We start from the raw sequence: 144,179 nt of genomic DNA, 5'->3' as shown, positions 1-144,179 counted from the left end.
GTCTCTTGCATGGATGCAAGTGGAGCATGGACTTTTAGATCAACTTTAGTGCGCGGGCAAGGGCTCTTGAACAGGGCAGACATGGCGCCTTATGTGTTGTGGTTAATGCTCGGGATGAGGTCTGCCAATGGAATGGACAAGCCTGTTGGAATTAGGGTTGCAGAGAAACACACACAGCTTGGAGAAGACGAAGGAAGCTCAAGGTCCTAGTGTGTTCACACACATCACTACCACATGTATATGGTAACAAATCCCCCCTGGAGTGATGCGGTGAACGAGAGCTGGCACATGAGTAAAGGGAAGTGCCATGCCCTCAGGACAGGATCAATCCACAAAGGGGAGTAAGCCCAAAGCTTTGCGGAAAGCTTCAAGCTTCTCACGAGACAATGCCTTTGTGAAAAGATCTGCAAGGTTGTCCTGTGTTGACACATAAGCCAAGCTGATCTCTCCTGCTGAGAGCCTCTCCCTGACATAGTGGTAATGCACCTCAATGTGCTTTGTGCGAGCATGAAAAACTGGGTTCCTCGCAACTGCCAATGCGCTCTGACTGTCAGTGTAGATAGTGTTGGCAGTGTCCTGTCCAACACCCAAGTCAGCCATAAGGCGTCTGAGCCATACACACTCAACCGTAGCTGTGAAGACTGCCCTGTACTCAGCCTCACAACTCGAAGTGGCCACAGTAGGTTGCTTCTTGCTCAACCATGATATACATGAGCTGCCAAGCATGAAACAAAAACCACTTGTGGACACTCGCGTGTCAAAACAACCAGCCCAATCTGAGTCCGAAAAAGCATGTAAGTCTAGCGGCAATGATCCCCCCTTGGGATAAAACAAGCCAAGATGTAAAGTGCCACTAAGGTAGCGGAAAATCCTCTTGACAGCCTGCCAATGCTTAGACCCTGGGCTATGCATAAATCTGCTGACCTGCAAGACTGCAAACTGAATATCTGGCCTTGTGTTGCATACATAAATGAGGCAACCAACAGCAGTTTGGTAAAGAGTGACATCAGCAGGATCGCCAGCATCATGTAGACTCAACTTCAAACCTGTTTCCATGGGAGTGGCAATAGGTTTGCAATCCTCAAGTCCAAACTTACATAGCAATGTCTCTATGTAACTTTTCTGACACAAGGCAATACCACCATCACACTGCTTAAACTGTATACCCAAGTAATGATGCAACAGCCCCAAATCTTTCATCTTGAAAGTAGCATTCAAATCAGCCTTAAATTCAGCAATATGTCTCTCATTTGGTCCAGTGATCAGCAAATCATCAACATAAAGAACCACAATGAGAAATACATCATCCTCACGCTTTACATACAATGTGCTTTCTGTTGGACTGTTACGAAAGCCTCGTTTAACCAAATGAGTGTCAGCTTTCTCATACCAAGCACGAGGAGATTGCTTCAACCCATACAAAGCCTTCTTACATTTGCACACTTTGTCCTCTTGTCCTTTTATGACAAAACCGCGAGGCTGCGTTACATAAACTTCCTCAAATATGTCACCATTCAAGAAAGCAGTAACAATGTCTGATTGATGTACATCCCAACCAAAATGAGCTGCCAATGCACATAGAAAATGCACAGTAGTCATACGACAAGTGGGAGCAAAAGTCTCTTCATAATCTATGCCTTTTTGTTGTGCATAACCCTTTGCAACAAGTCGAGCCTTATGGCGATCGATCTCACCATCCGGCTTGCGTTTCAACTTGTAAACCCACTTCGTACCAATGGCCTTTTTGCCAGGAGGCAAATCACATAAAGTCCATGTGTCATTCTCTATAAGTGCATCATATTCTGATTTCATGGCAGCAATCCAATTTTTTGAATTTTGTGCTTCATCAAAAGACAGAGGCTCCTCAACATCATGTAAACTAGACACAGCCAAAGCATAACAATCTGATGCATAAGATGCATGGCGAGAGCCTGAACGAGTATGACTAGATAAAGGTGCATCCAATTTACTGTCATGCAAAGTGTGCACCAGCCATTTTGGCATACCTCTAGCCTGCTCATTTTCAGCCCTTTCCTCATCAAGTACATCATGTACATCTGCATCAGTAATAGGCTGTTCTAAAACATTTTCAGAAACCCCCATAGACTGTACATTTGCCTCATTGGAACTTACATTCGTATTTCCACCACTGAAAAGAGGCAACAAAGTGTCATAAATGTCCTGTGAGCTTACATTACTGTCTCTAGTACATGACAGCAAGGGCTGAACAGAATCTTCCACAAACACTACATCCCGTGAAACCAGAATACGTTTTGTTTGCGGATGATACAACCTGTAACCAACAAAAATACATTTGACAGCCTTATCATCCAATTTTCTGCGCTGCACTTGTGGCACCAAAGCATATGCCAAACAGCCAAAAACACCCATGTGCTCAATAGAAGGTTTTCTATCATGCCATGCTTCATATGGAGTAATAGACTGCAAAGCTTTCGTAGGACACCTGTTAAGTACATAAGTGGCACACATGATGGCCTCAAGCCAAAAAGAATGCGGCAAAGCTTGACTTTTGACCATACATCGTGCCATTTCCGTTAGTGACCTGTTTTTCCTCTCAGCAACACCATTTTGCTGAGGTGTATAAGGCACTGTACATTGGTGTTTTATCCCACGACTAGACAGAAATGCATTAAATTCATGAGACATATACTCCCCCCCTCGATCGGAACGGAGGGTGCCCATAGTACATTTTGAGACATTTTCAGCCATAGCCAAAAATTGTTTGAAGCACATAAAAACTTCGGACTTCGCTTTAAGCGGAAATACCCATGCATGCCTGGAGTAATCATCAATGAAAGTAACGAAGTACAGGTAATTGCCCAAGGACGGAATTTGCATGGCCCACAAACATCACTATGCACAAGCTGCAACCAGCATGTGGCCCTAACTGAACCATCCTTTGGAAACTTAGAACGTTGCATTTTACCCAGAATACAGCCTTCACAAACATGTTTGACAGGTGCTTCAAGAGGCGGCAAAGAAGCAACCATATCAGATTTCTGCAAACGCAGCAAACTGGCAAAATTCAGATGACCAAAACGTGCATGCCAAAGTTTTGCATCTGAAATAGCCCTTGAATCTGCAACAGCATTTGCAAAATTTTGTCCACACTTGTCATACAAAGTGAGCTTATACAGCCCACGGCACAAAAGCCTAGATGCAACAATTTCATCACCAAAACTGAGATCATGAACTCTACATCTGTCATCCACAAATTTGACTACAAGTCCAAGTCTAGCAAGTGCGGATACAGACAAGAGATTCTTCTTGATCCCAGGTACATAAAGTGCATCAACAAGTGTGAAGGAACTGCCATTAGCAGCAATGAGCACAATCTTTCCAACTCCCTGAACTGGATAAGAGGCGTTGTTGGCACAAGTGACTGAATTCCCATGAGGGACAGACTCTCGAGAGGTAAAAAATTCACAATGTGAGGTAATGTGCTTTGTAGCACCACTGTCGAAATACCACACATGTGAATCTGAAGCAACTGACAAGCATGCATCATGGAAAGCAGGATTGTAAGTGCACTCTGCGCTAAAAGCCCATTCTGCATCAACATCAGCATCACAATCTCCTTTCACAGAAGACTCAACAATGGCTGCATTTGTAGTGGAACCAGCATTTGCAGTGGAACCACCCTCTTTCTTCTTAGCCTCTTTGGCCTTCAACTTAGGACACGACTTGATCAAGTGATCATTGGCTTTACAATAATGGCAACGCATCTTCTTTTTGCCCTTATCACCAGAATTGCCAGACGAAGTGCTGCCAGCAGAAGCATTAGGAACAGAATTTTTGCCACTCGCAGCAGAACCATAAGAAGTGGCTGCATTACATTTACCACCCTTTCTTTGAGAAGCAATAAAAGCCTGTTCAACTGCACGCTGCCTAGTCCTGTTTTTTCTAGAAAGTGACTCTTGCAACAGCAATGTGCATAATGCATCAAACTTGACAACTTCAGGATTTCCTTGGGTCATGAGTCTCCAAGTACTAGCAAAAGTCTGGTAGGAATCTGGTAAGGCATCAAGAACAGTCTGCACAAGGGAACTGTCCGAAATGACTTCACCTGCAGAAATGAGTTGCTCATTGATATCCTTGACACTAGCAAGGAAAGTGTCCATATCATCTTCCTCATGCATAATCTTCGACTCTAGCTCTTTACGCAGCAAAGCAATTTTAGCCTCATTGCGGCTTGCATAAAGACCTGCTAGAATATCCCAAGCCTGTTTTGCAGATTTTGCTGAACGGATGTGAGGAATAATGGTGCGCTTCACAGACAACGCAATCAATGCATGAGCCTACGCATCCTTAACATCCCAACGAGCTTGTTCTGTCGTAGGCAAAACAACTCTAACAGCTGCAATCCTTGCAGCAAGACCTGCAACATCCTCAACATCGCCTACATCTTCAGAACCAGGACGTACATCAATGCCCTGCACAATGTTCCAGACACCTTTTGACACAAGAACATGTTGCATCATATAAGCCCACATAGGGTAGTTGTCCCCATCCAACCTGTCCTCAGCAGCAAACATCTTGAACACATCTGTGTTGTTGTTGTCAGCCATGGTAAATGCTGCACCTGATGTGAAAACTGCCCGAAAATAGGAGAAATGGAGCGGGAACAACTTGTGCTATATAGCACAAACCGTAGAAGACTATAAGGCACCTGTTATGCAGAAAACGGCACTGACAGAAAATCTGCACAAAATGACGAAATAGCCTGTGCAGTACTGCCTGTAGTGGAAACGGAGGCCGAAATGAGCCCAAATCTCACTGAAATCGGAGAAAGTGAGCAGGCGTGTGCTGGAGCAGCTGGCGACTAAGCCCGGGAGGACGTGACCTGCTATGATACCAATTGTTGGAATTAGGGTTGCAGAGAAACACACACAGCTTGGAGAAGACGAAGGAAGCTCAAGGCACACAATAGAGAGTGTGTTACTTAGTGTGCAATGGAAAGATAGATAGCCCTAGAGTGATGGGCGTATATACAATGCACGGGGGAAAAAACCTCCTAAAGAGGGAAAAAATGCCCCGGCGGTCCTAGTGTGTTCACACACATCACTACCACATGTATATGGTAACAAAGCCAACCGATGCAATGGGTAAGGCCGTTCGGCATAGCGGGCGATGGCGCAGCAGATATTGGCGATCGGGCGGTGAATGACCACCACAGGATAAGAGTAAATCGTTCACTGAGACCGTCTGTCCAGACCCAAAAAAGCTAGCCAATATAGCTCATCCCAAGTTTGGAATCTACTCGGTTAGCCCACAAAAAAAACAATTCAAAATGAGCCAAAAAATGGCCAACCGAACAAGTCAGGGTTGATTAGTGGTGGCTCCCACACACAAGACACACACACACACAACATCCAAAAATAGAAATTGGAATCAATGGTCTTAATCACCTCCAAAATCAGAGATTAAAGGTGCTATTGAAAGATCTTCCAGAGGAGAATTAGAACACTTGAACAGTTAAAGTGGGGTTTTTGGTTTTGCAAACAAATTAAGTGGGGAACACACAAAATAGAGCCAGATTAGCACTAAATCCTTGAGAAATTAGCCAAAATCAAATCGATGAAGGCTTAATTGCAGAAACTAATGAGTGCTTGGAGTGGGATTATACTAGGGATTAAGTGTATGATCAATTGCAATGACTCTAGAAAGGGTAGTGGCTCGAGGCATGCACCAAGAACGTGCCCAAAAACTAGCATAATTATCAAGTAGATTGACGCCAATTTAAATGCAAATGCAAAGCAATTGATTCAATCTTGTGAGCAAGATGGGACTCACAAGATCTAGTATAGAAAGGGTTAATAGATGCAGATCGATTAGCATAATTAGGAGATACTAATCACATTGCATGCTCTGATACCAATTGTAGGGTTAAGGTGGATAGGTTAGTGTGCCATTCATGGCATAAACATTATTAGAATAGAGTTAGCTTAGGGTCTTGAGATTGGACACACAGTATAGTAGAGTATAATTGCAAATGATGGACTTGATATTATTCAGTGTAACGTGCCTCTATATAGGCATAAACAAAAGAGACAGCCTTTTGACACATGAGCACAAGATGTGGCTGCCTATGCACGAACACAAGTGGCTTTTCTTTACACATGGGTATCGTCAAATCAGCCTAAACCTCTATATTATTCCTTGGAAGATGGGTAAATTTACTATAGGAATTGATTATGCATACCTAAGGATTTTGCCCTAAGGAATGCTATCCTATATGAAGCACACGATGGCCCAACTTCAAGACATCCAGGTTATGACAAAACCCTCGATGCAGTTTGTAGAAGTTATATTGGAAAGGTATGAAGAGAGATGTCCTTCGCTATGTCAAGTAGTGTTTGTCTTGTCAAAGGATTAAGGAGGAGAGACTAAAGATGCCAGGTAAACTACATCCTTTAGATATTCCCCAAATGAAATGGGAATGTATTAGCATGGACTTTATCACTGGGTTTCTTGCTCTTCAAGCTGGTTATGGTTCAATCATGGTCATAGTCGACTTTCTTACTAAGGTGGCTCACTTAATGCCAGTCAAGGAAACCTTTATAGCTTCACATATTGCTCGTCTCTTTGTGAAGGAGATTTTTAAAATCCATGGTTTACCCAAGATAATTGTCAGCAATTGTAATGACCAGTTTACTTCAAAGTTTTGGGTATCATTGTTTCAAGCTATTGGAACTCAATTATGCTTTAGCACTCCTTATCATCCTCAAAATGATGGCCAAACTGAAATAATTAATCAAGTAATTGAAGACATCCTCAGAGCCTACTGCAATAGAGAACCTTGCTACCCTTAGTAAAGTATACATACAAATCCTCTACTCATAGAAGTATTGGAATGACACCTTTTAATGCTCTTTACGGTCAATAATGTTTATCACCTCTTAACTTTTCTTACCCTACTATAAGGGTAGAAGCCTCAAAGCAAATGCTTGAAGAAATGGAAGCTCATACCAAAGCTGTTCGAAGGGATATTCAGGTGGCTCAAGACCGACAAAAGAAGTATGCAGACTTGAAAAGATCTAACCAAACATTCAAGGAAGGTGACAAATTTTTCTTACGGATAAAGCCCAAAAAGAGAAACATGTCCCTCGGAAAGTAAAAGAAGCTTAGCTACTGATTTTGTACCTTACAAAATAATCAAGGTTGTAAGTGATCAAGCTTATAAACTAAAACTTCCTTCCCATCTCAAAGTGTGTTTGTTACCATATACATGTGGTAGTGATGTGTGTGAACACACTAGGACCGCCGGGGCATTTTTTCCCTCTTTAGGAGGTTTTTTCCCCCGTGCATTGTATATACGCCCATCACTCTAGGGCTATCTATCTTTCCATTGCACACTAAGTAACACACTCTCTATTGTGTGCCTTGAGCTTCCTTTGTCTTCTCCAAGCTGTGTGTGTTTCTCTGCAACCCTAATTCCAACAATTGGTATCAGAGCAGGTCACGTCCTCCCGGGCTTAGTCGCCAGCTGCTCCAGCACACGCCTGCTCACCTTCTCCGATTTCAATGAACTTTGGCGAGCGTTCGCAGATCGACAAAAATTTTGGGTAAGCTCAAAGAGCTTGGTCTGCTCAGAATTTTGATTTGGGCTCATTTCGGCCTCCATTTCCACTACAGGCAGTACTGCACAGGCTATTTCGTCATTTTGTGCAGAATTTTTGTCAGTGCCGTTTTCTACATAACAGGTGCCTTAGAGTCTTCTACGGTTTGTGCTATATAGCACAGGTTGTTCCCGCTCCGTTTCTCCTATTTTTGGGCAGTTTTCACATCAGGTGCAGCATTTACCATGGCTGACAACAACAACACAGATGTGTTCAAGATGTTTGCTGCTGAGGACAGGTTGGATGGGGACAACTACCCTATGTGGGCTTATATGATGCAACATGTTCTTGTGTCAAAGGGTGTCTGGAACATTGTGCACAGCATTGATGTATGTCCTGGTTCTGAGGATGTAGGCGATGTTGAGAATGTTGCAGGTCTTGCTGCAAGGATTGCAGCTGTTAGAGTTGTCTTGCCTACGGCAGAACAAGCTCGTTGGGATGTTAAGGATGCGCAGGCTCATGCATTTATTGCGTTGTCTGTGAAGCGCACCATTGTTCCTCACATCCGTTCTGCAAAATCTGCAAAACAGGCTTGCGATATTCTAGCAGGTCTTTATGCAAGCCGCAATGAGGCTAAAATTGCTTTGCTGCGTAAAGAGTTGGAGTCGAAGATTATGCATGAGGAAGATGATATGGACACTTTCCTTGCTAGTGTCAAGGATATCAATGAGCAGCTTATTTCTGCAGGTGAAGTCATTTTAGACAGTTCCCTTGTGCAGACGGTTCTTGATGCCTTACCAGATTCCTACCAGACATTTGCTAGTACTTGGAGGCTGATGACCCAAGGAAATCCTGAAGTTGTCAAGTTTGATGCATTATGCACATTGTTGTTGCAAGAGTCACTTTCTAGAAAAAACAGTACTAGGCAGCGTGCAGCTGAACAGGCCTTTATTGCTTCTCAAAGAAAGGGTGGTAACAGTAATGCAGCCACTTCTTATGGTTCTGCTGCGAGTGGCAAAAATTATGTTCCTAATGCTTCTGCTGGCAGTACTTCGTCTGGCAATTCTGGTGATAAGGGCAAAAAGAAGATGCGTTGCCATTATTGTAAAGCCAATGATCACTTGATCAAGTCGTGTCCTAAGTTGAAAGCCAAGAGGCAAAGAAGAAAGAGGGTGGTTCCACTGCAAATGCAGCCATTGTTGAGTCTTCTGTGAAAGGAGACTGTGTTGCTGATGTTGATGCAGAATGGGCTTTTAGCGCACAGTGCACTTACAATCCTGCTGTCCATGATGCATGCTTGTCAGTTGTTGCAGATTCACATGTGTGGTATTTCGACAGTGGTGCTACAAAGCACATTACCTCACATCGTGAATTGTTTACCTCTCTCAAGTCTGTCCCTCATGGGAATTCAGTCACTTGTGCCAACAACGCCTCTTATCCAGTTCAGGGAGTTGGAAAGATTGTGCTCACTGCTGCTAATGGCAGTTCCTTCACACTTGTTGATGCACTTTATGTACCTGGGATCAAGAAGAATCTCTTATCTGTATCCGCACTTGCTATACTTGGACTTGTAGTCAAATTTGTGGATGATAGATGTACAGTTCATGATCTCAGTTTTGGTGATGAAATTGTTGCATCTGGGCTTCTCTTTTGTGGGCTGTATAAGCTCACTTTGTATGACAAGTGTGGACAAAATTTTGCAAATGATGTTGCAGATTCAAGGGCTATTTCAGATGCAAAACTTTGGCATGCATGTTTTGGTCATCTGAATTTTGCCAGTTTGCTGCGTTTGCACAAATCTGATATAGTTGCTTCTTTGCCGCCTCTTGAAGCACCTGTCAAACATCTTTGTGAAGGCTGTATTTTGGGTAAGATGCAGCGTTCTAAGTTTCCAAAGGATGGTTCAGTTCAGGCCACATGCAGGTTGCAGCTTGTGCATAGTGATGTTTGTGGGCCCATGCAAACTCCGTCCTTGGGCAATTACCTGTACTTCGTGACTTTCATTGATGATTACTCCAGGCATGCATGGGTATTTCCGCTTAAAGCGAAGTCCGAAGTCTTTATGTGCTTCAAACAATTTCTGGCTATGGCTGAAAATGTCTCGAAATGTACTATGGGCACCCTCCGTTCAGATCGAGGGGGGGAGTATATGTCTCATGAATTTAATGCATTTCTGGCTAGTCGTGGGATAAAACACCAATGTACAGTGCCTTATACACCTCAGCAAAATGGTGTTGCTGAGAGGAAAATCAGGTCACTGACGGAAATGGCACGATGTATGGTCAAAAGTCAAGCTTTACCGCATTCTTTTTGGCTTGAGGCCATCATGTGTGCCACTTATGTACTTAACAGGTGTCCTACGAAAGCTTTGCAGTCTATTACTCCATATGAAGCATGGCATGATAGAAAACCTTCTATTGAGCACATGGGTGTTTTTGGCTGTTTGGCATATGCTTTGGTGCCACAAGTGCAGCGCAGAAAATTGGATGATAAGGTTGTCAAATGTATTTTTGTTGGTTATAAAGCTGAAAGCAAAGGTTACAGGTTGTATCATCCGCAAACAAAACGCATTCTGGTTTCTCGGGATGTAGTGTTTGTGGAAGATTCTGTTCAGCCCTTGATGTCATGTACTAGAGACAGTAATGTAAGCTCACAGGACATTTATGACACTTTGTTGCCTCTTTTTAGTGGTGGAAATACGAATGTAAGTTCCAATGAGGCAAATGTACAGCCTATGGGGGTTTCTGAAAATGTTTTAGATCAGCCTATTACTGATGCAAATGTACATGATGTACTTGATGAGGAAAGGGCTGAAAATGAGCAGGCTAGAGGTATGCCAAAATGGCTGGTGCACACTTTGCGTGACAGTAAATTGGATGCACCTTTGTCTAGTCGTACTCGTTCAGGCTCTCGCCATGCATCTTATGCATCAGATTGTTATGCTTTGGTTGTGTCTAGTTTACATGATGTTGAGGAGCCTCTGTCTTTTGATGAAGCACAGAATTCAGAAAATTGGATGGCTGCCATGCAATCAGAATATGATGCACTTATAGAAAATGATACATGGACTTTATGTGATTTGCTTCTTGGAAAAAAGGCCATTGGTACAAAGTGGGTTTAGAAGTTGAAACGCAAACCGGATGGTGAGATCGATCGCCATAAGGCTCGACTTGTTGCAAACGGTTATGCACAGCAAAAAGGCATAGATTATGAAGAGACTTTTGCTCCCACTTGTCGTATGACTACTGTGCGTTTTCTATGTGCATTGCCAGCTCATTTTGGTTGGGATGTACATCAATCAGACATTGTTACTGCTTTCTTGAATGGTGACATATTTGAGGAAGTTTATGTTACGCAGCCTCGCGGTTTTGTCATAAAAGGACAAGAGGACAAAGTGTGCAAATGTAACAAGGCTTTTTATGGGTTGAAGCAATCTCCTCGTGCTTGGTATGAGAAAGATGACACTCATTTGGTCAAACAAGGCTTTCGTAACAGTCCAACAGAAAGCACATTGTATGTAAAGCGTGAGGGTGATGTATTTCTCATCGTGGTTCTTTATGTTGATGATTTGTTGATCACTGGACCAAATGACAGACATATTGCTGAATTTAAGGCTGATTTGAATGCTCCTTTCAAGATGAAAGATTTATGGCTGTTGCATCATTACTTGGGTATACAGTTTAAGCAGTGTGATGGTGGTATTGCCTTGTGTCAGAAAAGTTACATAGAGACATTGCTATGTAAGTTTGGACTTGAGGATTGCAAACCTATTGCCACTCCCATGGAAACAGGTTTGAAGTTGAGTCTACATGATGCTGGCGATCCTGCTGATGTCACACTTTACCAAACTACTTTTGGCTGCCTCATTTATGTATGCAATACGAGGCCGGATATTCAGTTTTCAGTCTCACAAGTCAGCAGATTTATGCATAGCCCTGGGTCTAAGCATTGGCAGGCTGTCAAGAGGATTTTCCGCTACCTTAGTGGCACTTTACATCTTGGCTTGTTTTATCCCAAGGGGGGGTCATTGCCGCCAGACTTACATGCTTTTTCGGACTCAGATTGGGCTGGTTGTTTTGACACGCGAGTGTCCACAAGTGGTTTTTGTTTCATGCTTGGCAGTTCATGTATATCATGGTTGAGCAAGAAGCAACCTACTGTGGCCACTTCGAGTTGTGAGGCTGAGTACAGGGCAGTCTTCACAGCTACGGTTGAGTGTGTATGGCTCAGACGCCTTATGGCTGATTTGGGTGTTGGATAGGACACTGCCAATACTATCTACACTGACAGTCAGAGCGCATTGGCAGTTGCGAGGAACCCAGTTTTTCATGCTCGCACAAAGCACATTGAGGTGCATTACCACTATGTCAGGGAGAGGCTCTCAGCAGGAGAGATCAGCTTGGCTTATGTGCCAACACAGGACAACCTTGCAGATCTTTTCACAAAGGCATTGTCTCATGAGAAGCTTGAAGCTTTCCGCAAAGCTTTGGGCTTACTCCCCTTTGTGGGTTGATCCTGTCCTCAAGGCATGGCACTTCCCTTTACTCATGTGCCAGCTCTCGTTCACCGCATCACTCCAGGGGGGATTTGTTTGTTACCATATACATGTGGTAGTGATGTGTGTGAACACACTAGGACCGCCGGGGCATTTTTTCCCTCTTTAGGAGGTTTTTCCCCCCGTGCATTGTATATACGCCCATCACTATAGGGCTATCTATCTTTCCATTGCACACTAAGTAATACACTCTCTATTGTGTGCCTTGAGCTTCCTTTGTCTTCTCCAAGCTATGTGTGTTTCTCTGCAACCCTAATTCCAACAAAGTGCATGATGTATTTCATGTAAAACCTTATGTACATAACTTTGACCATGTTCTTGATGATGAGCAAATCATTTTACCTAATCAAGATGTTCTACAGGTTCAACGTGATACTATCGTAGAAACTCGACAAAAAAAGCTTAGGAATAGATCTATAATTGCCATCTTATCTTATGGAAGGATTTTCCTATATAAGATGAGAAGATGAGACAACCCTTTTCAAGGATTACCCTTCACTGTTCTTGAAATGAGGGCATCTCAAATTCTAAGTTGGAGACATTGTAAGGTCTTTACTTCCAAATTTCGTACAAGTACTATTACGCATTTGAATTTTTCAACCATCCTCATTATTAGAGTTCAAATTATGAACCGTAGGCTGAGAAAACCTAGAATTTAGAATTTATGGTACAAAATTCTAACATGTTTAGCTATAAAAAACACTAACTAACTTGTGCAAGATTTATTTATCGATTGTAGAATTATTTTTTACCATTATAAAGTTAATTAAAGACTATAAATTTTATTCTAAGATTATAAAGTTTAACTTAAGTATGTAAAATAGTTTATCATTAAAAGAATAAATAAAATAATTAGAAAGTCAAAAGGTACACATAGGTGGCACATGGAATCATCTGGAGTCACATAGGAGGGGACAAAGTTGAACATGCAGTCACATGGAAAGGAGAGCTTATTCTTGACTAATTGTAATGAGGGGGTTTGTGTGGCCATATCTATCTATGATGAGAACAAATTGGTCAAGCTGATGGGTACCACAAGGAGACCAAAAACACGGTTATGAATTTTAGAGGCCAAAAAGATAATCAAAATTATAAAATTATTAAAAAAATGAATATTATTTTCAGCTATAAATAGAGCGACCATACTCACACTTTGGATATAGAGATTGACTCTATAACGTTCACGAAGTGCTTCCACAATCCACTAAGAGAGCAAAAACTCTAGTGGATTAGTAAGGTAAGTGTTAATTAAACCTTTGATTAACATTAGAAAGGATGTGTGTGTGTTCTCTCATACTCTAATCATTTTTTAATTATCAAGATTATTAGAAATAGCTTAACTATTAACTTATACATAGTTAATTGGTATTTAATGCATAAGAGTACTCATCACACTCTTATTATCCATAATGAGAATTTTATTTATCTATTTTTATTAATAATTACATTAGTTGGTGTTTTGAATGATACTAAGAAATTGATTTGATTAAAGTAAAGATTAATAAAAATTAATGTTAGAATTGTATTAGAAATGTCATGCATAAGAGTAATGCATCTCTAAATTTTCAATTTCGTAATTTATACACTTAATTTTTTATTAATTAAGATTAAAAAATATTGATCTATAGAAATTAAGTTTAATTTATACTTTTTTAAGATTAATCTCATACTAATATAGTTATGGACTCAGTATTTGTACTTAATTTTGTTAAATTATAACTTTTACGCTTAATTTTTAGCCAATTTGAAACTAAATTATTAAGTAAAGCATCAAGAACTTATCATAATTATCCCAAGGCTTTAACAACCTTTGAAAGTTACAGAATGTAAATCTCTATAAGAAAAACCTAAGGTAATTAGGAAAACTCATAATAATTTGTTTTGATAAATTTATTAACTACAATAGGCTAATTTTTACATAAAAAGTGAGAAAAAATTTAGTAAAGTAATTCAAGAAAAATAACAAGGTTACCTATATGTAAAATAGACCTAAAATAAAAAAAATTAGCTTTAGATTAATTTAATTGATTATTATTATGGGAGAAAACTCTCTTATTTAGATTTAAAAGCAATAAATAATAAATATATAATAAAAAACATAAAAGTAACATTGCATATGAGAATCGAAATAATGTAAAAATGACCTTAGTTCTTAGGAGAATGACTATGAAAATTGATCAATTTAAAGTTTTAAGTGTATAACCTAAGTGTAGTACAAAGAAAAAGGCTCCAAAGCATGCTCATACCCAAGACGCCAATGATCATGAGGCTGGTACGAGTAATGTGGGGACTCCTGCAGAACATACTATGTCTCAACCAATCGAGTCAATTGAAACTATGGTACAGGTTAGTACTGTAATTTCAAATTATGCATTCATTGCATATGCGAAACCTTAGAGATATATTAATTACCTTAGAAAAAGAAAACACGGACCAAAATCAAGGGGCTTAACCCCAAGAAACTCGACATATGTATGACAAGTAGGAAAAAATGTACGGTTAAATTGTTTGTCATAGGAAAGAATGTATGTCCAATACCTTTTGGTATGGTTTTCCTCAAGACTTCTACTTATTAGCGTTGACATTAAGTGGCAATTGCCAAGGTGTGAGGTGACACCTAGGGTGGCATAGCTGATACTGCGGTGGGAGTACACCCAGGATGGCCCAATTGGATACTACAATTATATTTTGCTAGGACGTGAGGATGACGCCCAGGTTGGCACAATTGTTGTTGTGGGGGGAGTACGCCCAGATTGGTATAACGAATACTTGTCAAGCGGTATGGGATACTCAGAATGGCAAGGGTTTTTATGAATAATGTATATACAGTCGGACCTAATGGCACAAGTAGAGACTCTTAAGTGAACCTAATCCAAAACTTGTTGATTTAAAATGGACTACTTTTTGTTTCGCTAGTGTTTGTAATATTGTTTGAAGGGTTGTTTTAATGAATGGGTACCATAAATAAGGTAAAGGAACGTGTATGTTTAAACAGTGTGGTAGTAATCAGATAACAAAAGATGGGTGAGTGCGGTGTAAAAAGTGGGAGAATGATACCCTGACACTATCATTCTATGGATGGGTGGACCCAATGAGTCGGGTAACTTTCCAACACTAGGAGTTTTTATATTTAGTCATAAACCTTAAAAGAGCTGAACTTGGGTGGCTATGCTTTCAAAATATGGGGGGGGGGGGGGGGGGGGGGGGGGGGGGGAGCGCAAAGGTTGGTCACTCTTAGGTTCATACTCGTAAGTAGAATTGATAATAGATAGGGTTTAGATAGGGTTACGGTAGTCATGCTCCGCCTTAGAGAGATAGAAATAATCCTTCATTGTCAGTTCATGCTCGTGGCTATGTAGTAGCTAAGGCAATGTCCGTTGGTTTTTTTTCTTTGTCGCAATTGGAGACCTATCAAAGGTATTTTTCTCCTTGAACGGGACAAGGACCTCACACTCAATGTGGACTACTACGATAGATGACCACCGGAGGGTCATGGTTTTGGCACGCTAGCTAGCAATTGAGGCTCCCGAGAGGATGACAAAGTTCTTACGCCATCCTGCTTGCCGACTTCGGGTAGAGCTCCTTGGAGCTTAGTCCAGGGGCTGGAGAGAAAACTTGGATGGGAGTTCCAATCTGTGGGTGACACACTCACCCACCTTGTCAAACGGTTTTCACAACCAAGAGGCCCTTCTTAGGTACATTCAAGCATCTTTACTTACAAATATTTAGTTGATAGAGTGGTCGAGAACACTTTTTCTTATGTTTTACTTTTCTAGGCGTCATTACAAACTGCATCACTTGCTAGACTACACGGAGAGGACCATATTGAAGTCGCTTTGTATGACACGATATATATGCCCTTCCCACACTGTGTTTTACTTTATTTATGATTTCCATTCATTATGCTTACTACTATTATCTTTTTGGTTTCCCACAATCATGCCACCTTCTCTACATCAGTGGTGGAGCCACCTCCATTGACTAGACAACATCGTTAGTGCCCACTACTGCTAGCACAAATTCACAAATACACTCACGCACCTATGGTTTTAATAATCAAAAAATAATTTTTTGAAAGTTAAGTCACTAATTGTATGTTGTTGAGTTAGACATACGTTGAGGGAGCTTCGTAATTGTGTAGAGGACCTCACAGAAGAGCTGACCACAGCATAGCAAAGGGTTGGAGAGCTATAGCAAGCACTCAAAGAGACTCATGGACCGTGAAGGACTCCACCATTGATCGGTACATTGCCTACTTTTGAGCATAGCACTTTGCACGCTAGCATGCCCACCTTAGCCGTTTTCCCAACATACACAGAGTACAACCTTTGAATAGAGCACATAACTTCAAATTCTGGTTCAGCTTGATTTACTTGTACATATTTTAGCATTTGTTGCATTTTCTTTATGGTTGTAGTTTGCCATGTTATAGTTTACATAGTCCACTTGTATTACATCTTTTTGTATGATGTATCTTTATGATTGTAGTTGTTATATTCTAGTTCAAGCAATCTACTTTTACCACACCTTTGTACGATATGTCTTTATGATTGTAGCCGCCATGTTCTAGTTTATGCAGTCCACTTACACCACACCTTTGTATGATGTATCAATGATTGTAGCCGACATGTTCTAGTTTATGCAATTCACTTGTACCACACCTTTTGTACGATGTATCTTTATGATTTTGTGCTTATAGATAATAGTTTATGGAGATCAATTGTCCTAGACATTATGGTTGATATATGTTGATGATGTTGTAAGTATATTTGATGGATTATGGTGTGTTCACTTTCTAGTTGCATGATGTTTCTTGAAGATGATGTTAAATTTGTTTTATTCATGGCAATTGCTAATCATCTTGACAGTCATAGGTAGCTCAAACACCATAGGTACCCTACCCTTGCAAAGTTTCATGGCCATCGCTAACCATCTTGACAGTTAGGGACGGTTCGAACACCAATTTTGTTGTTGGGCCTTGGCGAGCCCAATGGCAAAAAAAATGGCGATTGTAAAGCACTTGATTGCCGACGAGATGGCAATGGATTTCCATGAAACTTTGTAGGGTGGGAAAGCACCCTACTACTTGCCCCTACAAAGTTTCATGGCCATCGTTAACTGTCTCAAAGGTTAGGGCGGCTAGAACGCAAATTTTTTTATGTTGGGCCCTTGGTGAGCCCATTGGCAAAAAAATGGTGATTGTGCAGCACTTCCCATCAAGACGGCAATGGATGGCCATGAAACTTTACAAGCATAGGGAAAGATTTCTACTCCCAATACTTACAAAGTTTCATGGCCATCGCTAATCGTCTCGATGGTCAAGGACGATAAAAATACCAACTTTTTTATCGTTGGGCCCTTGGTGATTGTGCAATGCCACACCAATGAGATGGTAACAGATGACCATGAAACTTTGCAGAAACAAAAAAAAACACTACTCCCCACCCCTACAAAGTATCATGGCTATTTCTAATCATCTCAACCGTCAGGGACGGCACAAACAACAATTTTTTTCCATTTGGGCCCTAGCAAGTCCAATGGCAAAAAAAATGGCGCTTGTGCAACACTTGACCGTGATGAAACAACAACAGATGGCTATGAAACTTTTCGGTTGGTGAAAGCATCCTACTTCTTACCCCTGAAAATTTTCATCATCGCTAACCGTCTCAACGGCCAAGGACAGCTTGAACGCCAATTTTTTACCGTTGGGCCCTTGCTGAGTTCAATGGCAAAGATTAGCGATTGTGCAACACCTGATCAATGAGACAACAAAAAATGGCCAAAAAACTTTGCAAGGGCATTAGCGATTGTGCAACACCACACTGACAAGATGGTACTAGATGGCCATGAAACTTTGCATGAGTAGTAAAAACACACTACTCTCCACCATGAAAATTTTTATGGCCATTGTTAACCGTCTCAGTGGTTGAGGATGGCAAAAATGCCAATTTTTAGTTGGGCCCTTAGCGCGTGCCCAATGGTAAAAAATTGGCAATTGTGTAATGCCACATCAATGAGATGGTAATGGATGGCCATGACTCTTTGCAAGAGCAAGGAAAACACCCTACTCCCCACCCTTGCAAAGTCTCATGGCCATAGGTAGCCGTTTTGACGGTGAGGGGCATCTTGAACGCCAATTTTTTGTCGTTGGGTCCTTTGCAAGCCTAATGGAAAAACATTGGTGATTATGTAGCGCATGACCATCAAGAGGACAATGAATGGCCATGAAACTTTGCAAGGATAGTGAGACAACCCTACTCCTACCTTTGCAAAATTTCATGTCCATCTCTAACTATCTCGACGGTCAAGGACACCTCAAATGTCAATTTTTTGTGGTTGGACCCTTGGAGAATATGATGGTGTTTTTGCAGCGGTTGACCAACAAGACGACAAAACATGGCCATGGAACTTTGTAGGGGTAAAGAAAACACCCTACTCCTAACCCTTGCAAAGTTTCATGGCCATCACTAACCGCTTCAATGATCAGAGGTGACACAAGCCAAATTTTTTTCCAATGGGCGCTTGGCGAGCCCAATGGCAAAAAATTGGTGATTGTGCAGTGCCTGACTGTTAAGATGGCAATGAATTTTTATAAGATATTGCAAGGGTGGACAAATCATCCTACTCCCCACCCTTGCAAAGTTTCATGACCATCGTTAATCGTCTCGACGGTCAAGGACAACTCAAATGCCAATTTTTTTCCATTGGTGGGCCCTTGGTGGGCCCAATGGCAAAAAATTGGGTATTGTGCAGCGCGTGACCAACAAGATGGCAATAGATTGCCATGAAACTTTGTAGGAGTGGGGAAAGCACCCTACTCCTCATCCCTGTAAAGATTCATGGCCATCATCTCGACGATCGGGGACAATTCGAACGCCAATTTTCTGTCATTGGGCCCTTGGCGAGCCCAACGGCAAAAAATTGACGATTATAAAGCACCTTATTGATGGGACAACAATGGATTTCCATGAAACTTTGTAGGGTAGAAAAGCATCCTACTCCTCGTCCCTACAAAGTTTCATGGCCATCGTTAATCGTTTCAAAGGTGGGCCCTTGGCAAGCCCATTGCCAAAAGATCATTGATTGTGCAACGTCTCATTGTCAAGACAACAACGGATGGCTATGAAACTTTGCAAGGGCAAGAAAATCTTCCTAGTCCCCACCCCTCCAAAGTTTAATAGCCATCGCTAACCGTCTCGACGATCAAGGGCGGCACGAGCCCCAATTTTTTGACGTTGGGCCCTTCACAATCCCAATGGCAAAATATTGGTGATTGTGCAACACCACACCAATGAGATTGTAATAGATGACCGTGAAAACTTTGCAAGGATGGAGAAAATACCATACTCTGCACCATTGCAAATTTTCATGGCCATCGCTAATCATCTCGACTGTCAGGGGCAGCACGAATGTTAATTTTTTCTTGTTGGGCAACAGATGGCCATGAAACTTTGCAGGTGGGGCAAGAATACTATTCCTTGCCCCTATAAAGCCTTTCATGTCCATTGCTAACCATCTTAGTGGCCAAGAACAGCTTGAATGTCAATTCTAAGTCGTTAGGCCCTTGGCGAGCCCAACGGCAAGGGACTAACAGTAAAAATTTGGGGTTTGTGCAGCGCCTAATCGATGGGACGTTAACTAATGGCTATTCAACTTTGTAGGGGGTGGGAAAAACATCCTATTCCCCACCCTTGCAATGTTTCATAGACTGGTCAAGGATGGCACGAACACCAATTTTTGTCTTTTTCCACCCTTGCAAAATTTCATGGCAATTTGTTGTCGTCTCATTGGTTAGGCGTTGCACAATCACCATTTTTTTTACCATTGAGCTAGTAGAGGGCCCAATGATAAGAAATTGGCATTTGTATCGTCCCTAACCGTCGAAACGATTAGCGATGGCCATGAAACTTTGCAAGGGAGAGAAGTAGGGTGTATTCCTTGCCCCTACAAATTTCATGGCCAACCTGTTGTCATCTCATCGGTGTGGCGTTGTACAAACGCCAATTTATTACCATTGGGCTCGCCAAATTGCAAAAAATTGGTATTCGAGTTGTCCCTGACCATCGAGATGGTTAACGATGGCCATGAAACTTTGTAGCGATGGGGAAAGCACTTGCAAAATATTATGTCATCTATTGCTATCTCGTTAGTGCACAATCGCCATTTTTTTCCATTGGGCTTGCCAAAGGGCCCAATGGCAACGCCCTTGATCATCAAGACGATTAGCAATGACAATGAAACTTTGCATGGGTGGGAGGTAAGGTGTTTACATATCCTTGCAAAGTTTCATGGACATCCGTTATCGTCTCATCGGTGTGGCGTTCCACAATTACCAATTTTCTGCCATTGGGCTAAGGGCCCAACGATAAAAAATTGGCATTTGTGACACCCCTGACCATTGAGACGGTTAGCGATGGCCATGAACCTTTGCAAGGACCAAGATTAGGATGTTTTTCCCGCCTCCACAAAGCTCTATGCCCATCTGTTTTTGTCTCATTGGTTAAGCTCTGCACAAATGCCAATTTTTTGCGATGGGGCTTGCCAAGGGCCCAACGATTAAAAAAATGGTGTTCCACATGCCTCTGTCTATCGAGACAATTAGAGATAGCCATAAAACTTTGCAAAGGTAGGGATCACGGTGCTTTCCCTATCCTTGCAAAGGTTCATGGCCATCCGTGTTTGCCATCTCAATGGTAGGTGTTGCACAATCGCCAATGTTTTGCCATTGGGCTCAACGGCAAAAAATTGGCCTTCAACTTTAGGGAGTAGAGTGTTTCTCCTACTCTTCCAAAGTTTCATGGCCATCCATTGTTGTTTCATTGGTCAGACGTTACACAAACACCATTTTTTTTGCCATTAGGTTCCCTAAGGGCCCAACGGAAAAAATTTGGCGTTTCAGTCGTCTCTGATCGCCGAGACGGTTAGCGATGGCCATGAAACTTTGTTGGGGTAGAGAGTAGGGTGCTTTCTCCACCCCTAACAATTTTTATAGCCATATTTTTTTGTCTCGTTGGTCAAGCGTTGCACAATTCCCATTATTTTGCCATTGGGCTCACAAACTCCCTTTCCCTGCAAAGTTTCATGGCCATCGCTAAGCGTCTAGATGGTTAGGGGTGGCTCGAACGCCAATTTTTTTCCATTGGGTCCTTGGCGAGCCCAATGGCAAAAAAATGGGGATTATGCAGTGCCTGACCGATGAGATGGCAACGGATTTCCATGATACTTTGCACATATTGCAAGGGTGGGGAGAGCATCCCTCCCCATCCCTACAAAGTTTCATGACCATCACTAATCGTTTTGACAGTCAGGGACAGCTGAAACGCCATTTTTTTGCCATTGGGCTCTTGGCGGGCCTAATGGCAAAAAATTGGGAATTGTACAGCGCGCGACCAATGAGATGGGAACAAATTGCCATGAAACTTTTTAGGGGCAGAAAAAGCACTCTACTCCCTACACGTACAATGTTTCATGGCCATCACCAACTATCTCAATGATCGTGGATAGTTCGAACGCCAATTTTTTACAGTTGGACCCTTATCGAGCCCAATGGCAAAAAATTGGCAATTGTAAAGCACCTGATCGATGAGACAACAACAGATTGTCATGAAACTTTGCAAGGTGTAAAAGCACCCTATTCCTTTTCCTTATAAAGTTTCATGGCCATCGCTAACCATCTCAAAGGTCAGGGTGGTTCGAACGCCAATTTTTTTGTCGTTGGACCCTTGGCGAGCCAATTGGACAAAAATTGGCGATTGTGCAACGGTTGGTTGTCAAGACAACAACGGATGGCCATGAAAATTTAGAGGGGTAAGAAAAGCTTCTTATTGCCCACCCCTACAAAGTTTCATGACCATCACCAACCGTTTCAACAGTAAGGAACAATACAAACACCAATTTTTTTATCGTTGACCTCAATGGCTAAAATTCACGATTGTGTAACGCCACACCAATGAGACGATAAGAGATAACCATGCAACTTCACAAGGATGCAAAAAATATCCTACAATACAACCCTGCAAAGTTTGATGACCATTGCTAATTGTCTCGATGGTTAGGGATAGCATGAACGCCATGTTTTTTTACGTTGGGCCCTTGCCGACCCAATGGAAATTGTGTAACCTAACCAACACTATTGAGCTATAAAATGTACTATATAGAAGTGAACTATTTTATATAGTGCAAAAAATACTACAAAATGTGAAAAGCACTTTGTTAAGGTCATTAGACCACAAAAAATAGTCCACGAATGATAAACATAGACATTCAACGAGTACATATAAAAAGCAAGGTTTAGCTAACCAAATCTCTCAAACGATTACTATATGAAACTCTGTAGCACCATATAGTATAAAAATGACTAATACCCATGGTAGAAAATAGCAAAACAATGTATATGGTGAATCATGTCCAGGATAACACAATAGTATAAAGGGTATCTAGGGATATAACCAACCAATCTAGGGATATAAATAGGGATATAACCAACCAATCTAGTTCACAGAAATATATAGTGAAAGCATATGTGAGTTCTTTTTATTACTTGCCTCCATGTCATCTTTAGTAAAAGCATTTAAAATGGCTTAGTTTCCTCTAGAATACTCTAGAGACTAAGCAATTCTAGATAATACTAAATTAACTCATATAGCCTTGTATTGCAGTATAAAGGAGAAACAAAATATAACCAAACAAAGAGGTTATCATACTAAAAAGTGTAAGCATATGAGACTATAGTATAAAAATGACTAATACCCATGGTAGGAAATAGCAAAACAATGTATATGGTGAATCATGTCCAAGATAACACAATAGTATAAAGGGTATCTAGGGATATAACCAACCAATCTAGTTCACAAAATATATAGTGAAAGCATATGTGAGTTCTTTTTATTACTTGCCTCCATGTAATCTTTAGTAAAAGCATTTAAAATGGCAGTATTTCCTCTAGAATACTCTAGAGACTAAGCAATTCTAGATAATACTAAATTAACTCATATAGCGTTGTATTGCAGTATAAAGGAGAAACAAAATATAACCAAACAAAGAGGTTATCATACTAAAAAGTGTAAGCATATGAGACTATTTTTGAACGTTTATACAGTAGGTTTGGGTGAGAAGACTACATCAAAGGACTGATTCTTCTTAGCGATGACATCAAAATAGCAACACTTTACTGGCCTCACAAAGCTCTTGAAAGTGTTCATGGAGTCTTTGTATTCATGACATCCTATAGTCGGCAACAATGGCCTCTATACAAAAGAAACCAATTGGAAAGCCTACTCCATTATGCAATTTTACTTTTGAGCAATGCGAAACACATAGTTTGAACCATGCCCAACTTATGAACCTTCAGAATGTAGTGAAATAATATATAGAAAAGTTTCGAGCATGAAACATTAGTAGATTGTCAAGAGGGATAAAGATGATAGAAAGACCATACATAATGAAGCATCCGATGACAACGTGGGATGAACTTGAAGTCACAATTGAAATTGAACTCACTTGTGTTTCATCGAGATAGTGGATTGAATGTTCCATTATTGTTTTAGTCCCACCGTTAAGCACTTAACATCCTTCTTATTGGGTGAAATGTGTGTATGGATTGTCCAAAACTTAGTGATGATGTCCTTCAAATAATTTCAAAGTGCATCACAATGCTACCTTCTTCTAATCATAGCCAAAGATAAACATTCATCGATGTGTGCATCATTGCAAAGTGCATTACAACGCTACCCTTTTGTGAACATCGCCAAAATAACTTCAAATGACCCTAATAATATGAAAACAAACAAACTTAGCGATGGAAGACTACAACAAAAAATGCGAGAGAGAGAGAGAGAGAGAGAGAGAGAGAGAGAGAGAGAGAGAGAGAGAGAGAGAAGTGCGTGTAGCGAGCGGTAGAGGCTGCTTCAACAAGAGCATTAAAAAATAAAAGTATGCAGCTCCATGTTTGGAGCTAGTCTTAAGCTCTTTTACCTCTTTGTGTCTTGCTTAGCTCAAGGGCTGACTCTCGTACAAAACATGAAGGACATTGATGTTTATATATGGCATCGACAACCTGTCCCACATAGAGGATAAACAAGAAAGAAATCAGAGAGACGCTTTGATACCATTATAAGAGAAGGGCGACTAAACGAGTTGAGGATGCCAAAACTCCACCCATCTAAGTCCTAATATAAGCTGGCCATGCCCCCTATATTTAGGTTCCCTCCCCATGAGCATCCTCTAAGAATATGGTTTCCCCTAGCCCCTATTCCTATCGAAATTCCCATAAGTTCCTAGCCCTTTATCGTAGGCTCCTAGTCCCTTTTGTTAGGACCTTTGTCATAAAATCTAATATCTAACCTACCCAAATTATTTTCTCATATTAAAATGATCATTTAATGTGGGAGAATAGACGGGAACAAGGGTTAGAATATAGACATGTGCTTACGTCTCTATCTCAACACGGGGCCAATGGTAAAGGGGTCCAAATGAGAGATGATATGTCAAAGAGAAAGGCTAGCTAGTGGAGCTTAAAGGCCTTAGGGTTAGCTTCATTAAATACCTTCAATGGTTAGTATTAAAAGTCCTTTGACATTAGGTAAGCAAGGGTTGTGCTTGAGGTGGGAACCCGGCCCAAGCTTGAGGTGCTTGTCGTGCTTGCTAACTAAGGTGCTTGAGGTGCTTAATGACTAAGCTGCTAAGGTGCTCCATGAATAAAGTGCTTGAGGGGGTAAGGTAGTCAAAAGTCAATGCATATCCTTACACAAGGGGGGGTGAGCCCTCATTGTAGGGGCTAGAGAGAGAACACATACACCCTCACACAAGGCAAGCTTGGTACAAAGAAAGAAAATAGGACACTTGTCAAGCTCCTCTTCATGTTGCCCTCATGGTGTACCTAAAGCCTATTGGTTGGCCTCCCAAGGGGTCCAATGATACTTTAGTTAATTTAATTAATTTTCTATGCATTTATCAAGTCCTCTCTCTCAAATGGGAAGGGGGACACTTGTCCCAAGGCTAACCTTGTTGCTTGATAAGCACTAAGCATGTGATTGGCCAAGCTTGAGGAGGTCCAATCATGTGCAAGATAGTGCTAGAAGAGGGGGTCGACCAAGCAAGGAGGAGGTTAGCTTGAGGGGTGTACTCCCCCCCCCACACGCACACACTCATTGTGTGAAGTGAAAAGTGGAAGAGCTCCATCTCCTTCTCCAAGCTAGTAGAGAAGTTGAGAGCCTACACCAACACTCTTGGCTATGGAATGCAAATCCAACCAAGAGCCATGCTTCAATGCTTAAGCTTACCATCTTCTCCATCTTCATTACTATGCTATTATGTATGCTAAGCAAGAAGAGTGATGATAAAGTGAGAAACTATCTCTTTCTCCTATGAATGTTTCTTCTTCCTTTCCCTACCCTCATTCCCCGCTATCTCTCTCCACCTTTAAAGGTGTTTGAGGCCTTGGGACTGAGACTCGGGATGGTTAATGCTTTCTACAAATTCAATGTTATGTTCATGATACATGAAGCTTCCCATCTTCGTTGCATCACCTAGGTCACAAGGAACACAAAGATTGTATGGTACCAAGTCTCTCTTGATGGGAGAATCTATAATACAAAAGCCTATGGAGGGGGGACCGGCTCCACATAGATCCGCTCCTCAACCATTGTCAAGTTCTCTAAACTATCTCTCTTGCAAAATTATTGTTCATGCCAAGTTAATTAAGTACTATGGTTATGTTGCTATCGTCAATTATATTCATCCTCTATGTTCTCAAAGTAGTCTCACAAAAAAGCTCTCTTTAATTCTCCTATTTCCGCTATTCTCAAAGTTCATTGGCCATTTCCAGTATATTAGTGTCAGAGCTATTGGTTTCTCTTTTCTTGCTTAAGAGGAGAGGTCCTTAAGTTGTTCATGAAAGGTTGGGCATGTTTATTGCAACAAGGTAAGTGGGACATGGATCTATTATCTTGGTTGAGAAGGACTTAGTTCGAGGTACACCATCGGGAACTATAGTCTTAATAATGGAGCCTCTCGGGGCTTGGATTTGGCTTAACCACTATTGAGCTATGGGAAAGCTCAACATGAACCATAATCAACCAAGCAATGTTAGACCCTCTCCATTAGTATTTGCAATCAACAGTGTCTAAACCACGGGTGTGGCTGCTTGAGAACTGATTTTCAAAGGTAAAGAAGAGTAGCAACTAAGGTTTTTCAGGATACCAAAGCACAAAGTAATCCTATACATAAGTTTAATTAGCATGGCTAACAATAACCAAGAGAGTAGAATGAACATTGAGATAAGTTTGATTTTGCACTTGAAGGTGCTAATGATGATGCCCCCATGTTTGTCAATTATCTTGTTATTAGGTTGCAACAAGCTATGGGCAACCCTGCTTTACAAAGCCAAAGTTACTCAACAACTTCATGCTTATGGGATTTCCCTTCCTCTCCAAGAGGAGAGAGAGCTTAGGAGGCCTCTTGATGAGACCCCCAAAACAAGACTCTCTCCCATACTAAAGGAGGAATCCAAAGAACGAGAAAGTAATGAATCCCTAAGTTCCTCTGAAGATGTGGCTCCACGAAGACGGCGGTCTAGACGATCGCCAACTCCTCCCAAGAGGAAATAGTCAACCCACACTCCTCCTTCTCCTTGTCACTCCACAACGTAAGAGAGGAAACGAAGTAAGAAAAGGGCAAGAAAGAGATCACCCTCTTCTCCTTCTTCTTCACCTTCCTCCTCTTCGGACGGAAGCTATGGCTATTCTTCTAGAGAATACAAGAGGGGAGGAAATCGCAAATCTTACCCTACATGGCAAAGGTCCCAAAAGCTCAAGAAGTTCAAAGAGGGAGGAAAGAGTATCTCTTTTCTCACCTATGATGGCACCTTTGGTGCTACTGACAAAGTATTGGCCTTCATCCAGCAATTTGATGCGGCCTTTGGAGACGAACGCTTCACGGAGTCCTCCAAGCTACACCATGTAGCTATGCACTTTCAAAAATCGTATTGTCAATGGTGGGCTAGCCTTCGTGACAGCAACGAAGCCCCAAAGACATGGCAAAAAACTACGAGTTTCCATCATGAAGCAATTCCTTGCAAGCGATTCCAAGGACAAAGTGCTTACCGAATGGTGGAGTTTGAAGTTTCTCTCCCATGAGTCTATCCACAAGTATGTGGACAAGTTTTGGGATTTAGATCTCAAGGCTACTATCTTTCAAAAGATAGACTTTACCGAGCAAACAAAAAAATTCTGTGGGGGATTACCTGAAGAGATGGCCGAGTACGTCAACTCTCAATGGCTTGGTCCTATCACAGAAGTAATCCACCACACTATGGTCATCAATTTCAAACAAGGGGCTAGAAGGAATATCAAGCTCATGGAAAGCAAAGACATAACTAATGCAAAGGGAAAAACCAATGCCCAAAATTCTTCCCAAGGCAATTCCAACAACAACAACAATCGGTCCAAGGAGAAGGGAGTTTACAAGGGTAAAAATAAACTCTCTCCTGAAGAGCTTGAGGCTTTTCACAAGGACCACAAATGTTTTAAGTGTGGGGAGCAAGGACATGGCTATCGTTCTTGCCCCAAGAGAAATGCCCGCAATGAGACTCCTAGAGCTTCCACTATCGAAGCTCCAAAAGAGGATGCTCATTGCAAAGGATCACCTCTCTCCTATGCTTGGGGAAAGGTAAGGAAACATGATGCCTTTATCTTGTTTGACCGTGGCTCTACTCCCAACTTTATATCAACAGAATTGGCCACCAAGTTGGGCATTCAAACTTTTGAGACAGGACATACTGTAACTGTCGATACCGCTTTCAAGGGATGTAACATTCAATGGTCTAGTAACTTGTGTGTAGCGGAAAATAGCATAGACATAGTGAGCATTTCATTAGGATAGATTCCTAATGAGCATAGCAGGAGTGTTTGGATGGAGAGAGCAACAAAAAGCATAACACCTAGTTAGATAGGCATGAACAATACTTCAAAAGAGAGAGAAATTAAGCTATTGACAATAGTCGAGGACCGGATTTATATGGAGCCGGTCCTCCCTCCAAAAGGCTTTGTATTATAGGTTTCCCCCATCAAGGGAGACATTTTACAATACAATTCTTCGTGTTCCTTCATTAACTAGCTAGTGCAATGAAGATGGAAGCTTCAATCACTAGCAAACACTTTAAAACACAACATCTCCCTCACGGTCTGAGACCTAAGACCTCACACAACTTCGAAGATGGTGAGAGCTAGCAGGGCATAGCTTAGTAATTAGCATGGTAGAGGAGGTGAGCATGCATTGAAGCTTGGCTCTTGGTTGGATTTGCATCACAAAGCCAAGAGTTGTTGGTGTAGGCCTCCCTTCTCACAAGCTTGAGAAGGAGAGAGAGAGTCTTCTTGCTTCACACATGAGATAGTGTGATTGTGTGTGCAATAATGCCCTTGAAAAATCAGTCCCCCTCTCTCTCTTGGTCGACCCCCCTTGCTAAATCCTCTTGTTGGCACCTCATTGGACCTCTCCAGGCTTAGCCAATAGGATTTAAGAAGCATAAGTGATAGCCTTCTGACATGTGTCCCCCTTTCCACTTTTGTGAGAGATTTAGGCAATTAAATAATACAACTAAACTCTCATTGGACCCCTTTGTCTTCTCGCCAATAGGAATCAGGCAAGCCATTGGGCTGTTGAATGCTCATTGGACCCCTTGGGAGACTGTCCAATAGTCTTCTAGAGAGCTTAATTCTTATTGGTTCTTTTATCAAGTGTTTTTAAATGAATTAAACTAGATTTACTCTAGCCTAATTCTCATTGGTCCACCTCCATGGCCATCCAATAGGATTTGAGTGCACCTTGTGGGCATCTGGGCTAGCGAGCTGACATGTGTCCCTCATTCTCTTTGTGTAAAGGAAGCTTGTGAGTGTGTCTGTGTGTGTGTGTTTCTCTATCATCCCCTACTTACAGGGATCGCCCCCCCCTTTGTAGGAGTTTTGAAGACTTTATGGTACACACACAAAGCATCCAATTTCCCCTAGTGTTTGACCTTTGGACACAACCTTTGAATTTTGGAACCTTAACATTTTGGAAGTCTTAATGGGTTGAACCTTAGGGTCTTTAAAGCCCATTGTTGCACATTGCTCTTTTGCAGATGGTCCCCCCCTTTGGATCCCTATTTTCCCTCTTGTGGATCCCTATTGTGGCCGGTCTACTAGCTTAACCAATTTTCTAGCTTTTTCTCCCCTGGTACTTCCCCATATTAAATGATCAGTTTAACATGAAAAAATCATTTAGGAGAATTAGATATTAGTTATTATGACAAGGGACACCAAGCCTCCGTTACTCCCTTGATTTGGAAGTTGAAGCTTCATATCCAAATCTATGTCGACAAAGAAGAAGTTTTCATCTCTCCTCTCCAACATGAGGATGCTATCCTAGGGACACCATGGTTCAACCACATGGCTGCCAACATGAATTTCCTGGAAAGGAGAATCTACTTTATCTACAGGGAAAAGAGCATGTATATAGATGCTAGTGAGTCTGGTCGTCCTATACCACTTGTAAATCCTACTGCTTTTGATAAATCAATGAAGAGATCAGTTTCCGCGTACATGATTTTTGTCAAAGAGTCCCTAAAAAATCCTAATGTTTCATCAAATGTAAATGGTAGGAATCAAGAAGAGTTAGACTTGTCTAATTTTTAAGAGGATTCCAAGATGTGTTCATCGATGATATCCCTATGGACTTACCTCCAAACGAGGGGATGATAACCCCATCGAATTAAACTCCTACCAGGAAGCTCACCGCCTAACAAACCTCCTTATCGAGTTTTCCAAGCTCAACAAGAGGAGATCATGAGGCAAGTACACGAATTGGTAGACAAAAGAATGGTGAGGCCTAGCTCCTCTCCCTTTTGTTCTCCAGTCCTTTTGGTGCAAAAGAAAGATGGTACATACCGCATGTGTGTGGAATATCGAGCGCTGAACCATATCACTGTCAAAAACAAATTTTCAGTACCTCGGGTAGAAGATCTGTTTGATAAGCCAGAAGGTTCTACCTACTTTAGTAGGGTTGACCTTAAAAGTGGCTACCATCAAATAAGGATAGTGAATGAAGATATCCTAAGACCGCGTTTCGTACAACGTTTGGCCTTTATGAATATCTAGTCATGCCTTTTGGCTTGACTAATGCACCAACCACGTTCAATCGTTTAATGGAGAAAATCTATAGACCCTACCGCAAATTCACTGCAGTGTTCTTTGATGATATCATCATCTACTCCAAGTCCTTGGAGCAACACAAGCAAGAACGCAAGCAACAGCTCCAGGTGATTTTCCAAGCATTGAGGGAGAACAATCAAAAGAAAAACGAATTTTTCCTTCAAGAGATTCAATACTTCATATTATCTCTCAAGATGGTATCCGTATGGATCCATCAAAGTTAGAGGTAATAAAAGCATGGCCTAATCCTAGGAATCTACATGAGCTAAGAAGTTTTATTAGTATGTGTGCATACTATTGACGCTTTATAGAAAAATTCTCTCAAATAGCAGGACCGTTACATGACTCAACAAAGAAGAATGTTAAGTATTCATGGACTACTAAAGGAGAAAAATGCTTTTGACAACCTCAAAGAGAAGCTTACCTCCCAACCAGTCTTTATGCTTCTGGATCTCTCAAAGCCATTTGAGGTCCAATGTGATGCTTGTGGTGATTTCCTTGAAGCAGTCTTGCTTCAAGAAGGGCATGCCATAACATATGAGAGCCAAAGGCTCAATACGGATGAACGGGTCTTGGGCATTTATGAGAAAGAGCTTTTAGTTGTGCTACATGCCCTAGACACATGGAAGCACTATCTATTGGGGACTCCATTTGTTTTGCAAACCGACCACCAAAGTCTCAAGTACTCCATGACAGAAACCAAGATTTTCGTCAAACAAATGAGGTGGGCAAATTTTCTTCTTCAATTTTATTTTCATATTGCTCACATTGCTAGTAAGCACAAGCAAGTGGCCAATGCACTTTCACGACGACCAAAAGTTAATGCGGTGTCTATAGCTACGCACAGTGATCTATCTTCTATGATGGATGAGTATGCTACTAACCCTGACTTTAAAGACATAATGTCAGCCCTTGCTTTGGGAAAGAAAGAGGATCCATTCACCTTGCAGAATGGTTATCTTCTCCATGGAAATAGGCTATGTGTTACCCACTCCCTTCGTGAGAAAGTCATGTTTGAATCCCATGCTCCTCCCTATGTGGGGCACATGTGGGGCATAGAGGCATTCAACCTTCTCTTCATCGAGTAGAGACATACTTCTATTGTCCTACCATGAAAGTGGACATACAAGAGTATGTTTCAAAATGTGTGGTATGCCAAAAGACTAAGTATGATAGAGGGAAGCAACCTGGATCACTCCAACCATTGCTTATCCCAAATTCACCATGGGAGAGTATATCCATGGATTTTATCTTTGGATTACCCAAGTCTATCCATGTGAATACGGGTATATGGACAATAGTCGACAGGTTTAGCAAGCAAGCACACTTTATTCCTGTCAAAAAGACTATTAAGGCACACCAAATGGCAACTCTCTTCATATCCCAGATTTTCAAACAGCATGGATTGCCCAACATCCATCGTGTCAGATAGAGATCCTAGAATGACCAATAATTTTTGGAAAGGTCTCTTTGAAAATCTAGGTACAAGATTGAATTTCTCTTCGGCCTATCATCCACAAACGGATGGCCAGAGTGAGATAGCCAATCTTATGATTCTTGATATACTAAAGACCTATGTTACAGAAGTAGATCAACGCTCACAATGGAAAAAGTACTTACCCCTTATAGAGTATGCGTACAATAATATTGTCCATACTTCTACGGGAAAAGAACCTTTTGAAATCATTGAGGGAAGACCTAAAAGTCCCTTGCTACTTATACATGGGAAGATCTTTGCTGCCGATGAGTATAGCCATGACCTACTTTTCAAAAGATCAAGGAGGATATATCCATCTCTCAACAAAGGCAAAAAGCTGTCGTTGACAAGCACAGAAGGGCCTTAACGTTTAAAGAAAATGATTGGGTCTTACTTAACTTTCCCAAGGCTCGATTAAGGCAAACGATGGGCAAAAATCCTACGTGCCATCAAAAGTATTATGCTAAACTAGCAAAAAGATACAAATTTTGAAGCCAATCAATGAGATGGCTTATCAACTCAAGTTTCCCAACCATTGGCTCATACACAATGCTTTTCATGTGAGCCTACTTAAGCCCTACAAAGGAGAGCCACCAAGTGAACCAATTATTGAAGACTCTCTCGAAATCGAAGACCAAGAAGAGGTGCTACAACTCGAAGCTATCCTTCGGCATGAAGACAAGGTACTACGACATGGTAAGATTATCCAACAATATCCTATTAAGTTCAAAAAATTATCCTTTTGAAGATGCTAGATGGATGCAAGGAATACAACTTAAGGATAGTATGAACCTTGTTAATGCTTACAATGCTACATTAGAGTAAAAAAAATGTACATGTTTCTTTTAAATGATCAAATTTTTTGTCTTATAAGACTAGTTCTCTTTTTATTGTGCACAAATTTAAATAGTATGCATGCTTTAAATCATGTTTATGATGACAACATCTCTCAAACACCAATTAGAATTTGTCACTCTTCTTTAGGAGAATGAAATGGAGTAAAGAGTAGATATGCTTGCGGTAGCTACGTCTCTAAATGGATTGGTCATCCATCTTGGAATGATGTCGTAGGGTAAAAAAGGATCATCTACCCACTAAGAAACATTGACTAAAGACTAAAGCTTTATCTCTTCTACCTCATAGACGAGGACGACTATGATTTCAAGAGAGAGGTAATGTCATAAAATCTAATATCCAACCTACCCAAATGATTTTCTCATATTAAACTGATCATTTGATGTGGGATAATAGACGGGAACAAGGGTTAAAATATAGACATGTGCTTACGAGTCTATCTCAACAGGGGGCCAATCGTAAAGGGGTCCAAATGAGAGATGATCTGTCAAAGAGAAAGGCTAGCTAATGGAGCTTAAAGACCTTAGGGTCAGCTTCATTAAAGACCTCCAATGGTTAGTATTAAAAGTCCTTTGACCTTAGGTAAGCTAGGGCTGTGCTTGAGGTGGGAACCCAGCCCACGCTTGAGGTGCTTGTCATGCTTGCTGACTAAGGTGCTTGAGGTGCTTAGTGATTAAGGTGCTAAGGTGCTCAATGACTAAGGTGCTTAATGACTAAGGTGCTTGAGAGGGTAAGGTATTCAAAAGTCAATGCATATCTCTACACAAGAGGGAGGGCGAGCCCTCATTGTAGGGGCTAGAGAGAGAACACATACACCTTCACACAAGGCAATCTTGGTACAAAGAAAGCAAATAGGACCCATGTCAAGCTCCTCTTCATGTTGCCCTCATGGTGTGCCTAAAGCCTATTGGTTGGCCTTCCAAGGGGTCCAATGATAATTTAGTTAATTTAATTAATTGTCTATGCATTTATCAAGTCCTTTCTCTCAAAAAAGGGGGACACTTGTCCCAAGGCTAACCTTGTTGCTTGACATGCACTAAGCCTGTGATTGGCCAAGCTTGAGAAGGTTCAATCATGTGCAAGATAGTGCTAGAAGAGGGGGTCAACCAAAGCAAGGAGGGGGACTAGCTTGAGGGCTATACTCTCCCACACACACACACACACACACACACACTCATTGTGTCAAGTGCAAACTGCAAGAGCTCCATCTCCTTCTCCAAGCTTGTAGAGAAATTGAGAGCCTACACCAACACTCTTGGCTATGGAATTAAAATCCAACCAACAGCCATGCTTCAATGATTAAGATTACCATCTTCTCCATCTTCATTACTATGTTATCATGTATGCTAAGCAAGAAGAGTGATGATAAAGTGAGAAACTATTTCTTTCTCCTATGAATGTTTCTTCTTCCTCTTCCCTACCCTCATTCCCCGCTAGCTATCTCCACCTTTGAAGGTGTTTGAGGCTGGGCATGGTAATTGCTTTCTACAAAGTCTATGTTATGCTCGTGATGCATGGAGCTTCCCATCTTCATTGCATCACCTAGTCACAAGGAACACAAACATTGTATTGTACCAAGTGTCTTGTAAAGTCCAAGGGACTGCCATGCTTGGTCCATCCACCCAGCCTCCCTTTAATAGGCTCCTAGCCCCTTTCGGACCCCTTCCCATTGGCAGCCGGCCCTTGGCCGAGTCTGTGACCCCTTGGTTTGGCCCTTGGCCTGACATTACTCCCCCCTTGGAGAAGCGTTTTCGTCCTCGAAAACAAAAGTGGGGAATTTCTTCCTAAGAACACTTATGTTTTCCCAAGTGGCACCCTCTTCAGGGCGATCTTTCCACTTGACTAAAGCTTGACTACGTACATGATGACGAGTACGGAGTTCATGAAAATCTAAAATGAGTTCAGGTTCATGCGGTTGAGTGGGAGGTTCAGTGAAATCAACCAATATCTACTGGCCGATAACATTGTCGTCCCCATGCAAGCGTTTACGTAAACGACTTACATGAAATACCGGATGGACACACGAGTGCGCAGGTAACTCAAGTTTGTAGGCCCTATCACCAACTCGCTTGAGTATCTTGAATGGCCCGAAATAACAGGGAGATAATTTGGGTGTCGGTCCAGTCTTCAGAGTTTCTGAATTCTCTGGCACACGCAAAAATACCTCTTCACCTTCCGTGAAGGTAACTTGCCGACGTTTCTCATCAGCATACTTCTTATACCGATCGTGTGCTTGTCGAACATTTTGACGAGCAAGTCTCAGCATTTCCATATGATCTTGGAGAAACTCCTTGACCTGTTGGAGCTTCTCAGTTGCCAACCCCACCGTCACTGGTGATCTAGGTTGAAAACCATACATAAGCATGAATGGGCTAAAACCAGTTGTAACATGCTTAGCACTATTATATGAAAACTCAAGAATAGGAAGATAATCTTCCCAATCTAATTGCTTCTTGCTAACGTATGCTCGTAGCATATCCTCTAGCACTTGGTTGACTCGTTCCGTCTGACCATCTGTTTCAGGGTGATCAGCCGTACTTAAATTAAGTTGTGTACCCAATCGTTTAAAAACAACCCTCCAAAAATGACTATTAAACTTGGCATCTTGATCACTCACAATGTTACTTGGCAATCCATACAACCGGTAAAGATTGTCCACAAATAACTTAGCTAATTCTGGAGTCTTAATGGTTGACTTGGTTGGAATAAACCGAAAAAGTTTAGTCAACCGGTCTACGACCACCCATACCGAGTCATGTCCTCGAATAGTGGTTGGTAAACCCACAATAAAATCCATGGAGATACTTTCCCATTTACCATTGGGAATCTCTAAAGGATGTAAGAGTCCTCCTGCTTTCAGGCGCTCTGCTTTATTAACTTGAGATTTTTGGCAATGCAAGACATAGTCTTGAACATACCCATGCAAACCTGGCCAGTAAAACTGTCGTCTTACGAGTGCATAAGTTTTCTTAATTCCCGGGTGCCCTGCACTTGGAGTATCGTGACATTCATAAAGAATTTGGCGCCGAATGTCCGCGTCCGTCGGTACACACACTCTCCCCTTGTGGAGTAGGTACCCATCATCTATGGAAAAATTCTTCCATGTCTGCAGTTCATCACTCGAAAGAGGAGAACTGGGTGTGGAGGAAACAAAACCACTACCAACATTGGAGTGAGAAGGAACCCTCTTTCTAACATAGCTCCACACCTTGGAGTATGCAGTATCATGCTCGCACTTACCTTTGAGAGATTTCAAAAACTCACTCCGCAATTCCGTGAAAAGGAGAGAGTTGATCTTTGGCATTCGGCTGAGAGCATCAACCACTACATTGTACCGCCCTTTACGATATCGTAGCTTGGCGTCATACTCCTGAAGAATCTCAGCTCACCTGGCCTTGCGACTCTTCAAATCACTTTGTTGTGTAAACCACTTGATACTTTCATGGTCAAACACAATCTCAAACTGTGCACCATACAAATAATGTCGCCATGTCTTTAAAGAAGACACTATTGCATAGAGCTCTCGTTCGTAAGCAGAGTAATTCTGTTGTGCTGAATCCAGCTTCTTGCTTTCAAATGCAATTGGCCTTCCCTCTTGCAGAAGGACTGCTCCAATCGCACGATTACTAGCATCCATTTCCAAAACGAATGGCTTTAAGGGATCCACAATAGCCAAAACAAGAGTTGTGGCTAATGTGTCTTTAAGTTTGTCAAAACTTTGCTGTTGTTCTAATCCCCACTGAAAAGTCTTGCCCTTGGCTTTCAGCTGATTTGTCATGGGAACAGCAGTATGGGCATAGTTTTTCACGAATCGTCGATAAAAACCTGCAAAGCCTAAAAAAATCTGGAGCTCTTCCAAATTTTTGGGAGAGGGCCACCTCCGAATGGCATCCACCTTGGATTGATCCATGTGTAACCCAGCAGCCGAAATAACATGCCCCAAGTAGTGAATTTCCTCCTTGAGGAAATCACATTTGGATTCCTTGGCATATAACTGATTTTGGCATAATAAATGAAACACTTGTTTCAAATGTACTAAGTGCTCTTCCTCAGATGCACTATATACAAGAATGTCATCGAGGAAAACGATAACAAACTTTTCCAAGTATGGTCTCAAGACACTATCCATGAGTGTCATGAACGTAGCTGGAGCATTGGTTAACCCAAAGGGCATTACCAAAAACTCATAATGTCCAAACCTTGTTTGAAACGCTGTTTTGGGTATATCCACAAGGCTGATGCGTACTTGATGATACCCAGATCTTAAATCAATCTTTGAAAATATACGAGCGTGGGTGAGCTTATCAAACAGCTCATCTACTCGTGGCAATGGGTACTTGTTCTTAACAGTAACCGCATTTAATCCATGGTAATCTACGCACATGCGCATAATACCGTCCTTTTTCTTCACCAAGAGAATGGGAGAGGCCCATGGTGAAGAACTCGGTTGAATAAACCCTCTACTGAGATAGTCAGCAAGCTGACGTTCCACCTTAGCAGCCTCCGAATGACTCATTCGGTAAGGCGGTTTACTCATTGGCTTACTGCCTGCAACCACGTCTATGCCATGTTGCACAGAACGTGTCAGTGGTAGCCCTGGTGGCAAATCATCTGGGAACACATCCTTGAATTCCCTTAAAAGTTCCTTCAATTCACTAGCAACATTTGCTTGTTTTGAATTAGTAGACATAGCTGGAAGAGGAGAGAGAGAAGAATGCGGCGTTGAGGAAGTTTGATTCAAAACTTTAGCATCATTAAAAACATCATCCACATTGGAAATAAAATGGCACAGTGAGTAACACAAAAAGAGTTCTTCTATTGCATCATCAGAAGTGAGCTTCATAAGCTCAGCTGTACAAATAAGTGGTGAGGAAGGTACATCCTTCTCCCCCAACAGCAGCACGTGCACACCATTGGATTCGAACATTAGACTATTATGCTCATAGCTACGTCTAAGGGATGATCCTAAACTATGCAACCATTCAAGACTAAGAACCACATCCGCCCTCTCCATATTCATGACTTGGAAATCCAAAGAGGTACGATATCCTTGAATTTCCAGAGGTACATCTTTAACCTGAGTTTCCCATATCTCAGCATCATGGCCGTTAATCATTGCTACCTTGTAGCGATGGGAACTCGGGGTTTGGGGCAATTTGAGTCGTTTCACCAATTTATAATTGATGAAATTGTGTGATGCACCATCGTCTACCAAGATCCGCACCCTGTGCCTTTGGATAGATCCATGCATACGCACCAACTCATGTGGTCCGAAAGTCTGGTGCCACATGGAGGCCGTGATACAGCACTCATGCACCGCCTCGGTGTGTTACTTCCACATTAGCAAACTGGGAAGAGGATTCAAGAGGTAAAAGCTGCACCATGTGTACTGCTTTTTCCTTCCCCTTGTCTTGAGCAGCAGATTTCCCCTTGGGACAATCCTTTTTGCTATGTCCAGTTCCCAAAAATTTAAAGCACAACTTTTCTTTTTTGGCTTTCTCAAACTCTTCCGTTGAGAGAGGACCTCTAAACCCCTTGGGCTTTTTGGAGGTCTCTGATGCAGTAGAGACATTTTTTCTTTTATGATGCACATGCTGTGGACGTGTTGAAACAGGTGTAGTGCCATGCACATGCAAACTATGCAATGCCCGATCATTGGGATCATCATGGATGTGAGCTTGCACTATTGCGTCCTCAAGTGTTTGTGGATCCTGGGTTTTAACGTGCTTCTTAAGCTCGGGAGTTAACCCACGGATGAACCCACGCACCTGCTGAAAGGTATCCATCCCTTCCAGCTTGAGGATCACATCCCGATAATGGGAAATATATTCCAATAATGTTTTATGCTAGCGCATAGAACATTCTTCCCAGGCGGTCCAATTTCTATCCTTCTCATTGGTAGGTAGAAATTCCTTCCTGAAGACAGTCTCAAAAGATGCCCAAGTCTGTGGTAGCATGCCCCTCTCCTTGAGAGACATCCACCATTTGTAGGCCTTGCCGTCCAAATTCAGACTTGTCTGCAACGCCTTGGCTGCATCCGGGGTACGTCTAAGGGCATGAATACCATCCCACTTACTGAGAAAAATATTCACAGTGTCCTTGTTTCGCTCACGCTCTTCTCCCCGAAAAATTGGTGGCTTTGTATTTTTCAACAAATCTTCCACCTCTTTTTGGGTCAGAGAGTGCAGCGGTGCCGGAGGAGGGTGGATGGACCAGTGTAAAGTCCAAGGGACTGCCATGCATGGTCCATCCACCCAGCCTCCCTTTAATAGGCTCCTAGCCCCTTTCAGACCCCTTCCCACTGGCAGCTGGCCATTGGCCGAGTCCGTGACCCCTTGGTTTGGCCCTTGGCCTGACATGTCTCTTGATGGGAGAATCTATAATACAAAAGCCTATTGGAGGGGGGACCGGCTCCACATAAATTTGCTCCTCAACTGTTGTCAAGTTCTCTAAACCCTCTCTCTTGCAAAAGTATTGTTCATGCCAAGTTAATTAAGTACTATGGTTATGTTGCTACCGTCAATTAAGTTCACCCTCTATGTTCTCAAAGTAGTCTCACAAAAATACTTTCTTTAATTCTCCTAATTCCGTTATTCTCAAAGTTCATAAGCCATTTCCATAACAACCTTCTTGACAAAGATACAAGCAGTTGAGATGGCTTTCCTTTGTACATATTATGTTACAATCAATGAAATCTACTTGGAACCTCTATTTTTTGCTTCTCTCGTGTCTGTTTGACTTCGTTTATCTCACCCTTCTCATAGCTAAAGGCTCAGTGCCTTCCCAATGAACAACTTTTAGTTTGACAACATGGATGCATTGCACTAGTTGTCTTGCACATGGCTTAGCCCACGATTGCCTCATTTTCTAGTATCACGAGTGGCCAATTGTTGGTAACTACAACAAAAGTTAGTACATGTAGTACATGTGACCATGGCGAAGACTTAGATTGTTGTCTCGAGGCCTCTTAATTATTTCCAATTGAATAACTAGGCTTGTGTGAACGCCCCTCAGCCCCCTGCACACAAACTTGAAACAAAGTCTTCTAAGGCCTCTATCACACACAAGTGGCAGGGTTGAACAAGCCCAAAATGAGGTTGTTCGCCCGTTGTGTCACACTAAAGCGACACGTAAAAATAAAAAAAACATGACGGTAATGAACAAGAGTAGGACGCTTGAAATGAGCAGCGAGGCTTCAGGAATGTTAGCAGCCATTTCTACTTTTACATGTTTGCGGAGGTAGTTGAGGGAGTTGAGTTGACTCTTGTGGTGCGCACATGCTGCGGTCACCCCAACCGTTCGGTGATTTTTAAATATGCTGGCCCACCTTTTTTTGGAGGTACTCTAAACGCTTGGCCAACGTTGCCAACGCAATGAGCGCCCCCCCCCCCCCCCCCCCCCCCCCCCCCCCCCCCGCCCTCGACACGTTTGCGACGGTCACCAAGAGAAGGCATTTTTGCGTTTCTGCTTGCAAGGTAAGCGTTGTTGTCTCATTTATACACTATGGTGTTCAGCTTTTAACGTTGCAGGATTACAACCAAGAGACCTCATAGAACTCAAGACTTGTTGGTAACCAATCTATCATGGTTTGTGAATCCTTTTCTTATTTTACTCATACAGTTCCAGACAATGTGTGTGTGTGTGTGTGAGAGAGAGTGAGAGAGAGAGAGAGAGAGAGAGAGAGAGAGAGAGAGTAGACATTGAAATTTATGATCCAACACTCGAGAAAAACATAAAAATTGTTACCAAAACCAACAAAAAGAAACAGATGATTCTCATAAGAAAACACTAAGTGACCCTAACAAGGCCAATAAAGGGATATATACATTAGCCTAGGGTAAATTGACTGTGTCATGAGGTACGACTGATGTTCACAAGTTTAAGATGAAGTGTCATCAAATTTGCATCACTTCAAGTGAAATTGAGTTGTGAATTGCCAGAGAAAAGTGAAATTTGTGAAGTGCTTGAGTCCAAGGTCAAAATAAGTCCAAAATTCATAAAACTTGGGGGATAGACTTATATGGGCACAGGGAACACAACTATGCAAAAACAGACAAAAATTAAATCCCCATTGCTCTCTGCCTAGTCTATCGTGATAGACTGATGAAGGTGGTGATTGACTAACAACAAGGAAAAAACCTTTTTACCACAGGTTTAACACATCAATACAAGGGTACCCACAAAAATTGAGTGAAATTGAACACCATCTTGACCACAAAACTTCAAAACTGGTGTTTTAGAGTCTGAATTCAGAGACAAGGGCAAGAAGGCTTTGGCCAAATGTCCAAACAGTGCCAAAATTTGTCAATGCACTACACAAGGAGAGGTTGAACCAGATGTGGAGATAAATTGAGAAAAAAGCCAATAATGGAGAACTTTCCCAGTCTATCGCGATAGACTAAGGAAACTGCTGCTAAGGACCTTTACTTTCAAATTTCCCCTAGGGAGAGCTTTATCAGAGTCTATACAGCACACACACCAAATTTCAAGGCATTTAGACTATTGAAAATCAATCTAAGGCCCAGATAGAGAATCAGGCTCTGACTAAAATACTAACAAGCGACCAAAACCCAACCCAAGTGTCCAAACTTCATAAAACTTGAGGGATAGGCTATAGAGGGTAACTGGAACTCAAGGGTGAACTCACAATTTTGAATTGACTTGTGCTGAGCAAATTGTCGCGATAGACTAAGAAAGTTGTGATTCAGACATTTTCTGCAATTTGTGACTATACTGCTAGGACATGCTCTCCATATAGATCCCAGCCATCATCTCATGTTTGAAATTGGACCACCAGAAGGCTGACTAAGTGGCTGTTGTACATACTTGAAAGATTTTTTGGTAATTCAGGGAAAACCCTTGTGAATAGACTAACCATCCTTGTGTAGATCCCAGAAGGAGATCATCACAAAGCCGCACAAGAAGGAGTCCAGGTAAGATTTAAGTTTGCAACCCAACTTTCATTCTTATGTATTTAAGGTCAGGAGCCTTTGTTAAGTCGGGAGCTAAAAGTGTCAAAAGTCAAGTAAGCACCATGTCCACCGAAGAGAGTGTAACTCAGACGAGACTAGACCCATTAGCACCGATCATTGAAGAGGGTAGTGATACTGACACTTTGTCGGAAAAGTCCTTCTTCATGATGGGGAGTCAACAGCCAGGAGGTTTCAACGGTGAAGGACCAATGCCAGGGGGGAGCACCTCTTTACATCCTTTAAACGAAACCAAGTTCACTATAATCTTCTTGGAAGGAACTAACTCGAGGGGAGCCTTAGTTTATTCTGACTATCGGGGACGCAAGTGTATTTGTATTGAAGAGAGACCGGCTCAGAGACTAGAGATAATTCGAGTCTATGATGATGGAGACAGATTCCGAGACGAAAAGGGGAACCACTATCTGATAGTGAGTAACCCTGAGGATTACAACAGATATGGTGATAACGTGGCAAAAGGGAAAATGGTTTTAGAAACCCAAGAACCGCCTCCTAACATTGATTGACCTGGAGCTAATGAGAATGTAGGGATTTACAAGCATGAAAGCGAGGGTATAGTCTCTTGCTTTCGATGCAAGGAACCCTACCCAAACGAATTAAGAAAAGACAAGGTTCTTTACTTATTTTCTTATGAAACTGCTATGGGGAAGGATATTGTTTTTGTTGACAGATACGGGCGAGAATACAAACGTATTCTCCCAGAGGAGGTTGAAAAGGCAACAGTTCCGGGAGCATCGACCTATGGCCCCGACGAAGTACCAAGAGCACCTACACCCCTAGCAAGTCGACAAATCCCTTTTCAGAAGAGTATGACGCTACCTCACATTCTACCCGACAACCGACGTCCAATTACCAGGACCAACCAGCTACTCAACCATCATTGCAGGCATGGCTTCGACAGAGTGCTACATTAGAACAAGATCGAACCCGAGAGGGTTATCAAACCACACGAGGGCTAAGGAATTTACAAGAACCACCACTCTATGCACAATATCAAGGAGAGAGTAAGCCAAAGACTTAGGGGTCAACTGAGCCTGGAAGACCACCCCGAGAACGAGTTCGGAGAGATGAACCATCTCTCGCGAGAACTGTTAGAAATTATGGCTTAGGAGCACCATTGGGAGAGGAACCTGGCCACTACAGAAGACCAGAGGAGGTATATCGGCTATGACGGGGAGATCCCATGATGAGATTTGTAGACTATCATAGAATTAGACCTTCTCAAGTGCAAGAATGGGTAAACAAGAAATATACGGGAAGCAAGGATCTGAGAGATCATGTAGCAACCTTTGTGCGTGTAATTAGAGTTGAAGAGGTGTTAGACTTTCCTACCCAATTTGCAGGATTTGGTTTAACCTTAGAGGATGATGCAGCTACATGGTTTGACTCAGTGGAGCGAAGAGACTTTGAGTCTATGGAGGAAGTGTTTGACGAGTTTATCGAGGAATTCTCACAAAGGGGAATAGCTCATAATACAGTCTCACAAATCCATAAATTCAAACAGAAAGATGGAGAGTCTGTGCGAAAGGCAGCCCTCCGATTAAAAAGATATGTTAAGTTCTGCCCCGTGGAAGAACTGCCAACTCAGTCCAGACTTATGCTTATATTTATCCAAGGACTAAGGAATGCAGATCTTCAGAAGGACTTACATATGAAAAGGAGCACGACGTTGAATGGTTTAACCAAGGAAGCTCTATACCTTGTGGACAATTGTGCGGTCTACAAAGAGGGTGAGTTCAAGGATCTTGACGATGATTCTTCCTCGCAACAAAGCGGAAGCCAGCCTGCTAAGACAACACCGAAAGGAGAAGTAGCGGTAAGCCAAGAGCAGCTTATAGAGGAAGTGCTTAAAAAGATTAACTTGTATTCCAAACCACAAGCTAAACAACCAAAATGGTGTGCAATTGAACAAAAATGGAGAAACCATGGGACGGAGGAGTGTTATTATAACAAGGGATATGTGAGAGAAGGACCATATGCTCCGCAAGCTCAGGCGACATCCCCTCAAGTCCCACCGATGCCTAGATATCATACAGGCAACCTACCAGGATCTGTAGGTGTAGAAAGACCACAACCAGTGTTGGGACAACAACCACCCCTACCAGGATTACGACCATTCGGCATAAGATACACACCCACAGTAAGTGAGTCGGATGAGAAGGCTTTAGTACCTATGCATGCATACTACGACGAGCCCAATGGATATGCGGTGAACTCTATCTATTATCCACTAGAAGAACCCTCTACACCAGAACCATGGAGCATGATAGGAAATACAGGACCACCAACTGCTGCACAGACAGCGGGGGAAGGAAGATATAGCTTGGATGAAAGAACACTGTTGTTCATAGCCAACAGAGGCATGAGCGGGCAAAGAATTGCACACCAACAAAGAGGAGCTCCAGGAGCACCTCAACAGCCTAAAGGACCATGCTACAAGTGTGGTGGAGACCATGGGCTGAGGGACTGCCCTCATGACGAAATCATTAGGGTCAACGCATATTGCACCGAGTGTGGAATTACTCACTTGATCCCTGATTGCCCTAAAAACCCGAGCAAAGGAGCAAAAACTACCTTGAATATGTTGGGAGTGTTCCCTTCCAGTGGAGGGTCAGAAAACGAATATTGCACCGAGTGTGGAATTACTCACTTGATCCCTGATTGCCCTTAAAAACCCGAGCAAAGGAGCAAAAACTACCTTGAAAATGTTGGGAGTGTTACCTTCCAGTGGAGGGTCAGAAAGCGAAACTCCGATTCCTGTTAAAGTCTTGACGAGAGCCCAACCAAGGAGAAATTACAATCAACCCAAGCGTAACGATGAAAATCAGGAAGAAATCAAGACTGACAAGTCTAGCGTCAGTCGTTATAATCCTTGGAAAGAACGAAGAGCGAAAATGAAAGCTAGACGTGAGCGAAAACAAAAAGATGTAGAAGCTGAGCTAACGATAGCTCGAGAGCAACTTAAACAACAAAGAGAGTCCGACTCTCTAAAATCAACGGAGGGACCAAGAAGTGAAACCTCAGGAGGGTCGGTATTGGTAGATAGGAGAAGAATTTTATGATTCTTCTGATCAAAGTGAAAACAAGGATAATGCGGATGACGAGAAGTCGGAAAATACGAAGGAAGAAGACAATCAAGATCAAGACAATGACGTCTTCTACAACTTCCCAAACCAAAGTGAGAGACGCCAAAAAAGATACAAGAGTAAACGACACCATAGCAGTCTACCAACCAGGCTAAGACCCATGCCAGAGTTTAGGGGTAAGCCACATTTCCTTATGAACATTCATGATGTTGATTGTGCTAAGGATAAAGTGTCGGGAAGATTTCTTAAGGTTGTTGAAGGCTCAGGATTTAAGTCCAGATTGTTGAAACCTAAGAAAACCGGCAAAGCAAAAAAAAGAGTTGCAACAAAAAAACTGAATGTCTCTGGTAGTCCAATTATGACGAAAATTGAACAGAAAACGAGATACAATGAGTTGAAACAAAAAATTAAAAATGTATGGACAACTGAAATGGAAAGTAGCGATGGAACGAACGCTAGTGATGGGAGTAAAAAGATAGATGTACCTTCTCACTATTGTAAGTACACCATTCAGGAAAGAAGATTGGTGGTTCAGCTACCAATGAGGGAGCGTAAATCAAACGAGTCCTACGATGGACCAAAGAACGCCAAGAAAATAAACTTAGCAAAGCCATGAGAAAGTCCTCGACCTGCTTACATTGCCACAGATCTAGGTCGGGAAGAAGAGGACTTACTGATCAAAACACTTAAGGAGTTTCGAGATGTATTTGCATGGTCGTACAAAGATTTGAAGGGGGTGGATCCTAACATTTGTGAGCATTCAATCCGTCTGAAGTCTGATGCCAAGCCAAGCAAACAATGTCCATACACATATAATGAGACATTCGCCAAAAGGATAAAAGAAGAGATAGACAAACTTATGGAGGCTGAATTTATTTATGAGATAGAGCACACGGACTGGGTGTCACCGATAGTGGTGGTACCCAAGAAAAATGGGAAATTACGAATGTGTGTGAATCTCAAGAAGGTAAACGCAGCAACAATAAGGGACAACTACCCTCTTCCTATCACTAAACACGTCCTGGAACAAGTAGCAGGCAAGCAAGCCTATAGCTTTATGGATGGATTCTCTGGTTATAACCAATTGGGGGTCAAACTAGAAGATCAATACAAAACAGCGTTTGCAACAGAATGGGACATATATGCATTTAGGGTAATGCCATTTGCCTTGACCAATGCTCCAGCCACATTTCAGAGATTAATGACACACGCTTTTAAAGAATACTTGCGAATATTCTTGGATATTTACATGGACGACTTGTGTGTCTATTCTCTATTGAGAGAAGACCATATAGATCATCTTAGAAAGGTATTCGAAAAATGCAAAACGTATAGGATTTGCCTCAACCCATAAAAATGTGTATTCATGGTACGACAAGGTAAAATCTTAGGCCACATAGTGTCGGCTAATGGAATTACCACTGATGAAGACAAGGTAAAGCTGATCATAGAATTGCTAAGACCAAACAGTGTACGAGAGGTACAATCATTTATGGGACATTGTGGATACTACCGACGTTTTATCTACATGTATGCTGTAATAGCAAAACCCTTGTATAGTCTAATCACGCTCTTCATTTGGACCAATGAATGTGAGGAGTCATTCCAGAAACTAAAAGATGCACTGGTATCTGCACCAATTCTAAAAGCACCAGATTAGTCAAAGATCTTCCATGTACATGTAGATGCTTCGACATTTGCAATAGGTTGTATATTAGCACAACCAGGGGAGGGTAATACGGATTTTCCAATCAGTTATGCTAGTAGACAACTCAACAGTGCAGAAAAGAATTATACTACCACTGAAAGAGAAGGATTGGGTATGATATATGCGGTAAAGAAATTTCGGCATTACTTGCTCGCGAACAAATTCACATTCTTTGTGGATTATCAAGCATTCTTGTACTTAGTAAACAAACCTTGTAACACGGGACGAATTGTAAGATGGTTCATTGTGTTGCTGGAGTTTGATTTTACGGTAGTAGTTAAGAAAGGGAAAACTCATCAAAGAGCAGACCACCTTTCTCGATTACTACATGGCGAAAAAGCTATTGGGGTAGATGATGATCTCCCAGACGTATACTTGTTTAATATAGAGATGGTACCGAAATGGACAGAGTAAATTATTCCGTTGTTGCTGACATATGGAATGAATCTTGACGACAAAAACACGGTGGAAGACGTTAGACAAGCACAAAATTACACAATGCTTGCGGAAAAATTATACCATCATGGAAGCGATGGGATTCTAAGGTTGTGTATAGGACCAAAGGAGTACGAAGCGTATCTAGAGGAGGCTCATACACAAACAGGGGGATTCCATAGAGGAAATCAAATGATGTATGAACAATTAAGAAGACTTGGAGTGTATTGGCCAGGAATGGCAGGGGATGTAGCTAATTACATCAAGAAATGCGACTTTTGGACATCCAATACTACCGTGGATTATGCCACATTATACCAAGTGACAGTAGCACCCGCATGGAGTCAAGCTATTGTGGAATATTTGACTAATAAGAAGCTGCCAGGAGAGTGGTCAAAAGCCAGACCAAAGGCTTTACAAATCGAAGCAGATATACAAAGTGAAGAATTAGAAAAGACCATGACAGACTTTAGGGCTCAGGATGATAGCATCATTGACGACTTGGAAGATACGTGGTGTACTCCTTACATAAAAGCTTATGCAGGTACAAAACAAGTTGAAATCTATACATTGCTTGACACTAGAGCAAAAATGAGTGTCATCAGCTTTGAGCTCTTTCCGAAACTTGGACCAATGAGGAAGATCCCAGAGACACACTGGTTGAAAGTAGCATCGGGTGATGAGGTGACCACGTTGGGGTCTATTATAATACCAATCACAGTGCAGGCACACCAGTACACTACAAAATTCCATGTACTGCCACCAAGTAGATCAGAAACGCCGTGTATTTTAGCAATGTCATGGATGAAAGCTAACAGGGTATTCATTGATTTGGATACTAATGAAGCACTGTTCCGAAATGAAAACTTTTCAGAACCCTTCTTAAAATATAGCCAATACATGTCAAGGAGGAAACAGGAATCAATACAACCGCAAGCATATGCCCAACAACAAACAGAGTTTACAAGTCCAGCAACGTCTTATCAAAAATCAACATCCATGCAGGGAACCAGGCAAGTTTGGGTACGACGTACACATCTGGCCGAGGCACAATTACATCAAAAGAGGAAATACAAAGTTTGGATAAGGCAGGACAGCCTAATTCCTATAAAAAAAGGGGGCAGAAGAACAGACAAAACACCAAAATCCAGCAAAACTTCAAAGAACCAAAGTCAATAGGTCGATTACGCAACGGACTATATTAGTATGGAGGCCAAAATTACCAATTCAAAACGGGCCAACAACACAAGAAGGGAGGCCAAAGATGACCATCGAACAGTTATCTACAATTGTCAATGTCAAGCTACATCATTCAACCAGCACGAGGAAACAAACAGAATCAACAACAAAAACTACAAGGATCTATAAGACCCAAGTCATCAAAGGAGAAAGAAAGAATGTTCCACCAGAAAATGCAACAAAATATACGACAATATCGACTTCAAAGGATCCACATACGCCAATTCAAAACCAGTGGAAAACAATCAAACAAAGAGCGGCAAATTTATAACTACTCCTTGCAAAGAAAATCTGCCAGCCAACTCAAGCTACCACAGGAAACCTCAACGACAAATGCCAACTCGTGCTTATACCTTCCTCTTACACCGCATAAATTCTTTCTACATGCATTGACTTCACATGCATATAGGGCTATATTATAAGGCCTGCATTAGCACGAGTTCACACTCATGCACAGTACATACCCTTGACGATACCCTGTCGTCCAGGAGGACTCCAACTAGGAGGGGGGGAGGCATTCCAAATGCAGACTCGTGTCATATATTAGAGGGCAATGTTTGTGAGCAATTTTTCAACCATTTTTGCGTTTTACTGTGTGATTTTGGGAAAAAGAATATGCCCTCGTAATTAATCAGAATTGGGGACCAAATCATCATACATGAGCCCCTAGGGACGTGTATAGACTATATAGAGAGTCAAATCTTGCCAAAAGATGTCTAAAAACAGCAAAAAATAGGCCAAGGTTGACGATTATGAGTGAGAATGTACATAGACGAGAGAAAAGTGAGCTACAAATTGTTTTGCTTTTCATTTGTATTTTTATAGATTATAATTGCTATTTTCGGGTTATTTTGGGATTTATTTGCTTCATTTTAGCCATTTTCTAGCAAAAATTATAGAAAAAAATCTGTAATCTAGATGGAAACACAAAAGAAGAGACGCTTGATTGGAGCAAGGTAAAGAAGACACATAAAAAATAGGGACTGCAAAGGTGACAAGGGCAAATGACCACCGTCATGAAGGGACCTCCAACAAGAGAAATCTACAAAAATGGTAGAACTGGAGCAACCGAGGTCCAAATCAAGAAATTTGCGAGCCTAAACCGCATCTCGTAAAAAGTTTTGGCCACATGTAAAAGATGGGAAAATTTTGTGTCGGAGTCTTGATTACATATAGAGAGGCTAGGGTAGAAATCTCTCATTTGAGTCATTTTCCATTGTGAGAGAGAGAGACTTCTAAAAGCTCATCCATCGCGCACGGTCACTAGATCGACATCAGACATGAGAGGTATGCTCGTCAACACTGACTCTAAGTGTTGTTTACTTCAGTTAGTTGCAAAACCTCGCTGGCATCACAATCACAACCTGTGCACACATACGGTAGACCAGTTGTTAGGGAGACCTAGAGGCCACCAAATGGAACCAAAATTGAAAGGCATAATGCCTATAGCTTAGCGATCAAGCCTATGACCTTGGAAAGCGCGAAGGAATCCGCTCAGAAAACCCTAATTTCACAGGACCTGCAAAAGTGCAGCTGAACCAAGGTGATTGGAAATGAGCCAAAACTCATAGACAGCAAGCCAATAACCTCAACAAACCGGCTGAAGGGTTAGACCATGAAAAAGTTCGTCAAAACGGAGCCTAAAGTCCCTATCTGACGAAAACTGCACAATACTCTAACGGGCCGACCAAGTGACAAAATGACACCAAATTTAACAAGGTACATCCAAAAGAGGTCAACTACGAGATGGAATGTGTCCACTCAGGAAAAAAGCTCTTCCACTAGGGCAAATGTCAGCAACAGGCCAGAAAGATGTCCAAATGGTCGTTTTTGCTGTTGTAAACACAAAAACAACAACTGAATGCTTCGATGGAAGGTCAAAAGGAAATAAAAGACAGCCGGAGTCATACAATGACCAAAAGGAACGGCGACCATCACCTAAGTGGTCGACTCCAGGACCAGCTAAGTGTGCAAACAGGGAGTACACTCTTCTAAATTGATTAAAACTTGATGTGTGTGTCTAGGAGAGCCTATTAACACAATTGTGGTCAACTAACATTAAAAAAAAAAGGTAAAAATGACTAAGTGCTAGTCTATCGCGATAGACTTGAATTTACAATTAGACCAGTAAAATTTAGATTTTGGCTTCATGAGGGGTGCTAACAAGGAATATTAACCACCATTATCAAATCAAAGTGCAAGAGGGATCTCTTTTGGCCAAATAACCTAGTCTATCGCAATAGACTTGCTAAACCAATAATTGGGTGAAAGACTTTTCAAAATTTGAACAAGATAGACTTGGGGAAGCACATGAAGGCAGTACACCAAATTTGGTGACAGGATGGACTCATATGGCAAGCCGAGAAAGACATGACGACAACTCAGAGTCAGAATAGGACATCTCAAGGGCAGACAGTTAAAATTCACATGTGAGAGGTCAAGAAACCTTACATCAACTTGGAGAAGGCAGACAGATGATCACAGAGCCAAAAAATGACAAATTGACACTAATTACCAGTCTATCGCGATAGACTAAGCAGAGGGATACTAGGCCATCTAACCAAAATTTTGAATTAACAGTTGGATTCAGCATGATGCAAGAAGACTACCCACTAAGTTTGAGCCCAAAAAAACACAAAATGAAGGAGATAGACCAACATCTCCTTGGAAGGAATCTGGAAAAATGGGAGTTGATCCAAAAGGGGGTCACTTGACATTCATTTGAGGTGAAAATGGGATCAGATCATGTGCAAAGTATGAGAAACCAATTGGTGGAGGCACAACTGCAAAATAGGACCCCTGTCAAAAAATGGATAGTCTATCGCGATAGACTGAGCAAAAGCTACAAATGAACTGATTTTCTATTTGGGATCATAGAGTGACCTTACATGCCCTGTGAACATACACCACACAAAATTTCAGAGCATTTGGACTCGTTTTCCTTCACCAACAACATTAATTTGAAGCCGTCAGAGTCGCACAAGGGAAGAGCTTGTCTATCTGCTAACATTTTACCTTAACTCATCTTGGAACTAAGAAGGCTCATCTAGATGCACGATTAAGTGGTAATCAATTTAGAAGGGAAGTACTATGTTTGTACATTAACTGTTAATTGTGAATACAGGATCCATGGATGCTTCTCCGGGGAAAAGAAAAGGCAAGAACCTGGCAACGGAAGGTGCAATACCATATGCACTTCTACCCAATTCACTAAAGCCAGCGGCCACCTGGATACCTGCAGATGTGCAACAGGCAGCAGCCTTTCAAATCTATCAAGGTTCATATGTGGATGACAAAAGAAACTTAGTGGATACAGTGATGATCCCCAAGGAGGCAGAAAATTACTTGAAAAGATCACCACAAATGTCATGGCTCAAAAAAGTTGGCTTGTGGAACTTTGTATCACTACCACTAGTAGGGATAGATTTCAAGAGGGTACAACACCTAATTGAGACTATCGAAGAAGATGGAACTTGCAGAGTGGCAGGCATGGATAATGAAGTGATGGAGATCCAGATCACCAAAGAAATCATCAAGGAGGCATTGAAATTGTCTGATCAAGGAGCCAACATGAGAGAAAGAAGGAAAAACCTCACAGTCTACTTGCAAAAGTCCAAACTACCTTCTTTTGAACTCATAGCAAACCCGGAAGTAAGAGAACTAACACAGATCTACAGTCAGTGTTTGTTGAGCTACAGCAAAAGACCGCCAAGATACACTACACCACACGGGAGCATCTCAACCACACTGACATGGGCTATGGGAATGACCCATGAGTTCTATATAGATCACGCATCATATCTGTTTGAAGAAGTGACAAAGCTACGGCAGGACAAGCCAAATTACATTGCAGGAGGAGAAGTCCTCACCAGAATCATATACCAAGCCATAGGCGCGGCAGATCAGCTGCCACCTGCTCCCCATCAAAACGATTGGCTGGCGTTAAGAGAAAATATCGAAGACAGATCACAAAGGAAAGTACCGGCCTCTATTAACACCATTGAAGGACGCAGGCTGGAAAGAGTAACAAGAAGTACACAAGAAAAGATGGAAGAAGAAAGAAGAACTGAAGAGGAAGATGTCCGACTAAAGAAGCAGAAAGCGGAAATGGAAAACAACACCAGGTTGCAGAAGATAGCAAAAATGGAAAGGATGCTAGAAGGATTTACTCTAGAGAGATCTCTACGAGGCGATGTAGGCGCCACTTGGAAACCTTCTAGTAGCACTTACACACTGAGAACGAAGAATAAAAACAACCCAGCTTTTGAGTTGGACTGGTTCGAGAGGTACATCCAAGAAAGAAATGCTAGGGACGAACCAGAGTTGCTACTAGAAGAGGAGGATCTCCAAACTTTGAGAGATCATTTGAGGCCAACTTCACGAGATCAGGAAACACCACCATCATCTCCAAGGCCAGAGACGAGTGAGAGGCAATCTACCCCACCTGCTGACTGTCCTTCGCATTCGAAAAGCTCACACCGTGATGAGAGAGTTCATACACCACCGAGTGAAGAAGAAGAAGAAGAAGAAGAAAGAACAGATGGTCACCCAAACACTGGAACCATATCACAAATTGATAAAGGCAAGAAAAAGGAGGTGGATCAGACAAAAGATAAAGCTTCCTCCTCTCAAGAAATTGAGCTCGAAGCTACTATAGATGAAGATTTGCAGTCAATGGAGACAATACTAAACCGAACAAGAGTGCACAGTCAATGGCTAGCTGATCAAAACAGGTCCAACAAAACGAAGTTAGAAAAAACCCATCAAGAAGTTATGAGACTATTGGAGCAAAGAGATGACACTCTAAAATTGATCAGCATCAGAGATGCTGAGATCTTGGGGCTCAAAAGCACGGTAAATCTCCTCAAAGACAATTTACAGGAGTTTGAAGATTGCAATGCCATTTGTGAAGATACGATCAACGTATTCCTTGAAGATGTCAGTGACAGAGATGAACACATCCATAAGTTGGAAAAAGAAAAGCAAGATGCGCTGGAGACAGTCAAAAGTTTGCAAGTCGTCATCGATGACTTACAAATTGAAGTCAAAGATTTGAGGGCAGTAACAGATATACAAGCAAGGGAAATCGAGCGAGCTAAGAAACAAAAAACGTCGCTACCAACAACACCGGTAGAAGAAGTGGCTACACTGAAGAGGGAGCTGGAATTGGAAAGAAAGCAGCGCTTAATGATAGCCGAAAGTGCGCTTAGAGCAGAGGATCAACTACAAAGGAAAATTTCAGACTTACAAAGTGAACAGCAACAAGGACTAGCTCCTCTGACAGTGAAATGGAAAGCATTGTTTCCAAATCACTCAGGGAAGAAAATGAGAACTTGCAAATCATGTTAAAACAGTTAGAGGAGTCTGCAGTTTAAAAAGAGATGGAATTTCAAGCTCTTCAAATCAATAGTAGAACAATGGCTGCCCAAATCGCAACTCTTCAAACTGCAAGGCAACACCAAGGACAGGTACGAGTGCACCTGGAGCAAGCAGCCACAGATTTGGCTAGACTCGCCGAAGTATATGGGGGTCAAGATGACTACGAGGAAGAATCAGATGATCAGGAGGCCCCAGATACACAGACTGATCAAACTGGCTCCAAAGACCAAGAAATAGACGAAGATTCAGTCACGAGATTGGAAGAGCAGAGGCTGGTCGAGCAATTGGAAAAACAATCAGAGATGATATGGTACAAGGCAATGCAACTAGAAAAGGAGATGCTACAAGGGCTCTCCAGATCAGGCAAAACAACAGCAGAGCTATGGGAGGAATGGAATGCCCCTATGTTACCCTATGCTCTGTTGGAATACGAAACTCTAACACATCAACGGCAGCTCGCAAAAGAAGAACAAGTGCCAGTGTTTGAAGGCGAATTACAGGATCAGGAACAGCAAAACAGAATAGTAGACAGCCAGCCAAAGTGGAGGCGTCAATGGCTCTTGGATCATCCTAATAACCTGATCCATTTAGTCAACGCACCGCCTGAGCTGAGGAATGACGGAACTTTTTACCCAACTCCCCGAACATACACCTACAGCCAACATAAAGCACTACAAAGCAGAAATCCGACATGGCTAAATTATCCAGTATTGCCAGGGCCTGCAGAGGCAGAGAGAATATCCGATTCTTACATGGTGAAAACCCTTCAGGGCGCCATTGCAGAATTCGGAGGCTCTCCCGACCTATCCTGCAAGATGCTATGTAAAATAGCTCGAACCTTTTTGGCATGTCTCATAGTCTTCTCAGAAAGCTGGACTTCAGAGTATATGAATACCGAAAGAAGCATCTCAGAGCTGTCATACGATCTAAGTGGGCCACCTACAGAGCCAGTATTGTATGCCTATTTCAGACGGCTAATGTTTCTGCCAAGCTACCATCTCCAAACCTTCGAAGAAGCATTTTATACAGGCTTCTTCATGTACAAGTCCAAAGTTTTTGTCCCATTAATGGCAAGCGAGTCTATGCGATATGATGCCTTTCTACATCAAATCAACAAAGAAGGACGACAATGACACTAAAGACAAAGACGATCATGTCATGGTAGACATGAATTAGGAAGGGGAGAGTGTTGGAGCCCCATTTGTCCAACTGTTGTAATGAGCCCATCTTGTAAAGCATATCAAATTCCCATTTTATGTCAAAGACGTCTTATCATTTTGATCCATTCGTCTGGGTTATGTAAAGATTAATCAGTTAGTCAGGACTCAGATTTGTTCCCACTTTGTAATAATGAGTAAGAGAACCCCATGTACATTTTTGAGCTAAGGTGACTAAAGTATAAAAGTCACCTTAGAACCATTTTCTAAAGGACATCATTTTTTAACATTAATCCTGTGTCGTACGAGTCAGAGAGAGAGAGAGAGAGAGTGTTTTATCCTCTTCGCTACGCGCTTCTCCCTCACCGGATTCACGACGTGACTACACCATCATGGTAGTCTCTCCGAGAGCTACGTGCCCACGCCACGCATTCACATTTTTGAGTTGTTCGCGATCGATCCTTCCTCGAGCTTGTTTTGCTTGTAAGTAGCACAAACAATGTCTGTTTTCAACAATCAAGTGCTTTATGGAACGAGAAAGGGATTAGCTACACATAGATACTCATAAACTAAAGTTTCGCCCACTTTTGGATTATGACATGTTAGTCTATCGCGACTGTATTCGAGATAACTAGGGTTCAAACTTGGTGAGATTAGACTTATAGGTAAGTATATCCTAGTGAGAGGATGGTGCCTAGTAAGTTTGATGCGATTCCGAGTTCATTGGAAGTGTAAACGGTGTTGTGAGCGTTTAGGGATAGGGTGGGTTGCATTCTACCAGGGTTAGTGATTGATGCATCATAAAAGTGCGTATGTGTAGATTGGTCTCAGTCTGACAAGCTAACGAGATTGCCTACTTGCACCTACGGGTTAGTCGTGTCATCGAATGATAAGTATGTTGTCTGTGTCGTGCTTGTGAGCATGAACAGGGGAGTAGTTTTGCCCTAAAACACACTTACATAGAAGTAGACAGGTGCTTTTGCCTATTCTCAGGTTCTCAATCAAAAAAAAAGCGAAGCAAAAGAAGAGGAGAATCATGCATCATTGCAGAAGGAGGAAGAAGAAGGAATTTCATTCTTTTTCTTCACACACACATATATGAACACATGCATTACAGTCAGAAGTTGCATTGTTTTGTTTTGTTTTCGTCAAAATGCAATTGCATTACAACGCACTTATGTGGTTTTCCAATGAATGTTTTTGTGTGTACACGTATGGGACTACTGTCGATTATGTCCGAAATTTTATGTATGTTTATCAATATTCGCAGTATGTCTTCGCCACCTCTAGTCATGGCTGGCATGCGGAGAGCTAGGCGAGGGGAGGCTTGTCTGTCTGCTAGGCCCTCTTGGGCAATGCACTTACAGTTGGCGCCAGTGGCAGATGAATGTGAGGAGTATGTTCCTCTTTCCCAAGACACCACACCTTTTGAGCAGGTTTCTTACGTCGGCTTGATGGAGGAGGCTATGGTTACGCCTCCTTCAACTGGGAAAAAACGATCCAAGGTAGATATATCCTCACAAAAGCAGGCTCCAAGCGAGCAGCCAGAGATCACAAATGCAAGGACTCAACCACCAATGCAGACACCACAAGAAGCAGACATAAGCACGAAAGGGTCGAAGCGTGCGAGGGCAACGACAGTTATATGGGTCGACAAAAGCACGCATACTCTCTTATGAGTCTATGAGGAGCAATGGTCACACATCAAGAAGTGTAATTTTCGCCCTAAGGATTGGGAAGATTTGGTCTTTGCTCTACATCGAGAGATCTCAGGTAACTTCAGTCCTGAGCATGCAAGAAACCAAATCGACACACTTAAGAAGCTCCACAAGAAAGAGCTTTCAAAAAACAATTCTACTAGCAGTATTCCCAGCACCTGGACATTTTTTGACCTGTGGGACGCTTTGTGGGGGAAGACTCCAAAGTGCTCAGGCATAGCTGGTGCCCTTGACAGCAAGATCCACAGGCCTGTATCCTCTACAATAGATACACCCATAGACCTGGATGGGGTTGAGAACGATGGTGCCTCGGGCCAAAATGCACAACCTGATACTGTGGATTTGGACAGCGTATTTGGCAAGAAGTCAAGCAACCGAAGAAATCTAGCTTGGGCACAGTGGCCAAGACAATTGGAGATGGGATGAAATAGATGTGTGAGGCCTACGAGCGTGCAGAAGACAAGAAGACAAACACCTTGCGAGAGCTTCAGACTGCTAGGATGCTACATGAGGAGAGACTCGCAAACATCAGAGAGAAGGAAGAGAGGAAGCGTCACCAGATCTTTTTGGAGATCGCCAAGCTTTTCTCTAAGAAGCCAGAGCAGTAAGTTTATTTGAACTTCACCGTAGTAAAATCTACATTTGTTTTGAGCACTACCACATTTCGTTGCAGAGTAATTAATATACAGATGTCATAAAATCTAATATCTAACCAACCCAAATGATTTTCTCATATTAAATTGATCACTTAATGTGGGAGAATAAACGGGAACAAGTGTTAAGATATAGATATGTGCTTATAGATCTATCTCAAAACGGGGCCAATAGTAAAGGGGCCCAAATGGGAGATGGTCTATCAAGAGCAAGGCTAACCAATGGAGCATAAGACCTTAGGGTTACCTTCATTGAAGACCTCCAATAATGTGTGTAAAAGTCCTTTCACCTTAGGTAAGCTAGGACTGAGCTTGAGGTGGGAACCCGGCCCAAGCTCGAGGTGCTTGTCGTGCTTGAGGTGCTTGATTAAGATGCTTGAGGTGCTTGACTGGCTCCATGCTTGAGGTGCTTGACTTGGTGCATCATTAAGGTGCTTGAGGTGCCTTGAGAAGCTTGCCTGAGATGCTTGTGGGAACACCCCCTACTTCAAGTGCTTAGTCATGCTTGATGACTAAGGGGCTTGCTCATCCAAAGTCAAAAATATCCCTACAAGGAGGGGGGCGAGCCTACAAGGGGGGGGGATGAGAGAGAATACACACACACACACACACACACAAGGGAAGCCCCAGCTTGAAGAGGCAGCAAGGACACTTGTCAAGTTCCTCCTCATGTTGCCCTCATGGTGTGCCTGAAGTCTATTGGTTGGCCACCCAAGGGGTCCAATGATAATTTAGGATATTTAATTAATTGATTTTGCATTTATCAAGTCCTCTCTCTCAAAGGGGAAAGGGGGACACTTGTCCCAAGGCTACCCCTGTTGCTTGTAGCTCCTGCTTGTGATTGGCTAGGCCTGGAGGGGTCCAATGAGCTTCAAGCATGAGCTACAAGGGGGGGTCGACCCAAGCAAGCTAGGGGGGTGCTTAGGGGGTATACTCATCCACACACACTCACAAACACTCTCATTGTGTACTATGCAAAGTACAAGAGCTCCCTCTCCTTCCCCAAGCAAGTAGAGGTTGAGAGCCTACACCAACACTCTTGGCTATGGAGTGCAAATCCATCCAAGAGCCATGCTTCAATGCTTGAGCTTGCCATCTATTTCTTCTTCATTACTATGCTATTATGGATGCTAGCACAAGAGTTATGATAAGTGAGGAACTAGCTCTTTCTCGTATGAAATGTTTCTTCTTCCTCTTCCCTACCCTCATTCCCTGCTAGCTCTCCCCACCTTCGAAGGTGTTTGAGGTCTTGGGACTGAGGCTTGGTATAGTTAAAGCTTTCTTCAACTTTAGGTTATGCTATGATGGTGATGCATGAAGCTTTCCATCTTCATTGCTTCACCTAGGTCACAAGGAACACAAAGAATGTATTGTAGCAAGTCTCTCTTTATGGGAGAAATCATAATACAAATGCCTATTGGAGGGGGGACCGGCTCCACATAAATCCGGTCCTCAACTGTTGTCATGTTCTCTAAATTCTCTCTCTTGCAAAAGTATTGTCTATGCCAAGTTAACAAATTGCTATGATTATGTTGCTATCTTCAATTATGTCTACCCGCTATGCTCACAAAATCATCTCTTGAAAGTACTCTCATTAAATTCCGCTACTCTCAAATTGAATCGGAAAATTCCATTACATTGGTATCAGGGCATTTGGTTTCTCTTTTCTTGCTTAAGAAGAGAGGTCCTTACGTAGCGTATAAATGGTTGATGTTGTTAATTATAATAGAGTAAGTGGAACTGGGATCTAATATCGGTTTTGTTAAGCCCACTATGTGGGGGATGGTGCACACCTCGGGAGCTTTGGACTTAGTAATGGAGTCTTTTTAGACTTGCCTACGGCTTTACCATTATTGAGCCATAAGAAGTCGGAAAGGAGCTAGCCCTTGGCAACTCTGCTATGTTAGACCTACTCCTCTACTCTCTATAATTAACCACTTTGAGCCGTGGGTGTAGATACTTAAGAGCCGATTTTCAAAGGCTAAGAGGAGTGGCAACTAAGGTTTTGAACTGCCAAAGCATACACTAAGTATAAACATAAATTTTGTTAACATGGCTGACAATAATCAAGAGAGTAGAATGAACATTGATAGCTTTGATTTTGCACATGAAGGTGCTAATGATGATGCTCCCATGTTTGTGAATTATCTCGTCACTAGGTTGCAGCAAGCTATGGGCAACCCTTCTTTGCAAGCCGAAGTTACTCAACAACTTCGTGCTTATGGAATTTCCCTTCCTCTCCCAGAGGAGAGAGAGCTTAGGAGGCCTCTTGAAGAGACCCCCAAAAGAAGACTCTCTCCCATTCGAGAGGAGGAATCCAAAGAGAAAGAAAGCAATGAAAGTCTAAGTTCTTCTGAAGATGTGGCTCCACGAAGACGGCGGTCTAGACGATCGCCTACTCCTCCCAAGAGGAAAAGAGCAACCTATAGTCCTTCTCCTCATCACTCTGAAAGGCAAGAGAGGAAACAAAGGAAGAAAAGGGCTAGGAAGAGGTCACCCTCTTCTCCTTCTTCTTCACCTTCCTCCTCTTCCGATGAAAGTTATGGCTATTCTCCTAGAGAATACAAGAGGGGAGGACATCGCAAATCATTTCCTGCATGGCGAAGGTCACAAAAGCTAAAGAAGTTCAAGGAGGGAGGAAAGAGTATCTCTTTTCTCACCTACGATGGCACCTTTGGTGCTACCGACAAAGTGTTGGCCTTCATCCAGCAATTTGATGCGGCCTTTGGGGACGAGGGCTTCACAGAGTCCTCCAAGCTACGCCATGTAGCTATGCACTTCCAAAAATCAGCTCGTCAATGGTGGGCTAGCCTTCGTGGCAATGGAGAAGCCCCAAAGACATGGAAAACTCTACGAGTTTCCATCATGAAGCAATTTCTTCCAAGCGATACTAAAGATAAAGTTCTTACCGAATGGCACGGCTTGAAGCTTCTCTCTCATGAGTCTATCAACAAGTATGTAGACAAGTTTTGGGATTTACATCTCAAAGCTACTGTCTTTCAAAAGATAGACTTTGCTAAGCAAAGACAAAAATTCTGTGCGGGATTACCTGAAGAGATGGTCGAATACGTCAACTCTCAACGGCCTGGTACTATTACCGAAGTAATCCATCACACCATGGTTTCTTCACGCATCAATTTCCATCAAGGGGCTAGACGTAATGTCAAGCCCATGGAAAACAAAGATAAAAATGATGCAAAGGGGAAATCCAATGCTCAAAATAATTCCCAAGGCACTTCCAACAACAACAATCGGTCCAAGGAGAAGGGAGTTTACAAAGGTAAAAACAAACTCTCTCCTGAAGAGCTTGAAGCTTTTCGCAAGGACCATAAGTGTTTCAAGTGTGGGGAGCAAGGACATGGCTATCGTTCTTGCCCCAAGAAGAATACTCGCAATGAGACTCCTAGGGCTTCCACCATCGAAGCTCCAAAAGAGGATGCTCATTGCAAAGGATCATTACTCTCCTATGCTTGGGGAAAGGTAAGAGAGCATGATGCCTTCATCTTGTTTGACCCTGGCTCTACTCTCAACTTCATATAAATAGAGTTGGCCACCAAGTTGGGCATTCAAGCTTTTGAGATGGGAGATATAGTAACAGCTGATGCAGCTTTCAAGGGACAACAAGCCTCCGTTACTCCCTTGATTGGAAAGTTGAGGCTTCATGTCCAAAGCTATGTCGACAAAGAAGACTTCTTCATCTCTCCTCTCCAACATTAGGATGTTATCTTGGGGGCACCATGGTTTGATCGCATGGCTGCCAACATGAAGTTCCCTGAAAGGAGAATTTACTTCACCTATAGGGGAAAGAACATGTATATAGATGCTAGTGAGCGTGGTCGCACTATTCCACTTGTAAATCCTCTTTCTTTTGATAAATCAATGAAGAGCTCAATTTCTGCGTACATGATTTATGTCGAAGAGTCTCTAAAAGCTAATAATGTTTCATCAAATGAAAATGATAGGAATCAAGAAGAGTTAGATTTGTCTACTTTTCTAAAAGGATTCCAAGATGTGTTCATCGATGATATCCCTATGGACCTACCTCCAAAACGAGGGGATGATGACCATCGTATTGAGCTCCTTCCAGGAAGCTCACCGCCTAACAAACCTCCTTATCGAGTCTCACAAGCTCAACAAGAGGAGATTATGAGGCAAGTACAGGAATTGGTAGACAAAGGGATGGTGAGGCCTAGTTCCTCTCCCTTTTGTTCTCTAGTCCTTTTAGTGCAAAAGAAAGATGGCACATACCGTATGTGTGTGGACTATCGAGCACTAAACCATATCACTATCAAAAACAGATTTCTCGTGCCTCGGGTAGAAGATCTGTTTGATAAGCTACAAGGCTCTACCTACTTCAGTAGGATTGACCTTAAGAGTAGCTATCATCAAATAAAGATAGTGGATGAAGATATCCTAAAGACCGCGTTTCGCACAACATTTGGTCTTTATGAATATCTAGTCATGCCTTTTGGCTTGACTAATGCACCGGCTACTTTCAATCGTCTCATGGAGAAAATTTTTAGACCATATCGTAAATTCACTGGAGTGTTCTTTGATGATATCATCATCTACTCCAAATCTTTGGAGGAACATAAGCAACATCTCCAAGTGATTTTTCAAGCATTGAGGGAAAACAAACTTTTTCTCAACCAAAAGAAAAGTGAATTCTTCCTTCAAGAGATTCAATATCTAGGTCATATTATCTCTCACGATGGTATTCGTATAGATCCATCAAAGTTAGAGGTAATAAAATCATGGCCTAACCCAAGGAATCTACATGAGCTAAGAAGCTTTATTGGTATGTGTGCATACTATAGACGCTTCATAGCAAAATTCTCTCAAGTAACAGGACCACTACACGACTTAACAAAGAAGAACGTTAAGTTTGTATGGACTGCTAAGGAGCAAAATGCTTTTGAAAAACTCAAAGAGAAGCTTACTTCCCAACCAGTCCTCGTGCTTCCGGATCTCTCAAAGCCATTTGAGGTCCAATGTGATACTTGTGGTGATTGCCTTGGAGCGGTTTTGCTTCAAGAAGGGCATGCCATAGCATATGAGAGCCGAAGGCTCAATAGTGATGAACGAGTCTTGGGCATTTATGAGAAAGAGCTTTTAGCTGTTCTACATACCCTAGACACATGGAAGCACTACCTATTGGGCACTCCATTTATCCTACGAACCAACCACCAAAGTCTCAAGTATTTCATGACGCAAACCAAACTTTCCGACAAACAAATGAGGTGGGCAAATTTTCTTTCACAATTTAATTTTCATATTGCTCACATAGCTAGTAAGCACAATCAAGTTGCGGATGCACTTTCACGACGACCAAAAGTTAATGCGGTGTCTATAGCTACTCATAATGATCTATCCTCTATGATAAATGAGTATGCTACTGACCCTAACTTTAGAGACATAATGTCCGCCCTTGCTTTGGGGAAGAAAGAGGAACCATTCACCTTGCAGGATGGTTATCTTCTCCACGGCAATAGGCTGTGTTACCCATTCCCTTCGTGAGAAGGTTATGTATGAATCCCATGCTCCTCCATATGCAGGGCATAGAGGTATTCAACCTACTCTCCGAGGAGTAGAGACGTATTTCTATTGGCCTACCATGAAAGTGGACATACAAGAGTATGTTTCAAAATGTGTAGTATAAGGAAAGAAAATTTTTGCGAAATGAAAGGCTTTGCTAAGGCTTCTGAAGTGAACAAATTCGGGGAAGTTGAATCTCATATTATGTTTTGCTTGCAATGTCTTTTGAAACTCACAAGGATTCTTCAAGTCATTTACATGCATACAAGGTACTTATTAAAAGAGGAAACCAAGATGGGAATTCAAGGGTTTTTTTGACAAGGCAAGTACATGTGGAGAAACCTTAAAAGCAAGCGAGTTGTCAGACTTTTGGTAATTAGGCTTATGGATACGTACACACATTCTAAGAAACTATATGAACAACTAAACACTAAAAAGATGTAATTTTATGGTTCAATCCCATGTATGTCCTCTTTTGTTGGTATCGGTGATGTATGCAATGTGCTTATTGCCACTCATTCACAAAGTGAGATATCTTCAAGGTATCTCATCAAAAATGATTAAATGGATGGGAGAGTCATCACATCATTGGATGTGTGGTATGTTCAATCTTGTACTTCAATATGGTATGGTTTATTATTGGGGTAATAATTGAGTCAAGCATTTGCATAGAAGATGGGATGTAACAAATGTAAATAATTATGATTGGGTCTCTTAAGGAAAATTTATTTGGGTCCACAATGGAAATAAAATTAAGTGATTGGGTTGAAAATAATGGCAAGCATGCAAAACGACAAGTTGGTTTTTGTCATCATAGCTCCATTGACCATCTTCTCACTCTTGGTGCTCTCATGGAGAAAAGCCGATTTAAAGATAAGCAATTGTATTGTTGCTTTGTGAACTAGAACCCGTTTGATATGATACCATGTAACAATTTGTAGAGAAGAATAAAAGAACTTCAAGTACCAAGTGAATTTTTGCTTGGATTTTGTTGAATCTATGACTCGGTGATAAGTCAATTGCGTATGGAAAGATTGATTTCATATTTCTTTGCAAGCACTATTGGGGTTAAACCACGATGCCCATTGTCACCACCAACTCTCTATGGTCTATACATTTATCAATGGTACATTGATCAATGTATAGACCATTGATCAATGAAAACAAATTGTAAATTATATGCAACTAAAAGGCATTGTAAAGGTTATTATTTCATCATGCTTTTGTTGTATAGGGATGATGTAGTGCTTTCATCATATACTTTAGAGGATGAACAAAAGCTTATGGTTATTCTTGAGAACTTTTGCTTACATAGTGGATAAATTTTGAATGAATCCAAAACAGAAGGTATACTATGAAAACCAACCATAAGGAGAAGCCATACATTGTCTATGACAATGAGACATGTGAAGGTGTTAAGAGCTTTAAGTACCTTGTTCTTGAGGTTCCTACCAATCATAAGTGGAGGGAATATGCTATTTTTGGAAGCTAGGAAATGAGCACTATGCATTTGAGAATATGTGTAATGTGGGAGATGTCAAATGTAAGGTTCTCATGAAATTTCTTTTTGACACATTGGTGACACCATTTCTTCTTTATGGAATTAAAGCATCTCAAAGTCTACTTGCAAAGATGGATCAACGACTGATGTTCTTGTCATCTAGCTCAATGCATGCCCATCGCTTGCTCATCAAACCAACGTTGCCCATCCATCAGATGGCCATGTGGACAACCTAGATCCCCTCTCTTTTCATGCATCACTTCCACCTCATCGATTTCATCAAGTAGGCGACTTTAATGCCAAAGGTATTAGATAGTCTTGTAGGTGTACCTCCGATTGTCCTACCAACTAGAGAAACAAAATAGGCTTAAATAACACGAATATGGTGAAACATAATTATGCAAGAGAGGTAGATAGTTAACTAAGAAATTCAGGCGCTATTCCCACCAAAGAAAATCAACTTAAAAGTGAAAAATTAATTTCATAAAAAAATCCTTTGGAAAGTCTCAAGGTAGTTTAAGAAGTGGTAGTTTCAGATCGAAGGGCGAGGGCCCTTGTACTTTTTGAAGAAGGAAAATTCCCTTGGTTTCCTATTTCTAAGGAAGGGTTCTCATACACTTTCGTCATTCGTCATGCAAAGCAAAAATGTATCAGCCCTTCACTCACCATGCATATCTTTCATTTCAACAGACGAGAGGGCCCACGAGGAGAGATGCTTATTCCTTTTAGGTATTAGCCATGAAACATGGCCGGACAAGGGCCGCATACCAACGGGCAAGAGCGACGTGCAAGCATCGTCATTACCACCTAATTGATGCACCATAAGCACTAGGCACAACGAAGAGAACTCATAGCAACCAACTAGAAACCTCCTCCTCAAATGACCCACCCCAATAGGAGGATGCACTCGAGTGTTCAAGGGCAAGAGCCCTAGCAATGTCAACACCAAGTGAGCACAAGGTGTTCCTTTTACAGGGGACTCAACAGTGGTGTTGAACCCACAACCTGTAGGTTGAGAAGCCAAAGCCTAACCATTAGACCAACTCTTTTGGGACCTCATCATGTATAATTTCCTTCTCCCTATTTGTTAAAGTAGGGCTAAGCTTTTTCTTTTGGTCTAGCAAAAAGAGCATGCAACAAACTAATTCACTTGACAATTATGGCTTGAGCTGACTTAAGATAAAATTAGCATGATAATTTTAGCAGGGAAGAAAAAAAACCTTACAAGGTTATATTTTTTTTATATATATTGCAGCTTTAGCTTGTTGGGGATACGCGCGTAAGAATTTCATATAAAATGTCAAAAAATAAAACAGAATCGTACTCTCTTCCATTACTACATAATGCTCACATGTTGAATATCCACATTGAAGCCATCCTTAAATGTAACCCTTATTCAAGACATCAACCAATTACTACACAAATAATGAATCAACTAGGAGACTCCTATTAGCAATGAGATTCTCTTATGCAAATAACCAAAACAACCAGCGGCATCACAAAAACACCACGAATAGGCTTTGGATTTTTTCCCAAATTAAATATTAGCTATATATGCAAAGCATATATACTCTTTAAAGGGCCAACTAGAGATTTGTCCTTAGCAGTGCATGCCAATTTCAAAGTACCCATCCAATGGAAAGAAAACTCTAACAAGCTTGCTATCCTCAAGGCAGGCCTGCCACAAAAATGCCAGACTTGTAGGGCCAGCCGATGTAGGGAATGGTCCCAAAGCCATTCCCAAGAAAACCTCGACTGCATGGCAACCGACGAAGCTGGGAGCCTTGCGAGAGCCTTGTTGATAAAGGCCATGGGGTCGAGAAAAGGGATCAACGGCTCTGTATCCATCCAGCATCGCTTAATTTCCAAGGAGCGCAAAAATATTAGGGTTCCCAGCTGGCCGTCGACCTCGAACCCACAACCTGCCTCAACACACTCCCACACTCAATCCAGTTCGCCCAGCGCATTTCGGGAGAGCATTGCACCTCAAGTGCTATATAAATTTCTAGCAGAGACCTAATGACGGGGGCTCCATTGGTACTCCACTAATGTATAGGAAAGATATTAGTTGCACACTAATATTTCCAGCAAGCCAATCCTACCAGTAATATGAGTTCTCAATATGTACTACATGGCACACTCCTTTCCGATGTCAAAATATTAGCGCAACATAGCCTTTATTTCATTTGGCTAACATATGAATTTCACAAGTTATGGCTTGCAGAGAACCACCAAACAACATTGGCATAGTGCTAGTTGCACTTTCCTTTATCACACAACCAGCTTATAGAGGTCCCAAGACGAAAAATTGAGCTAATTTTCGCTACTTTAACACTATTTTCCTAAAAATCCAAACAGCACATTTCCTTTCTCTGTTCCTCAGCCGGCATTTTCGAATTTCAACGCAGCACAATTGTTAAGTGAGACACATTTTCGAATCTCAAAGCAGCACAATTGTTAAGTGAGACACATTTTTCCCAGACACTGCAACTGACCAAACAACATGGGCTTGGTGCTATTTGCACTTTCCTTCATGACACAACCGCGCATTAATGAAAAGAATTACTTTTATACCTAGTAAAAGCGAGAGACCACCAACACTTAATTTATTAATTGGGGCAGCAATAACAATCAACTAACTACTCTATGAATTAAGCTACAAGTGCAAAACAAAGAAGCTGAATTGCACATATACAATCTTCTTTTAATCTGTCACCTTTTTGCTTGGCCACAACTTGCACAAAAACTTTCCTGGCTTGGAAGTACTTCCCGTACACTTCAAATCCTCGCCATGCTCTCTTTGAACTTCTGAGATCTTGTGCTTCATAGTTGCCAAGTCCCCCTTGATTGATTTAAAGCTTTGCTCCACAGTTTCCCACCGATCAATGACAGATCCGCCCCGCGAACCACCTTCCTCTGCAGCCATCAAAGCTCTTACACTATTGGGGAGCTCGCCCAAGAGCATGCCCCCTCCCATAGAAGCCCTTACTTGTTCATAGAAGAGAACCTGCACTACCACTCTTAAGGGTAGTCTCTCATTTTGAGCAGCATGCACACACGCTTCTGTGGACAATTTTTTGCAGTTCAAAAGACGGCATAGCCTTTTCCTTTCCATTTTTGTCAGTCGTGGATGTTCCTGCAAGATTCACACAAATTACCTCATCCCCACATGTCAAGCATGCTTCCAAATTATTTTGTAAAGACTACAGTAACAAGAACTTCAAAACCCAAGCCATTCTCACCGACTTTGTATACCTTCAGATAAATATCAATGGCCCTGTACAACCCATCATGGACTGGTCGAGCAAAGTCAGGAATAAGTCCAGCCAAGGTCATGAATTTTGATACACCGAGATGATCATCCCTTGCAATTTCTGCAAGATAAGCATCTATCACTTTCGCTGCACGTAATTTGGAACTATGCGTTGCAGCTGACCTCCTGCTCTCAACGTAGTCTATGAACTCAGCAGAACGAGTTCGGCGCTTTTCGTAAGGCTGTGGTGAGGGTTTAGGACTGATACGAGGACTTTGATCCTGTGTCAAAAAATGCTCAACGAGTGTTTGGACGAGATCCACATCATAGAGGGCATCACTCGCATAAGACAGTGATGGGATAAGTAGATCACTGACAGATGCTTCCTCAAGCTGCAACCCTGCCCGTTTGGCAAGCTCCATTCTTGTGGTATTGGAAGCGCCCAGTATCATTCCTGCTTTTAGGAGCTTCAGCAAAAAGCTACATGATGTACAGCCTTTACCAGGCGGAAGCAGGCTAACGACTTTCTCAAGAAGTTGGCGGTGTCGTACTGCTGAATCAACATAATCAGTCCGCAATGCTTGATCACTGCGTTTTTTAGGGTCTGTAAGATGGTGTTCTTTTGAGACCCCAGGCAGCCACTTGATTGTGTAGAACTGTAAGGCCTCACCTAGGAGTGTGTTTGGCAATCTGTCTTGTGATTTGATTGCAATGAAAACTCGCCAAAACAGGTCAATTTCTAGCTCTGCTATGTCTTCTATCCACCAGTCAGCAGGTACTGACTGATTCTGCCCAGTATGTATGCCATTCCATGGAGAGCTCTCCACAATTTCCGACTTGCTTCGAGATTTTGATGTGGCCCTTGTGTAGGAAAAGGTCCAGTCCACTCTCACTGGGTCAACAAGCACCTTGGAAGATATTGCATCAACACATTTGCTTGTAACTTCAAGATCCTCAGCCCATGGTAAGAGGCCCTTGGTACTCTGTAAAGCAATTATAGCATCTCTCCAGCCTCGAAAGATGCATGCATTTAGGAAAACTTCCACCTTGAAAATCAAATTGCCCTTATCTGCTGCCTCTGTCATTTCTAAATGCTCAGCTGCACAGCGTACAGCAACTACATTATAGGCGTTCAGAGTGATCGTTATCCCATAGCAGAACTTGGCACAAAGCTCAAAAGTCTCCACTCCTCCTGGAACACCCTGTAGTTCCACACTACTCAAGTCATGAACTTCTGCAGCATATTTCTTCAGCTTCATACACTTGGAAAGTAGAGGAAACTGCCAGTAAAAATGATGTTCCTTCATAACTGGCATGAGGCTACAAAATTTTTACCTTCAAAACAAGGTCTAATAATAAATCCAAATAGTCCAAATCTCACTCATCTGCCTCATCTTGTACAAACAGAGTGAACCATGACCACAGGATATAGGTGCAAATGAAGCCAGCTACAGAAATGTGAGAAAAACTTTAAAGTTCATGATAGACTTAAGAGGGCTAATGCTAATCAGAAAACCAAATTGTACAATCCTCACTCACCAATCTCCCCTCATACAAACAGAGTGAACTGAGGTAGCTGCAAAGTGAACCCAACTACAGAGGATGTGAGAAAAACGTAGAAATTCATGACAGACCAAGGGAGTCCTAATATCTTAAGTTCATCCGAATCACGATGGGTGCACACAACAGGCCAATGAAATCCAGAATTGTCTAAAGATAGATCATAACATGCTGCGCCATCCACAAACACACAACCTAAAAACCTGGCCCAACAAGCATGCGAGAAGGTGATGTCCAAACGAGAATGTTGCAATTGAGCACTGCATTAAGATCTGGTCACTGGGGCCAAATGAAACACCATCACTCCGTTGTTTTAATGGGCGATGTTGGCTCTCGTGTCCAACTGTCTTCATGCATATTCTGTGAGCCACCTGTCTTGGCTGTCGCAAATCAGTGACTTTGGGGTCAAACTGTCTAAAGCATTGGTTTGGCCTACCTGTAACCAGAATCTGCCAAGCTCAAACAACTCCCTTCCATTTCTGAGAAGCTCTCTGGAACATCAATGAAAGGACACATCGTAGAAGGGACACATTTGTCAAGGCTATATAGACCCGGAGATGGACCAAAACTGGTAAGTACACAAGGTAACCTAAAATTTGCTAGCAACCCCCAACGCACATATTTATAGGTAATTGGGGGAGCTTGTATCTGTCCAAGATATGGTCTTCTACCCACACAAACCTAGGAAGATAAATCCTTCGCCCAAGTCATGAGGAGTGCGTGCCACTAGAGAAGAGGCAAAATCTGCTAATTGAAGAACTATGACCACAAATATAGTCACATGGGAATGGGGGGCGGCCCATATGGGTGGGGACAGCAATTCGAGGCTAGGAATGACAAGGGACCAGCTAGGATGGACACACGTCCTGTCTGCCAAAGGAGAGTGGCAGCCACTCGCCCCGGGGTCACCGATGTTGGGAGTCGGGGCACATGTTGGTGGGCACTCACCATTGGCATTGCAAGGTTTGGACTGGTGGCTGATATTTTGTGGACCGTTTGCTGCCCCTTTGGAGGCCTTTTGGCTAAAAGCACATTAACATTATATGTTATTTATGCTTGTTAGCAGTTTTATGCTTACAAATTGGACGTGCAGTAAAATTTTCAGAGATTCTAGATTTAGATTCCTTGTTTCAAGAGCTTTCGCATGTTCTAGAATACGATAGACAGATTTATAGTATAACTCATCATCATATTTAATTAGCATATCTCCATTTTATGCTAACGAACATTGTCAATGCACAGGGATTTTGGTAACAATTAACACGCTTTCATCCTTCGGCAAGAAGTTGAGGCCACACTGTTCACAGCCTCACGACACCAAGCCAAAGATCTAATGCAACACATGTGATAGAAACTGAAACAATTGAACAAAACTGAGAGAGAGAGAGAGAGAGAGAGAGAGAGAGAGAGAGAGAGAGAGAGAGAGAGAGAGAGAGGAGTGTCGACATGGCACGCCGGAGTTTCAAGTCAAGACGCACTGGCCCCAAAGACTAGCCCCCCTTTCGGTACTTCTTTTTTATTATGCTCGCAAAGTGTAACTCCCGTGCATCCAACTCTCTCCGAGACTCCACGTCCACATGCTCTCTAGAGAAGTGACCCCAAGGGCACTATAAATAGTACAAGAGATGCCCAAAAGAAGAACCCCAAAAGCATTCAGTCTAAAAGCATTGCAACCCCAAAAGCATCTGTACCAAAAGCACCACGTAAAACTGCCCACAAACCTGCCAACGCAATTACGGAAATCCGCACCACCTGCCACATCAACACAGCAACACAATTTACGGGATTCCATATTGCCACGCCAACACAACAACGCATTCTACGAGATTACGTTTCAGAGATCAAGCTTTTGATATTTTTGGATTAAGTCCTTCGGCCAATGCTCATAAGTTCTTTAAGTTGCAAGGGGTTAGGGTTTTTCAAAACCCTAACCCCTTAGGCCCCCTAGACCACCTTCTCTTGTCCTCTCGGCCATTCCTTTCCAATTGGGTACGCCACATCATCACTCTGTGACAAGGCTTGTCGTCCAATACATGATGATAGTAGAGATAATTGCGCACGACCTTGCTTGATAGGGCGAAGCGAAGTGTAAAGCAAGCATTGGAGCCAACGAAGGCATTGTGGGCTCCAAATGGTCTCCCTCATCATTTGATTGGACTTTTTTTTTATTTCAATCATTTCACCTCCATGCGTTTCAATGACCAGGTGAAACCATTCAATCGTTACAGCCATTTCTCATTCAAGTCGAGTAAATCGAGTTTCACAGTGACGCTAGGAGAGTTCCAGTTTCTTGAAGTAACTTTGGAGCGTCCGAAAACACGTCGCCTCTAGAAGGAGGTGCCGCCTTGGAGTCCATAGGACCAATGAGTTGGTTCTTTTTAGCTGGAACTTGTGCATGAATTACTACTTTCTTGTTGCTAAACTAGCTCACTTATGACCTAGAATTCTAGGTCAATTATCCAAATAACTAGATCCATAGTGAGAGTATATATTTTGGATGTATTATTAGAGGCTTACGAGAATATCGGAAACTCACTTTTCCTAAGACCGTACTGGAACAGATTCTTCTTGTGAATCATTCAAGGGGAATGGCTGGCGCAATCTTAAAGAGAGTGTTTGTTGAACAACTTGAGACGGGTACGTTTAATACATCACATTCGATGGGTGACAATTAGTATCTACATATTGTATTCGATCATCCCAAACAAATATTTTTGATGCTTCATGGGATGGGTGACTTACGAGAATCTCTAAGCATTGGTTTCGCAAGCTCACTGAGCGAGATATGGATATTCCCAATGAGTCAAAAGGTTGGTAACAAGACCAATGAGATAGAAATATTGCATGAACTACGTAGATTCCACACTGAGTTAAGAGTTTCGCGCTAGAGACAACCACATGGATGAACATGAGTTAAGCTTGCATATTATTGATTCATGTTGGCACGTGGTGCCAATCGGTTACAAAAGCAACTAAATGGAAGTTTCTTTTATGGGTAGCCATGGCAAATGCTTTTAGTGGCCACCCATGCAAGTTTCTTCCCATACAAGCTGCTTTTGATTTTCAAGTTGGTTTCCACAGTTGCTTCGTGGATTGCTTTTAGCAAGCAAGGGTTACTTAAGAGAGGCAAGCATGCTAGTCCTAGCCAAATTATGTGAGTGGTCTCTTTGAGCGACAAAGGAGGCTATGTGTTTCTTGCAACTAATAAAAAGTTCCACTCTAAGATACCCATAAGGTAGTGACTCTTATGGTATTTCTTTATTAGTTTCAAGCACTACACATTACAGCTTCTCTATTGCTTAAGAGAGTACCTCACAATCTACTATGACTATCATGTTGGTTGCACTTAAATAACCCTTGTTTCCTAAAGCACACCAAGTGAAGGCTAAAAACAACTAGTACAACAAAAGTAACTTGTATGGGCAAGCCTATGTGAGGGGTCACTAAAAGCATATACAATAGCTACCCACACAAGCGATCACATCATGTCAACAATTTTCATATAGATCCACACCATCATTGTCCGTACAGCATATCACATGAACTATCCAACATCCATACAACCCACTTGTCCGTAGGGCTTATCATGCTACAAGCAATCTTTGTGTTTGGCCGGATGCCCCTTTGGGTGCTTTTATAGCACCCTACGGAGAACTTTTAATAGAGGTGTGAAGTGCACCCATGGAGAGGATCTCTCGGCTACTTGACATATTATGGACACGTGGGACAAACCACCTGACCATAGCCACCACCCGACAACAATCCTTTGCTAGGACCAACGTCCAACGACATAGGCGTGCACCTATAAGGCCAGGCATCCCATACCACCCGACCCCTCCTCCTCCAGGTGATCTCGTGCACTCCTAGCCTCACGGGCTAGCCACTGGCACTCTGTCCATAGGGGTTGATGATCTACAAATGAGGCCTTGGCCTACCTTCTAGAAAAGCGACCTGCCACACCGGTCGTATTCACACTACGTCCAACCAGTCATAGACTAAATCCCCTCTCCTACGATCGGACCATAACATACTTCAGGCTTACCAAAAATCTCGACATGAATTGCTAGAAAGGCTAGTAGTGGATAGGGGGGTACAATATTAATTTATTTCTTCTTTTGTAGAACATCATTGTCACATGCACGTCCAACCCTATATGCATGTAGACAAGCTGTAACTCCTCTTTCTAGGCTTTAGGACAACCTAGAAAGTATTGTAGCACCCTTGTGAGCCTGTACGCAAGACGTGCATGTCTAGACACTTTAGAGTAGCTGCATACCCTCTGATTGCACATGGGCACAACAAGTGTTCGCTAGGTGTAGACATTGGGTAGTGTTCCTATACGGCACCATTAGTACCAAGCCAAGGTAATAACTGCATACGAGGCACCTCTTATTAGTAGTTCATCAACTTATTAATAAGAGACATATCAACATCATTTCATAAAATCGTGAGGGCTCAATCTAACACTGCTCGACCCGGGCTTTCTTAGCTATATAGGAGACCCTAGGGGTCTCTTCTCCAAGTAGAAAAGCAGTACCTGCAATACCAATACCCATCAATAGCACAAGTACCACTTGGCATTTTCAGCCTACAGCACCCGATCAGCCCATCACTACCAACATTTTCAATCTTGATCACCAAAAGTACCAAATCAGCCCTAGCATTTCCAGTTTTCAACCCTTAGCTTCTTAGTTCGAAGTATCTGTATCAAGACACCATCAGCGTTTCAGCATCTAGAACCATTGTATCAACATTTGTGCAGTCTAGAGCAAATACCTCTCTAACGATAGAGAGGGAAGCCCTTGGAGGGGGGTTTACGGCCCCATTCGGTGTAAAGTCTTCTATCTCTATCACTCACAAAACCTTCACTCACTCACCATCAATCACTTCCGCTGCTTATTATATTCATGGCCTTAGCCTCAACATCTTCGACATCTATTGGAGTTTTACCTCGGAGTAATAGACGACGATATTCCTCATGCAGGCCGAGGACATACATGTGGACAGTATGTTCAAAGTCCAAATTAGAAAAGTAAGGGGTCTCCTTGACAACAATAATATATTGGTCGAACTGTACAATGTGAGCCTTGTCCTAGTGTCCTAGAGTATGAATCAAGGAGAGAAAAGGTGGAATTATCCCAATATGCAGTGGTGCAAGGCTGTAGAGCTACTTAAAGCTCATTTCATGAATGAATAAACACAAGTCTATTTTGCATTACATCTCCCTTGTTTATGGTGAGCTTGTGATGGCTTAGCAAATACTCAAGATCGTGTTTATGAGTCCAAGTTAATTGATCTAGGAACCTAATTCTCTTGAGTGATAATCTAACCAACACACACTCATATATGTGCACGATCTTTCTGTTTCATCCACCCTAGCTAGCATGATCCCATTCCCTTCAAGTAATATCAGAGCACCAGATTATGCTAGCTAGATATGTTGTTACGCTTTTGTGTTTTAGATTGTCTAATCTCTATTTGCATTAGATTAATAATCCCAATACCTAATCACCACTTGGGCAAGAGCATGCTCCACTACCTTTTGATGATTAGGTGAAGGGGAACTTGCATTTAGCATCGATTGTCTGTTCAAGTTTTTTTCTTTGTGCTCATTTTCAGCCTACTCCATCGCATCATAACTCGCATTGAAGCCACCATTGACTAGTGCAATTTGTGTGTGTGCGAAGCCATCGACAAGAGCTATCCGTCGAACGTTCAATTGCTTCAATAGGGCTTCGTATGCTCAATTTAATAGCCAATTAATCTCGTATGATTAGTGCTCTGCAATATTCTGAAGAATTGCAGCAGCTCAAATGTGTGTGTGTGTGTGTGTGTGTGTGTGTGTGTGGCATCAAGCGTCTGAAGTCATATTTGAAACTTGCACACCTTTGTTAAGGGTTTTTTTGCGCTACAACTTGGTGGGATCATTTGTTTTAGGAGGCTAAAGTCAATAAAGACGGCTCATGGGCGGATTCTCTAGGAGATTAAACTCAATTTGTCATTATAGTCAGATCTGTAGACCCCTCTCGCACACTCATCAAAGTTGGCTCACCAGCTCTCCCTGCGTTGAAGCCTCAAGCTCTGTAACCATGCGCCCTTGAGTGATCTCACCCTTGCTATCTCTGACTCATGTGCCTCAACCTGGCCTTGTGCCCACGCTCAACAAGCAATTGTTCGATTGATGCTGCATTGTTGAATACCCCCGAGCACTACACTAGTGTTATCTAGATCTGCACAATTTGTTGCACCTCTGTCCCATCGCAACAAATTGCTCACGCCTGCCTCAATCTCTGTCGATCATTCGTACCCAACAACAATGTCCTCGCGACTAGGTATTTGGTGTACATATCCATTCCTCCTCTGCTTGTCTGAAAAAGGCCTGTGGGGCGGTAGGCTATGGCTTTCACCCGAAATTCTTTACTTTAGACACACAAAGTGTAAGGTGCAACGGAATTAATGTTGTATTTTCTCAAGATGAGTGATCCATATTGCTCAAGGTTCCTTTTAGTTCTTATGGAAGGGAGAGCCTTCCGTTCTTTATGGAGAATGCTATGATCACGAACAAAGTGAGTGGATATTGTGCGTGCAAGTGTATGAGACTGAGAGAAAGAGAGAAGAGAGATACGACACCAGAGACATTATAAAACCCTCCTCCGAAGGCCCCACTCTCGTCGACGAGAGTGGTCTACTATAGATTGCACAAAGTGGTACAATAATGATGCATAGGAACTGATGCAACTTGGGACTATGTCGGTGACGACGACGGGGATGGCGACGACGACCTAAGGGCTGAAATCTGCAACTTTCTAATTGCTGTCCACAAAACGCTATTGCTGAAAATCTGGGGTTGATTCGGGGCTGCTGAAAACACTGATCTGGCCGCGTTTTTAGGAGGCTGAAATGAGGTGTATCTACTGATGTCTAGGGCTGAATCTGATGCTGTCCTTAATGCTGAAAACGTTGAACTATCTGCTTCAGTGAGGGATGAAAACACAAATGGTTGCAGCCTTGCTGGCGTTAGTGAAAACGCTAGGTTGATGTTTTCTGCTGGCGAGGATGCTGATGGAAAAACGCTATCTGCTGGGATCTTCTGGCGATGGTGTGATGATGCAAAACGCCATGCTGTGATCCTTTCCAAAAACGCTAGGAATGCTTGTGGATGGAAAAATGCTATGCTTGGGGATCTTTGCTTGGAGAAAACCACCAAGGCTTGGTCTTGCTGAGAAGTTGCCTACTGAGCTTGACTCCTGTTGCCTCTTCTGCCAAATAGTGCTAGCTCTAGTTTGCTTGTATACAAACTTAGCAAAATTGCCCTACCTACTTTTGTTGGAAAGTCACTTCAAAATAATAAGTGAAAAATGTCAAAAATAGGGAAAATAGGCTAAATGCATTGGAAATTTCCCTAACTGATTCTAATGGATTCGATGGGAATATTGATGATCATGTTGGGTAACCAGAGGATATGCATCTATACCAAGTGACTGGGCATGCATGATCTACGAATAGACTCACAAAAGTGTCAGATCACTTCTAATCTAGACTTGACTAGACTGTTTGAACTCTGATCATGCTGTAGCTTGTCCACGGACACATAGGGTTGGATGTGTCACGTGACATCTCCACCTTTTTAAAATGAGGTACTGGTACCGAACTGTATGGCGTCGAGGGAGATCGCCAATAGCATCCGGAATCCTGGAAGGGACTCTTCGCCGGCCCACTCTGATGTGTGGGTCGTGCGGTACTTGAACTTCATAAAGCTCTGCAATGCTTGCTTCTTTGGGCCACGTCGAAAGCGACACAGTCGTCTGTGGCTCCTTCAATGCTTAACTTCGTCTAGAGTCGTGCTTCATTCCATCTTCAAGAATCTCCATGGCTGAAAATTCCTAAAACCATTTCCAACACAAAACCATGAACATACCCATTCCATGTAAAGTGAGTGGAAAAAATCTTGTCTTCGCTAAAGACTGTGTATGCAATGTAGATGAACTTAGAGACGGAGTGACAACCCGTTCATCAAACACATGCAAACAATGAGATCGAATCTTTCTCTTTTGATCTAAAGCAATCAACTGTGGCAATTCACAACGGAAATGCCCATGCTTGGTGCTCATACTTTCATGTGCTCGATGTACAAATGTGTCATGCCAAAGAAGAGACAGGGAATGTGACTTCCTTGAATACATACTATTCAGCTTTTCATGAAAAATCCGCATACATTCGTGCTCATCCATGAGAGAAACATGCTCAACATACAATATGTCATGCCTAGGAAAAGGGATCACATAGAGACGCTCACTAAAATACAGGAAATGATCATGAATGAAACATTCGAACAATACGTGCGTATCAATCATGCGAACACATAATACTTCCTGTGAGGGTTCTTTGGACCTAGGCTCAAAAGCCAAGATCGGTTCTTCCCGAATGATCAAATCGTCTTGTGTCTTTGGACCTCGACTCAAAAGCCAAGATCGGTTCTTCGTGATTGATCGAATCTACAACGAGCTTAGCTTCGCTAGAAAAAGCATCCACTAACACATCATCCTTGTGAACAATCACATCGTCTTCATACAACTCATCATGCTTGTGAGAAATCACACCTTGATCATGCAAATCATCATGCTCATCATTATCATTCAAATCATCATGTTGATCATTGTCAATCAAATCCTCTGTGTCATGCTTTGGAGAAAAAGAGACTGAAAGAGTCTCCTTCTCTTGAATCCGTTCCATCTTGTCCTGCATATTAGCAATGAGAGATGGAGAATGAACAATGTTCTTTCCATGAATGACAATGGGAGAATCACTTTTGGCATTGAGAGTGGAAGTGTTAGCCTCCCAATCAATGAGAGGGTTAGCATCCCAAAACCATCGAATGCCCAAAATCGAATGCCCATAATCATATCATATCCTGAGAGAGGAGAAACAACAAATCTTCTAGTGAAGACATCTTTTTGAATTGCAAACAACACATCAAGGCACTCCTCCGTGATAAGAGAGTCCATACCGGGAAGAAAGCCAGAGACCTCAATAGGAGATCTCTGACTAACTTCGAGGCGGACTCTCTCAACAAGAGAGGGACTGATCACATCATGCATACTACCTGGGTCAAACAATATGACAAATCGTTGCCCTGACGTACAACCATAATATTTAATAAAAGAATCATCAATGGGAGGGTCATCAGAAACTTGCGGCACACTCGTGTGATCATTAATTGCATTGACAGAGGAAGTGGGTTATGTGGATTCTTTAAATTCATTCGATTCAAGTTTAGGACATGTTCTTTATATGTGACCCTTAATGTGACAATGATAACAACCACCTTCTTTAGAATAAGAGCTTTTCTCTTCCGACGTGATGTATCCTCCTACAATTCCTTGTGCTACCTTTTCATCTGGAGTAAGCTTAGGTTTAGCAATTGTGTTAGCCTTACCCTTAGATTCATTGGAAGAATTCTTTTCTAAGAGATTGTTGGAAGATTGGTTAAAAGAGTTACCATTCTTACCGTTCTTATCATTCTGCGGGTTCTGAGAAGTCTTCAAGATACTTGTGGAAGTCTTGTTCTCCTTAGGCTTTCCCTTGTTGTGTTTCATCTCCTGTGCAAGAGTAATCGCTAACGCCTTGTTGAGATCGATTGGATCGAGCACCTCGACATCGTACTTGATATACTCGTCCAATCCATAAAGAAATGCCTCTTTGTGTTCATCATCCGACTTGCGTAATTGAGTACCTAGCTGCAAAACACGATTAGAGAAAGACATTACCGGCATACCATTTTGCTTGAGAGCGCGCCAATCGTCCTTCAATCGAGCAAGGTACTAAGGTGGCATAAACCGCACCTTGAGCTTGTCTTGGAAATCAACCCAATTGAAGGAAAGGGGCATGAGTTCGTCGACTTCCTCTAGGTGCGCGGCTAGCTGTGCCTCTTGCCATGCGTGGTACCAATTGATCGCATCACCGGCAAGGTACATAGCTGCCGTCAAAACTTTGTTATTTCCTGTCTTCTTAGTTGTCGCAAAATAAGCATTAAATTAATACAACCAAGAATGAATAACCGTAGCATCCATCTTACCATTATACTTACTGAAAGTCAACTTCTCTGTGACTGGATGGTTGGAATCCGCATCATGGCTAGCGCCACTGGATGAACTCCCACGATCTTTGGCTGGTTCGGACTTCGAGGCTAGCACTTGTCGAAGCAATTCTCGAGTGCGTAGCTCTCCTTGAGCCTCGCGCTCAACCTCCCTTTCTGCTTTTCATTCGTTTCGTTCATCGCGCTCGCGTTCAAAAGCAAGGCGATTTGCTTCTTGTTGTGCCAACGCAACACGATTCGCTTCTAGTTGTTGTATTGCATTTCTTTCATTTCGTTCTTCGCGCTTGCGTTCCGAAGTAATACGAGTCGCTCCTTGTGCCAGTGCAATGCGATTCGCTTCTTGTTGTGCCAACATCATGTCCATCATTGACTTGACCATCATCTCCATAGGAGTTAGTACAACTCGTGGCATAGATTGCGAAGAGGGAGGGTCAAAAGAATCTCCTGGTAGGGAAAATTCTTCGTCGCTTCTCTCATGCTCATCACCTGTATGCGAAGTATCCATTCCGCTTCGCGTGACGACCATGCACTATGATCTTTGGTACTTAAGTTCACGAGGAACTTGGGTTCTTGAGGGTCTTGGGTTCTTGGGTTCTTGAGGATCTTGAGGTTCTTGAGGTTTTCTTTCACTTGCAAACCGTGTCGAAGAAGGATCTTCTCTTTACCCGAGTTCTACTCCTTTCTGCGGGCGCACCCCTTGGCGGCCTTGCGCTCACACCAAGGTTGCTTTTTTCCACCTCACGTCGATTGGCCGGCCGCTAAGTGCACGGTCCGCTCTCAATGAGTGAAAAGAGACACAAGGGGAGGCTGGACAAGCCCTTCTTTCTTGGGATTCCTGTCACTCTTCACAAAACACGATTAGGAATCGACACGCCCAAGCGAACTTGGGTTCGTGCGATAGCAACAAGCAAAAAAAATTCTTGTGATTCTTGTGGTTCTTTCCTTGAGTGATACAGAACATTGCCAAAGCTCTGATACCAATGTAAGGTGCAGCGGAATGAAGGTTGTATTTTCTCAAGATGAGTGATCCATATTGCTCAAGGTTCCTTTGCCTTCTGTTCTTTATGGAGAGTGCTATGATCACGAACAAAGTGAGTGGATATTGTGCGTGCAAGTGTATGAGACTGAGAGAAAGAGAGAAGAGAGATACGACACCAGAGACATTATAAAACCCTCCTCCGAAGGCCCCACTCTCGTCGGCGAGAGTGGTCTACTATAGATTGCAGAAAGTGGTACAATAATGATGCATGGGAATTGATGCAACTTGGGACTATGTCGGTGACGACAACGGGGATGGCGACGACGACCTAAGGGCTGAAATCTGCAACTTTCTAACTGCAGTCCAAAAAACGCTATTGCTGAAAATCTGGGGTTGATTCGGGGCTGCTGAAATCGCTGATCTGGCTGCGTTTTTAGGAGGCTGAAATGAGGTGTATCTGCTGATGTCTAGGGCTGAATTTGATGTTGTCCTTAATGCTGAAAACGCTGAACTATCTGCTTCAATGAGAGCTGAGAACGTAAATGGTTGCAGCCTTGCTGGTGTTAGTGAAAACGCTAGGTTGATGTTTTCTGCTAGCGAGGATGCTGATGCAAAAACGCTATCTGTTGGGATCTTTTGGCGATGGTGTGATGATGCAAAACGCCAGGCTTTGATGCTTTCCAAAAACGCTAGGAATGCTTGTGGATGGAAAAACGTTATGCTTGGGGATCTTTGCTTGGAGGGAACCACCAAGGCTTGGTCTTGTTGAGAAGTTGTCTGCTGAGCTTGGCTCCTGTTGCCTCTTCTGCCAAATAGTGCTAGCTCTAGTTTGCTTATATACAAACTTAGCAAAATTGCCCTACCTACTTTTGTTGGAAAGTCACTAAAAAATAATAAGTGAAAATGTGTCAAAAATAGGAAAAATAGGCTTAATGCACTCGAAAATTCCCTAACTAATTCTAATGGATTCTGATGGGAACAATGATGATCATGCTGTGTAACCAGAGGATATGCATCTATACCGAGTGACTAGGCATGCACGGTCTACGAATAGACTCACAAAAGTGCCATATCACTTCTGATCTAGACTTGACTGGACTCACTGAACCCTGATCATGCTGTAGCTTGTCCACGGACACATAGGGTTGGATGTGTCACATGACACAAAGAGAGAAGAAGGAAACCTGCGACACGAATTAACTCTTAAGCACAGACACAGCTCGGAAGCTAGAATGCCCCGAGCAAACGCCGACAACCTGTAGGCCCCAAAATTGGCGGCCCTTTCGGTATTTCTTTATTTTTTGAGAGGGTAAATTACAAAGTACAGTCCTAGGAATTCTTTACCTGTATCCAGATAGATACCACCTGTTTTGGCCAAATTTCGGCAACATAACAGCCCCAAAACTTGCGGGCAACCAATTCCCCTGCCGGTACTCACTTCCACTGGCATAAACCCTCTGATTTCTGCCCAAAAAACAGTAAATTCAGCACGCTGTATTTACTGGTTTTTCATCTGTTTTCAGCTCTAAACAGCCCCCTAACTGTCCTCTAACAGTGGGGTACGGTTCCCAACGATTCTAGGTTGCAAAACAATCCAAAAACAGCGCGTACATGGTGCTGAAAACGCACCTGTTTGGTGAGGTTATGACCGTCACCGGTGCCTGCTTTGGAATAGCAATTAGCTACTCTTGTTCCTGCTCAAGGAGGCTCTTGCCTCGGCACAAAAGCATGAAACCACACAGCTGTACATCAGTCAAATGAAGAGCCCTCTTGTGGGGCATCACATAATTGCACGTAGGGAGAGAGAAAGAGCAGTGTGTAGTGTGCAGGTCATCACTCCTAGCACCACACTGTACATAAAGAGGAAAGCATGCACTCCATAGCTCTCAACCTGTGAGACAGGTTCTCAATGAAACATCCCCCCAGCATAAATCGAGCGCCCCCTCTTCTGCGCTTAACCTGTAATGCATATGTGAACAAATAGATACAAAAGGGAAGAGTTCCATGGCTACCAAAACCTGCGTATCTCTGAAAACGGAGCAAAACAGCCCTGTAAACACGCATCTAATACCTTCCAATGCAGAAAATAAACTCCTAATACCTAGGTAAAGTCATGGGAAGCTCAAAAATGGAGAGAAATGGCTGAAAATCAGAGTTATCAGCCTCCAAAACTGCTCCAGAGAGTCAGTTACGAGTTCTCTTCTCCGAGACTTGGTAAATTGGCCAAAAAGTGGCACTTGACACTCATGCATGCAATTTTCCCGCATTGGGCTTTCCGCTTAAAAATCTGTCAACCGGTGCAACATTTGACTTTGCAGCAGAGTAATAAAATGTTCCCCTTGTTCTGAAGCTAAAGGCGCGAAGAAATTTCATGGCCCAAAATAGTAGTTCCCTAAATTTTAGGGGATGCTTCAGTTGGACTTCCATTGGTCATCTGACCATCAATGCCCACCGAGACCACATCCAAAAATGCAATGTAGCCCAGCTGTCTTCAATAACCCCACCTTGACATTGTACCTTTATTGAGTTCACTTCCTAGTATCCACCAACTTGCTAAGTGCGACGAGGGGACCTACATGATCTTGAATTGAGTCTAGACATCCTTTTACTATATGAGTCCAGTGCCGACCAACTTCCCATCTACGGGTGAAACTATCGTTCACATTGGCCATACAATGTCCGACCATTTGCAACTTCAAAAAGAGGGTCTCAAAAATTAAACAAAAATCATTGGAAAGAAACCAACGACTAAGGTTAGTAATTGCCACGTCTTCGTGACATACCCCCCTCTTGAAATCGTAAACGTCCTCCACTGCATACCATAAATACATGCCGTTGATGATCTTGTGTTGTTAGCACTCTTTTATCATCACATGCATCCGCAAGAAAGATCGTAACACATAGATACAAATAACTTAATGAGACCTTAATGAAACCAACAACTAAGGTTAGCAGTTGCCACGTCCTCGTGACATACCCCCCTCTTGAAATCGTAAACGTCCTCGATTGCATACCATAAATACATGCCACCGATGATCTTGAGTTGTTAGGACTCTTTTATCATCACATGTATCCACAAGAACGATCGTAACACATAGATACAAATGACTTAATGAGACCTTCATACTTTTGTCATTTCCATCTATTACATTGAATTCATATATACATTTGATGTGCTAGCTCTATCATTACCCCTCCTTTGCACACATTGGGTTGGGGCACACGTAGGCTGTAACCCAAAGACCTCAAGGTAAAGCTGCAATACATTTGGTGACTCTTAACACTTCATGCTCTTCCATCCACCTTTCCATCCATAGGTGGATAGTTCTTGAACTTCACCACATAACATCTTGCAACGTGTCCCTTAACTTTTTACCTGTGCAAGAGGCTCTTGCCTTTGCAAACGAGCATAATTCCACAACACTGTAGCGTACTACCCATGACCAAGTAAGCTCAAATTTCAAGATGATTTACCAATGCATCAAAGAATCCAAGTAATCGCCTCAGAGAATCGGCGAGCAGCGTGCCACTTGGCAGACCCACGTCACTCCCGCAGGAGATCTAGTGGCCAATCTATCACCGTGAGACCTCTTCCTATCTCATCTTGGTTCATACTTGCAAACCATAAAAACGCAGCAAAAAATCAGCCCTAATTTGACCACTTTTTGGCAGGACGAACATGCGGAATTTCCTGTCTATCCTGTGAAGAGGAACCCTCTTCCGTAATGCCCTTCCCTTTGTCGGCCATAGTATCATCCCGCGTTCCTGTACTCTTTGTCTTTACCCAAAAAAACGGAGGCTCACTTCTTGAGGAAAAAGTGATTGATGTCCTGGCAATGGAACCTTGAAACCAGCCCGTGGTGCGATAGGCTTTGGCTTTCACCCGGAATTCTTTATTTTAGGCACACACAGAGAGAACGTGCAAAGGAAACCTGCGACAGGAATTAACACTTTAGCACACACACGGCTCGGAAGCTAGAATGCCTTGAGCAAACGTAGACAACCTGTAGGCCCCAAAATTGGCGCCCCTTTCGGTATTTCTTTATTCTTTGAGAGGGTAAATTACAAAGTAGAGTCCTGGGAATTCTTTACCTGTATCCAACTAGATACCACCTATTTTGGCCAAATTTCGGTAACATAACAGCCCCAAAACTTGCGCGAAACCAATTCCCCTGTTGTGGTACTCACTTCCACTAGCATAAACCCTCTGATTTCTGCCCAAAAACAATAAATTCAGCACGCTGTATTTACTGGTTTTTCATCTATTTTCAGCCCTACACAGTCCCACGAACTCTCATCTACCAATGGGGCACGCTTCCCAATGATTCTAGCTTCATTGATGCTACAAAATAGTCCAAAAACAACGCGTACACAGCGCTGAAAATGCACCTGTTTGGTGAGGTTATGACCCTCACTCGTGCCTACTTTGGAGTAGCAATTAGCTACCCCTGTTCCTGCTCAAGGAGGCTCTTGCCTCGGCACAAAAGCATGAAACCACACAGTTGTACATCAGCCAAATGAAGAGCCCTCTTGTGGGGCATCACATAATTACACGTAGGGGAGAGAGAAAGCAGTGTGTAGTGTGTGGTTCATCACTCCTAGCACCACATTGTACATAGAGAGGAAAGCATGCACTCTATAGCTCTTAACATGTGACGAGTTCTCAATGAAGCATTCCCCCAGCATAAATCGAGCGCCCCCTCTTCTGCGCTTGACCTGCAATGCATATGTGAACAAATCGATGAGTTCCATGGCTGCCAAATCCTGCGTATCGCTGAAACGTAGAAAAACAGCCTTGTAAACACGCATCTGATACCTTCCAATGCTGAAAATGAGCTCCTTGGACCTAGGTAAAGTCATGGGAAGCTCAAAAAAGGAGAGAAATGGCTGACAATCAGAGTTATCAGCCTCCAAAACTGTTTTAAAAAGTCAATTACGAGTTCTCTTCTCCCAAACTTGGTAAATTGGCCAAAAAGTGCCACTTGGCACTCATGCATACAATTTCCCCGCAATGGGCTTTTTGGTTAAAAATCTCTCAACTGGTGCATCACTTGACTTTGCAGCACAGTAATAAAATGTTGCCCTTGTCATTCTGAAGCTAAAGGCGCGAACAAATTTCATGGCCCAAACAGCAATTCCCCAAATTTTAGGGGTTGCTTCTGTTGGACTCTCATTGGTCATCTGACCATCAATGCCCACAAGGACCGCATCCAAAAATGCAATGTAGCCCAGTTGTCAGGTACTTTCCTATGGTGACCCCACCTTGACATTGTCCCTTTATTGAGTTCACTTCCTAGTATCCACCAACTTGCTAAGTGCGACAGGGGACCTACACGATCTTGAACTGAGCCTAGACATCCTTTTACTATATGAGTTCCAGTGCCGACCAACTTCCCCTGTACGGGTGAAACTACCGTTCACATTGGCCATACAATGTTCGACCATTTGCAACTTCAAAAAGAGGATCTCAAAAATTAAACAAAAATCATTGGAACGAAACCAACAACTAAGGTTAGCAGTTGCCAGGTCCTCGTGACATTGTCCTCCTAGCTACCATCTCTCCCATCATCAACAGCGGATGGAACCCGTCACCCTCTGCATCATCTACATCTGCTACATCGCTCCCGGCCTCAGCACGGACTGCCCACCAATTGCAAAAAATTTGTGCGCCGACCTGCACTTGATTGCTGATACGACAATGATCCCATGCTTTGCAGACCCGGAAACAATTAGATCTCCTGCTCATCCATCTCATTTTGAGCTGGCCACAATCATCAACCTATCTAGGCCTGCAGGAGATCGTGACGCCAGTGACCCACAACACCTTTTTTCTTTCTTTCTTTCTTCTGTGCATACAATTCCAGCCTCTCTCAGTCAACTAGGCCCAATTTGTTTTTATTCTTTAAATTATAAAAAAAATAAAAATATATAAGTCTTTAAGGACTAAATCTCGCGGCCACTTACTGTGAAACTCTGACACTTCATCCCCAAGGAGTCCTTTCCCACCAACAGCAAGCCAAGAACTTGCATTTCCGCGAGCTCTTGCTTAAACCCCTCTGCTCCATCTCCTTTGCCTAAAGCTCTTTCGTGCTGCAAAGGGGGGGGGGGGGGGGGGGGGAGGAAATCTACAACAAGGGAGATTTTCAAAGGAAGTCAAAGAAGATTGTAAACCTTCAAGCATTCGCAAGGGTTTTTTCGGAACTTCAAAGAGGAACCCAAGGCTTCAACAAGTGGAATTTTGAAGGCCTTCCAAAGCTATCAAGGCTTCAAAAAGGAAAATCCTCTCGCATAGTCTCTCTAAATCTCTTGCAATTAACCCTAAAAATTTTGCAACCAAGCACAAAAATTCTTGCAATGTATGTTGCTACAACCATCATTAAGGAGGACAATGTCATTGTGCTATTGTACGGAGATCAGTCTCACTGGCCTTGGAGAGTCTCCGAGTGCAAAGACCACTCCAAGGTACCATGGGGGAGTTTGGGAATTCCACGTAAAGAGGAGGGAAAATTGGTAAAAGCATCATTAGCTTCGGCATCAGCAGTTTTTGCATTGTACTTGTTTTTTCAATAAGATCAAAACAAAGCTATGGTGACATCAACATCAACATCATGCACCAACAACTTGCGGCTAGCAGACAAAGATGAAGATGAAGAAGAAGGCGGCAATAGCCTTCTGGTCTACGACGACATTCTCTAGCTTTTTTGTTTTTTGCCTTTCCCCTTCAGTTGTATTTGTTTGGAGATAGCTTGGACTAGCTTGGTCTCAATTTTATACATCTGTTTGAGGGGAGGTGTTGAGTATCTCTTAGATTAAAAGTATTGTCTCCAGGATTTGGGATGGTCTCCTGGATTGGAGATATTCTTTTTGCTCCTGGATTGGAGTGTGCCAGAGATGTTAGTTTCGTCAACTTCTTCAGTTTCTTCCCAATCCAAACCTCAAGGGGAGGATTGTAAAGTATGAGCTTTGTCCTAGTGTCCTAGAGAATGAGTCAAGCAGAGGAAAGGTGGAATTATCTCACATGCAGTGGTGCAAGGCTGTAGAGCTACTTAAACCTCATTTCATGAATGGATAATCACAAGTCTATTTTGCATTACATCTCCCTTGTTTATAGTGAGCTTGTGATGGCTTAGCTATAACAGACTTGGACACTCCCAAGTCAAGAATCGACCGCGACAGCACCAAATAACCACTTCAAAACAATTCACAAATCACAATAGATTTGCACTGGCCCGCCGCCGGAGTTCCGTGCCTAGAGATATTGGCTCCAAAGACTGGCGCCCCTTTCGGTATTTCTTTTTATATTAATCAGATCAAAGTACAGGAGAGTGGCTAGGGTTTCACTCTCAGACTCTGCGTCCAGATGCTCTGAGAAGTGAAGCCCTCACCACGTATTTAAAGGTACAAGGATGCCCAAAAGCAGAGCCCCAAAAGCTTTTAAAAATAAAAAGCATCAGTTCTCTCTCTCTCTCTCTTAGAGTCTCTTTTTTCACAAAAAAAGCAAGTTCTCTCTCTTTCTCATGGCATGGAGAAAAAGCAAGATTCGCGTCGCTCATCATTATTTTATTTTTTTAAATTGTTTTTTTTTTAATAGCTTTCCTGATTTTCGGAAATTAGGGTTTTTGACAGAAATAGGGTTTGTAGGAATTTTAAGGTTTCTTGCAGAAATTAGGGTTTCTGCTGTCGGCCACGTCATCACTTTGTGACATACCCCCCTCTTGAAAGCATTGTAATCGACCGCGATTACGCCTGCAAAACCGACAAAAGCCATAAACCGTCTTAATAAGCTGTCTTAGCAAAACACTGACTGTTAGTACCTACGTACTAGGAACGCACATCTAGCACATGTACAAATCGACAGTCACATCACAGGACATCACAGGACATCACATGACATTCAACATTCTTTCGGATCTTAGACCATGATTTATCGGCAATGTAGCTAGCAATCACATCTAGGTCCAATCGGGACCTCATAGATGTCCGATTGACCAACCCCTATTGCAACCATGTCTATTCGAGATCGATCAGACCAAAATGATGCAGTCATTTCGGCTATCAGTTCCTGCACTCACAAGAAGTCAAGAACAAATCAGTATCATAATCAGGAATTCCATTTCATAAAGTCATCCAGCAGAATACTGTGAGCTCTCAGTATCCCTGAAGCTCGAAGAGACATCAGTGACTCTAGTATCAAAATCGAGGCATCTGTTGACAAAGGAGTGGAGTAACTCCCCTCTTGTGCATCCCACTGCACCAGATCTTCGGCCAAGCTGAGTTTCTGGGTTCCGTTTGGAGTAGGCCATGCTAAACCAAAATATCGAGGTAAAGTTTCACAATCCGAGGAGTATCTGCTAGGTCCTCCTCCTCCATCCACTTTGCATAAAGTGCAGGAAAGTTCTTGAACTAAACCAAGAACCGCCTTCGGACTTTACCTTTCTTCGTATCGTTATGTGCCAAAATCTGTTCAGGAACAAGGATCTCCTCATTTTCTTCCACTTCGGGTTGCTCATCGGGCTCCCCATCATCAGACACATCACCCTTAACAGGTTTCAAGAGACTCACATGCAATGCATTGTGAATCCTCCAAGTATCTGGCAGTTTCAATCGGAAGGAGACATCATTTATCTTGTCAGTGATCTGGAAAGGTCCGTAGTATCGCATACTAAGCTTTGGAAAAAGCCTCTCCTTTCCCTTTTTTCTTTCGTAGGCGTGCCTTCTCAAAAGTAAGAGCACTCAATCATCCTCCTTCAATTTCAAGTCGCAACGATGGCAATCCGCTGCCTTTTTCTGTCGTTCTTGAGACTCCTGCAAAGTCTCGCGAGCCTTGGCAAAAGCCGTATCCAAATCTCGCGAATATTCATCCGCTTCAACTATCTAATCTTTCGTGGTAGAAGGATGGAACCTTCGCAGCACTTTCAACAATCTCACATGGCGTCTTCCTCGTCGAAGAGTGTATCGTGTTATTGTAGGCAAATTCCACCAAAGGTAAGTTCTTTTCCCATTGAGTCTTCTGATCCGAGATACAAGACTTCAATAAATCTAAAATCACTGAATTGGCAATCTCAAATAGCCTGTCAGTCTGCAAGTGGAACGATGACGAGAACTACAACTGCGTGCTAATGTTCTCCCAAATTGCCTTCCAAAACAAACTCATAAATCTAGGGTCTCCGTCGGAGACAATCATCTCAGACGTGCCATGTAATCGGAAAATCATCGTGATCATTCTGTCTTCTTGGGAGATCAAAAATGAAATCCATTGCAATACTTTCCCAGGGGTGGGTGGGTATGGGTAAAGACTGTAACAATCCCTGCGCCTTATGCCTGTCAAACTTGACCTTCTGGCATACCAAGCAACTGCGCACAAACTCTTCCACATCCTTTTTGAGTCTCGGCCCAAAGAAGTTTCTCTCTACCCCCTTCATGGTGGTAGCAATGCCGCGGTGACCCGTAAAAGGAGGACAGTGGCATTCAGTCATAACCTTATTTCTCAACGGCTGTGTAACGCACAACATAGTCTTTTTCATCAAGTAGCCTTCCGGAAGGGAGTATCCAGCTACTGTCTCCCCATCCCGTATCTGTGTGAAAATATCTACAAAATCTGTATCGTGGCATACTGATCGACCATATCCTCGAAGCTCCTATGATGTTTCGCGGAAATAGCCAGAACCAACGGTTTCCGAGACAAAGCATCTACCACCACATTCTTCTTTCCCTGCACATGGACAATCTGGAAGTGGAACTGTGACAAGATGTTCACCCACCGCATTTGCTTTTCCGAAAGCTGCTTCTGTGACAAGAAGTAGCGCAAACTCTGATGGTCTGTAAAGACACTAAAATCCGCTCCGAGTAGGTAATGCCGCCACTGAGTAAGAGCATGGATACCTGCCAAAAGCTCTTTCTCATAGATCTGTGCTGTCATCTCCGGCCTAGAGAACAAACGGCTCTCGTAAGCTATGACATGGCCTTCTTGCATCAAGACTGCACCCAGACTACGACCACAAGCATCACAATATACTTCAAATGACTTCGGCAAGTCCAGCAAAGTCAAAATAGGTCCCGTAGTCAATTTCTCTTTCAATGTCCGAAAGACAGTCACCTCTGTGGGTCCCACGAAAAAGGTACTCCTTTCTGTGTCCAGGTATGCAAAGGGGAAGCAACCTCTGCAAACTTTCGTATGAACCGCCTGTAGTACGAACACAGTCCCAAGAAGCTTCTAACTTCATGGACATTCCTCAAATCGGGCCAATCACGAATAGTCTCAATCTTGGCCGGGTCCATTTGCACTCCTGCTACTGACACAATGTGTCCCAAAAAGTATCTCTGGTAGGAAAAATTCACTTTTCTTTGCATCAATCACTAATGTGTGATCTCGTAATGCCTGAAAGACATGAAGCAGATAATCTTTGTGTTTTGCCTCATTCTTGGAGAAAACAATGATGTCGTCAAAGAAAGTGCCAACAAATAGCCTGTATTCTCGAAAAATCATGTCCATCATCCGGTTAAATGTCGCAGGAGCATTGGTTAAGCCAAAAGGCATCACCAAAAACTCAAATAACCCAAAAGTTGTCAGAAAAGCTGGCTGGTAGACATCTCCTGGCGCTATCCTGATCTGATGATATCCACTCTTCAAGTCAATCCTGAGCTTCCTGATCCTTCACTTTGCCCCAAAAGCGGCAAAGTTTGTACTTTCATTCATTAGATTCGGTGGAGGTCCCACGCCATGTGGTACCAGTTCTGCTTTTCTATCTGTCTTTTCTGCCACATTCTGCGGCTGCTCTCGAACTCTCAGGCCTGTCGTTGTCTTTATCATTCTGTTCTTTATGTGCCTTTATAGGGCACTTCGCGGAGATATGTCCATGTTCCCCGCATCCAAAGCACTTCCCCTCTCTGATGAAGCGAGCTCTCTCCTCATGAGTTAACTTAGGTCGTGCATCCTTTTTCTCTGGGTTGCTCTTTTTCTTTCTACTTTCATTCCCAGAAGTCTGTTCGGCTCGTTGTGTCATGGCCTTATCTCTGGGGTCGGTCAAACTGCCAGAGCGAATGATAAAGCCCCGCTTTGGATGACTCATCAACTCCTGAATAGACGCTGACTTCTATTCCAAGCAGTGATCTCCGATCTCTGTAGGTAGAACCGCTCAATCTGTTCTTTGAACGAGATCTTCTTGAATGAAGAGGCGGATAGAAAAGAGCTCCAGAATCTTTCACAATAAGCATTGATTGTATCTTTCTTGGTCATCCGAAGATGGTTCCAAGCAACTCGTATATCTCGTTCATATTCTTGCATCAACCAAGAAGAAATAAAAAGCTTTTTTAAATTTCAGCCATTTAACTGGCGCAGTCTTGTTTATAAGAAGCGTGGACCACCAAGTGCGAGCATTCCTCTTATAGTAAGAGGCAGCTCTCCGAATCTTGGAGTGCTCTGAATAGCGTCCTCCCGCGAAAGCGATGTCCAATTGCTGTATAAAAGACAAAGCTTTCGAAGCATCTGAGTATCCTGAAAAAGTATCAAACTTGATCGAGTGGCCACCTTCCTTAAACTCTCGGACTTTCTTGCTTTTATCTTCAAGAAAGGCATACTGGTTAGCTTTGTAAAAATTCTTCTTGTTCGCATAAAAGTTTCCGTTGTCAGAGTCTGAACTGTCTGTAAACGAGTCCTCTGTAGAAGTGTCACTCACTGGGCGAGACTAAGATTTCCTTGCCTTTTTCTTGCCCTTTCCGAAGCGTTGTTTCTTGCTTCGCTTTTTGCTTTTCTTGTCTTCTTCACTCGAGTCTGAAGAGCTAGAACTGTCGGAAGAAGAAGAAGAAGAAGAACTAGGTGGGTCTTCAAACTTGCCGCGCTTCTTCAATTTCTTTGCCTTGTCAAATGTCGACCGACGACCCAAATATCCCAGGAAGTCGGTGCCTTTCTTCTGGTTTTTGCCGTGCTTTTTGCCTTTCTTTTGCACGTCGAAAAGCTGAGCAATCCGTGCATCAACCACAGTCTCCAGTTCCTTCTCCATATATTTCTTGGAGGCAAAAGGTTTCTTGAGAGCGGGTTTCGAGAGTGGTGTTGTGGTTTTTTGCCACTCCATTTGTAGCTCTTCCAAAGAGGTCTGGTTCATATATTTTGCAATCTTCGGGTCCTTGGCAAAATTGAGCATCATCTTTGTTGCATCGCCAATCAATTGACGACGCTCCATCTCTTGCTGCTCCGCCTGAGTAGGCTTGGGCGGGCCATACTCCGTGCCGGAATCTTCGTTGTGATCCCTGCCCGCATCTCCAGATGCAAAGAGAGTCGACTGATCATTGTCTGAAGCCATAGGTGCCGCGTAAAAAAAATTCGGGAATCGGATTTCCCGTAGAAGAGAAATCGGTCGTGCTATAACAGACTTGGACACTCCAAGTCAAGAATCAACCGCGACAGCACCAAATAACCACTTCAAAACAATTCACAGATCACAATAGATTTGCACTGGCCCGCCGGAGTTTCATGCCTACAGATATTGGCCCCAAAGACTGGCACCCCTTTCGGTATTTCTTTTTATATTAATCAGATCAAAGTACAAGAGAGTGGCTAGGGTTTCACTCTCACACTCTGCGTCCAGATGCTCTGAGAAGTGAAGCCCTCACCACGTATTTAAAGGTACAAGGGATGCCCAAAAGCAGAGCCCCAAAAGCTTTTAAAAATAAAAAGCATCAGTTCTCTCTCTCTCTCTTAGAGTCTCTTTTTTCAAAAAAAATACAAGTTCTCTCTCTTTCTCATGGCATGGAGAAAAAGCAAGATTCACGTCGCTCATCATTATTTTTTTTATTAAAAAAATTAAAAAAAAAAATTTAAGCCTCTACGATTTTCGAAAATTAGGGTTTCTTGCACAAATTAGGGTTTCTGTTGTCCGCCACGTCATCACTTTGTGACATTAGCAAATACTCAATGAGCCCAGGTTAATTGATCTTGGAACCTAATTCGCTTGAGTGATAATCTAGCCAACACACACTCACTTGTGTGCACAATGTTTCTATTTCATCCACCCTAGCTAGGATGATCCCATTCCCTTCACGAATGACATCATTTCCAGTATAACAGGTTTTGAAGCCTAGAGTATGGTTTCAACAAATTCTTTCTAGAAAAGTGATTGTAGAACTATGCACAAGAGTCAATCCACGTCACAGGTTTTTTTGACATATCACGCGACCAAATGAGTGTGGCACCTTTCAAAGCATCTGTATCCTCTGCGCATATGATTTTTCATGAAGATCAACATAAATTGTCCATCGACACGTTTATGCCATGAGGTATGTTATGGTTGAGTTGTCTTTTTTAGAGTTTACCCCTATACCATAAGAGACCACATCAACAAGATGCAAGAACTCTAGCACGAGATACTTCATATAGGCGAGAGGATCAGTGCGGTGCAACACAAATCCTCACATACGCATGTTACAAGACATAGAAACATAAAGTTGCCGATGGACACTTCCCCCGCAAATAACCATCTTGGTATGGGCCATGAATTGTTCACGACTCCCTCATCACTCCTACAAATAACCTAAAAAGGTTCGGGCCATGAGATATAGAGGCCTTCTACAACCAAACGACCCCCAGGCCGCAGCTTGCACTGTTTGGAGGTGCTGAGAGTAACCACTACTCAGACTTCTTAATACTCCCCGTAAATAACCATCCAGGTCCGGGCCATGAGTAACAACAACAATACTCCCCCTGTAAATAACCACAATGGTTCGGGCCATGAGTAACAACAGCACTTTTCAAACATTCGATACTCTCCCTGAAAATAACCACAAGGGTCGGGCCATGAGTATGAACAAGCATTCTCAAACATCAATTCTCTTCAGTACTCCACCTGGAAGCGAAATCACCAATCATTGAAACCAGTTTTAAACAAGATTCAAAAATTCATCGGCACCAAGACAGGTTCTAAACAGATACATCCATTTTAAACAATTTCTAAACAGGATCATCAAACAAGTTATCAAACAGAACTCATACTTAAAAAGCAATCTCGACATCAGTCGCGCTCAAAAAGACAACTGGCTTTCCATCCTGATATCACGTGCACATCTAACCCTATGTGTACGTGGAAAAGCTACTTCATGACATGGGTTCAGTTCAGTTCAGATAGCCTAGCTTAGGAAGTGATTTGGCACTTTTGTGACTCTGTTCACAGACCACGCATGTCCAGACACTTTGAGTAGATGTATATCCTCTGGTTGCACACAGCATGACCATCAGATTTCTATCTAAACCCATCAGAAGCATTTTTACAGTGCATCGACCTATTTTCCCTGTTTTAGCCAATTTTCACTTATTATTTTTAAGTGACTTTTGTTGGGAATTGGGTAGGGCAATTTGACAAGGAAGTATATAAGAAACCCTAGCGCTAGCACTTTCTGGCAGAAGAGGCAGCAGGAAATGCGTGTTCAACAGGCACCTTCTCAGCAAAACCCCCACAGGACACCTAGCGTTTTTGGAGCAGATGACCCCTAGCGTTTCTACATCAACACAACTAGCGTTTTCAGCAGAACAATCTCAGCGTTTTGCATTGCAGCAACCTGGCGACAGAAGACAACAGATCAGCCCTAGCATTAGCAGATTTGCATCAGCAAGACAGAATTCAGTCTAGCGTTTTTGGATCAGCAAAGCAACTCAGTGTTTTGCAGATTCATCGCGACAGAACCTCAATTAGCACCAACGTTTTTAGTTTTCAGCATCAAGACTCCATAGTAGAACCCTCGGACCTCGCAGATCTCACCTTCCCGCAGCAGATCCTCGCCGCACGATTAGATCCAGCGTAGTTTGCAGTTTCACCTTGGAAAACCCAGATTTCAGCATCTGTGTTTTCAGCGCGACGTCGTTGCATCGTCATCATCGACATAGAGTCAGAATTCAGCAGATAAAGATTTGCAGATTTTAGCCAGTAGCATTTTCAAATTTCAGCCGGTCTCGTCGTCGTCGACATCGTCGCCAAGTCCAAAGCATTGTAGAGATTTGTACAATCAATAGTAGACCGCTCTCGCCACAGAGAGTGGGACCTTCGGAGGAGGGTTTGACAACATTCTTATGTCGAATTCTTCTCTCTCTATCTCTCAGTCTCAGCAACTTCATTCACAGTGTTACCACTTTGTTTGTGATCCATTGCACTCTCTCACTAAAGGAACCGTAAGTAAAAGGAACCTAGAGCACAGTTTGGAGCACTCATCTTGAGCAAAGTTCAACATTCACTTCCGCTACACCTTACATTGGTATCAGAGCTTTGGCAATGTTCTGTATCACTCAAGGAAAGAACCACAAGAATCACAAAAAAAAAAATGCTTGTTGCGGTCGAACGTAATCCAAGTCCACTTGGGCGTGTCGATTCCTAATCGTGTTTTTGAAGAGTGACAAGAAACCCAAGAAAGAAGGGCTTGTCCTGCCTCCCCTTGTTTCTCTTTTCACTCATTCAGAGCAGACTGTACACTTAGCGGCCGGCCAATCGACGTGAGGCGGGAAAAAGCGCAAGGCCGCCAAGGGGGTGCGCCTGCAGGAACGAGAAGAGCTTGGGTAAAGAGAAGATCCTTCTCTAACACAGATTGCAAGCTAAAGAAGAACCTCAAGAACCTCAAGACTCCAGAATCTCAAGAACCTCAAGACTCCCGAACCTCAAGAACCTCAAGACCCCCAAGAACCCAAGACCCACAAGAACCCAAGTTCCTCGTAAACTTAAGAACCCAAGACTTCAGTGGATGGTCATCACCCGAAGCGGAATGGATACTTCGCATGGAGGTGATGAGCATGAAGAAGGTGAAGAAGAATTTTCCCCACCATGAGGTTTTTCCAACCCTCCCCCTTCCCCATCTACTCCACACTTTGCACCAAATCCTATGGAGGCTTTGGTCAAGAAAATGATGAACATGATGGCACAACAAGAAGCAACTCGCATTGCCTTGGAACGCGAGCGCGATGAACGAAAAGAAAGAAAAGCAGAAAGAAAGGCAGCTATTGAGCGTGAGCGTGAGCAAGCGCGCTTGGCGGTCGAAGACAGACGAGCGGCCTTGGAGGCAGAGCGTGAGGTGCAGAGAGACCTACGCATACAAGAGTTGGTCCGACAGCTCTCACCTCAAGACCCGAGGTAGACAAAGATGTTGGTGGTTCATCAAGTGGTGCACGCCGAGATTCGAACTCCAACAACCCCGTCACAGAGAAGTTCACGTTCAGTAAGTATGATGGTAAGATGGATGCTACGATTATTCATTCTTGGTTGCATCAATTTCATGCTTATTTTGCGACAACTAAGAAGACAGAAAATAGCAAGGTTTTAACGACAGCTATGTACCTTGCCGGTGATGCCATTAATTGGTACCATGCACGGCAAGAAGCCCAGTTGACCGCGCACCTAGAGGAAGCCGAGGAAGGCACCCCCCTTTCCTTCAATTGGGCCGACTTCCAAGACAAGCTCAAGGCGCAGTTTATGCCCCCCCACAGTACCTAGGACAGTTGAAAGGCGATTGGCGCAGTCTCAAGCAAAATGGTATGCCAGTTATGTTTTCCTCTATTCGTGTTTTGCAACTCGGCACCCAATTACGCAAATCGGATGATGAGCGTGAGGCTTTCATTTTCGGGTTGGACGACTATCTTAGGTTTGATGTCTAAGTCCTCGACCCAATCAATCTCAACAAGGCGGTAGCGATTGCTCTCGCACAGGAGATGAAGCACAACAAAAAGAACATGTCCTAAGGTTGAATCGAATGAATCTAAAGAACCCACAGAACCCACTTCCTCTGTTAATGCAATAAATGAGAACACGAGTGTGACCCAAGTTTCTCATGATCCTCCCGTTGATGAGTCTCTCATTAAGTGTTATGGTCATGTGAATGGTCAGCGTTTTGTCATATTGTTTGACCCAAGCAGTATGCATGATGTGATTAGTGACTCTTGTCGAAAGAGCCCACTTGGAGGTTAGCACGACATCTCCTTCGGAGGTGTCAGGCTTCGCTCCCGGTATGGACTCTCTCATCACGAAAGAGTGCCTTGATGTTTTGTTGATTGTTCAACAAGCGTCTTTCCACAGAAAATTTGTAGTCTCTCCTCTCTCAGGATGTGATATGCTTTTAGGCATTCGATGGTTTTGTGAGCATAACCCTCTCATTCATTGGACAACTAATACGTTCACTTTCAATGCTAAAAGTGACTCTCCCATTGTCATTCGTGGGGAGCAAGTTGTTCATTCTTCATCTATCATTTCTAATGTGCAAGCGAAGATTGGAAGGATTCAAGAGAAGAAGACTCTCTCAGTCTCGTCTTCTCCAAAGCATGACACACATGATTTGGATGATAAGGATAAGCATGATGATTTGCATGATCAAGAATGTGATTATTCTCAAGCATGATGATTTGCAGGATAATGATGCGATTGTTCACAAGGATGATGGTTTAGTTGCTACTGAAGCTAACCTCATTTTGTAGATTCAATCGATCACAAAGAACCAATTTTGGCTCTCGAGTCGAGGTTCAAAGAATCCCCACAGGAAGTATTATGTGTTTGAAAGATTAATCAGCATGCATTGTTCGAGTGTTTCATTCGTAATGCTTTCCTGTATTTTAGGCACCGTCCTTATGTGATCCGTTTTCACAGGCATGCCATATTGCACGTTGAACACGATTCACTTATGAATGAGAACGGATGTATGCGAATGATTCATGAAAAGATAAAATGTTTGCACCCAAGGAATTTACATTTCATTTCTCTTCCTTGGCATGAGGCAGTTTCAGAAAGAGCACAAGAAGGATTGAGCATGAAGCATCGGCATTTCCATTGTGATTTAACACAGTTGATAGATTTAGATTAGAAAGACAAGTTTCGATTCCATTGTTGGCGTGTGTTTCATGAACGGTTTGGCACTCCGTCTATATGTTCATCTATATTGCATGCACAGTCTTTAGAGAAGACTATAATTTTTTCAATCACTTTACATGGAATAGGTATGTTCATGCTTTTGTGTTGGAAGTGGTTTCAGGAATTTTCATCCTCGGAGATTCTTGAAGAAGGTAGACGCATGACTATGGACGAAGTTGAAGCATTGAAGGAGCCACATATCACTTTGTGTCGCTTTCGGCACAGCCCAAAGAAGCAAGCGTTGCAGACCTTTATGAAGTTCAAGTATCGCATGACCCACGCATCGGAGTGGGCCGGCAAAGAGTCCTTCACAAGATTCGAGACGCTGTTTGCGATCTCCCTCGATGCCATACAGTTCGGTACGAGTACCTCACTTTGAAAAGGAGGGGATGTCACGTGCACATCTAACCATATGTGTACGTGGACAAGCTACTTCATGACATGGATTCAATTCAGTTCAGATAGCCTAGCTTAGGAAGTGATTTGGCACTTTTGTGAGTCTGTTCGCAGACCGTGCATGTCCAGACACTTAGAGTAGATGCATATCCTCTGATTGCACACGACATGACCATCAGATTTCCATCAGAACCCATCAGGAGCATTTTTATAGTGCATAGACCTATTTTTCCTATTTTAGTCAATTTTCGCTTATTATTTTTAAGTGACTTTTGTTGGGAATTGTGTAGGGCAATTTGACAAGGAAGTATATAACCCTAGCACTAGCACTTCCTGGCAGAAGAGGCAGCAAGAACCGCGTGTTCAATAGGCACCTTCTTAGTAGGACCCCCACAAGATACCTAACGTTTTTGGAGCAAAAAACGTAATTGAGGGGAGATCAAAAAGTCCCTTTCTACTTAAGGTACATGGGAAGATCTTCGCTACAGATGAGTAAGGCCGAGACCTACAAGAATCTTTTCAAAAGATTAAGGATGCTATCTCTATCTCACAGCAAAGGCAAAAGGCTGCTGCTGAGAAGCACAGAAGAGCCCAAGCTTTTAAAGAAAACGATTGGGTCTTGTTAAAGTTTCCCAAGGCTCGATTAAGGCACACGACGGGCAAGAATCCTACGGGCCACCAAAAGTACTATGCTAAACTAGCAAAAAGGTACTATGGTCCCTTCCAGATTCTTAGGCCAATCAATGAGATGGCCTATCAACTCAAGTTGCCCAATCATTGGCTCATACACAATGCTTTCCATGTGAGCCTATTAAAGCCTTACAAAGGAGAGCCACCTCAAGAACCAACTATTCAAGACCCACCGGAGATCAAGGACCAAGAGGAAGTGCTGCAGCCCGAGTCCATTCTCCGACATGAAGACAAGGTACTAAGAGGCGGTAAGATTATCAAACGATATCTTATTAAGTTTAAGAATTATCCTTTTGAAGATGCTAGATGGATGCAAGGCATACAATTAAAGGATAACCTAAACCTCGTCAATGCTTACAATGCTTCCCCAGAGTAAGCAAATGTACAAAATGTTAAAAATGAACAAAGTTTTTGTCTTATAAGACTCTCTTTTTCTTTATTGTGCACAAAAATTAAGTAGTATGCATGCTTAGATCAAGTTTGAGGAGACGACGTCTCCCAAACACCAAGTAGAGCTTGTCACTCTACTATGGAAGATTGATAGGACTAATGTGCAGACATGCTTGCGACAGCCTCAGGCTCTCAAGCGCCAAATGGACTAGTCATCCATTGTGGAATGATGTCGTAGGGTAACATAGGGATCCTCTACCCGCTAAGAAAAGGACTCATGAATATGCTTTATCTTCTCTACACCATAGTCGAGGACGACTATGATTTCAAGAGAGAGGTAATATATATACCTAGATGAATCCAGGATATACCCAGATTCACCCTTGAAGGAAAATGCAAGGTATAGACTCATGGTAGTCACCCACGAGACAATATAACCATCAGCTCCATCATGCATAGTATTGACTAAATACCACGACATCCCCACTAACGTCGTCAGTGCCCAATAGTGGGTGTAGAACTAGGTACAAACATATGCTCCCAAACACAACACACACCACCCGCACACACACATGAGCATACATCAACACAAAGTTCAGCGTGCTGAGTTTCTGTCATGACTCCGGAGATCAAGGGCAGACTCAGCCATAATGAAGCCTAGCACTAAGAGAAGCGTTAAATTGGAAAAATTGGCACAAAAGAAAAGGTAGTTGATAGGGCATACGCACCACAAAAGATAGAAAGAATTCGCACAATATCAACTGGTCGTAACTCGGACGAAAACTTCACAATGTGAGGTCTGCATGTCCGCTATACGACTAAAAAATATACCTAGATGAATCCAGGATATACCCACATTCACCCTTGAAGGAAAGTGCAAGGTATAGACTCATGGTAGTCACCCACAAGACAATATAACCATCAGCTCCATCATGCATAGTATTGACTAGAGAGAGGTAATGTCATAATAATCAATATCTAATTCTCCTAAATGATTTTCTCCTATTAAACTGATCATTTAATGTGGGGAAGTGCCAGGGGAGAAAAAGCTAGAATATTGGTTAAGCTACAAGACCGGCCACAGTAGGGATCCAAAGGAGGGAAAATAGGGATCCAAAGGGGGGGCCATCTGCAAAAGAGCCATGTACAACAATGGGCTAAAAAGACCGTAAGGTTCAGCCCATTAAGACTTCCAAAATGCTAAGGTTCCAAAATTCAAAGGTTGTGTCCAAAGGTCAACCCTAGGGAAAATTGGATGCTTTGTCTGTGACCAAAAAGTCTTTTCAAATCCCTACATAGGAGGGGGCGAGCCTTGGGAGTAGGGGATGAGAGAGAGAGTTACACACACACACACACAGGCTTCCTTTACACAAAGGGAATTAGGGACACATGTCAGCTCCCTAGCCCAGATGCCCACAAGGTGTGCCCAATTCCTATTGGATGGCCTTGGAGGTGGACCAATGAGATTTAGGCCAGAGTAAATCTCGTTTAATTAATTTAAAAACACTTGATAAAAGAGCCAATGAAAATTAAGTCTCCTAGAAGACTATTGGACAGTCTCCCAAGGGGTCTAATGAGCATTCAGCAGCCCAATGGCTTGCCTAATTCCTATTGGCAAGGAGGCAAAGGGGTCCAATGAGAGTTTAGTTTAATCATTAAATTACCTAAAGCTCTCACAAAAGGGGAAAGGAGGACTCATGTCAGAAGGCTATCACTTATGCTGCTTAATAGCCATTGGCTTGACTTGGGGAGGTCCAATGGGGAAAAAGCAAGAGCAAATAGCAAGAGGGCTCGCCCAAGAGAGAGAGGGAGCTGATTTTTGCAAGGCATTATCACACACACACTCACACAATCTCATGTGTGAAGAAAGAGAAGACCATCTCTTCTCAAGCTTTAATGGAGAGCTCATCACCTACTCCAAGCTTGTGAGATAGAAGCCTACATCAACACACTCTTGGCATGTGGATGCAAATCCAACCAAGAGCCAAGCTTCAATGCATGCTCATCTCCTCTACCAAGCTAATTACTAAGCTAAGCTATGCTAATATGAGTGATTATGTGAGGAGATGTACATCTTGCTCGTAAGATACTCCTTCTTCCTCTCAATCTACTCTCATACCCTGCTAGCTCTCACCATCTTCGAAGGTGTGTGAGGTCTTGGGTCTGAGACAGGGGATAATTAAAGTTGTGTTTGCTAAGTGTTTTTCTTGGTGCATGAAGCTTTCATCTTCATTGCACTAGCTAGTCTTGAAGGAACACAAAGAATTGTATTGTACAATGTCTCTCTTGATGGGAGAAACCATAATACAAAGCCTTTCGAAGGGGGGACCGGCTCCATGCAAATCCGGTCCTCAACTCTTGTCAATTGTTTAATTTCTCTCTCTTTTGAAAGTATTGTTGATGCTATCTAACTAGGTGTTATGCTTTTTGTTGCTCTCTCCACCCAAGCACTCTTGTAATTCTCATTAGGAATCTATTCTAATGAAATGCCCACTATGTTCATGCTAATTTCCGCTACACACAAGTTTTTAGGCCATTAAATGTTACATTGGTATCAGAGCACAAGGTTTCTCTTTTCTTGCTCGAGAAGGGAGGTCCTCAAGCTAGCTATAAATGGTTGGTATTATTAATTGCCTGTGAGTAAGTAGAATAGGGATTTTTCAGCCTTGCAGTGCGCCCGCCTTCGTGCAGTTAATAGGGCATCACCGTCAAGAGCTATGGTCTTAATAGTGGAGTCCTATGGGGCTTGCCTACGGCTTAACCACTATTGAGCTATTAGAAGCTTGACAGGAGCCGGTGCTGTGTTGGTGTCGAAAGACCCTCTCTTCTATTCCTTGCAATTAATGGTATTCGAGCTGCGGGTACAGTAGCTTGAGTGCTTTTTCTAAAGGGGTAAAGAGGAGTAGCAACTAGGGCTTGAGCGCAAAGTACACCTAAAAATTTTACACCTAAAAGTTGTTAGAATGGCTGACAATAGTAAAGAGAGTGAAATTAATGTTGATAACTTCGATTTTGCTAATGAGCAAGCTACTAATGATTCTTCAATGCTTCTTAACTATCTTGTTTCTAGGCATCAACAAGCCATGGGCAATCCATCTCTCCAAAGTGAAGTGCAACGGCAGCTCCGTGCTCACGGGATTCTCCAAGCTCATCACCATGACCAGAGAACACCTAGGAAGCCTCCTTGTGAGACTACCAAAAGAGGTCTCTCTCCGATTCGAGAAGAAGAAGAGAATCCATACGAAGGGCTCAAGAATTTACTTCTTAATGATGCATCTCCTTCCCAAAGGAGAACTCAAGAGCCTCCATCGAAGGAACGAGAAAGAAGTGAGTCTCCCGCCACCTCGGCGGAGATGGCTCCACGAAGACAGCTGGCTAAACGCTCTCCATCACCACCAAAGCGGAGAAGACCATCACACTCTCCACGCCATAATTCAAAGAGGGATGATAAAAAGCAAGAGAAGAAAAAGGCGAGAAAGAGGACACCCTCTTCTCCATCTTCTTCATCCTCTTCCTCTTATGAAAGTGATGGTGAAGACAACGAAGATCAAGACAAGAAAAAGGCCAAAAAGTGGTCATCCTCTTCTCCACCTTCTGAAGAAAGTGATGGTGCAACCTTTGAACCATCAAAAAGAAGAGGCCATAGGAAATCCTATGCCGCATGGAAGAGGTCATCCAAGCTGAAGAAGTTCAAAGAGGGAGGGAAGAGCATCTCTTTCCTTACCTATGATGGCACCTTTGGTGCTACGGACAAAGTCTTGGCCTTTATCCAGCAACTCGATGCGGCGTTTGGAGATGAGGGCTTCACGGAGTCCTCTAAGCTACGCCATGTAGCTATGCACTTTCAAAAGTCCGCCAGGCAATGGTGGTCTAGCCTATGAGCCAACGGTGAAGCTCCACGAACATGGAAAGCTTTAAGAGCTTCCATTATGAAGCAGTTTTTGGCCACCGATGCCAAAGACAAAGTACTCACCGAATGGCGAAGCTTAAAGCTCTCTCCCTATGAATCCATCCACAAATATGTAGACTCAAAGCCACTGTCTTCAAAAAGTTGGATTTTCGAGAGCAAAAGTTGGATTCCCTCCTCGTTGATGCCCCTCCCTCTCTCCATGCCTTGCTCGCCACACCTCTCGCCACCCCAACCTGCTCCTGCCGCCTCACCTACCCCCTCCCATCCCGCACTGCCTTCGCCCCTCATCCCGCTGCCTTGCTCCGCACAAACGTCCCCCACCCCCTCCCCCTCTGCTCGCCACACCTCTCGCCGCCCCAGCTTGCTCCCGCCGCCTCACCTACCCCCTCTCATCCTGCATTGCCTTCGCCCCTTATCCCGCCTTACCCCAACCTCCTCGCACTAACAAACAAATGGAAGCTCGTGCTCCGCCTCAGAGGGCTCAGATGAAGCCTCCTCGGTCGACCCCGTCGAGCCTACCATCTAACTTGCTATGTCGCCAACAAAGGAAGCGAGCCTTGCAGCACAGGTGGAGCGCTTTCAGGCCACCTCTTATCTGCAAGATCATCGGCAATCATCACGGTAGAGGTGAGGTAGGTGACCTCCTCCAAGCCCACCTTCTCGACAGCCAACTTCTCGGACGCGGATACTACCAAATAGAGTTTGAGACTCCCGAGATGGCTGCCAAGGTCATTTCTATGAGCCCGTTGGCCATCCAAGCGGTCAGAGCTCATTTCAGATAGTGGTGCCATGGTTTCGATTCAGCTTCGGATGTTCTTGTCGAGGAGGCAGATGCCTATTTCGGTCCGCATCCACGGCCTGAGGAGGCAGTACTTAGTTGGTTCTTGAGATCGGGACAATCTTGGAGAACCCGGGTACGACAGCTTCAGTTGCATCCACGACTGTTGATGTGCCTTCAGTACGAGTTTTGGTTCATGACGCTCATACATTCCCAAAGGGGGTTCTCCTACCTAGGATAAGTGGGAGGTGCCTACGCCAGAGGGTGGAGTATTCGGGACTCCCGAACCAGTGCTTCATTTGTAGGAGAATGGGCCACTTAGCGAAGGCCTGTCCTCGTAGGAGATCTCGACCAACAACGCATGCTCAACCCCTGCAAGCTGAACATGCCCACCCTGGACGCTCACGCTAGCACTTCGACAAAGGCTAGTGATCACCCAGTGGACGCCTGTACACAAACGGGCTCGCCACCTCTCCCCCCCCCCTCCCCCCCCTCTCTCTCTCCACCACCTCCACCTCCCGCTCCCCACCTTTACCCTGTTGGGTCCTCAACCTCATCACCTGATCCATCCCATACTCCTCCTTCGACACAGGGGAGTGGACACTCCTCCACAACTAGACGCTCTCCTAGAAGTACTTTCGCTTCAAGCCTAATGGCTCGAGAAGGACAACCCTACTAAGGACTCCACTTTTGGTTCAGGCCTCTCCATTTGCAGCAATCCCCCGTGGGCTAACTTGTTTTAATATTGGCAGGCGCTCGGATTTTTTCGACTACAGCTTCACCTGTTTCGTTTGTGACCCTTCTCCCGACCTTGAGGCAGCTTACTTTCAAGTGCACGCAACTTTTCTAGTATTGAGGCTTTGGATACAGCGGTAGGTTTCTCCTCTCCGTTGTGTGGCAGCCATCACACAAAGTGGACCTTTCACACAATTCTTGACTGGCTCCAGGTCTAGGCTCTTGAGTTCTCATACCACATAGGGGACTGGGGGTGACAGATTTGGTATAGACACTTTTGCCTTTAGCCAAGTTCAGTGTGAGGCCACTAGATGCAACAAGATGTAGACACCTTGTGGTTCACTTTCTTGCTGACACTCATAGCCCCCCTTGCTATGTATTTGTACATGAGGATTCTTTGACAGAGGATGTAGCCCTACGGACTGCATGCTCTGCTTGGGCCTGGGTGAGACAATCACTTCAGATGCATTTGTCTAGAGGTTGCTCGGATGCGGATTATTCCCTATCCGAAGGGGCCTTGAAGATAGCGAGATTGGCTGTTGTAGCACCATCGGTCTTTTCTCACTGATCCCATGAGGATTGACTCATGGAATGTACAGGGTTAAGGTGGACCTCAATTTCAGAGCCAGAGGGGCCACTTGTGCCAGGAGCTTCAAAGATGCCTTGTGGGTGGTATGATTGATATTCTTATACTCCAGGAGTATCATCTTTGTGGGAGCCTCGTTTGGTGATGTGGTCAGATTCTATTTGGCCGCTATGAGACTTTATGGTCAACTACTTTTGGGCCAGGAGGCATTTAGGGAGGGGTATGTATGACTATGGCGGACTCATGGCAGTAGGCCATTCTGGGCAGAGGTATTATTGTGCCAGGTAGGGCCCACTGGATTACTATGCACGTTTATGGTGATAGCCGTTTTTCGGCTCTCCATAATTGCCATAGTAAGCTACCTCACCCTACCAAATTCACCCAAACGCTATGGCTATCCCTACCATTTCACTGTAAATAGGCGTGTGTGAATTAGGGGACTTTTTCCATATCTTCTTAAAAAACCCTCAGCTAGCTAGTCACTGGGCTAGGTGAGCCAAAAAAAAAAAAAAAAAAAAAAAAAAAAGTATATTATGGCCTCTTTGTGTGTAAATATTTCATTGTATATATGGCCTAAATATAGGGATTTTTTATAATTATTTTGGTATTTTATTTAAATATTTCTACTTAGGTGTGTGTTTTATTAAACCTATGTACACCTTCTTTCATCCTCTTACACCATAATTATATTTTATTTTTTTTGCCAATATGTACATACTCTAACCTCATATTTTTCCTTTATACAAATCACTCCCACATTTTCACCCTCACCCTCGTGAAAACAAAAAATTGATTTCTACTCATTGGTCAAGTTTATTATATTATTTACTTGCATACCTTTTCCTCTTTCACCCAAAATAATTCAAAGAGGGACCATATCATATGATTCCAATATCTTTCCATATCCATAACTCCTCCATATTTTTATTATTATTTTTACTCATTATTCTAACACCATGTGCTCATTGAGCTAAAGTCCATGAATAGTCCATACACTAGTCCCACCATGTATATATTTCTTTATTCACCAATAATCCTCCTCCATGCATGTGTCAAGGGCAACTTGGATGCTTTGTATTATGATATGACAAAGGAGGGGCTCACTCTTGGATGCATTGTACAAATTCAACAAAGGAGGGGTCCACTAAAAGACTTTTGCAAGCATAAAAACAGGCTTTTTGGTGAGAATTTTGGCACCTATCTCCACTCCGAATTTGGAGCAGTGGTCAAAAGAGAAAATGTAGCCCACGCTCTGAATAATCACCTCAAATTTTTTCATGATTTTTGGAGCTACCAGCGATGAGCTATGATTTTTTGAGTGGACCCCAGTCTGCCCACTTTTTTCACAAGTAGCCCATAGTCTTCTCTCACCTCTTTCCACACTTCTACACACACACACCTACTCACTCTTACACATCCCTCCCTCTCCTTCACTCACTCAAACCTGCAATTTCCATGGCTTCTCCCACCCTCTTCACCATTACCCTTCTCTCTCATCCCTATAGTTCTTTTATGAACCTCTACATACATACACCCTCTCCATGTCACTCTCTATTGCTTCTATGTTACAATTTCATTTACCTCTCCTAAAATATCTAAAATTCAGCATCTTAACCATGATAACTTCTGCAAATTGAGGATTTTTCATCAACAAATCCTCTTTTCATCGTGGTGGTCAACCGTGGCGGCGGCGTAAAGAAGCGAAGAAGAAGAAGAAGACCAGCGGTCATTTTTTCCACAATCTACACAAGGGTGAGTTCAAGCTTCTTCAAAGCTTCACCATCTCAATGATTCTCTTTTAATTCACCCCTCTTCCTTCATCAAATCAACTCACTCTACCCATTGTAAATGTAACATTAACTTTCTAGTGATTACTAACGACTAACATACTAACACAAAATAGCATTGACCTAACCATAAAAGACACGTCACCTCAAGACATGTATAGTAACTCTCTCTCTAACTCTCTCTCTCTCTCTCTCTCTCTCTCTCTCTCCCCTTCCTTAAAACTTACTTTCACCTTATCTACCATCAATAATGCTCTCTTTTGAGCCCACACCCATGACTCAAGCAGACAAAGAAGGCCCGCAATGTTTTGATATTCAAAAAAATCATAATCCTGATTTGTTAGCTTGTAAATTAGGATTTCCAATAATCTTAATATGGGGTCTCCAACCTATAAATAGGCCCCTCTCCTTCTTGTAAAACAACCTCCAACATCTCACATAGCACCCCAACACTCTATGCGTGAGGAGAGACTTAGGTGTAGCAACCACTTGTGAGCTTCACTCTTGGTGTGAGAGAAGCCTTCAAGCTACACATTGCAAGTGAGAGAGCGTGAGTTCCACAAATCTCAAAACCACTATTGTACATGCTCCTTCATCATCAATAAATCGAGGTTTGGTGCATCAAAGGCGTGATTCGACGTTCAAATCTTCGTCCTTCCATTTGTGTAATACGGTTTGGTGAATTCAAGGTGACTTGTGTATTTTGAGTTTTTATCGGTTGATCTTGATTTTAGAAAGTGTTTTAGTGTGTTTTTCATTGCCAATTTTGTGTCCATTGTAAGAGGGTATTGTGGTGAGAGGTCTCCCACACCCTAAGACAATGTGTGTGTGTTTTGGCAATGATTAGCAATCACTAAGCATTGAGTGAGTTTTATACAAGTTCTACGATAGCATCATAACGAACCATCTCCATTTGCAAGTCACAAATAAGGTATTACGCAAGATCCTTTTCTCTCTCTCTTCCGTTTGCTCTAGCTCTCTTTGGTCCATTTTGTGTGTGTGTTGGTGTGAGGTTGCTTGTGTGTGTTGTGTGGTGCATCTTCTTGGTTGTACCAAAATCTCTCTTGCGTCCTAGTTCGCATACCATAACTAGGTGGTGCCCCTATCTTGTTTGGGTTTGGCTGTGGGTTTGCTGTTTTGTTGTGCTTGTGGTTGCCCCAGCCCCAATTGAGCAGCACGGGAGCCTTGAGGGGTGTTTAGAGGCCGCCTCTCTTGTTGCCCGCCCCGGACCGCCTCAATGGTTGCCTCATGGGCTTCCTGAACATCTATGCGCCCAATGTGGCAAGTGCACGAGCTGAGTTTTGGTCACATACTATAGAGTCTTTGCCGCATGCAAAGCAATGGTGTGTTGGAGGAGACTTCAACATGTTGGAGGGCCACTCAGACAGGATTGGAGATAGTCACTCTACTGTGCACAAGGCTGAGTTAGCAACTTGAAAGCGATTATGTATGAACTTGAGGATTTCAAAAGTTTCGCAGCATGCAGGTTTTGTGCAACCTCCAGACAGTTTATCTTTCTCTCGCTCTGACCGCAGAGCAAGAGGAGTGAATCTATCTCGGATAGATCCCTTCTATGCAAGCGACCGTCTCTATGGGAGGATCTATTTGCATTCTCGCAGGGGCTTCTTTCTCAGATCATGCGTCAATGATTCTTATTGTGACAGACAAACAGACAGAGGAGTGAGAGTGTGATGATGTGCATCCCCAAGAGGTCTTGCTAGATACAGAGCTCAAAGAGCAAGTGGCAGCACTTTGCATTGAGAGCTTGGGCACTCAGGGCTCCCCTGCTAGTAGAGTGGCCACTAGACTTGCTGAGCTTAGCCGCTTCTTCCTTCAAGAGGCTGCAGCGCGCTTGGCTGCAATCAAGGAGGAGGGACAGTGGTCAGACGAGGCATTCCTTCCCTACAGCGGTTCCAAAAGCGCCACCCTAACAATCCTTGGTTAGAGGAGCAGATGCAGCAGGCCCGACAGGAGCTGACCACCACTGAGGAGCAACGCCATGAGTTTGCCTTCCATCGACAAGCATCTTAGTGGACCCAGGTGGGCGACACTGTTACTGGTGAGTTCTTTGAGATTGTGGGACCTCGCCATGCGCGTACCAATGTCAGCCAGTTTTGAGGAGACATGATGGGTCAATTGCTATTGACTTCTACCGTGAGTTGCTTTCAATTGAGCCTCAGTCTCAGTCAGAACATCAAAGAGCATGCAGAGAGTAGGTTTAAGCACAAATGCCTTGCCTAGTTACTGAGGAGATGCGCCAGAGACTAGAGATGCCTCTCCAACTAGAGGAACTACATGAGGCCCGCAGAGCACTTCCTCGAGGTAGCTCCCAGGGGAAGGATGGTTTGACACCCAGTTTTTTCTTAAAATACTGGGAGCTGCTCGGTTCGGATCTTTGAAGCACCTATCAGCACATCTTGCACACTGGAGAGATGCCTGACAACTTGAGTGAGGAGCTGATTTACCTTATTCCCAAGGAGGGGGGCTCCTTGGATGAGATTCGATAGTGGTACCCATCAATATTCTCAACTCAGCCTACAAAATCTTAGCGAAGGCTTTGAGTTTGAGAATTCAGCCACTACCTGAGAGCGTTATACATGAGACTCAGACAGGTGTTGTCAAGGAGCGCAGTATCCTTGAAAAAATCTTTACCTTCTGGGAGGTGTCTGCCCTCGCACGTCTCTGAGGAGAGGATCTTGTGATACTCCTTCTCGACTTTGAGAAGGCTTACGACAGAGTTGACACGCATATCTTGAAGGGCACCCTACACAGGATGGGCTTCTTAGATGCTTGGATCAGAGGGGTGTCTGCTCTCTACAGATGTTCGCACAATCAGGTGCTCTTGGCAGGGGGAAGAGGGGAACGCTTCATGCTTAGGCGTTCGGTTCGAGAGGGTTGTCCTCTTGCCCCTTCCTCTCTCTCTTCTATGTTGAGGCAATAAGCAGATTTTTGACTTCCAGAAGGTTGGTTTGCGAGGTTTACAGCTCTCTATTAGGAGAGACAAGTTGCTTGGACGTTGAGTTTGCTAACGACTCAGGCATGTACATGGAGGGCCATGAGCAAGAAACTACGCCGAGCTCTCTCTCTCTCTCTCTCTCTCTCTCTCTCTCTCTCTCTCTCTCTCTCTCTCTCTCTCTCTCTATATATATATATATATATATATATATATATATATATATATATATATATAGATTTCAGTGATTATGAAGTTTCCATTCATGTGTTGCTATCGATTTCTCGCTTGGAGTGTCCAAGAATGTTAGAGTGGTATCAGAGCTCAGAAAGATTTTTCTTCCACACTTCGTACATCGCGCATCGGGCGCTCCCGTCTTCATCGATCTGTCCTACCGGGCATACATCATAAAGAACTCCAATATTATACATGGGTTCTTGCAGAGAATCTGACAGAGATAACACTTCTCAATGGGTAGGTAGAGAAAAGTTGAAATCCGACACGGGAGCTGAAGAAAAGAAAGAATATTTGGACAAATTCTTGGCAAAAAAGTTTGTCAGAACGATGTGCAAACGTCAACTGCAGGTTGGCATATGTGTGAAAAGATTGATCAAGTACTCTAGAGACCCAAGATTTGCAAAACAACTTAAGAATTACCCGATTCATGAGGTCTGGTCACGATGGCGTAAGGCCATTGATTCTGCTCTCAGGTTAGGAGAAAAGCTGAAAGGATAGACGAGTGCAAACAAGCGGAACATGTACTCGCAGAAAGAGCTAGACAGAACTCTTGGAAAGAAAATGAACATGAGGACCACCAAAAGATAAGTCAAAGGGTTACAGAGCAGCAGCCGAATGCGGAAAAAAGGAAAGATGAAAGCAGGACTGATACCACATTTTGTGGACTGCCGATCTTGATCAAATGAACAAAAAAAATACCGAACTTTGCACGCCATGGGGCAAAGTGCGAGACTAGGAAACCCTTATTTTCTTTGATGGAGAAGCCAAGGCCAACTTCAACCGAATTGGCGGCTCGGTTTGGAATTACGCCCAAGGAAATGGGGCCAAAGGTCGAGGCTGTTCTAGCGGAACCGAGACGGGATGTTGCCGTTACACCTGTCATTGGCAAACTACATTTGCATTGTCAGGGGTATTTCGGGCACAAGGACTTTTTCATCATGCCTTTGTAAGAGTGTAACGTCCTCCAAGGAATCCCTTGGTTCCCCAAGAACAGTGTCGTGGTCGATTTCAAGGCAGGGAAAGCCATCTGGAAGAATAAGAGAGACTGTACTTGATGGAAAACTGAAAGGCAAGTCCGTCCATTTGAGAAAATCCAGTTTCTTTTTAATCAATTTTCTTGAAAGAACTAAATGACAATTGAAGGTCGAATATGTGAGACCTCAAAAAAGAACAACAAGATTTTCTGCAAGCTAAAGATGACTATTTCTTTGAGGGATTACCACGCGAGTTTCCTCCTTTAAGTCCTGAAGATCACATGATTCATTCCCGGTAGTACACCACCGAACCGGCCACATTACAGAGTTAGCCGAGCCCATAATAAAGAAATGATGAAGCAGAAAGATGGATCTTGGAGAATGTGAATTGATTATAGAATCACTATCAAGAACGAATTCCCTATCCCAAGGATCAATGATACACTCGACATACTTCAAGGGTCTACTTGCTTTAGCACAATTGATCTGAAGAGTGGTTATCATCAGATCCAAATTGTTCCAGGAGACATCTACAAGACAGCTTTCAGGACAACTTTTGAGAGTATCGATCATTTGTGGACACTTTCTTTGACATCATTATTGTCTTCTCCAAGAATGAAGCTAAACACGGACACCATCTATTGTAGGTTTTTCACGCACTGCGGAAGCATAAATTGGTTATAAATGTGAAAAGGGCGAGTTTTTCTTGCATGAGATACATTTCTTGGGACACGTTGTCTGAACAAAAGGGGTAAAGATGGACCCGGCCAAAATTGAGACTATTGGCCTGATTTGAAGAATGTTCATGAAATTGAAGCTTATCTTGGCTTGTGTTTTTATTTTCAAAAAGGAGTTTCTTTTTCTTGGGGACTGACAGAGATTGCAGCCTTTCAGACTCTCAAGAAAAAGAAAGTTGACTACGGGACCAATATTGACCTTGCCAGATTTGCAAAAGCCATTCGAAGTTTTTTGTGATGCTTCTGGTCGCAGTCTGTGAGCAACCTTCTTGCGAGCAGGCCATGTCATAGCTTACGAGGACAAGATGTTTTCACGTCCTAAACGGGTTGCATAGATTTATGAGAAAGAGCTTATGGAAGTTATCCGTGCTCTAACGCAATGGCGACACTATCTTCTCAGAGCCGACTTTACAGTCTTTACAAATCACAAGAGTTTACGCTACTTCTTGTCGCAGAAGCAGCAAAAAGCAAATGCGGAGGGCTAACATCTTCTCGCAGTTTCACTTCCAAGTAGTCCATGTTCAAGGACAGAAAAACTTAGTGGCAGATGCATTGTCTTAAAAGCCCTTGGTTCTGGCTATTTCCGCGATACATCATCGAAGCTTCGAGGATATGGAAAATCAATACGCCATCGAGCCTGACTTTGCAGACATCTTTCATCGGATACAGAATGGAGAATTAGTTACAGGCTATTCCAATTCCATATGCGACGGCTATTTGATGTGGAAAACGATGTCGTGTGTTACACAGCCTTTGAGGGACAAGGTTTTGACAGAGTGCCTTTGTCCACTTTTTTTCCCAGCCACCACAGTATATACACCACCTTGAAGGGTGTTGACCGTTACTTTTTACTGGCCGAGCCTTTAAAAGGATGTGAACACGTTTGTTGGCAATTGCTTAGTATGCCAAAAGGTCAAGTTTGACAGGCATAAGGCACCAAGATTTCTATAGCCTTTACCCATACCCTCTCGTCCCTGGGAAAGAATTGGCATGGATGGCATTTGGACAGTCATCAACAAATTCAGTAAACAGGCCCACATCATTCCGAAGACAGTTAAGCCAATCATTTGGCGAAATTATTTCTCTCACAGATTTTCTGATTACATGGCATACCAGAGTCCCTTGTTTCGGACACAGACCCCTAGATTACTAGTTTGTTTTGACGAGCAATCTAGGAGAACATTGGCACACGGTTGTAGTTCTCGCCCGCGTTCCACCCGCAGACACATGGGCAATTTGAGATAGCCAATTCAATGGTTTTGGATTTGTTAAAGTCTTATATTTCGGATCAGAAGACTTAATGGGAAAAGTATTTGCCCTTGGTGGAGTTTGCCTACAACACACGGAGAAGGCACCATTTGAAGTATTCGAGGGTGCTAAGAAGGTTTCTCAATTTCTAAACACCAAAGACAAGATTCTTTTGAAGCACATTTTTGAAGAAGTCTATAAAGCATGGAAGGCCATGTAGCAGTTCAGAGGAGGAGAGCTCGTCCTCTCTTGATAGTGACCACATCAACAAGAAAACCAAGGAATTCAAGAAAGGGAGTCATGCCGTCAAGTTTGAGACATTTTCATGCTACCAGGTCACCCACCCAGCCCTTTGGTTTGTACAACAGTTTGACGTCGCCTTCTCTAGAACTATTTTTAGAACATTCCAGCCGGCTTCTTACTTGAAAGGAATTGTACAAACATGGTGTCTACTCTGTTGTTACGTAGAGAAGCACTAGCGACGTGAATAAAATTCAGGACAATTTTCACGACAACTTGGATATGAGATGAATATGCAACGGATGTCATTGTGAGAGTGCGCGTGTGCGGAAGGAAGAGAGAGAGAGAGAGAGAGAGAGAGAGAGAGAGAGAGAGAGAGAGAGAGAGAATAGACCACCAAAACGTTGATATGTTGAAGAGGGGGCGATCATCTCCCCATGACTACCATGAGCAGAAGACCCAATACACAATAACCATATGATAATGAAATGTGTACCCCCTTGGCCCCATATATATGAGTGCCCAAGTGATTGATGTCTTTGTAGAAGTGTTGGATTTGTGGAAAAAGGTTATACATAGAGTCAGTGTCTAGTGAAGAAAGTTCTTGTCCTTTGGCTGTTTTGCAACTTAGTACATCTAGACATTTACTAGAGATATGCAAGATCTGGGTGTGCAAATTGATAAAAAAGATTGTAGAGCATCAAGATTTCTATTTGGATGAGATGGCTCGATATTGTGGTGAGTGCATCAAGAGTTCCAAAAAGATGAGATGGCTGCACGCTGATCCTGGGGGCATCAGTAGTTCTAGATGAGATGAGATGACCAGATATTGAAAGATTGAAACACAATGTTTAGTGTGAACTAAGTGTATAATTTTGTAAATTACATGCTATGTGAATGTACTGACTTGTGGGGATGGTCATGGGCATGGTTTGCTTGGAATGTGAAAAGAAAGTGATGAATCTGATAGTAACAAGATTTAGTAGATCAAGACATCCATGAAAAGATTATCGCGGTTTGGATGTGATTGCTAAATGGTTACAATGATCATGATTTGTATCTGAGACCCTCAACAAAAGATGTGATTGATCAGTGATTGATGTCTTTGTAGAAGTGTTGGATTTGTGGAAGTCTAGTACGTGGGTACATAGAGTCAGTGTCTAGTGAAGAAAGTTTTTGTCCTTTGGTTGTTTTGCAGGTGTAATCGAGGGCGATTACAATTCTTTCAAGAGGGGGAAATGTCACGAAGTGATGACAAGGTGTGCCTAACAAGAGCTGGCCAAGGGGACAAAAGGAACTGAACCCACAAGATGGGCCGAGGGGCCTAAGGGGTTACGGATTAAAATCCTAATTTGTACCAACTTATGGCCTAAAACCAAAAACTCAAAAGCTTGGCATTTGGGGCTGATTTTTATAAATTGCACTGACATGCTGACATGGCACGCTGTACGGATTTCTGCGATTTGCGCTCGCTGCTTTGGGCAGCTTTTGGCCCCAGTTTTTGGGTGCAGATGCTTTTTATTGAAGTGCTTTTAGAACCAATACTTTTGAGACTCTACTTTTGGGCATCCCTTGTACTGTTTATAAGGACCCTTGGGACCTCACTCTCGAGAGCATCTAGACACGACCCTCAAGGATCTACACTTTGCAAACCTAATAATAAAGAAATACCAGAAGGGGCACCAAGTCCATCTTGGCTCAGAACTCCACAGTCCGTCTTGGCTTGGTGTGTCGACTCTCTCGTTTCTCTCTCTCGTCAAGTTCAATGATTTTACAGTTTCTGTTGTGTGTTGCTATTGATTTCTCGATTGGAGCGTCCGAGCTTGTAACACCGACGTCCTCAAGAGTCTTAGCCATTCACGTTACAATGATTGTAGTCACTATTTTAAGTGCTACATTAATGAGAGCAATACCACAGTAACTGTCCATGTATGTTGAGTACCCCTCTTTGGGATAGAGATGAGCATTGCTACTGCATGCTCCAAGGATACCTCACCTGAGTCCAATATAGCTTAAACAACTCTTAGGTACGCTCTATCCATCCAAGTCTCGGGCATTCCCCTATCCAACCCTTGGCAAGCCCTACGAAGTTCAAACTACAAGAAAGGGTCATTACTCTCGATCATTCTTGGCCACTCTCATTGGCTTGTTTCCCCATGCACTGGAATTTAGACTCGTACCATCCTCCTCCAAGGAGATTTTGGTATAATGCTCCTTCCATATTTCAAGCATTTCCTCTTTATGTTATGTGACTCTACATATACGTTCGTGTCATTTCTCAAGCATTTTGTGAAGCATATGAATCTTGTGCATCAATAGTTCCAATTTGAATGAGATTGTCTAGGTATGAGGTCTTAGTGCATCGTGACACCCTTTAAAAGATAAGCCTAACCTAGGTGTGATGGCTAATATTGCTACACTAGAATATCAAGAATTTTGATGCAGACAAGACAAGTAGATGAAAATCTGATCATGGAACTGTATAGTGTGATGCATGCTAGAGAATGTGTTGTCTGCTAATGTTGGTCATTGACATGTATGCATGAAGATAGTCTACTAAAGAATCGGATTCAGTTTTGCAAGTGTGATCGCGGGTGATTACTCTTCCTTTGACAAGGGGTACGTTGGCCTATTTCATTGAAGAGGACATGTTTTAAGTGTCTGAAAGTAGCCGAAATGAAGTGGATTAGTAGTATAAACCTCAAATTATGATGATGTGGCATTTGAATGGACATCTCGGAATTCGTAGAGGAAATCCAAGATTTTTAAATATTTGCCCTCTGGATGCTAACTTTACATATCAAATGCTTTGGATATAAGCCTTGCGGGCCCTCTCTCTACCATGCGCAGATTGCAGAGAAGGTGCTCCCCGAGAGTTGTACCTTCGTTCAAAGCAATACAAAAGAAATACCAAAAGGGGAACCGGGGTTTTGGGGCCAGTGCATCTGAGAGTGGAACTCCACCACTCCATGTCTACTGCATGCTCTCTCTCTCTCTCTCTCTCTCTCTCTCTCTCTCTCTCTCTCTCTCTCTCTCTCTCTCTCTCTCTCTCTCTCTCTCTCTCTCTCTCTCTCTCTCTCTCTCTCTCTCTCTCTCTCTCTCTCTCTCTCTCTAAGTTAAGACACAAACACCATATATGCTCTTGCTTCTTGAGTCACGATCTCTTCCAACAGAGGTTATGGGCATGGAAAGGGTTGTGGAGTACAACATAAAGATGCGTCAAAACCCCTCACATCAACTTCCTACAATTGCATGAGAAGCAAACGAAAAAGTTTAAAACAAGCATAAAAGCAAGATCTTGAGCACAGGATGGATGAAAGACATAAAGAAGTGGTTAGGAAGATTGGATAGATTACACTTGCTACATGATGCCTCAATAGACTCCCAAGAGAATGAAGCTTTTCTACAATGCCAATGTATTACGGCTTGGGAGGAATTGGATGGGTCGTGCATCATACATTACACCACCCATATTGTCCCCAACTACAAAACCTTGTTCTTTGCCAAAAGAGGAAACCATACTCACCCTTATACCCTTCGATGTGAGACAAGACGTTGGGGCAATGGAGAAGAGTCAAATGGACTCTATGCATCATGCTCACAAGTAGTTCAAGAGTTTTGAGTACCACACACTACTAGAGCCTCAACTTTTGCCCACATCCGAACTTGCTGCCCTCACATTTTCAGCCATGACTTAGACCTACACACTTTCCTCTTGCAAGCCACAGTGTGGGCTCCCCATTGCGACTATCATCATCACAACTTTGGAGTATCAAGAATCACGTATCAGCCCCATACATACTACATCACATGTATCATATGACCCCCGAGGACGATAATAAAATCAATCTCTCTCTCTCTCTCTCTCTCTCTCTCTCTCTCTCTCTCTCTCTCTCTCTCTCTCTCTCTCTCTCTCTCTCTCTCTCTCTCTCTCTCTCTCTCTCTCTCTCTTCAATTGTGTTTGAAGTGCTTAAGTCTATTCCAATTCTGTCTTTTCAATTGACACACGGTGCGCATCATGTTACATATTAAATATTTAATTTACTTATTTCATGTGATTCTAAGTAGGGCAATGTATTAGGGTCGGGTACTTCAAGTCTCCAACTTAGTACATAGCTACGCTTTTGCCCCCATTTGTATAGTAATTTAATTCATTGCCAAGTTGATTGGTTTGGAGCAAACTCTCTCTCTTTACTCTTATGCATTCTCCTTACTAAACTCAATGTTCTTGAGAATTGGCTCCTTGATGTTGTGTAGCTAGTGGCCTCCGCAATGGTCTTGGCAAGTATCTCATAATTCGGCTCGACAAGCATAGTATCACATCAATAAGCAGGAGTCGATATAAGATTAATCATGACCTTCCGTTCTTGCTTCCAAGCCTCTGCCTCAGCCTCATGTTCCCCTTCTGCGAGCCACAGCCTTGACCACCAATCGTAGCTCCGTCACCTCCACACGCTCTTGTCATCAAGCCTTCTCTTGCTGCATCATCATTATCCACGTCATGGAATCCATAAGAAAGGGCATCCTCATTTGCTAGCAACAGATGCACTTGCAACGATACAATCTTCTAGCTAGCATTGGAGGAGCACCCCTAGCAACGACGAGTTGACTGAGACAGCATATAGCGAGGACAAATGATCTACCAAAGTCACGACCGTCCAGAGCAAGGCCTACACAAGGTTTCACCTTGAGAGGACCCTAGAGACCCGGACCCACCAGAGACCACTTACTAGGCCCATGACATCGGCATTGGACTCTCCTACGGGCAACACAGGTTTGTACCATATACACAGCACAGAGAGAGGAGAGGCATTGCCGACCCCTTTCTCAACTCTACTCAGGGCGGCCATCTCAGCCTCTCCCATGTATTTATCGTTAACACTACCATATCCTCGATATGGAATAGTTCTCTTTTTATAGATAGCATATTGAGTACCTTTAGCATGCTAGGGTTAGGATGCATTTGGGAGGCCCTATATACACAGCTTCGGCTCTGGACACAGTTTTGTCTATGTCCCATCGTCAAGTTTTGTTTGGAGATGCCATCTACCAGTTTTCTTTTCTTTTAGTTCATGCATGATACTACTTGAGATGGACATTACTGTATACTTTTTGTATCATAGACCAATACCACCTTTCAAAAACATAAATACAATATCAATTCATATCTATTACTTTCTCAAAGTTTCTCTTCTCCAGCATCTTGCACACCCAAGTCTGATGGACATTTGTTATGGGTAGCAGAAGTGATTGATGGTGTGTGCTCGAGATTAGTGCTCAGTGCGTACTCAAGGTTCCTTTTAATGATTAAGAGACTTCCTTTTACTTCATGATAGTCTTGCAAAAGACTAGAGAGAGAAAGAGAATGATATTGTGAGTGACCATTCTGTGAGTGATAGAGAGACAGAGAGAGAGAGAGAGAGAGAAGACTACACCAGATGGGATCCCAAACCCCCCTCCAAGAGCCCCCCTCTCTGTCGCTAGAGAGCTATTTGCTTTAGATTGCAAAATTGTTGTTACAATGAATCTAGATGCTGAGATGTTGATGGGTGTACTGCAAAAGATGCTTGGAACTTGAGAGGCTAAGTCCTGAATGCTGAAAATGTTGATAGTTCATAGGGCTGAAATCTGCAAAACTGATGGTGATGAAGGCTGAAATCGATGGCACTGATGCTGAAAATGTTGGTCTTGTAGGGCTAAAAACGATGGCTAAATGGGTGGAAACACTAGCAATGATGAGGCTTTCCAAAACGCTGGATGGCTGATGATGGAAACGTTGAAGTGCTGCTGAAAACGCTAGGTACTGCTGGTACTTGTGCTGCTTCTACTTGCTTTAGGAGGTGACCCTCAAGGTCACTTATATAGGATAATCATGCTGGGTCGAGCAGTGTATTTGAAGCCTCCACGATCTCACTTATTAATAAGTTGGTGACTCACTAATACGAGGTGCTTCGTATGCGGTTCTTGCCTAGGCTTGGTACTAATGGTGCTATATGGAATGAGCAATCGGAGGATATGCAGCTACTCTAAAGTGCCTGGACATGCACGTTTTGCATACAGGCTCACAAAGGTGCCAGAACACTTAGAAGTAGGAGTTATAGCTTGTCCACATGCACATAGGGTTAGATGTGCGGTGACATCCGCCCCTTTTCAAGGTGAGGTACTAGTTTCGAGCTACATGGATTCCTAGTAGTCTGCCAACAACTCAGGATAATTTGTAAAGAAATCTTCGTCGACCACGCTACCTCGTGGATGCCTCCATCCTTGAACTTCAAAAAGTATTGTCATGCTTGTTTCTTTGAACCATGGCAAAAACGATGCAACAAAATCTGCTCCAGCTCCATGACTTCAGCTTTGTCTATGATCTCAGGATCGTCCTCTTCGGAAATGTCATGTGGGGGATCTCCCTGAAACAACTTCAACCAAGAAACATGGAAAACATTGTGCATTGACCCATGAGTTAGGCAACCACAATTTCATAGACACATCACTAATCTTTTTAATGACTGGAAATGCAACTTGATGTCACAAACTGCTCACGTGTCAAAGCCCCGAAGAAGGGAGCCAACTTGCAGATGTCGACTGAGGGGCCTAAACCCTAAGAAGAACAAGTAACAGAAGAAGAAGCCCTACCAACTTATGGGGACCCCTGTCACGTGACACATCCAACCCTATGTGTCCATGGACAAGCTAAAGCACGATCAAGGTTCAGTCAGTCCAGTCAAGTCTAGATTAGAAGTGATCTGGCACTTTTTGTGAGTCTATTCGTAGACCGTGCATGCCCAGTCACTTAGCATAGATGCATATCCTCTGGTTGCACACAGCATGATCATCAATATTCCCACCATCAATATTCCCACCAGAATCCATCAGGGGAATTTTCCAGTGACATTTTTCAATTATTAATTTAAGTGACTTTCCAACAAAAGTAGGTAGGGCAATTTGGGTAAGAAAATATATAAGCAAACCAAAGTTAGCACTAAATGGCAGAAGAGGCAGCAGGAGCACATGCTCAGTAGGCATTCTTCTCAGCAAGACCCCTCAAGCGCCAAAGCTTCCCATAGCCTAGCGTTTTTGGACCCTCAGCACTTCCCCATCCCTAGCGATTTGGTCTTCACCAACAGCCCTCAGATTGCCTGGTGTTTTCAACCTTCCCTGATCGCCAGTCATTCTCAGAACCCCAACGTTTTCACTAACGCTCAGCAGGCAACCCCAGCGTTTTTGGTTTTCAGCCCTTACCGCATCAAATGGTCAGCGTTTTCAGCCCTATTGGACAGCAGTAGATTCAGCCCTAGTTGGTTGTAGAGGATCCCTATTTTCAGCCTCAAAAACGCAGCCAAAACAGTCGTTTTCAGCCACCCAAAACAGCCCAAAGATTAGCAGATTTTCAGCAGATAGAAGTCTTAGATTCCAGCCCTAAAGTTGTCGTCGTCATCGGCATAGTCCCAAGTTGCATCAGCCCATTGCATACGCATTGTACCACTTTGTGCAATCAATAAGTAGACCACTCTCGCCGACGAGAGCGGGGCCTTTGGAGGAGGGTTTTACAACCTCTCGGGTGTCGTATCTCTCTTCTCTCTCTATCTCTCAGTCTCATACACTTGCACACACAGTGTCCATTCACTTTGTTGTGATCATAGCACTTTCCATTAAGAACGGAAGGCTCTCCCTTCCCTAAGAACTAAAAGGAACCTTGAGCACAGTTCGGAGCACTCATCTTGAGCAAAGTGCAAACATTCATTCCGCTGCGCGTAACAACCCCGTCCGATGGGGCCCCAAGAGACACAAAGGATTAAAATAAAGCAAGACCCACACACACAAAGAAAGACTTGCACCAATACTGATGACGTGGTAGTTGAACGGTCAAAACCTAAAAATTGCGATGACATGATGACATGGCAGGCTGAAAAGAATTTCGTGTTTTGCGTTGGTTGATGACGTGGCAGCTATACGGATTTCCATAAATTACGCTGGCAGCTTTTTGGTATTGCTTTTAGACCAGATGCTTTTGAGTTTGAAGGCTTTTCACTGTAACCAGCTTTTGGGGCCTAGGGCCTTTAAATATGTGCTAAGGGCTCATTCTCTTGCATGCTTCCTGGAGAAGGTGCAGACTTTGGAGTACCGGCTTGTATTGTGTTGAGGCAATATAAAGAAATACTGAAAGGGGCGCCAAGGTTTGGGGCCAATACTCTCTGGGGTGGAATTCGGCCACTCCGTGTCGCGTGTCGTCTCTCTCTTTCAGTTCAGTTGTTTAGTCTGTTCTTTTCTATTGGCACGTGGTGCCCGTCTTGTGACACTTGAAGACCATTTTGAAGGCTTAAGGACTTGAGCCACTGGAGTGGCATAAATGAATGCCGCTTGAGCTCCTCGTCGTAGCTTGCGCTTAGCCTGCGCATGAGAGACCACGGGAGAGGCACCCTCTCGAAGAGAGTGAGCGTGTTTTCGTTCCAACTAACTTGTGGATCATGCTCACGAAACCACTTAATGCCGAGAATCACACATCCAATGAGAGGAGAAACAACAAACTTGCGGCGAATAGATGCTTGTTGAACAAAGACTAACACACTAGGACATTCATACGTGATTTAAGAGTTCAAGCTAAAAGCTAATCCAAACACCTCAATAAAATTTGCTAGGGTAGCTTCCAAGCATGCCCTCTTCACAAGAGAATCATTGATCACATCATGCACACTGTCAGGATCAAAGAAGATCACAAGCCGCTGACCATTCACATGACCATAACACTTACGGAGGACTTATCAAAAGATGCTTCACCCAAAACTTGGGACGTGCTATGTGGCTCAATCAAGGCACTAACAGAAGATATGGGTTCTTTCTTAGGTGCTTCCTTAGGACAATCTCTTTTCATGTGACCCTTAGTATGACACTGAAAACATCTTTCTTCTTTTCCTAATATGGTTCGTTATTTAAGACTTAACCATCCTCCTACCACTCCTTTAGCAGATTTTTCATCAAGTGTCAAGTTAGGGGTTTCCTGAGTTTTGGCCTTTCCATTATTATCACTGTGAGAGTTATGTGCTTTAGGTGTTTGAGAGGACTTATTCTCTTGAGGCTTTTCTTTGTTGTGCTTCATTTCTTGCCTGAGCGCGATTATGACGACGTCATTGTAGTCAGTGGGTCGTAAGACTCACGTCGTATTTGATGTACTTGTCCAAACCAAAGAGAAAAACCTCTTTGCGATCCTCATCCAACACGCAATTGAACACCAACCTACAAAATACGATTAGAAAAAGAGATAACAGTAGTTCCATTTTGGTCAAGACCTCGCCAATCTTCTCTTAGCCGATCAAGATACTAGGTGGCGTAAAACAAGCCTTGAGCTTGTCTTGGAAGTCGACCCAACTGAAAGAGACGGGTACGCCATCCGCAAAATGCTCAAGATGCTCAGCCAATTGTGCCTCTTGTCAGGCTTGATACCAATTAATAGCAGTCAAAACTTATTGTTATTGTTTTTCTTGTTAATCACAAAATAAGTATAACATTGATGCAGCCAAGAACAAACCACAGAAAGCATCCATCTTACCATCATACTTTTGAAAGTCAACTTCGCAGTCATTAGATTGTTGGAGTCGTCATCTCTACCTGTGCTACGTGATGACTCGCCGGCCTCCTTGAGTGGCTCGCTCTTCGAAGAGAGTATCTGTAGGATCAACTCTTTCATGCATTGGTCTCGCTAACTAGCTCCATAGCCGCCCGCTCTTCAGCTGATGTGCGTTGAGCTTTGCGTGCTTGCTCACGCTCTAGCTCCATTGTTGCCCTCCGTTCTTCACGTTCTCTGTCCATGGTAGCGCATTGAGTCTCTTGTTGTAGCATCATGTCCATCATAGACTTGACCAAAGTCTCCATAGAAGTTGGTGCAATCTATGGCGTAGATGGGGATGAAGGATGATCTAGAAAGCATCCTCTTGGTGTAGGGACTTCTTCTTCTCTAATTCCACTCTCATCACCTACACACAAAGCATCCATTCCGCTTCTGGTGATGACCTTGCACTGGTTATTGAGGTACTTGGGATAGTTAATTACTTGGGGTACTTTGGGCATTGGGGGTTCTTGGTATTTGGTATTGCTTGCAATCTACATTTAAGAAGGCTTTTCTCTTACCCAAGCTCAGGTCCTTTCCGAGGAAGGACTCCTTGGCGGCCTTGCGCTCACACCAAGGTTGCTTTTTTCCCACCTCACATCGATTGGTCTGCCACAATGTGCAAGGCCCGCTCTCAATGACTGGAAAGGAGAAACGAGGAGAGGCTGGATAAGCCCTTCTTTTCTAGGTTACCTGTCACTCTTCAAAAACACACATTAGAGAGATCGACACACCTAAGTGGTCTTGGGATACATGTAACCTCAACAAACAAAACAAAAAATAGTGTTTCTTTATGGCTTTCTTGCCCTTAAGATAGAGCAATGAAGACGTGAGCGCGTCCGATGCGAGATGGACTAAGGGTGAGAGTGGCTAATAAGTATGGGGTCAGTACACGAAGATTCTTTGAGAAAAATTTTGAGAGAGATTCTTTTGCTTCTTTTCCTAAGTGATGATGCCGAGCACTGCCAAAGAGCTCTAATACAAATGATATGAGCGGCAGAAGTGATTGATGGTTTGTGCTCAAAATTAGTGCTCAATGCGTACTCAAGATTCATTTTATTGATCCTTTTGCTTCATGATAGTTGTGCAAAAGACTAGAGAGAGAAAGAGAACGATAATGTGACGGTTCTGTGAGAGAGAGAGAGAGAGAGAGAGAGAGAGAGACCACCAAATAGAAGTCCCAAACCCCCCTGTAAGGGCCCCCCTCTCGCTAGAGAGGTATTTGCTTTAGATTGCACAAATGTTGTTACAATGGATCCAGATGTTGAGATGCTAATAGGTATTGCGGTAGATGCTTGGAACTAGAGAGGCTAAGTGCTGAATGTTCAAAACGCTGATGGTTCATAGGGCTAAAATCTGCAAACTGGTGGCGATGAAGGTTGAAAACTGATGCCTGAAATCGATGGTACTAATGCTGAGAACGCTGGTTTTGTAGGGCTGAAAACGCTGGCTGAATGGGTGGAAACGCTGGCGATGATGAGGCTAACCAAAACGCTCGATGGCTGATGATGGAAACACTAAAGTGCTGCTGAAAATGCTAGGTACTGCTGGTACTTTTGTTGCGGTCCTACTGTTTGTACTTGTGCTTCATCTGCTTGCTTTAGGAGGTAAACCTCAAGGTCACTTATATAGGATAATCATGCTGGGTCGAGCAGTGTATTTGGAGCCTCCATGATCTCACTTAGTAATAAGTTGGAGACTCACTAAAAAGAGGTGCTTTGTATGCGGTTCTTGCCTAGGCTTGGTACTAATAATGCTATATGGAATGTGTAATCAGAGGGTATGCAGCTACTCTAAAGTGCGGCATGCACGTCCTACGTACAGGCTCGCATGGGTGCCAAAACACTCCTAAGGCTAACCTAAACCCTAAGAGTAGGAGTGATAGCTTGGTCCCACATGCACATGGGGTTAGCTTTGCACGTGACAACATTATTGTATACTTTTTATATCAAAGACCAACGTAGCCTTTCACAAACATTACTACAAAAAATTCTATTTGTATTTCTTCCTCAATGTTTCTCCTCTTTAACATCTTGCACATCCTCAGTAATCTCTCTTACTCCCCTCCAGAAATCCCTCTCCTACTACAATCACCCTCTTCCTCTATCTCTACCTAACGGAAGCAAACGAGTTCAGCCTCATTTGTCACGCCCAAACGGAACTTTGTGGGCTGCCCTGGACAGTGCACAAGTTGTGATTGATTTAGGTTGATCGGATTCGTAATCCATGTAGTTTTGAGAGAGAACATGCTGCTATCAAGATTTGGAGAGAGTTATCATCAGCGATTGTGGCCTTCATTTCCAGTTTTCCACTACCACTTTGGCGAGAAGTGCACCTACGAAAATCCAAAGAGCAGCCACACAATTCCTTGAAGTCGAGTTGAATCATCTCCTTCAACTTGGTATTTGAGCAAGTAACCTTAAGACCTTAGATTCCAATGGTAATGGTCAATCTAAGCTATCTTCTCTCTCCTCGTCTAATTCCAAGGGTGATGCAAATTATGAAAACAACATGGATTAAGTTAAAATCTAATCTCTCCAAACCAAGAAAAAAAAACACAAGAACGTTCAAGTTTTTCCTTGTTAGAATACACATGGAGATCATATGAGTTTGAAACAAATTTCAAGAAAAGGACAAGCTTCCTGATGCCTATCACAATGAATAAGAAGCAGAGGTTTCCAAACTGCTTACTACAATTGCAAGTACTTAAAGCCTTTTCACATTATTTTGGGGCTCATTCCTAGGTAATCCACCATCTAAAAGTGCTACATACACCAGAAAAGCTTTTCCAGTATTCAAAAACCATTTTTAAGAAGGTGTTGAGCCAGCTAACAGGTGAGGTCAAAAAGTTCTTGTCCTACAAAGAAGCACAAAAGCTTGACTTCATAAACTGGGCCAAACTTATGTTTGTAAAAGAATCAGCTAGACGATACCAAGCATGGTTCAGTTCAGCTGATGCAATTTCAACACCCAATCACACTGTAAATAAGATTACATACACATGCACATAGAAAAAAGCTCCCTGAAATGCTCTACCTCTTCCTATAATTCTCATGCATATGGTTCTTTCAGCCATCCATTCACAAATTCAATGCCTTGCTTCAAAATGTATACAATTTAAAACAGAACATCAGCAACTGCATATAATTAGAAATGATCCTAAGAGAAATATACCTTGTGAAGACGAAAAGACACTCCATTCAGCACAACAGTCAAGTCACTTGAAATTTCAGAATGTACTGATCTGAAATAAGATTACAAAAAAGGACATAACACTTTACTTCTCCAAATAAGCACTTTTAAAAACCTGTTATGCAATGCACCAAGCGCACGTACACACAAAGAACATATTTTGTTTGTGTATGTGTGTTGAGGAGGGAGTTTTTTTTTTTTTTTTTTTTTTTTAAGGCCTTAAGGGGGAAGGGGGGGGGGGGGGGGGGGGGGGGGGGCGCGGGGGTGTTTCGGGGTACGCACAATTGGGTGTAAAATACCTGACAGTGCCAAGAGCTTGAAAGGTGTCTGGCCTCGAACCAATCTTCATAAACTTCATGGCAACCGAAGCCTGAGCTTGGAAAAGCTCCAAACTAGATCATGAGCTCAACATAAACGCAAAAAGATATACAGTGAGCCCCTACGTCACTGCCCGCATCAGTATCTGAACAACAAAGGCCTGTAGAGCCGGTTCAAAAAGCAAACTCTCTTCTAGGAACACCAATGTCAGCAAAAGCATCACCTACGTACGTTTTTATGTGAGCCAGAGTTCATTGGCTAGCTTGACCGCACACATTAAGGAGAAAGACAAATAATGTTGCTGCTTGAAAAAAGAGATACACACATAAGTTCCAGCATAACTAAGTCTTTCAAAGCGAGCCCAAAGAGTAGATACACTTTGCAGGAAACGCTTTGAGCAAACGTCTTGTCTAATGTCGAGGTCCATAAAATATATCTGCACGAAGAGAGGAAAGAAAGGACCTCGTGAGCTCAGCCCGCAGGCTTTATCATATCTTGTAAAGCAGAAAATACGCTATCAATGAGTGAACCGCAGAGAAACCAAGGTGCAAGCTTTCTTTCCGCTTCTTTTCCAGGGCAAAAAACTCAGGAAACATGTAGACGTAGTGCTCGGCTAATCATGAAGCTGGCTTACTTTTCAACAAAGGTAAAGCTTGAAGAAGGATGAGGGTGATGGCGTAAGCTGTCACCTTTAACCTTTCGTGTGTGTGTGTGTGTGTGCGTGCGCATTACCATGTGAACAGAGAGAGAGAGAGAGAGAGAGAGAGAGAGAGAGAGAGAGAGCGCTCTATTGCGTGTGTGTGCGGAGGGCCTAGATACAAGAGGAACAAAGGGCAGTTTGTAAAGATACCTACTCCATCGCCATGACTTCTCCAGCTTTATGTCAAAAAGGTTAGCGGGCTGAGGCGAAAAGATGACATGGATTCTTCGACCATTTTACTTTGGTGTCCTTGGTGCTGAATCGAAATGCGGAAGATACGTGCAAGCAAGCATGCAATCACATCCCCACTTGGAACGATGGGATTGATGCGACAATGCACTATGAACTTTACGGAGCTTCATAGTGGCCGTAGTAGAAACATACAACAGCTTAGGGTTCGGGGAGGCTATGGAGAGCTTGGAGGAGTCGTCAGAGAGAAAGCAGGACCGAGCTGTAGCAGAGCTAGACGAAATTGAAAGCGAAGAAGCACAAACAGCACAGAAAATGAGGAATGAGCTATGGCGGAAGTTTTGTAGTCTTGACAGATGCGAAAGGGGCAGCTGTCGCAGAAAGAATGGCTGCTAGGGAGTTGGAAGTTGGAACAATCGTGAGCCAGGAGCGCACCCTGGACTCGCCTGGAGCCTCTCGTGGCGGCGTTGCGACAAGCTTTCCTTGTTCGCCCGGCAGTTCTTCAAAAGTTCCATTGGTCCACAAGGGGGTCCCATAGGCGGGTTCTAAACTTCTAGCGTGCTCCGTCCTAGTTGTCAACCGTTTTTCTGGTTTCATGAATTAAACATGGCTTTCAAAGCCTGTAAGTGCAGCTTTCATTTCATGATCATGGCCATTTGTCATCTGGCATAAAAGCTGACACCCGTGGCTCTTGCTCTTGGTGACTACGTGGAGGGTTAGCCTTTGCTACACCTTCACATAAGTCCACTCGGACTGTGGACGTGAGGTATCGAAACGCCATTGGCTAGCTGAGATGTACGCCTTCCCGCAAAGAGATGTAAAGCGCACATGTTTGTTCGGCCATTCGTTCTCAAAAAAGTGCCACAAACGGATGCGAACTTTTCGTCATTTCGCACACATGCATCCGTTCGTGCATCCATTCGGTCAAAAAAACCACCTGTTCCGTCCGGCCACGTCCTGTGCGCACATGCGTACATCCGTTCATGTCCGTTCGTTGTTGGACAATCATGTGAACCAACAAACACACATTGCCAACATCATAAAGATAGCATTTTCCAACAAAAAACGCCTAATAACATTGCACCAAATGCATGGAAAAACTCATGACCAAACAAAATTTCAATGTCCAACAACCACATAAACAAGAGACTGACACCCATAAAATAAGTTGTTCTGAGTACATCAAAATGGTTCATTGCCTCTGATACAAAAGCGCACGGTATTGTTGCTCATTGGCAGCCATAAATGAAAATGCAAGATAACCATGACAAAAACCCTGTAGCAATACATAAATAGAGGTGCTGCTCATTGCAGCCATAAAGCAAGCCACATGACAAAAACTACAACCATGTAGAACATGACTCAATCCTCAGACTCCGAATCATCATCAAGCCCTGTAAAACACAACTTCATGAAATTAGTAATAAGCTTATGGATACATGATTAAAACTTTAATTGAAACAAAATACATGATCACTTTGACAAATAAGAACATTTACTAAATCCACAACCTGCTACACCTAGAACTGCTGCGTTCTGAACCCTCAAGCTACTATGGCGAAATAAGGCTGCCCTTATCCGCAAGGCCATCTCGCGATGAGCAGGATTATCGCCATCATTAGGAAGTGGCTGATCTTGGGAGTTGGGATGCGGATCTCGCTGATCATGAGGCTCCGTCTCGCCTTGGAGTTGCACAAAGTTGTGTAGGAAACAAGAGGCTCCTATCACAGTGGGTGCGAAAGCAAGATCGACATTGAGATCTCGCAAAATACTCCACCTATTCTTCAAGAGACCAAAGGCATTTTCCACTTTCACTCTCCCCTTTGAGATTTTCCTATCAAAATCTCACTTTTCGCGAAAAAATCGCCCTGCCTTCATTCGATATGGCTTTACCAAGAATGTTCTCGCTTTGGAGGCTGAGTCTGCAATCAAATAAGGTCGTACTATCTCTCCTTGAATGTGCAATAGTGGCCGATCCAGTGCTTCTCGTCGCTTGAGCTGACCATACAAGTCGCATTCTTTGAAGTGAGAAGAATCATGAACCCCTGCTACAGCCCTGCAAACTGCACTCCAAAAAAGCTTGTTGGAGTCGACAATACCCTGTAGGAGGATGCTCGGAAAACCATGCATGTTGATGTATTGTGCTAGATAGAACTCTCGTGTTGGCTTTCTTTGTAGACGGATGTGAGTCCCATCAAGTGCCCCAGCAATATGCGGCAAACCAGAGATAGCCTCAAATCCTACCATTATCTGCTCAAGACGGTCTCCACACGGCACTCTAATGCCAACCCTGTGGAAGAACTCGGTACTACTCAAAATGCGACAAATGATCACCACATATTTGCGAATGGTGCTTTCACCCATGCCAAACAGATTCGTCATGCTTCGTGAGGAGTGTCCATGCGCAAGCCGCCAGAGTACGCAAGAAAGCGCAGCCTCCGGAGAAATAGGCTCTCTGACAAACCGGACTCCACTTGTGGGTAGTAGTGGACGAATCATGTTTAGTAGCATAAGAAAGGATTTGCAAGACATGCGATATGCAAAACAATAGGGATCTTGATTTGCAAGGCGAGTCGTAGACCAAAGCACACTGTGTACACTGCGAAAGAACGTTTGTTGACGAGGAAAACACCACCATACTCTTGGTGCAAAACGCCATGCCATGGACTCAAGCGCACCTGCCATCCCACAACACAACCATGCATAAGTAAACATAAGTATGAAGAAGTTGTTATCTTCCAAATCCTCCAAGCCTTGACCATGTGCTGTACCAGCAAGGCCTAGTGTATTGTCACTCAATAATGTCATCATCCCAAAGAGATGCACCCATTCTTCCATCCTATGATTTAAAATGAACAGACTAATTTGGAATCACAAAATAACGCAAAACAAATAAATATCCAAACTACCAAGTTTAATTAAGACATACCTGAATACAAGTAAGGCCGCACACAAGACGACACAATGGAATGCGATACCAAAACTCACCTGCACAAAAACAAACATGTCTGTGTAATGGAATTTGCCTATTCAATTTGAGAGTAGCGGAATTTAATGAGAGTACTTTCAAGAGATGATTTTGTGAGCATAGCGGGTAGACATAATTGAAGATAGCAACATAATCATAGCAATTAGTTAACTTGGCATAGACAATACTTTTGCAAGAGAGAGAATTTAGAGAACATGACAACAGTTGAGGACCAGATTTATGTGGAGCCGGTCCCCCCTCCAATAGGCATTTGTATTATGATTTCTCCCATAAAGAGAGACTTGTTACAATACATTCTTTGTGTTCCTTGTGACCTAGGTGAAGCAATGAAGATGGAAAGCTTCATGCATCACCATCATAGCATAACCTAAAGTTGAAGAAAGCTTTAACTATACCAAGCCTCAGTCCCAAGACCTCAAACACCCTCGAAGGTGGGGAGAGCTAGCAGGGAATGAGGGTAGGGAAGAGGAAGAAGAAACATTTCATACGAGAAAGAGCTAGTTCCTCACTTATCATAACTCTTGTGCTAGCATCCATAATAGCATAGTAATGAAGAAGAAATAGATGGCAAGCTCAAGCATTGAAGCATGACTCTTGGATGGATTTGCACTCCATAGCCAAGAGTGTTGGTGTAGGCTCTCAACCTCTACTTGCTTGGGGAAGGAGAGGGAGCTCTTGCACTTTGCATAGTACACAATGAGAGTGTTTGTGAGTGTGTGTGGGTGAGTATACCCCCTAAGCACCCCCCTAGCTTGCTTGGGTCGACCCCCCCTTGTAGCTCATGCTTGAAGCTCATTGGACCCCTCCAGGCCTAGCCAATCACAAGCAGGAGCCATTACAAGCAACAGGGGTAGCCTTGGGACAAGTGTCCCCCTTTCCCCTTTGAGAGAGAGGACTTGATAAATGTAAGATCAATTAATTAAATATCCTAAATTATCATTGGACCCCTTGGGTGGCCAACCAATAGGCTTCAGGCACACCATGAGGGCAACATGAGGAGGAACTTGACAAGTGTCCTTGATGCCTCTTCAAGCTGGGGCTTCCCTTGTGTGTGTGTGTGTGTGTGTGTGTGTGTGTGTGTGTGTGTGTGTTCTCTCTCATCCCCCCCCCCCCTTGTAGGCTCGCCCCCCTCCTTGTAGGGATCTTTTTGACTTTGGATGAGCAAGCCCCTTAGTCATCAAGCATGACTAAGCACTTGAAGTAGGGGGTGTTCCCCCAAGCATCTCAGGCAAGCTTCTCAAGGCACCTCAAGCACCTTAATCATGCACCAAGTCAAGCACCTCAAGCATGGAGCCAGTCAAGCACCTCAAGCATCTTAATCAAGCACCTCAAGCAGGACAGGCACCTCAAGCACGACAAGCACCTCAAGCTTGGGCCGGGTTCCCACCTCAAGCTCAGCCCTAGCTTACCTAAGGTCAAAGGACTTTTATACATATTATTGGAGGTCTTCAATGAAGCTAACCCTAAGGTCTTATGCTCCATTGGTTAGCCTTGCTCTTGATAGACCATCTCCCATTTGGGCCCCTTTACTATTGGCCCCGTGTTGAGATAGATCTATAAGCACATATCTATATCTTAACACTTGTTCCCGTTTATTCTCCCACATTAAGTGATCAATTTAATCTGAGAAAATCATTTGGGTTGGTTAGATATTAGATTTTATGACATTACCTCTCTCTTGAAATCATAGTCGTCCTCGACTATGAGGTAGAAGAGATAAAGCCTTTGTCATTAGTCAATCGTACTTAGCGGGTAGAGGATCCCTTTTTTACCATACGACATCTTTCCAAGATGGATGACTAATCCATTTGGTGCTTGGGAGACATAGCTGCCGCAAGCATGTCTGCTCTTTAGTCCATTTCATTCTCCCAAAGTAGAGTGACAAATTCTAGTTGGTGTTTGAGAGACATCGTCATCACAAACATGATTCTAAGCATGCATACTAGTTAAATTTGTGCACAATTAAAAAGAGGATTAGTCTTATAAGACAAAAACATGAGTCATTTAAAAGAGAGTTGTACATTTGCTTACTCTAATGTAGCATTGTAAGCATTGACAAGGTTCATACTATCCTTAAGTTGTACTCCTTGCATCCATTTAGCATCTTCAAAAGGATAATTTTTGAACTTAATAAGATATCGTCGGATTATCTTACCATGTCGTAGTACCTTGTCTTCATGCCGAAGGACAGCTTCGGGTTGTAGCACCTCTTCTTGGTCTTCAACTTCGGGAGGGTCTTCAATAATTGGTTCAGTTGGTGGCTCTCCTTTGTAGGGCTTAAGTAGGCTTACATGAAAGGCATTGTGTATAAGCCAATGGTTGGGTAACTTGAGTTGATAAGCCGTCTCATTGATGGGCTTCAAGATTTGGAAAGGACCATAGTATCTTTTTGCTAGTTTAGCATAATACTTTTGATGGCCCGTAGGATTTTTGCCCGTCATTTGCCTTAGTCGAGCCTTAGGAAACTTGAGTAAGACCCAATCATTTTCTTTGAACATTAAGGCTCTTCTGTGCTTATCAGCAGCAACTTTTTGCCTTTGTTGAGAGATGGCTATAGCCTCCCTAATCTTTTGAAAAGATTCTTGTAGGTCACGGCTATACTCATTGGCGGCAAAGATCTTCCCATGTACTTTGAGTAGCAAGGGACTTTTAGGTCTTCCCTCTATGATCTCGAAAGGTGCTTTCCCCGTAGAAGTATGTACAGTATTATTGTAGGCATACTCTACTAGAGGTAAATACTTTTCCCATTGTGAGCGTTGATCTACTTCGGTCACATAAGTCTTGAGTAGATCGAGTATCGTAAGATTGGCTATCTCACTTTGGCCATCCGTTTGTGGGTGATAGGCCGAAGAGAAATTCAATCTTGTTCCTAGATTTTCAAAGAGACCTTTCCAAAAATTACTGGTCATTCTAGGATCTCTATCTGACATGATGGATGTGGGTAATCCATGGTGCTTGAAAATCTGAGATATGAAGAGAGTTGCCATTTGATGTGTCTTAATAGTCTTTTTGACAGGAATAAAATGTGCTTGCTTGCTAAACCTGTCGACTATTGTCCATATTCCTGTATTCCCATGGATAGACTTGGGTAATCCAAAGATGAAATCCATGGATATACTCTCCCATGGTGAATTTGGAATAGGCAATGGCTGGAGTAATCCACGTTGCTTCCCTCTATCATACTTGGTCTTTTGGCATTTATGTGTTGAGGCCATCATGTTCTTTGATTGAGGCTAGAGATCACCCAAATCGGAGTTCGGATGAAGAAGTTATTATAAAAATAGTGATTTATTGTCTGCTAAGTCAAAAAACTCCCCCCCCCCCCCCCCCCCCCCCTTCCCCCAAAACACACACACACACACACACTTACTTATGGCTAGTTCTGGCATGATTGAATTATCCTTGGTATATTTTGCTGGGACCGTTGGCCGGGGGTGCCTATGGTGTATAACTGGCCTGGATTGACTTGAATTTTTTTATTAAAAAAAAATAAGTGGTACCTAATGGTATCTAAACCTTGGTGTAAAAATGGGGTGGACGTTTTGTCTTGCTAGATTCTTGTTTTGATTGGATAAGCTTTGGACCCTGGGTGAAATGATGGCTTGAATTTACTAGAGGGTGGTACCTTACTGGTACCTAACCCTTGTAGTTAATAGGGCTTATGTGCTTGTGGCGGGTTTCATGGCTCTGCATACCCTATCATGCACCGCTTAAACCCTTGGTGGCTCCCTCTTGGCGGGTCTACGCTACTGTTATATCTCATCCCCCCCCCCCCCCCGCCCTCTCTCTCTCTCTCTCTCTCTCTCTCTCTCTCTCTCTCTCTCTCTCTCTCTCTCTCTCTCTCTCTCTCTTCTCTGTACGAGGCGGCGGTGGTTACCTCTTCCTCTTGATGTTGGGTCCGCCTTATAGTGTAGGTGGAAGGTTGCCACTAGCTCCAACGTGCTCTCTCTCCCCCCCTTCTCTTTCTATACCTGGCGGCACTGCTACACCATTCACCTAATTGAAGGTGCCACGGGAAGCGTGTGCGAGTGCAAGTGCGAGAGAAGAGAGAGATACCTGCTTTGGGTGGAGCGCACACCAACGTTATCCTATTGCAGCTCCTTATTGTTTTGTATTAAAGAATAAGTGTATATATGGTTAAGTTGGTAGATGGGTTAGTAGTAAGTGGGATGTCCGGCCAGTTGGCCAACAAACTCCCACTTGAAGACCAACGCAGTCCAAGTGACCTAGTAAGTACAACCGTGAAGCAATCTAGTGGCTTCAACCTATACCCATCAACTGGCTGTAATGTGTAAACTGCTCCAAAGCTAAGCCTTTCGTCAAAGCATCTACTGGGTTGTCGTCAGTGTGTACCTTGACCAAATCAATGATCTTTTTGGCCAAGAGATGATACCTGATTTCAATGTGTTTCGATTTGGAGTGAAACACGTTATTCCTTGCCAATGCAAGAGCACTATGACTATCACAATATATCACTGGAGTCTCATCAATGCCAAGATTTCTGACCAAGGGAGATAATTATACAATCTCTTTACTTGCATCCGACAATGCAACCTACTTTGCTTCCATAGTGGAAGACAACGTACAATCTTGAAGACATGACCTCCAAGATACTGCTGCTCAAGCAAATATGAAGACATAGCCAGATGTCAATCTCCTATTGTGAACACAACCCGCATAGTCTGCATCCGCATAACCCATGATGGATGTATCATTGTTCCCAAAGCATAAACACTTGCTGATCGTACCTTTGAGGTACCTAAGAATGTGCTTCACTGCTTCCCAATGCTTGGTGTCAGGATTTTCCATATATCGGCTCACCACTCCAACTGCAAAAGCAATGTCCAGTCTTGTGGCCACCATAGCATACATGAGACTGCCCACTGTCAAAGAATATGGTATCTTAGCCATTTTTGCTCGCTCAACATCAGATTTGGGTGCATCTTCCTTGTTGAGTTCAAGAATGCATGCATTGGGTACTCAATGCTTTTCCCCCCTGCATATTGAAACGCTACAAAACTTTCTCAATGTATGTTTCCTGAGATAACTCAAGAATAGGAGATTTGTGATTTTTTTTTATTCGCATGCCAAGAAAGTGTGTAGCATGATACTCGGACGAGGTTACTATCAGATCAAGTTTGAGACCTCCAAGATGGCGTCCAAGGTCATTGCCATGAGTCCACTGACCATCCAGGCAGCATGTGCCCACTTTCGACAGGAGACATGGTTTTGACCCTGCTTTGGATGTTCTAGTAGAGGAGGCGAACATCCCCATTTGTGTGTGCTTTCCGGGTTTGCGGAGGGAGTACTTACCACTTGTCTAGGATCGGCTCAGCCATTGGGACTGTCTTGGAGACACCTCGCACGGCAGCCTCAGTAGCTGCCAAGGCGGCTGGCATTCCCTCAGTTCGCGTTTTGGTCAGATACACTCACACGCTCCCGAAGGTTATTCTTCTGCCTCGGGTGAGTGGGGGTTGGTTTAGACAAAGTGTGGAGTATTTAGGCTTCCCAAACCAGTGCTTCATTTGTCGACAAATGGGCCATCTAGCGAAGGCCTGTCCACGGAGGAGGCCTTGACCTACACCACAGCCTCAGCCCCAGCCTGCAAGGGCTGGCTAGCAGACACAGACAGAGACACAACGCACACATGCAGAGCCACCCTCTGAGCCTGGGGCTCCAGCGGACGAGGGATGGCAGTAGGCCCGTGGTAGATGATGACAGGGGCCACAACGTCAGCCTAGCACTCAGAGTGGTCCTCAGGCACCTACTTAGCAGCAGTGGGTTCCCACAGGCAACCGTTTTGGTCCTCTTGAGCAGGATGAGGTCCCTGCTCCAGCCCCCACCCCAGCTTCACCCTCGACAACCCCTCCCCCCCTAGAGTTCCCCCCCGCCTCCTGCTCCCGCCGCGTCTTCCCCCCGCCCCTCTACCTCTGTCACCCCCTCCCGCCCCTCTTCCGCACCGCTCCCCCTCAGCTCTTTCTCCCCCCCCTCCTGCTCCAGTTCCACAGTCGACCCAAGGGGCAGGGCCTTCTCCGGCGGCTATGAGATCTCTTGGCAGCGCCTTTGCCACGAGTCGCTTAGCGAGAGAGGGACATCCTTTCTTACGCCCCCTCTGTAGGTACAGACATCTTCCCTTGCAGCTATCCCTCGTGGTCTGACGAGCATTGATATCTGACGTCGATGGGACTTCTTCGACTATGGCTTCACTCGTTTTCTTGGCGACCCCTCAACATACCATGAGGTAGCCTGCTTTAAGGTCCATGTTTTGTTCCTTGCCGCTAGGGGGACAGAGGCCTTGGACTCAGCAATTGGCTTCTCCTTCCCCCTTTGCGGCAGGGCCCAGACAGAGTGGACTCTCGACTCAGTGTTGGGATGGTTGCACACACAGGTCCTAGAGTTCTCTCACCACATGGGAGAACTAGGAGTTATAGACATGCTCCAGACTTTGTGGCCATTGGCCAAGTTTGCGGTGACACCTCCAGACTCAACAGGATGAAGACACATTGTGGTTTACTTCTTTGGTGATACACAGTGCTTGCCATGCTATGTATACATTCATGAGAACTCCTGGATAGAGGAGGTTGCTTTACGTACGGTTCGCTTTGCTTGGGCTTGGGCCAGGCACTCGTTGCAGTCATGCCTATCTAGAGGACGCTCGGATGCGGATTACTCCCCATCCAAGCCAGCCTCGAAGATAGCCCGTCTCCCCAATAGGATCATCTCATGGAACGTGCAAGGACTAGGTGGGCCCTAGTTTCAGCGTCAGCGGGGCCGACTGTGTCAGGAGCTTCAACGTTGCCTTGTGGGAGGAGAGATTGATCTCCTTATGCTTCAAGAGCACCATCTGTGTGAGAGCCGCATTAGACGTTGTGAGCGGGATGGAAACACACAGAACGCCTCTATAACAACCCGACACACATTCTTGAGAAGATACACACATACAATATGGGGCACCACTCGGCTTACACAACACACCTGGCCGAGACAGGGAACACACCTATGGAGTGAGAGGAGAGAGACTACCCATTAACCCACTCCACACAGAGAGACACACACACACACACACACACACACACACACACACACAACCAAAAAACTCAGCTCAAAAGAGGAGAACTTCTGATGTTTAGATACAAATGAGCTTGGGCCAACACCAATGGGGCAAATAGCTCACACAATATGGGTAAAATATGCTAGATACAATCACAAATAGGAGCAGAAGCTTCGCTCATAGGATAAACTTACACAGTCAAAAAAGCAGAAAAACAGTGAGGAATTTGGCAAAATGGACAGCACCATTGCGTCCGGAATGGCCCAAAACCCCAGTCTACAATGTCAAAGTGCTCAAATCCGACCTCGGATGAGCAGTTTACGGCCAAAACAGGTTCCAAAAACCCCAAAAACACACCTGCGGCTGTTCCCCTCTCTTCTCCACGTTTTTTTTCCGTCTTCTCTCAGTTTTTTCAGTTCCCACACTTAGCTTTACTAGTTGGGCACCCTTGGCCTTTTAGATGACCTCAAACGGACCCCGAACATGCCAAAAAATGACCTCGTAGTGCATAGTTGTCACCTTTTTGCATCCTCCGCACACCTGACACTCAACTTTTTCCAATAATGCGTCTCGCAACCACCTGAAGTGGCCCCAAAATATGGTCCTCATGATGACCTTTCTGCATAATTATCACAAGAAAACATCCACGTTGTGTCCGTACTCATCCACGTGCAAATATTGACCTCGTTCGACCTCCTGACGCCACTAGATGCCATCTGACGCATCTGCTTACCTCATGTCGTCGGTCCGCGGATAGCTTCCTCGAGAAGTTTTACACACTACCAACTCCTCATTATTATAGAAAAAACACACTGATACTGGTAACGATGAAAATCGATGCACTATGTACACCATGTCCTAGCTGTACACATGTGGGCCCCATGTAACCTACTGGCTTTGGAAAATGGGCAATCCTTTATTTGATGCACCATGCATGGGTATATACAAATGCGCAATCCCTTGCTCCAAAAAACTCCTGACATAATTTGCCCATCCCCTAGCCTGCTAGATCATTCATGATCAGTAGCAGCAAAAAGCGATATGAGACTCGCAGCGTCACAAGTCTCCTCATCCTTTACCAACACTGCTTGATCCACAGACAGCTCATCTTGCTCCACCATCATTAGCCTAGCATGATACAATTTAAGACGCAATCCATTTACCCTTGACTTATGTAGAACACCATCCAGGTTAGCCAGTTGATATGTACCATTTGGAAAACACTCCACTACCTTGAAAGGGCCTTCCCACTTAATTTGAAACTTCTTTTGGAAGGTGTTGTCCAGCTTACTATTGTAGCGCAAAACCAAGTCATGCTTCTTGATACCCTTACTTTTGACCTTTTCATTTATCTTTGCCAAAGCCCTATCTTGCATCTACCCATAATGTTCCAATGCACTCATCCTATCCAGCTAAACCTCTTGTAACTGTAAGAGCCTCTCTTTGAATGCATCACTAGACGGCCCAAGTAGCTTCTCTAGCATCTTTACTGCAGGCAACTCTACTTCCACAGGCAATAGTGCTTCCTTTCCATACACCAAATGAAATGGAGTAAACCATTGAGGCGGTCCGGGGCGGGCAACAAGAAGAGTGGCCTCTAGACACCCTTCAAGGCTCCCGTGCTGCTCAATGGGGCTGGGGCACAACACAACACAAACCAAAACAACAAACCCACAGCCAAATCCCAACTACACAAGGGGCACCACCTAGTTTAAGAGCGAACTAGGACGCAAAAGAGGAGAATCGTTAGAGCAACCCACAAACAAGCAAGGAATTTACACTAACCCTAACACCAATGGAATACTCTCACACCCTAAAACACGAGAGAGAGAGAGAGAGAGAGAGAGAGAGAGAGAGAGAGAGAGAGAGAGAGAGAGAGAGAGAGAGAGAGAGAGAGATAGTGCTCGGGCTGCTTTGAAACGTATCGGCAATGATCAAGCAAACACAACTATATATTTAAGAAAGAGAGAGAAAGGGGGAGGGGGTGCTTGTTGCATTAATACCTTCTTACAAATCTGTCATGACAAATCAAAGTGAAATTAGTATTTGTTCAACATAGCTTGCGTAAATTTCACCACAACACATCACAAGAAAAGCCACCCCAATCACTGTCTTAAAGCCAGGGGAGTCCTCTCCACCCTGTCGCCCTCTTACAGTATGTGGGATTTATGGCTAGGTTGATGACAACACCAGAGAACAAGCTATCAAGAACTTAACAAAAAACACCAAGACACTTACGCATCATTGTTGTCCATTACTTCACGTTGGAAGGGAGACAAAATATCCAAGCTTAGTCCAAATCCACCCTCCTTGATTCAGCAAATGTTGGGCTTACACTAGTAGGAGAAATGATAGATTTCCTACTCTCAATTGAATGATCACTCTCTCTCTTACAATGGCATAGAGTTCCCTTGCTAATCCCCTATTACAACACATGCACATGCATAAGACAATGAGCTTCCACTCAAGAGCTCCTTCTAGAGAGGTTGAGCTTGGCTTCTCAAGCTATAGCATAGTGCTCTTGCTTATGGCTCCCCCTTTGTGCTAGCTACACCCTCCTTTTATAGCAATTTTGAAGGCTAGGATTACTCCTCTAACCATGGTTGGGTTCTATTTTCAGAAATTTATCTAATTTCTTTTGCTTGGAATTATCAAGAAGTTGGTGAGGAAAGAGAGAGGAGAGAAATGGAGGTGATAGGACTTTTCATAGTGGGTTAGTGTTAGTAGAGTTAGTATTAATTTACAAATGGAATTGGATATTTACAATGGGAGTATCCTTGTAGGATACAAATAAGGAAGAAAAAAACTCTTAAGAGGTAAGAAAAGGTGGCTTTCTTACAAAGTTGATGCTCCAAGTGTCTTGAGTAGGGCCGATTTTGACGCTTGTTGACGGTCCACTAGCTTTGACGGTACATTTCTTCTCCACTCTTGACCTTCCTTGAGAGACAAGGTAATTGAAGCTGAGTAATCAACCACCATGATGCTGTCTTTTAAGAGAAGAGGATGAATTTTGTGGTTTTTTTGATAGATATGGGTAAATTGGAGGAGGAAAAATGAGACTAGGTGGTCAATTTTTGAATGGAATTGTGTGTGGGAGGTATGAGTTCACCATGGTTTCTCTTATTCTTCAAGGTTGAGGAGAAGGTGAGTAGTGTGCAGAGAGGAGTGGTGAGAAAGATGGGGATGATGAGTGGAGAAGTGTGTGTGAAAGAGGAAAATGATAAAGTGGAAGAGAGAGTGTGGCTGCATAGCATGGGAAAATTGGGGTCCACTAAAAAAATCATAGCTCACAGCTCGTAGCTCAAAAAAATATGAAAAAATTTGAGGCAAAAGTTCAGCCCACGAGCTACAACTTTTGTTTGTATCACCTTTTCAAATTCGGAGAGCAAGTGAACTTTAAAAATTCAGCAAAACCGACCGTTTTTTTCCACTGCACAAGGTCTTTGTGGGGTCCTTCTTTGGATGATTCTTTTGAATACCTCCAAGAGTGAGCCCTCCATAGTGCATGTATGCATGCCACCTACCCTTGACCTTATTTGGTAGGTCTATAATTGAAGATATTGTTGAGATTAGGATATAAGTGAATAGTACAACTAAGAAAATCAAATATTGAGGGGTCTAAAAAATATGTACATGTCAAATATAAATAATATAGGTGGAAAAATATAAAGGGGTCAAAATAAATCTCTCTCATTATAAGTCTACCATAAAAAGATGAATATTTTTGGTGGTCTAATTTATGAGAGTAATAGAGAATATATGTAGGAAGGAAAAAATCACAATAGTGAAAAAAATATACACATAAATAGAACTAGTTTTTTTGGATTTTTGTTGGGATGGAGTTACACAAAATATAAGAGAAGCTTACATGAAAATATTTCTATATGGAATAAAGAGTATGAAAAATGGTAAGAAAAAATTGTGGTAATGGTGAGGCAATGTACAGAGCATAAATAACACACACCTAGGTAGAAATATTTAAATAAATACCAAAATAATTATGAAAAAATCTTTTATTTAGGCCCTATATACAAAGAAATATTTACATATGCATGGGCCATAATATACTTATATTTTTTATATTTTTTATTATTTTTTATTTTTTTTGGCTCAACTAGCCCAATGACTAGCTAATTGAGGGTTTTTGAAGAAGATATGGGAAAAGTCCCGTGACTCACGCACGCCTATGTACAGTGAAATGGTAGGGATAGCCACAGTGTTTGGGGGATTTTGGTAGGGTGAGGTAACTCATTGTGGCAATTACAAAGAGCCGAAAAACGGCTATCACCATGTACCTGTCTTCACCGAAGTACTGTAAGCCCATAATGCACTAGGCAATTCCAAATCCCAATTCTTTCCTTGGTGCTCTGTCACTTTCGAAAGGATTTGCACCAACTCACTATTGAATCTTTCATTTAAGCCATTACATTGCGGGTAATAAGGAGTGGTATGCAGGTGCCTAATCTTCATCTTCGCGCATAAAAAATCTAGTAGTTTAGCTCTAAATCCTGGCCCCTTATCTGAAAGTAGCTCCAATGGCACCCCAAACTTGCAACATATTTCATCGTACACAAATTTTGCCACATCCTTTGCAGTGATTTGTTTTACTACTATAGCCTCTGCCCATCTAGAGAGATAGTCCACTGCAGTCAAAATATAGCTTTTGCCCCTGCTTGTGATAGGTAACGGGCCTATTGCATCAATCCCCCACTTTTCAAATACATCAAACGCCATAATGGTTTTTCGTAGCTCTGGCTTCAACACTCTCTTCCCAAATGCTTGACACCTATTGCAAGACCTACACCAATGGTGAACATCCTTGTGCAAACTAGGCCAGACATACCCCTCTTGCAAGATCTTATGCAAGGTGATCTTTAGAGCAAAATGGCCGCCACATGCGCCTTCATGATTCTCTTCAACCACTCTGTAAAGCTCCTCCCTCCAAGGTACACGTCTCAACATGAGATCAACCCCTTTCATGTATAAGACATCACCTATCAATTTGTACCTGTATGCTCTACGCACAAAACCATACTTCTTAGACTTTTGAATCTCCTTTGGAATGATTCCTGTTAGCAAAAACTCCTCTTCTTGAAACAAACTTTTCCGGCCATGATAAAGAGGTAAAGTGGTCCTCAACACAAATAGCTCCCCAATTATGCTTTGAGCTGCTTCATGTGCTTCTCCATTTAGAGAACGTTCAATGTGTCTGATGCTCCATGCTTCAAACTTTTTTAACAGACCTTTAATTCTGAAACACATTTCCTTCAATGAGCTGTTCTTGCTCTTCCACACACCCAGCACTTGCTTCACCACTAACAAGGCATCACCTTTTATTCTCAACCTTCAAACCCCATGCTTCAAACAAATGTGTAATCCGGATTCCAAAGTAGCATATTCAGTCTCATTGCTACTATGAGCATCCAATTTTAACCCTCTCTTGCATACTAGCTTCCCCTCTGGATCATAAAGTGCTATACCCCCTGAAGCTGCATCATGGCTCTTTCTGTATGAGCCATCAAAGAACAAGACATGTGCATTGCTGATCTGTGGCACTTCTCCAACCACATTTCTCACCACCTCTTCCTTTACAATAGGGGGATTCTCCTTGTAGGTCAACAAATCAGCTAGGGTAGCCCTTGTACTGTCTTCCACTAGAAAAGAGAACTCAAAGTCTTGCAGCTCAATCACCCATTTCTTCACCACATTTGACATGTTAGTGCCATTAATTAATTGTGGCAAAAAGGCATAACTCGTCAAGAAAACAAAAGGTCGTGGTAGCAAGTAATAACGAAATCGTCGACAAGCAAATATTACACTGGCCATCACTAGCTCTACTTCCGAGAACTTTCTCTCTGCTACCAACTTCACTCAGCTGGCACAATATACTGGCCTCATATAATGACTACCCTTCCCCTTTTGCAATAGCATGGCTCCAATGGCATCATCCCCTACTGATGGATTTACATAAAACACTTGCTCCCAATCAAGAGCCTGCATGGCTGACAACCCCCCTAACACCTCTTTCACCTCTTGAAACACTTCTTCACACTTGTCATCCCATTGCAATGGATCATACTTTGCCACTTGCTGTAATGGATAAAGAAGCTGCGAAGACAATGGAATAAACCGTGCCATGTACTTCACTTTGTGTATAAAGGTTGCCAATTGCTTCGTACTCGTAGGTGATGGAAGAAGAATAATAGACTTAACCTTATCTGGATAAGCCTCAATGCCATTTTCTGACACCATATGGCCCAATAGCTTCACCCTTGGCTGTGCTAGATGACATTTCTTGGGATTTAGTTGTCCTCCACATTCATCATATCGAGCCAATACCATCTGCAGCTTCTCATGATGTTCAACCCTACTGCTATAGACACAAAAGTCGTCCATAAAAGCTTTAACACAACTACCAATGAATGGTTTCAATACCCAATTTGCTCTCTCTTGATAGAAAGATGGTCCATTTGACAACCCAAATGGCAATACCGTGTAGCAATAGCAACCCCATGGCGTAATGAAAGTTGTCTTTGTTCGGTCTTTAAGAGCAATCTTCAATTGAAAATAGCCTGAAAAACCATCACACACACTGTACTCTCATAACGTGCCCACTGAATCCAAGATCTAATCAATGAATGAAAGAGGATATGGGTTCTTCTTAGTGGTT

At 43.1% G+C, this 144,179-nt stretch overlaps 1 protein-coding gene and 1 pseudogene across 10 annotated transcripts; one reads left to right on the top strand and one right to left on the bottom strand.

Annotated features, from left to right (window-relative positions):
• The first annotated feature begins 56,100 nt into the window (after positions 1 to 56,100).
• On the top strand, positions 56,101 to 56,972 carry LOC147434640 (trihelix transcription factor ENAP1-like; annotated as a pseudogene).
• Positions 56,973 to 66,642: 9,670 nt separating this feature from the next.
• LOC147434639 (BTB/POZ domain-containing protein At1g67900-like) lies at positions 66,643 to 128,081 on the bottom strand. 10 transcript variants are annotated; one of them, XM_086491101.1, is made up of 8 exons: positions 127,905 to 128,081; positions 127,431 to 127,480; positions 126,957 to 127,016; positions 126,562 to 126,654; positions 126,245 to 126,314; positions 67,309 to 68,586; positions 67,043 to 67,189; positions 66,643 to 66,969 (listed from the first exon to the last, which is right to left on the bottom strand). In XM_086491101.1, exons 1-8 carry the CDS (start codon positions 128,064 to 128,066, stop codon positions 66,877 to 66,879), a joined length of 1,953 nt encoding a protein of 650 aa, XP_086347227.1. In that variant the 5' UTR covers positions 128,067 to 128,081; the 3' UTR covers positions 66,643 to 66,876. The 10 variants fall into 10 exon arrangements, with proteins under 10 accessions (XP_086347227.1, XP_086347219.1, XP_086347220.1 ...); XM_086491093.1 differs by lacking the exon at positions 127,905 to 128,081 and having other exon boundaries at positions 66,643 to 67,189; positions 126,562 to 126,740; positions 126,812 to 127,016; positions 127,431 to 127,796; XM_086491094.1 differs by lacking the exon at positions 127,905 to 128,081 and having other exon boundaries at positions 66,643 to 67,189; positions 126,562 to 126,725; positions 126,812 to 127,016; positions 127,431 to 127,796.
• Between the last annotated feature and the right edge of the window lie 16,098 nt (positions 128,082 to 144,179).

Source organism: Adiantum capillus-veneris, chromosome 19, assembly GCF_014529385.1.
Source record: "Adiantum capillus-veneris isolate H3 chromosome 19, ASM1452938v2, whole genome shotgun sequence".
Taxonomy (NCBI): Eukaryota; Viridiplantae; Streptophyta; class Polypodiopsida; order Polypodiales; family Pteridaceae; genus Adiantum; species Adiantum capillus-veneris.
The sequence above is the reverse complement of the archived record's forward strand: the minus strand, read 5'-3'. Positions and strand labels throughout refer to the sequence as shown.

Bases quoted from the DNA above. Each gene is read 5' to 3' on its own strand.
- LOC147434639 (XM_086491101.1), bottom strand. From the start codon at position 128,066: ATGAAACCAGAAAAACGGTTGACAACTAGGACGGAGCACGCTAGAAGT. The intron at 127,017-127,430 runs GTATCTTTACAA...CTCTTCGTGCAG, and splicing joins AAGTCATGGCGATGGAGTAG to ATATATTTTATGGACCTCGA. The intron at 126,655-126,956 runs GTATCTACTCTT...CTCATGATCTAG, and splicing joins CAAAGCGTTTCCTGCAAAGT to TTTGGAGCTTTTCCAAGCTC.